Raw genomic sequence first — 113,866 nt, 5'->3', positions numbered from 1 at the left:
TTTATTTATTTTATTTTTAAACAAAAGCCTGAAAATAAATTCGGTAAGTTTGTGATTATCAAGTAATTTATTCCAGAAATGTTATCCTGCGCTTTATTTTGGCGTCTTGTTGTAGTCGTCCATCCCTGAACAGGTGTGGCAGTAAAGTAGACTCGCATGCATACTCTAACATATTGTCCAATTGTGCTTTTTTTTCCTGTAGTAATGGCACAACAATACGATGGTTTATCCCATTGTAAATTGGCCTTGATTTTCGCTGTGGTCACGGATTTGCTTGGAGCCATTTCTCTGTTAACCGGGGTCTTTGCTACGCTGGAGATCGAAGGACAGGATTTCGGGGACCTGTTGGTTTACACAGGAGCTCTTCTGGTGCTGATGTCTCTGGCCGGCTGGGTCATCTGGTACAGTGGGAACCTTGAAGGGCTCAGGTCCCAAAAGGAGATCGGGGGTGGCGTGGGAGGCGCTGTGGACCGCCTCGCGCGCTCCGTGAGCCGCAGAATACGACTCCCCAGAACCCGCAGCAGCCCCTCGTAAGAACTGTGATACGAGGATTCATCCCAACTTTTGTGGAAGATGCCGTTTCCCTCTAAAACAAGACTGTGCTGTGTGGATCCTAGAATACATAGATAATCAAATTAAGGGGTTTATGTTTCAATGGAACCTTTACCCGAAGTCTAATTACCTATATTGTGTTTACTAGAATGTTTTTTCTACTGTTTTCAATTTCAAGGATGTTTGATGTTATACTCACTTACACAAATAAATGACAAAAATATGTTTTATTCACAACATTCCCAACATTTCAGAGTAAAGTCTTTTTCTTCCAGGCACCAAAAAACAAAAAAACAGACATACATAGATCAAGAGCGTTCACAACATAAATCACACAGAATACTGGTTGATGGGGGGGAGGGAAGATAGCAAATCCCTGGATACCGTAGTATTTTGTTGATTAAATCCATCCCCATTCACATTTACATACTCAAAACATTTTTCTGAATTCATTTTAATGATTAAAACAATGTATAATTTACTGTTGGATTAAAAAGACAGTATAAAATCAATTTAAATACTGAATACTGACCGGCTCCTTGGTAATCACTCCAAAAAGCAACAAACAATCTGTGAGATTTACCCAGTCAATACAAGTGCATCAGAATATTGAGGTAAACAAATGAGTGGGTGTTGTTTTTGAAAAGTGCCCAATGCAAACGTTTTATTGTCTGACGCAGTTCTTAGCCTCAAGAAGGACCCAAGCAAGAGATGAGAAAAGAAGGTTCTTGCCCTGGTCACATTCGTTAGAGAGCAGGATTAGGCACAGAGGAGGTTGGGCTCTGCCAGATGATCATGTGACTGCGCTCAGCCCTTTGTGGGGAAGTTTGGCTCACTTCATCTGCATCCTCATTTGCATCGTCACCTTAAAAAAAAAAAAAAAAAAAATGTCAGCAAGGCAGAATAGGAACTACACAAGGCATTTTGGTCCTACGAATGAAAGAATTATGTTTTATATGGACTAACCTATTCTGAAATTGATGTATCCTTCTCCACCACTAATGATCAATTGAGATGCAGTCACTGTACTGTTGTCAGGACAGGGTATCAAACAACCTGTGGAATGGCTTGTTAGTGGCAGCATGTTAGGGTAAAAAGTCAAAAACATAGAAGTAAGTAAAACAGATGCTTACCCGGAGCAGCAATGATAAACCTGACTGCTTGCCTGTGTCCATGATAACACAGCTGTGTGGATGCAATGGAGCAGTATGGAATAGAAACGTCTTCTGATGCTGGTGATAATGTTTACATAGATTCAGTATTGCCAGCTACAGCCAGAACAATCTTTTTTTCTTTTAAATAACAGTAAGCTTACTTATGGATAATGGTATGGAGACTATAGCCCCACCTCCTGTCCCAACCCAGAGCCTGCCAGAGATGATGGTCAGAGCAGAGATTTGTAGAGGTCCATGGGTCAGGAAGGATGGGCCTTAGAAGACACGTAGGGCCAGTTTTACAATTTTGTAATAACGTTATATACAGTGAAAACATTGTAAAGAAGTACCTAAAGTTTTAAGAACCAGAGCCGAAAAGTCCACCTCCTGTAATGGTCGTCCTGTTGACCAGTCATAGAGTCTGAGGATTGGGTCCAGTCTGCAGGCAGTCCACACACCACTCCCTCCAGCACAGAGGAAACGCACCTGCTGCTCACTGCGCTCTGACACTGTGAAAACGAGCTGTAGGCACAATCAAAGGACAATTCTGAGTTGAAAGTCATTTAAAACTTCATTACAGTAAATGTTTTTACCTCAACTTTCTTGTGTTCAATGTCAACCACGTGGACTTTGTTCCAGTATCCCACCCACATGCGCCCAGATTTTGCAAGGCAACAACGAATGGGCTGCAGCGGAGTACATCCAAGGGACATCACCGAATGTGATGCAAGATCCCAGCCACCTGCCAAACATTGCAAAAACATATCCTAAATGGGACTATAAGAATGGAGAATACTGTATTAAAGGAAAGAGGAAAGATAATGTATTACCTGATGCAGGTGAAAAAAATGCTAAAGTGCCATCAGCTAATCCTGCCATAACTTGATTCTGAGAAAATCTATAGCAAAAATACAAAATAAAAAAAGTTAAAAGCATTTAGATTAAAAAACATATATTGCTTGAATAATAAATGACATACGTGAGTGAATGCACAGCCTCAGAGAATGAAAAGGACTGTAGATAGTGTCTCCTCCTGGAAGAGGCTGAGTGAACAAGAACACTGTGACAGAAAGTATAATAACATTTAGTTTTAACATTTAGTTTTATTATTGGCAAGTTTCAGTGGCAGATTTTACCTTCCCTCCTGAGTTCCAATCCACACAGTTCCCTGAATGTCGCCTTGGGACAAAAGAGTGAAGAATAAACATATCACCAACTATTTAAATATTTTAAAAAAAAGTTTTATTAAAAATATTAGTGTATGAAAAGGGACGCGTTGCACTAAATGCATTTCATTACTATGTTAGTACTGACCTACAGGAGGTACAGCACAGATGCAGAGGGCGGGGGAAGTGGGAGGGAGAGTGAACTGGTTCAGGACTGAGTTGGGCCGAGCTGGGTCAATCACTGTGATGTCACTGTTGGATGCAGGACCAGACACGACCCACACTGAGCACTGCAGGCAAACGCCAACGTGATATTTTCAGAGATGAATGACACAGAACAACAGATTACCACAGAAGGCTGGGTTATTATGGAAATGGTAATTAGAGGCTAACTACAGGTTACATAATTATAACTCACAGTGGCTTCTCCTGAGTGTTCAGGTGGGACTGCAACTGCACAATTCAGCTAAAAAAAACAACAAGTAAAATTAGATACGAGAGCTTTAAGCAATCACGATATATTTTTTAATATATTTGTGCGCCTGGCCAGTCAGCTCCTCCTATTTTCTTCTTGAAAAAGTAGTGCTTGAAATTCCTGTCAAAATTCTGACCTTTATGCACATTATATACAAATAATACAAACAATCCTGGGCTATTGGGGGAAAAAAACTGGCAATATTTGTATTAAACAGAACACAAACTACTTCTCTGAAAGATTGATCCACTTGTCTCCCAGGACAGCCAGGTAAATGATGTAATTGCTAAATGATCAGTTACATACCTTTGCAGTTGAGTCCCGCTGATCAAGAAGTCTGAGCTTTACTAAAACAGGGACATCTTTGGGCTCAGGAACAGGCTCTTGGGATTCCTAAAGTTATTAACATAGATCAGTAAATTCTAAATATTTTGCCAAAGGTAAGTGCACGGTGTGAGGTGAGCAGAGAACCTGGGTGTTTGCCAGAGGAAGGCTCCAGCCATGAATCTGACGTTTTCCAAGTTTTCTCCAAATGTGTGACCGGATTTCTCGGTAATGCTCTCTGCGCCTGACTCGAGGTGATAAGGCTTGAGAAGATGACCTAGAGAGAATGATACTTACATGAGACAGATAAATTTGCAAGTGTGTAATGTGAAATCTAAAAACACTACTGGCTTACTCAGCCTGCACTGGACTTGCAGCCTGGCGCTGTGCAGACGGATAGGGAGCCTCTGCTTGAGAGTATCCTTTAGATGGAGGTGGAATCAAAGGTTCCTTGGAGAGGCCCAGTAAGCGATTGAACCTACAGGAAATTATGTTCACATAAAAAGGTTGTATACTTTTGTTCAGATTTGATTCAGAAAGAGGATTGCATACTTTTTCCAAACACTTGCCCTTTTATCACCAGTTAATTGCTCTTCTCTAGACGCTCTATTAAAAAGGGAAGAGAAAGTGTATTTACGGATCAAGAAAATTACCACTAGTATATAAATGACTATCTTCGAAAACACAGTCTAAATAGAACATTTATTTTGCACCATTACCTCACAGTTTGACTGTGCCTCATTGCCTCCTGCAGCTCAAACAACCGCTGCTTATACTGATTCTTCTCCATGACGGCACGGGCCATTTCAGATCTAGAGAAGTGCCGCACAGATGTGGAAAGAGAGGCCTAAACAGGAACAGGGGTATTCAGTGAAGATATTACGGTAAATTAAGAAATGTGTTTTAGTGCCTTACATCTGACTCTCCTGACTGAAAGACTGCCAGGTCAGTTTTCAGTCTGTAAATGTGATAATAATTTTAGATATAAATCACATATAATATATATATATTTTTTTTTACCTTTTAATCTCCTCCTCCTTTTCCTTCACTCGATTTTCCAAACGTGACAGTGTTTCCTGAAGAGCGCTCAGTTCCAGTTGTAGAGATGAACGGTCATCAGTCAACTCCACAACCCGAGATATTAACGACTTACGGGCTATATCTGCAAGCTCACTGCAACAAGAAATTAGCCAAGCATTCATTATTAGAAATGTGCTTAATCTAATAAACATCTTTGCCTGTAATAGTTTGATTAAACACAACTCACTGGGTGACTTTCAGTTCCTCATACTTCAACAGAATCTCCTCAGACTGGTCTGTACTGCCTGCACACAAGTACAGTTGTAACAGTGTGTACTTTTTTTTAACAGTTTTAAAACACAATCTTAGTGTGAGCAATATGCTACGTACACAGTGATAAAAAAGTGATAAAAGGAAGTCAAGATTTTGATGCCGCAAATAAACAGGCACTTGCAATAGTTCCTCACTACTTCAAAAACTCTCTCAAGTATCAAATTCTTTTAATCATTTAAATATATTAATCATATAAATACTATGTTAAGTTAAAACTAAAGACTTCGTTAAATAATACTTGAACAAAGAAACAACATTTATAAATAAAAAACTGGTTAAATCTAGATGCTTCATCTTAGTGTAAAGGTGCCCATACAGTTTTGCAATTGCAATTTTCATCATTCCAAATTTATTCTGTTTCTTGTATGTACTGGTACTCTTTTCCTTGGAATAGCTCAATCTTTCTTGCTTCTGGTAGCATGGATCTTTTTCTTTTTTTTCTGTGTATTAAGACAACAGTGGCCTGAACAACACCTTTACCTCTGACACTGGCCCCTTGGTCCACACTCTCCAGATAGTCCGGGCTTAGCTCGGACAGTTCAGAGAAGACAGAGTCTGTGTTGCGCAGTTCAAACTCCAGATCGTCCTCTTCAGACTCTTCATCCTCCGTGTGCTGTTCCTCCAGGGTGACGCTCGATGGCTCCTGCTCACTGTGATCACCCTCTTCCTCCTTCTCCTCCAGCTTCCTCATCTCATCTTTCACACTGGCCTCAAATTCATCACCTGGTTGTGCAGCCGCGACTCTGTAAAAAATAAAATCAAAGTGAATTGTCAATTGCACTACAGAAAAGTAATATATGTTGGTTAAAATAAATTCCCAGTTTATTTTGTTGGACAATTTAAGGTTAGGTAGGTAATATTACTTTATGACACAACATTACCTGGACCGGATGCCTCCCTGGAAGAGTGCCAGCTCAGGAGTGGAGGTAATAATGTCATTGATGAACTCATTTGTGTCAGGCTTCACAGCGGTGGCTGCAGGGCTCTGCTGCTCTTTGAGTTGTACATCTTCTAAACATGGTGGACCAGAGTGCGAATGTGGTCGTCTAATAATCTGCAAAAAAAAAAAAAACATACACTTTGATGTTTGACTGGCCTTTACTCACTATTTTTGCAGTTATTTAAGCAAAATCACGACTAAAAGTAACTCAAACAGCAAATTAATGCATAAACCGCGATAAAAATGTACCTTTTCATTGTGACTGGACTCTAATGGGGCGGTGAGGAATGTTTTCTCAGAATTCTTTGGATGAATGTGATTTCTACATCAATAGTGACATGATAAATACACATTTCGCATTGATAATGAAAAAACATAACAGTGATTATGACCTTAACGGAGACTCTCTTTCTGATTCTTTCCTCTTATCCAGCAGTTCTCGATATGTGCAGGTCAACTAAAGATAAAAAAAAAAAGTTACTTCATGATTTTAAAACAATCTGTGAATAAACAATGATTGATAAGACCTGAAACCAGAGTCTGACCTTGGTATGAGAGAGCCTAAGAGTGCTTAGTTCTCTACTGAGATGGGCCTTCTGTTCTTCCAAAGCCACCACTATTGAAAACTAAAACAGTTAGTTACTGTGCACACATAAATTAGAAACATCAAGTATGACAACAAGCAAAAATAACAATAAAAAGAACACGATCTAAATGCCTGGATCGGTCCAATTCAATCATCTTAGCCTTTCTTTTGTTCCAGTATTAAATTACTCACACTGATCAGCTTGCTCTCTCGCCTTGTTCTCCAGCTGCTTTTCTCTCCGTTCCCGCTCTTTCTCTCGCATCCTGATGGCTCTGCGTTCCTGTTCAATGTGGTCATCCAGCTCCAGATATCTCTAAAGATGAAATAATGTTGTTTTTCTGTGTACTAAATGCTACCCAAACTAATTTTAATCTCATGCTGTTCCCACCTCTTGGCTTTCTTTCCGTAGTGTTTTTTCAGCTTGATACCTCTCAAGGAGATCCTCCTTTTCAGCTTTTTCTCGATTGGCCTCATCCTCTCGGTCTCTGAGCTGTGATTTGCAGTTGGCCAAACCCTCCAGAACCCAAACGAATATAGGAACGAGAGACTCCACAACACCTTCTCCGTGGATCTCTATAACAGTCTATAACAAAACAGCAGGTCAGAATATTGCTCTGGTTAGGCAGCATTCATGCATGATTGTGGGATTTTCATCACAAAAAGATCATCCATTAAGTCCTGTATTACGTTTTCTAGACGGCTTAGGTTGCTTTACAATCCAAAATATCACTGCAACACATTCATAATTAGACAACTTGGATGAAGTGTGAAAGACGATCGCTCTACCTGCACTTTACTGTCTGTTTCCCCAAACAAATTTGAGTGAAAATGCACTTTCTCCTATTATATCTATTAAATGAACCACAGTGCCTCAATTATCAGTGTTGTGTCATCGAAAAACACCAATAGTAGTAAATAAAAACATATCTGTTTTACCTGTAGTTCTGAGTACAGCTTCCCAGCTTCTTCACTGACGATGTCGGGGTCCAACTCCACTTCCCCTGACCCACAGAAGATTCTCTCATTGTAATCCATTATGTTAGTATCTCCTTAATATATATATAACTGCAGTAGTTTGCTTGTGCCAGCTTCTTCCAGTCTATTCCCAACTAAAATGCTTCTTTGGGTTCATTTGTAGCTTCATCATAAGCATCAGTCAGACCTCCATCTTGTAGCTTTAAGTCTTGTAAGCATTATCATATGAAGTGCTTTATAGTCCATCCTGAGGGGAAATAAAAGGAAAGACATTATAGTTTTTGCACATGTGGTCTTCAAACGCGTGACACTTTATTTACTTAATTTTGCAAAAGTCTTCTAGTCGTGGCATGTTGGTTTGGCTTTGGCCTGCATAAGCTCATAATTGATCATGTGCCTTTTTATTGTTAGGGACTACATTTAGTGAGAAAGCAACCAAACGTACAACAATGTAAACCTATTTAAAACACTCTGGGCACACTCTATTCCTGTGCGATATCACGTATACAAGTATAGTTACAACAAACTCACTTTAGTCTAACTCTTAAATTCAGACATGCTCTAAACAGATGTGGTACATGGAGCAAATGAGCAGTTTTTACTCTCTTATTCATGGTAAACGTAAACACTGTAAAGGTTTGACACAGTCGCTTTGACAGCTTACATAAATAACTTAAACTAACTGACAACTGACTCCTTGTAGTCTACTGAGTACGCGGGTATTGCCAAAGAAGCTCGCCTTCATTTCACTGCCTTGACTGTCTGCGTGACCTTTACGCAGTAATAAACTCACCTCAACGATGCCCACCTTCGTTTCGTCCTTGTACCGATGTGATTTCTTGATTTGTCCTCGATTTTCGTGAGAACATATCCATTTACACCTAAGACGCGAGTTTGCAGAAGGGGGCTGGCTCTGGGGGTTGACGTGACAACAGACGGGCCAATCAGAGCGCTGCGGCTGATACCGGCAGCCAATCAGAGGGGCGAGTAGGCGGGTCGAAGCGGTTTTGTTTTCGGAAGTAGAAAAAAAAACTTTCTCGAAACTTGAACGACGACACGTGATCGGTAAGAGCTCTGTAGACGGTCAGGTGATCTGTCAGATACCTGTTGAAATGCCTCACATACCTGCGGATAACGCCGATGTTTCGTTGATCTGCCATTTTATCCCTGCTATACGCAGCTGTCTCTGCCCGGAAATATATGTATTTAAGCAATACAAAACAGCACAGATCCATGTATAATTAGGTATTTAGTTGAGACCATATATAAAACATAGACATTGAGCATGCAAATATATTACATTACACAAGATTATTAACCACAAGGAGTTTAAAACATTCTGACAATTCATAAAAGCAAACATAATGGTTTAACCTCTTAACCCCCGCCCTGACCAAGTGCGTCTCTCATCTTCGTATCAGCTTTCCCCAAGTCTAGACCTCCTACAGTGTAACGCCTCATTTGAAAGCTAAGACCTACAAACTAATCTAAATTGATGTTTTTCCTCGAGTTATTGGCACGTTGTCACATTTTCGCCTAATTTTCATCGCTTTTTGTCACTTTTCTTGCACTTTTCCATTGCCCATTGGTCACGTTTTTGTAGCTTTTTTTTTGTTGAATTTTCATCCTCGTTTTTGCGTTATTTTTGTTACTATTTCTATATTTTTTATTTTTTTTTCAAGAAGCTTTTGGATTTGGGTAAAGTCCAACTAGAGAAAAATGTGCTGGGTTCAAGAGGGGGTTAAGAGGAACGTGACTTGACAACCATACCATGTGCCACATACTCAACAAGTTTAATGAATTGCTGATTCAGTTTCGCGCCAGCAGAGGGAGACAGGGTCACAGAAAGTTTTCCTGAAATTTTAGCCAACATCACCGTGTGCAGGGCGATCAAATGCACTTTTAATTAGAAATCCTTCAATTGCAAAGATGATGCAGGGGCCATGATGACAACTTCTGGTAAGTATTTCGTTTTAGGAGCTTTTTTTGGTTGACCTAAAGCTCTCAGTTGTAGAAAATCATTCAGGCAATTGCTCTCAGAAATCACCAAAAATGCAATTACACATGCAGAGGAATGGTCGCCTCATTTAGTTTTAACCTTGTTAGTTGGTGTGCTGAAAATCTCAAGAGCCATGTTTTTTCAGTTCGTGATGTAGATCTGAGTTTAGACCTAGCTGAGTCCACGTGTGTCATTTATTTAGAATATTGTTATTGCAGCCTTTTGTTATTCTGCCCTTGCATATATTAGCACAAAACTCAAAACATGTCAGACTGTAACCTTCTTTTTCACACTCTCCTCTACAAGAACTTCTTTCCCTTCTCCTCTCTGTTTACACGTGTCTTTTTCCCTTTGTTTTTTCAGAAGATAAAATGCCAGCACACTTCCCACAGTGACCAAGCTCAGAGCTAGAATCACAAGCCCCAGGCCCAGCAGGTGAGAGAGTCCTTCCCTGGAGTTGATGGATTGGTCCCACGTGCCCACGGCAATGCAACTCAGGCTGATGAGAGTCCCCCAGAATCCAAAAGCCAACATGCAGGAGCCACACGACAGTTCAACACCTCCGGTCACCACTGTAATGCCCGCCACAGACACCACGCCAGCAGGTAGCTTCACTGTTTCCGCTTTGGGGTCATAGGACACAGGCGACGGGACATCAGCCTCTAAATAGGCAGGGTTGAGGATCTCCATCTAAGCTCTTGGGTTGCTTTACTCAGAGGTTAAGATGTTTAAATCAGCCGTCTTGGAAATAAAACCAAAAAAATGACACATTTAAATAAGAAGTGCATTAGTTAAAGATAAAAGATTGTAAGCAGCATTCAAAACATCATTTCCCCTTCTGATTGGATGTCAAGCAAAGATGGTTAAACAATTTGGGGAAATTATTGGATTATGTGATTACAAAAGGGGGGCATTTAAACATTCCATCAAATCATTTTTCCAACCTGCACTCGCTTAAATATCTTTATTAATGTGTAATAACCCTTGTCACACTAAATGTTCAACTTTATTGTAATGCATTCTAGCAGCTACATCAAAACTCAACTCACAAACTTCAAAACTAGATATTTATAATGGATATTCTGATTGAATACAAAGCGCTGTCTTGTATTTAGACCATACAATAATTGTGTTTATCATACACAACAATGATAACTACCTAAAATAAATTACGCAAAACAACTTACCACAGTGCGAGGAGCTCTGTTATAAAGTCCCACAAAAAAATGAAAGATTTTCTGCCACGGCCTCTGCACCTCAGTGTTTTCAGTAAAAGACTGTTGGACTTTTTGGACAATGGGCGTAGACATGGGAACCCACATACTGCTGCCATCAGATATGCCACAGCTCTAGGCCTCACAAGATGGAGGGCACAATTGTCAAGATTGTTGACAAAGTTTGTTTGTTCCTCTCCTTCCTTGTGTTAAGTAGGATGCTCTCATCTGTCATTAACCACCATTATGAGCCATTACCAGATATTTATCTAGGAACAACTCCCTTCCTGCTTTGACCTCGCTTTCAATGTAAATACAAGAGCTGACCGACTGAAGCTATGTTTTGGTTTAGATTGTACTGTTTGTTTTCTTGAGTAGTTTATGGTAATGTGCGAACCAATTATTCTGTCCTAATTTGCACACACATTGTTGTCACTAGAGGGCACAGGGGCTGTATATCACTACACAGATACTATATGTCGTGTAGTGATGGCAGTTTTAGAGCTGAAATGGTGGGGAAGAATGTTTTTTTTTTTTTATCGTTTCCCTGAACAGTTCCTTCTCCTAGAGTCTGCTCAAGAAACAAAACACAAATGACAAAACTGAACAACAGGGTTACATACATAAAGCTGCTGACCTGCAAAAGTGGAACAGATCAGTGAAGTTATGTTAGTTATTCTAGCCAAATTTCTACAAAGAATGAGAGAGAGAGATAAACGAGATGCTCTGAGAGTTGTGTTCTTGAGACGTTAAAGCGTTCATAAGAACCTTGGAGAACTAGTCTGAATGCTATTGGAGAAACTGCCTTTTAAACCATAGCTTTGAAAACGCTTGACCTGGTGTATGGTTAATATCTCTATAATTTCTAGACTGATTCACATTAAAGCCACATCGTGTAACTTTTCACCCAATAATTAGAATAAAATACAAGCATTTATTTCAGTACAGATGTTTTTATTGTTGAAAAATAGCCCCAAAACACAAACATGTGTGTTTGCTGGCAGCGGCTCTCTTCTGCTGAGGCATGACTTGTAACTTTACCAGGAGCAGGGACGTCTTCAGCTCGTCTCCATGACAAAAGTCAGCCAAATATGAGCTTTAAATAGGCTAGGTCTAGAGATGGGCTAAGATCTCGTGCCAGAAGATCTCGCGAGATTAAAAAGCCATAAAATGTAATCAAGATTAATAGTTCAGATTTTGTCATTCATTTTACTTGGCTGCATCCAATATACTTACTGTGGATGGCTTAAAGGTACTTAAAGGAACATTTACTTAATAGAGACACACTCATTTTTATATAGTACGGTATATTGTTATGTATTATTAAAAAAAAATACAAAAGTTTATCTATCTCATCTATCTATCTATAATTTTCTTTTTAAGTTATAATACTGTTCAGTTAAAGGAAATATCTTATCTTTTTTATTATTATAAATGAGGAACAAAATCTCATCTTGTCTTGTGGATTTTGTATCTCGGCCAAATCCATTGTTTGATCATCCGGTGCAAAAAAAAAAGAAGCATTTTCTGTGTCTAGATGGCCATTTGGAGCATGTTTTGTATTGCCGGGAAGAATATAACCCAAGATGTTGCATAACCTTTTTTTTTCTTTCTTTTTTTTTTCAGTCAAAAATAAATACTATTGTGGCAAAGAGTGTTGATTATAGTTGGTGGACTTGAAGCCACAAGATTAAAATTGTACGTTTTTGGACTCAATCCCGAGCAGATAATAATCAGGTTTAATATTTGTGCATTCTCTTTTTGGACATTTCTTTAACATCGGATATCCATCTGAAATGATTCTAACATGAACTCAAGTTAGAAAATGTAGGTTTAAGACCATATTCTGTGACATTTTCAGAACATTCAAGTGTCCTGTGCCCTTAAACAGTCTCCCGAGAGCCTAAGTCTGTCTTGGGTATGGTTCAGATGTCATAGGGATTGTGCAGGTGACGGGCTAATTCTATTGGATATGCACTCACGGGTGGATAATTGGATATTGGTGTGGGTGGGCCAGGTCAGGAAATGCGTAATCCGATGAACGCCAGAAATGTTCTTCAACCATAGAAGGAAAAACAGGCAATGAAAACTTAATCCTAACCCAATATGTGACTCAACATGTGAGTAAGTTAGGATGTGCTGTAATGTTGGCATTAGCTAACAATGGAATTAAAAGAAAATAATTAAAAAGCATTTTAAAGCTGTCTATTTCTGTATCAAAAGCCCCCAGGGTCATGGGAGGACAGGCCTGTGAGGCAGACCTGGCCAGTATTTAAATACAAATGCCTCAACTAATGATTAAAAACACATTAATAAAAGCAAACACAAAAGGCCACTTTAAATATAACTTGAAAAGCGTAGATTCCATGTATATTGGTATCATTTTCTTTGCCCCCAGACCTCCTATTCATTTCTAGTACCTCACTGCTCGGCTGTGGTCAATTTATCCCTGTTACAACGTTATTGGTTTGGGGCGACATTTGCACTCCAGTCCAGTCTTGAAAAGCGGCGGGCAAACTATGGCCCACAACAAAGTCTAACTTCAACGTTCATTATTATAAAGTGTGACCAACACCAATGTCTTTACTAACATATAGAGATTCAGTTCAGCCGACTACAATTTGGTGTGTATTTGTTTAACAAGCCTTAAACAGCGATTGATCTGGCCCTGCTGGAGAGTGTAAAGACTCAAAGTGGCCCTTGGATCACAAAGTTGACTCTAGTGGTAGTGAAGAGGAGGGTTCTCGAGGGTCGAGCTCAAGCAGGTGGTGGTCTAAAATTAGTTTTCTGGTCACTAAACCTATTGAAAGGCCAACACTGAAACACACAGCTAAGGTCAAGCTATAAAAAAAAGTCACATTACATGGTTTATGTTTATAATATTTTTGGTCCTCTTTGTTAGAAGCTGAACATTTTGCATGTTTTATGTTTGCACAAAGACTACAGAAATACAAAGATTTATCTTCATATGGAAATTATTAATTAGAGGAGTCATTCTTGGACCTTAAAGTTTCAAACCCATCATCACCTCATTACTGTATTCTGTATATTGTGTGAAGTTTTACCTTTAGTCTTCAAGTGGCCAGTAGGCAATAGTGTCTAGGTGCATAATTCAGTCAAAGCTCAGCTACCTTAAATCCTGCCTTAACAGACTTAACCTCATTGTTGATGGTTGCTGAATTGCCCCTGCTCGTCTTATCCGTACTGTCCTAGAGTCGAGGCAGGCACATTCGGTCATCTTCAGCTAACAGCCAGTGCAGGTACGTTCCCCGACACCAGAGCTTATATGTACTTTCATATTTATATCTAATTGAAGTACTCTAAATAAGTAATCTGATCATTTGTCTTTTTTGTTTAACAGGATTGGATTAATCCAAAGGAATCTGTAAGGTTCTGCCAGCACAGGCAGCTCAGATTTCACTAAAGAAAACTCAAGTGGCAAAATACTTGAGTTTGCCAGAACACCTCAGAACCACATCTCAAATCTTTAATACGACACAACAATGGGAAATAGCACAAGTAGCGCAATATCAAAGGAGATCCTCGAGGACTTGAAGCTCAGCACCAAATTCACCGAAATCGAAATCTGCCAATGGTATGAAAACTTTCAGAAGCAGTGTCCAACGGGGCGCATCACGCCGGAAGAGTTTGAACAGATCTACTCACGTTTTTTTCCGGAAAGCGATGCCAAAAGCTACGCCCGGCATGTGTTTCGCTCATTTGACACCAATGACGATGGCACATTGGACTTCAAAGAGTACATCATTGCTTTGCACATGACCTCCACCGGCAAGACCACTCGGAAACTGGAATGGGCCTTCTCCCTGTTCGACGTGGACAAAAATGGATACATCAACAAGACTGAAGTCACAGAGATCTGTCAGGTAAGAGATGGAGATGAAATCTTGTTATAGAAGATGAACTGTTGTTGTGACATTTTTGCGCGATGCTCTGAAACATAGTTTTTGACAATGGTCTGTTCTCTTTAGTGTGTATGTCTTTGCCCTGATTGAGGGCCCAATTACTCAACAACTTTGAGCCACAAACCCCTAAGGTTTAGCCCTGAGAGCAGAATGTGCTCTTGTTTAAAGCCAGGCTACTTTGTTGTAGACTTCTAATAGAGCGTACTTAGTATCTCAGCCTAATCCAAACTCTTAATTTGCAAAAGTAATTAAATCAGTTTCCGAAGACTGTTTTTCCCTCCTCAAACTCGCGTTCTAAACTTTAATTTCTTCTGTTTAAGAGCAAATGATATAGAACCGTAAGAGGTTTAACCAGATCAGCTGGGAATCCAGCTGGCATTGTAATAGGATTTGATTCCTGGCCAACTGGCCAAGTCCATATGCGTCGTGTTTACATCAAAGTCACAAAATAGCTACATTTTGTGATCAAAGCAAAGTTAAGTAAAGTAAGGAAATTCTAAATAATAAATTAGACACACATTTGTTAAATTGGGAATTATAATTCAAAATGCATTTTGCAGCATAGCTGCTGTAGAAAATGGAACATTATTCCTTGCTGATCCCAATTATTCTGAATGTGCATTTGAAATTAATTGGTGAATGCAACAGTTCACAATTAGTTTATTTTAGTTGGTAAATATGTGATTTATGCATTAGACACTGATACATCCAACAAAATGTCTCCCAGTGTGAGTTAACCCTTTTATGTTTCTCCACATCCATCATGGATGCCATGTGAGTGAAGTCAGGGGCCAACAGGGCCAAGGCAGGAGATCCTGGAGTTTGGCTTGTGGCTTTAATCCATGTTAATCTAGGTGTTTTAAATGTGGCTCTAAGTGGGACGCTCATTAACCTGAAATGCACAGTTATTTACAGTTGACTTCATCTGAATGTCCTCCTCTGCCAAGGGGCCCGTACTCTGTTCTTTTTATAAACAGGAACTAACGTGAATCAAGCTATTTCAAGCACACTTCACTATGAGCTGTCATAAATACATTTAAAAAACAAAATGTGTGCTGAACTTGTTTATTGATTTCTCATCCCTTTAGATAATGAAACCAATTGGGAGATGTGCAAATGATGTTGTATAGATGATTTGTGTAGGGCGTGTTACTGACTTTGTGCCCAATCCTCTCACAGGCCATCTTTAAGCTGATTCCTAAGGAGGAGCTGAGTAAGCTACCGCTAGATGAGAACACACCAGAGAAGAGGGCTAACAAGCTCTGGTCTTTCTTCGAAAAGAAAGACAATGGTCAGTGAGTTACTCATATGTACTGCATGTCTAGACCCTTTCATAACAGCTGCAAAGTGTCAGACTGGGATTGTTAGAGTAAATGCAATAGTACTTTATCGACTGAATTGTTTACTATAATTTAATGTAACTCTGAAACATGGTAATCTCAGCAAACCCTTTTTTTCTAATTGTACTTCACCATATGAAACACTTTAAGTCAATGTAGAAATGATATGGCTAACTGTTTGTGTGACTGTGAGCTCTCTGTCTGGAGTGTTTCTTTAAAGCTAAGTTTTATTATAGCAACGTTTTCAAATGTAGTCATCCGGACTGGGTTGCTTTGAGTTCAAGACATTTCATATTTTAGCAAGAAGCTTCTTTCGTGTTGAACTAAAGCTTACATGTACACATGTCCTGTATGTTTTTGTGTATGACAGAATGTTCTTACTCTGCACTGGTACTTCCTACTCTGGCTTATTTTAAACAAAGATAAATTGGATGTAAGCTCCTGCTTCCTCTTTGCAGCAGCTGTCCCTCCATCTTGTAGATTATGTCTCGGTATCAGATGTATGGCTTAGCAACAATACAATAAATCCACCTGGATTCCAGCACTTCTTATGTCATGCAAGCTTTACAATCCTTCGCACAATGTTTAGCATAACAGAAATGTCCTCAGGTCCTGAGGTGTCTTTTGAATGTGTCTTGCATGTCAGTGTGAGTACTGCACACAATAGATAATACCAGATGTCTTAGTCAAAGCACCAAGTCTTTTATATTTACATCCTCATTTATGTCTGGAGGGCAAAATGAATCCTGACTTTTATTCTTTCTTTCTCTTTTATTCAGAGCGTCTTGCTGAAGGAGAGTTCATCAAAGGAGTCATTGAAAATGAAAATGCGATGCGTCTCATTCATTATGAACCAATCGCGAAATAGAAGACATTTCTCTGATGGATTTTCCCCCTTTGCATTTTGCGCCTCCTTGTTTCCCCTCAACCCATGTCATGTAAATATGTCCTACATTCTTTGTTTTTCAACTGAACAACTGTACTGAATTTGTAAACTTTTAATTAGAGAAGCTAGTTTAAGAGTCCATTATGGCTGAATTGTTGCTGATGACTTTATACTTCATAGGTTAACATATAAGATAAACTCAACACCATAGGGAAATATACTGTAAATCTACCTGTGAATGTAGTGGAGCACAGCAGTCTCATTAATATTCATTACGCCAACAAAGCATATCACGATATAGGATAACATAATATTATTTTTTATCTATATATTTGGTGACAGTGCTTCTTGGACATACAGTTGGTGTTTCTAGCCTTATATATAGCCATATTCCAAGGATTTTCTTACATAAATAGATACATAAATGGTTCTCTTTGTTCTGTAATTTCACCAATGCAGAGAAATGTAACAAAAACATTAATAAAGCCTTCATGTAATGTTGTTTTATTTTTTTTACTTGACTTGACGTGACTCGATTTGGACGCTGCAATGCAGTGGCAGGTCCTCTTTCTTCTGTCTGTTCTTGTTTGTAATTGTGCATGCCAGGATTCAAAAATGTCATAAAGTCACAAAGATCACAGTTGACAAATTCAAAGGCTGCAGTTATTTTTGTACTCTACAGAGAATGGTATATCTCCCAGTTTAAACTGTTGCCCCTGTACTTTAGACCCCTAAAATGCATGCAATTATTTTATTTCTTCAGATCACATTTCAGTTTTCCCTCAAATGTTATTGCTCATGAACATGTGTCAAACCTACACTAAAACTTGATTTCAAACAATATCAAAACAGTCCTCTCAAAAGAAATGATATACAGTATTTTCAAAAATAGTCTAGTGCTAATGCTCGCTTCATCTCTTTCCAACTTTGGCTCTGACCCCGTCCCCCTCTGCCCCTCAGCCTCAGCCGCTCCGTCTTTACTCATTCTACTTCTTCTCCGGTCCAACTCTGGATTACACATAATCTTCTGTTCTACATCGGCATGCAGACTTTTCAAAATCTCTGTAATCTTGCCATCTCCATTACTCCTTCCCACTGGTTTGTGCATCTGCACTGTGCGTTTATTGTATGTTTTCTTGCACGCACAGTGCCTTTATAAAGCCATGCAACGAATGTGTTGTGTGAAGGATTGTCATCAAATGGGATCAAATATTTAGAGATAAATAGGAATGTATTGTAAAATGCATGCCAAAAAAAAGTTTATGTTTGTTGACCTTGTAGTGACCCAGCTGCAGTATGAGTGGTCAGCATGATGCCTTTACTTTCCATCACAGTGCTCTCCAGGACGCTTCAGCATCAATTGTTTTGTAGGTTTTCTGATGAGAGGGTCCGTCAGCTGTGAAAACCCTTCCAAACAATTGATCCTGGAGCGTCTTAGAGAGCTGTGTGATGGAAAGTAAAGGCACCAAGCATATCAACTTTTTTCATATGAAAAGTTGCATAATGCACCTTTAAGACACGTTCTACTCCTTTATAATGAGGCACTGAAGATACAACCAAACACATATAGTCAGAATGAAGAATTTTGCAGCGAAGCAAAAAAAACCTTTGACCCCTGGACACAACAAATGTGGAAAAAGTGACATTTAGCACAATAGCGCCCCCTCTAGGCTGGAAAAGTAAAAAGCATTGGAAGTGAAAGGATTAGGGGCGACAGAGAGAGTAGAGCGTGTTGTAATTGTGATCGGAGGGGTCTGTCGTTGTGTCTTTGGGCAAGACACCCGCATTTCCTCCAGTGCCTGCGTACACTGGTGTATGAATGGGAGTGTGAATGGGTGAGTGTGGTTCCTTGATGTAAAGCGCTTTGAGTGCCTAAAGCAGGTAGAAAAGGCGCTATATAAAAGTGACCATTTAGTTTCTCAGAAATGGCTCATATTTGGCAGATAACCAACTGTTTATCTGCTGATCAAAAAAGCCAATGGGACCCAAATCGTATTTTGTGGACACATTAATCTCCAATTATACAAAATAACAGCCGTCCTCTGTAAGGTAGACATGGAAATTAGAAAGAGCGCCTGTTGGAGCTATTATTCACATGAGAAATGTTGTTTGACGAATGTTGACAAAGATTATTGGCACATCAGGGCAGGTCATTTTGTAAAGGTTGTAAACCTGAGATACTCTTTTTAGGAAGACCAGAAAGCAGTGCATTACAGTCATCGATAGTCCTGTTGGCCCGAGAGAGATTGGGGCGGACTCTGGTTATGTTAAAGGTGCTAGATGCAAGTAGGCCATTTTATACTCAGTACTGCCACCTCAGGCCATACGTGTAAACTGCACCTTCTATATTAAGCTTGTGCATGACGGCACAAGCTTAATATAGAAGTGTTACTTCGGACCCGAAGTAACACCTTTTTAAATGACAGTGCAGGACTTTAGAGACAGTTGTGGTTAATAGGACCCCTTCCGAAACAAGCAGATTGGTAAGAGGTCTTACGCCAAACCGGATGTGCTTCAGCGTCCGCCATGATAAGAAGCGTCTGAATCGGTCAGTCAGTTAGGAAGGAGTTAGGAAAAGAAGCCTCAATGCTATCTATCATGGCCACTTTAGCATAGGGACCTCTGAGGCTAACTCACCGGTGATTAGGAGCTATGTGCCATCCCATAAGCCACTGCGCCAATCCCCCACCCCCCTCGGCCCCACCCTCCAGTGATTCATGCACAACCACTGTTGATTGACAGGAGCACATTTAATAATAAAAAAATTATTAAAAAAATAAGATTGCGCAAGCCAAACTTTATAAAAGTGACAAAATACATGTTGTCGTCACCACAGCACAGTCACATGTCAGTGTGTTAAAGAGCCGCCTCAATAAATGGCTTTAATGAAGGCAGTTTGAGCTTTTACTTTCATTTATTAGAAACTTAAGCCACATGGCTAAGTCATGACGGGTCAGACAAAGAGCGGTTCAGAAGCCCCTTATGAGAGACCAACAGGCCCGTTTAACCGTGAGGCCATCCTTCTGTGGACCCACCACCTGCAGGAGGAGCCATAAGGGGCTGGTGCAATATGTGACATAGTGGAAGAAAATGGATGGAGTTAATTGTGAAAAAGAAAATAACTAAAACTCAAAAATGTGCTTTTTTTGTGGTTCAAAGCCCCCCCCCCCCCCCTGAACTGTGCACATTTTCTCTAGTTTGGCTTTACCAAATCTAAAAGCTTCTCGACTGAAGAGCAACAGTGTAACGCCTCATTGAGGCGCCTGCAAAAAGTGATCGGAACTTTTTTGACACGTTGCTGCCATGTCTTTGTCACATTTTGGAAGCGTTTTTGTTGTGTTTTCGGCTCTTTTTCATCACTTTTTTTGTTAGATTTTATCTGTTTTTATTGCTTTTTCATTGCTTTTAAAAAAAAAAGATCTTTGGTTGTGTCTGTGTCGTTTTCGTCGCTACTGAAGAAAATGTGCTCGGTTCAGATGGGGGTTAAGAAACCTGGAAAGACTGGAAAGTTTGGCGTCTGTAGCGAAGTGAAGATGTTGTTGCAAGAGTGTAAAGAACTCCAGTCCTACAGTTCTGCAACGTCTTTGCCTGTATATTACTCCTGTCTTTAGCCGCTGCTGTCTCCCAGAACGGAAATGACCATATTTAGATTACAGCATCATCTCGGTCACAGCCTTTCATGCTACACGTGGATACCAAACCCACCAGTATGTCTCAAAAGACCCTGTTCACTTATTTGTTTGTCAGTATTTTGTAAGTAAATAAAAACACACACACTTTTAAATCAACCACTTTTTATTTTTTCACAACCCCAATAAAGAAAAAAGAAAAAACTAAACAAAGATTAATTAGTCTCCTCCGTTTCCTGCTGAACTTCATTATCAATATCATTATTCTACACTTCCCTTGTGCTTGGGCTGAAACGCGTGGATTTTAAAGACATTTTGTGACACTCGGCGGCCACTTCATTAGGTACACCTTGAGAGTGGAAAACAGTAGATGTCACATGATTCAGAGCCACATTGGAGGCACGTTTTATCGAGTGAAAGCTTCAGATTAGATGGAAAAGGATGAGGATTAAGTGACATTTTTGGACTAAAGGCTGTCTCCAATTTGACAAAGAGGTTCTTTTTTTCCGCCATAGTCTTAAAGTGGACATATCCTGCATAAATGTAGGGGTTAAACCTATTTCTCAGCAACTCATCAGTGATATTTCATGTTTTATGACTTCAAGCAGTACTAAGTAACTCAAGCCCCTAGAGGCCATAAGCGCCACTGCAGGTGTCGCAGCATGTTACGTTTTTTTACTCTTAAAATTGTCCCTGAGAATAAATACTACTGACAGAAAAGACAAAGGGATAGAGGGTTATTGTACATCCCATTACACAATGGAGATAATTTTGGCTGTAAAAACTGTTTAAGTGTTAGCTTTGCCCTGTAGCATGCTAGCTTCTTCTTCATGATTCCATTATGTGTATTGGGGACCCGGAGGCAGCAAAGTTGCAATTGTGGTTTTCTGGCCAGAGACACCAGGTGGAGATGAAAGACCCCCAAATCATCCCATTAACACTTGTATGTTAATGTACATATCTCAGTATGTAAAAAACGGTGGCCTATTCCTTTAATGCTGTGCCAGGTGCCGCATTTTTCTGTGAAAAAATGCGTCACCTGTTCATCCTGAAGGGGTTAGTCCCCATCAGGATGAACTTGTATTGCGCTTTACAAGCCTGTGTTACCAAGTTTCTTAAAGTGCTACACTGTCGTCATTATTCATTCACTCCATACTCGGTGGTGGTAAGCTGTTGTAGCCAAGGATGCCCTGGGGTAGATTGACTTCCATGAGGCAACCAGTCTGTCACACAGGCCCCTCCAACCACCACCAACCACTTACTCACGCACTACATTCATTCAGGCTTTCTGGTGTTCCCAAATGGTCTCCCATCGAAGTACTAACCAGACCCTGCCTTGCTTAGCTTCCGAGATCTGACGGGATCAGGCAGGGCAAAGGCAGAATGGCCTTAGTGAGGACAATTCACATGTTTGAAAGCACCATTTGGTTTTGTCAAGCTTATACCTTTATGAGCTGGTGGTTACTGTATATGAAAGCATTAGTTAAAACGGGACAGCTCTTTTGACCTTAGGTTTTTGTCCGTGGTCTGTAAAGTAGTACAATCAAGAGACTGAAACCCAAAGTCCAAAGAGCCGACCCGTTTAAACTAATGCTTTCATATAACCACCAGATTGTAAAGGCATGTGCTTGACGAAACCAACTGGTGCTTTCAAACTTCTGAATTATCCTCACCATAACAATATTCACCAGACTAAGACCTTTACGATGGACATAATTATATAAACTGGTCTCATTAACTGCAACACGATTCTGACCCTTGTCCTGAAGGTGTTTGAACACAAAAATCTCCTCACTCTGCGCTGGTCCCAAACTCTTCGATCTCCTCCGTCAGCTCCTGGGTCAGCCGGGCCATCTCCTCACTCTGAGTCTTTGCGATGTAAATCCAGATGGACTTCTGCGCTGAGAATTTCCACAAACATCTCCTCCCACTTTCTGTGCAGCTGCGTGTTATGCTGCAGCAGGCGCTCGTTCCCCTCATCCCACACCCTTTTCTCGTCACGCAATGGCCACTGCTTCCACGAAACTCCTCTCAACGACGAGAGCTCTTGGTTCAAGCCGCACCTTCTCTGCAGCAACCACTCCCGCTCAGCTTTCAGGCTGTTCAGACGAACCTGCAGCATCTTCTCGCTCGGTATTTTCTCATTCAGGTCTCTCTCGTCATGTGTGATGTTCTCGAGCTCCACCTCCACAGGTCCAAGCTTCTCCAGCTTCTTCTGAAGCCGCTCCACGGTCTTCTTGAGCTGCTTTTGCTTAGCTTTCATCTGTGCGTCTTTCTTGGCCATGTCTTTGTAGTTCTTCTCCGCTGATTTGTGGTTCCTGATCTTGGTCACCAGCTTATCCACATCTTGGTGTAGAAGGATATTGTCTCTCCTCAGACTGTAACCTTCCTGTAGCTGCTGCTTGTACCTTAAAGCCTCGGTTTTCTGCTCGTCAAGCTCTTTTTCCAGCTTCCAGCTTTTCCAGCTTGTGTTTCAGCAGCTGCTCGTTTTCGCTGTCAAGGACGCGCTTTAACACTCGAGTTTATGCGTCCAGTTTATCTCCTTAAAGAGTTTCCTGAGCGTTTGGGAAATCTCTCGCCGCATCAACTAATTTTTTTCTTGAACGCCTTGGCTCTCGGCTTCCAGCTCGAGACATCGCTCCTTCTGGGACGTTTGCTGCTGGAGTTTGGCGTTGGCACTCTCCAACTCACCCTCTAAAACGCCCGTGTGGCTCCTCAACGCCGAGATTTGCTTCTCGATGTCGTTAGCCCTTTCCAAACACAGCTCTGGCTTTATTTTGTCACAGAGCTGTGTGAGTTCGTCCTGAACGGCCTCATTTTCCCCCAAAAGACCATTTTTTTCTCCTTCCAACTGGAGAATGTGGTGCTTCATGTTGGCCTGCTCTTCCAGAGTGGATTTAGCTCGTTTGACTACCTCCTTCAGAGCTCCTGTCTCCATTTTCAGACCTGCTATCTCAATCTGAAGCTCTGAAGTGTTCTCAACACTCCACTGTGGGTCATGTTCCTTGTTAATCTCCTCCAGTTCGTCTTGAAGCGCCTTATCAGATCACTTTATTTGAGTTGTTTATATAAATGCTAACTAAAAGACTATTTTGTAGCCATGGATATAAACAGTCCAGTGATCCTTGTTAAATGTTTTCCATGTGTTTATTAATGTAACTACCTACTACATCATAAGAAAAGATTAGACTTTGATCTTAAAATGGAGAAAAGAGAAATATTATTTTTTTCCCTTAGAGAAAGACACTTTTAAGACTGTTGGTATTGGCTAATATCGGATATTGGCAGATACTCAAACCCCCAGTATTGGTATCGGAAGCACAAAAGCTGGATTGGTGCGTCTCTATTTGAAGAGAAAAGACTGAACTTTCTTCCATTTCTCCTTCATTACTTTCACAAATGATTGAAAGCAGCAGCGCCTGACATCTGGAACTGTGGGGCATCAAAAGCTTTCCATGGATTTTTGCTAAGTTTTACGGTTTGAAAATGCATCTTATTTATTTACGACAAACAACTTCCTTTACATTGCATTATTCATTCACTCTGACACCTTAGTCTGGAAATGTCTTTGCCAAAATAAGTATCATGAACACCTCAGTTCACCACCAATCACAGTAACACACTGTAACACATATTCACACAGGCATGATGGGTGAATTGTTTTGCTCAAGGACACAATGATGCTGCGCTGGTCAGAGCTGGGATCAAACAGCCACCCTTCTCATTAGAAGATGATCCCTTCACCTGAGCCACTGCCACAGGTGGATCCGCATCATATCCTGTGTGTGCTTTAGGCTTCACACTGTGTCCGATCCACATTCAGTTTAATCTAGTCGCTCATGCTTTTGTGCAGCAGCAAAGTCTCCACCGTCAACAAGGAGAAACATTACACTGCATTGTATCGTCCATCTCGTCCATCTCTCTCTCACAGTCCTCACAGCCCTCGGGCCCACAGCCGCCCACTAAAACTAGTGTAGGAACGTCCCCATTCCCTACACCAACCACGTTCCCGTTAGGAGCCCAGGACACGTCCATCATCCCGTCGGGGCACTGCAACAGGCCGCTGACGGAGTACATCCCGCCCCCTGGCACCACCTCATCATAGGCGGGGGCACGGGCGGCTGATCGAGCCTCCTCCAGCCGTAGCCTCTGTCTCCGCCGCATTTCGATAATGGTTTTGGTGTAGGAGTTCAGGGTGACCACAGCAGCACCCATGCAGCAGCTGAAGGACACCCAGGCCAGGCTAGGACAGTGCAGACAGAAGTGAGTGTCAAAGAGGAAGGTAAGAAGGCATAGAGGAGAACTTTGTTAAGTCACCTACGCAAAGGACCAGCCATAGTCCCAGCTCTGAGGTCTCCAGTCTTTGGGTCCTACTATGACTGTCATCTGAAACACTGTGGTGAACATCATATGAGCCACCATGCCCATAAGCCCTACCAATGTGAGATAAGGACAAGTCAGATAATAGATAATGAATAAAATTGAATAAAATCTCCATTATAGCTCACCTGACAACACTGTGCAAACAGCTGCATAAGCGTTAATTTTAAGTGAGTGTATTTCTTTACGACAACACAAGACTTCCAGCCACATCAACAAAAATCCCATTCCCAACAGGCCGATGTAGGCGAATTCGGAGATCACAGACAGCCAGAGTACACCTGCGATAGGCCAGCACAAACCAAGTGTTAATATATAAACATATTCACTGAGGATTTTGTGTGTGCTAAGTTTATTCAACAGTTTTCTCATTTATTATGTCAGTACAATATAAACCAATCACACCTTGTGTATCTCCTGGGGTCAAATCTATGAAGCTGCGACATTTCTCTCCTGCAAAAAAAACCACAATGCTGAATAATATTTTAATTTTCAATTAGGATAATACTGGGTAACGTTTCACCCAATAAGTAAAATAAAATACAAGCACTGATTTATAGTGCATATGACTTAGAATATGACTTATTTAGGTGATAACATTGGTTGTAAGTAGCAATTATAATTTTGTTTCAGTGAAGCAGCAGTTTTAATGAAGAAATGGTCAGAAAGGTTATTTGTATTTTATTTTTCAAGCTACTGACAGGAAGTGACATAGGAGAAGGTAACATTCAATAGCAGTTGGACTAATTTCCCATACGTTTAGTAATGATGTAATTGCTCTACTTTCGGGTCCAACAGAACTTAAGCCCTAGTCACTATGATGGGATTTAGCTGATTTTAACCTGCTATAGAGCTGATTATAATTCTCTCTTTAAACATCTGATCACACAGAAATATTACATTTACTCTGGATTTTCATTAGCAATGCTTTTCTGCCATTAATTATCCAATTATTTTTTTTCCATACACAATGAAGGCTTATTTTAAATGTAAAAGTATCTTAATTTTACCTGGAGAAATGGTGAGCTATATTGTTCGAATAAGGTATAAAACAGCTTTTGGCCTTTTACCTGTTTTACCTGTACCCTTTTACCAGCAGGAGATTCAGATGAAGTTGTGTTTGTTGCTGTGTTTATCTAAAGAGCTTTCAGCAGTTTGGACACGGAGGTAACATATTATTGTGTGTGATGTCAACATTAACTTAACATTGTTGGCACGGCAACACTTTAAAATTGATTACCTTCTCTATGTCACTTCCTGTCGGTGTCCAATAAGGAAGTGAAACTATAAACATCAAAAAAATGGCAAAACTAAAGAAAGCTGGGTACAATCTTAAGCAAAATCTTAAATATTATCATGTTAACTATGTTTTTAAAAAAAAAAAAGGTCGAATGTGTCATATGCACTTTAACTACGGGTGTTATTATTTGAGAACAATACAGCATCTTAACTTTAATGTGGACAAAACATTTTAGTTGATATTGTGATGTTGCAACATACAACCTGGAATGTTCCTTCTTTAACCATCTGAACCATATTCTAAAAACTGTAATCTTCTCACCATCATTGTGTTTCTCGCAGCTCTCCCAGAAGCCCGTGTGAAAGTATCGGAAAGCGAACTTGTCCTCTCCGGTCTCCCAGATGTAGCTGACAGCGTTGGCTATCTGCCTCTGCCTGATCCTGGCCAGCTCGTCCTTCCGGGCCGGGGACAGTGTGCGGTTGTAGGGGTTCTGGGTTGGACTCTCTGTATGGGACAAAACGGAAAATAATCATAATATTGTTTTTCTCTTTACAGCCTATAATTCCCACAGGTAGCACCCTGGAGCAAAGTGGAGCACCAATCACACCTCCTGGACTAATCCCAAATCTTAATTGTCCTCACAGTCTGGAAAAAAGGTATGAGCAAAACAGGATTAAGAGCAGTTAAACCCGGGACATTGAGTTTTGTGAATGAGGAGACAGATTAGTTTTTTAGCCTGTTATATGGCATTATAAAGCCTAAATCCTTCGTTTTAGGGGGATTCTTTGTACCAGTTTGGCCTCAGTCAGGACTAGGATCTAAATGGCTCCACTGCATGAATAACATTTGTGTGATCAGGCGTTTGAAGTTGTGCTGAATTCTGAGACACGGTCCCCGATTAGTTTTAGACATGCTCAATTCAAATCAGTAACACAGCACAAAGCATATATGAAAGCATTTTTTTCCCCTCTCTCAATATAACAAGAAAATCCAATTAACGCAATTATTTATACTCAACTTTATTTATTGAGTATAAATAAAGTTGTCTTTCCTTGCCTTATAAGCACTGCTAATACAGTGATTATAACTTCATGCAAATCTGAACAGAGGAAGTTAAAATATGTTTTAATCCTGCCCTTTTACCCTTTTAAAACATAAAGCTTTAGTTGTATGTATCAGAATCAGAAACTATACAACTTTGAGTTTGTTTCGAGGGTTATGAATTGTTTAATGATAGAGGTATAGAGTGGGGAAAAAAAGGTACTACTGGTATTAAAATAATTGGAACCAACAAAAACTTTTTGATTAGCTTGAGGGTCCTGAGTCAGCACTAACTAGTGAAAGTTACCTGATTGTTCCAGCTAAAAACAAAGAAAAGAAATAACCTTTTTATAAAATAAATAATTTTTAACCTAATAGTTTTTTAATACTGTCTTATGGTTCAAATAATGTATAATAAACCTACACGTTGGTACCAAAAACATTTGTTCAGGTACCGGTCACGTAAACCCAGTTTTCTTCAAGCACTGATATCGAAAAAATATACTCAGGGTCAACTATTTATTGGTTTCTCTTGTGTTTTAGAACAGAAGTTCAATTTTGTCACCTCATCCAACGTTTGGACCACAAAACTAAACTGTGACAAACTGACTAAACCTTGTCTAACATAAACCTAAACTAAATCATCCCTTATCTGGGTGTGATCCAGCCCCATATCTAATACAGAACTACAGTAGAACCTGAGCACCGACAGTTCACTCTGGGAACTGCTGTTTTATAGGGTTCATACCTGTTGTGTACGGCTCACTGTTGTTCTGCCCACAGTTCTTCATCTTGACTGGAGACAGACACAGAGGCTTCACCACTTTATGGGTCCCCTCGCACCAGTAGGATGTGCAGAGCGCCAGGATGGATAAGGCCAGTGCCAGGGAGGTCAAAGTGAGGGAGAGCAGGGAGCGAGAGCGGCGGGACATTCGCTCCAGCATGGCGAAAAAAACGAGGGGAGAGAGGACTGAGCGAAGAGAGGCCAGCGAAACACGTGGAGGCAGCAGGTAGGAACACACCCGCAGATGGAACCGAGAGGTCAGGGCAGATGTTTTGGGACGGTTTAAGGCCTGATGAGCTGCCAGGTTTAAATGAAAAGTGGAGCTAACTGTGATGTAAGAGAAGATAAAACAGTGGGCAATGTGATACCATCAAGTACAGAGTAATTAAAACAGAGGGGGATCAAGAACGGGGGTTGCGACACTCCGATGGGAACAGATGGAACAAAAAGTGAACAAGATGGGATTTAGATAGACCATGAGTTGTTCCGGGGCCAAATAGTGGGATTGAAGGAAATTGCAGTATGTTGGCCAGACAGCTTTAGTGTGGGATCTTGTTACTGAACTTATAGTAAAGATCCTATTGTGCAATGACTGTGTGCAAAAGTTTCTGTGGGACTAAACGATAGCTATTAAAAAACAAAAAAAAACTAAAATGATAGTTTATCGGGTCAGTCATTTTACTGCATGTAAGTGACTGTAGAAACTGTCCTATTTTATCCAAATGTTGACAGTGACATTTGTAGAGGGACTTACATTTCCGTGCCCTTTTTTAAAACTTTTAAGCCTGATCATGCTGCTCAGTATTAAATCTGTAGTTTCATTATGGGTGATTATGGGGTAAGGGTGATATGACTTTCCGATAAAATTATGGTGAAAAACACGCATCTAAATGAAATCCTTCTCTGGTAATCCCTGTCGGTCCACTATAATCTGTTTATGTTAGGTGTGTTTTAGTGAGAAGCACACCGCTTCAGCTGTCTGTCCATCTTGCATTTCACTGTGATCTCCGCCTCTGCAACACAGCGGACAGGTTACAACATTATTACTCATTCATTAGACTCAAGATGCAACATAAGTAGACGTTTTTCACGAGGATGGCCATGGGAGAGAATTAAGCAATTTGAGGGTGGCACCAGGACAGCCCCATGTCTGTAGTGAGGGTGTACAATTTCAGCATTGTGGTAAATAGGTTTGTGCCTATTTATAGCCATTTCCCATTAGCCATTTCATAATTGTTAAAATTTGGGCAAAATTTAAGTGAATTTGTAATTAACTCCTTACATATTGCCTCAGCCCCTTTGGACACCCTCTACACAAGCCCTTGATATTACTATTTACATTTTTACAGGTATACATGTTTAAGGCGTCTTGAAGCACATTACAAAAGTAACATACTACATCTAGCTTGTATAAATCCAGACAGCTTTAAATAAAAAGCATTATAATGGTCTGCATGTATTTGATGGGATAAAAAATTACATATGAGACATATGCTCATAGATGTAATATTAACAGCATTATAGAAAGTAGGCAGCAGTGGGTACAACCTGTTTCAGTTATCTGAATGTATTTGACATTGAAGTATTATCAAGATAAATTCATCTTCCAAACAAATATGTCTGAATAGATATAAAGGAATAAGTACATTGATTATATAATTGTCAAAGTAGAGTTTTTTTTAGGAATCGACAAAAGTGACAAAGACTTACCAGTTTTTATACTCCATGTAGAAATTATAAAATGCCATCTCTATGTTTAGGGAAAAAAACGTTATAATGTCCATAAAAAATCCATTGAAGTATATTTAGTTGCACCATCGTGAGCTGGGTCCTGTGTGTGTTCAGCATCAATGACCCTAACCTCCGCAGATAGGCGTTAATCCTTCAGAGGCAGTGGAGCGTCTGGCGGAAAACCACTACATTTTCTGTCTTTCTTAGGAGTTTATGTGGCATCCTGAATCGTGTAATCCCCGTAAGTCCAGCTGCGGCTATAGTGCCCCCTCTCTTCACCTCCCTCTCATTTTTATGTATAGCTCATGTAGTGCATTATTTTATAGGCTTTGAACAAAGTGTTTCCCAACTAGGAGTACGGGGGAGCCTTAGCCAGGTATCTTGTTGTCAGATTACATGAACATATAATAATAATATTTGCATAAGAAAATAATGAATAATAATAGTTGAATTACCTGGTGCAATAGGAAATACAATTATTACATAAAAGTTTGTCAGGCTATTTTTTAAGGTGCTTTATTTGTCATTATACAACAAAATTTGTCCTCTGCATTTGACCCATCCTCCGAGGCTGCTGGGGCAAACCGTAAGGCGCCCTAGCACCCATCTCTAGATGCCAGGCTGATGGTCAGAATCACCTGACTGGAGGATTTACCTATTGTGCATGCTGTCAGTTGATGGGGGAAAACCCATCACAGCGAGAGACACATGCAAAGTCCACACAGAAAAGCCCACAAGGTCTGGGAATCGAACCCGGGACCTTCAAGAGCTCTAATCGCTCAGCCACATTACATTTTTGTCCTGTTCTACCTAGACCCATTTAATCTTCAGTAAATGGACCAAATAGCGTTACATGAAGTTGTACTTCTGAAGGCCACTCCCTACTGTAGAGCTGCATGATTTTTGAACAAAATATCTAATACACAGCAAGTATTTTGGATTTTCACTTTTCATTTCTTTTTGCCTCAATTCAATATTCCTTTCATATTGCACATTTGAGACAAAAACTAATTATTTACTGCAGAACTGATCCAAAAAATTTAAGAACATGTTTGTAAAGGTCTAAACTACAGGAATATTAGGTTTTACGCTTAAGCGACAGATTATTTCTTGTGTTATATTACCAAAGTAATTTCAGATTATTAATTCAAAGTGTGCTTTATTCTGTTACAATTAATTGTGCAGCCCTAGCTTATGGTTCTTTAGACGGATATAAATATAAATGTTTTATTCTTTGATCTACAAAAAAACAATTCAGAAATTTGCTCACAATACTTTATTTACATAAATCTGTACATATAAAAAGGCGAATAGAGTTTCTCAAAAAACAAAACAAATGTACACTGTGTAATTTATCAAAAGACATTTAACTATAATGCAAGACTATTATCCCCAGGCTTGAGACTTACAATAATGTAAAACCAGCTTTCCATCGCTGCCAAAACACTGGAAGAGAGATATGGAAAGGGGAATTAACTGAATGAAATTAGATTGTCAACATAGATCCTGATATCGCATGTGAATTCACACATTTACTCACATCAAAAAGGACCCCTACTTCTTGATCTGGTGATGGCGCAAAAGACTGATTAACATAAATGAACTGTTGAAAAAAAGGAAAAGAAAGAGATGTTACAAATGCAATTGATTGTTAATTATTATTAATAATAGTTTGCCTTCACAACTTCACATAATGTACAAATATTATGCAACCCGTATTTTAACTTAAGTGCTTTGACTTGTTAGGGTTAATCATTTTGTTATTAGACAAATTTACCCATATAACTAAACTAAACTCCAGTCAGCATAAATTGTCTTGTAGCTAAGAGATTCAGTCTTGATAATGTTGACTTTCGTGATAAGATTATTTTGGTGATCCCAATCCTTTGTGATTTCTTACACACAAATGAAATTCAATTCTGTTTACAGAAACCTGTTTAAAGAAAATAATCTCTCACCAGCTGTTCATTGGTATCAAACTTGAGGAATTTGGAAATGAACTGTGCAAGGGACTGTACGGTCCTCCCCCTCTCCATAGACCATTTCTTTGTCTTCATTATTGGAGTGTCTCCCACCGCCTTCAACAGGACATCAACTGTGGAAAGATAATAGGTTAATTTATGCTTCCTGTTGAGTTCAACATGTGATGATGCAAAATGAAAAATAATAAAATTATGATCAGATGTAACATAATCAATAGGATTCGACTAACTAGGCCTAAATAAGGTCTTACACGAGTCTAACATATCAAAATCCAACCAACACTAGTAGTTGTGCCCTGACAAACATCAACTTTCATGCAGGAAGGACCAGCATAATTCACTGCAGTAGTTATAGATTTGGGAATTTTATACCTAATGTTGGTATTTTTAGGTATACTATTTAGGGAACATGGCAACTATTGGCACTGACATGTAAATATTTTAATGGTGTTTTGAAATGTAGCCTTTTTTGCTTCATTAGCATTAGCACTAGCGTTAGCCGGTTTGACAGGGGCAGGCTCAAACTCCCAACGTGAGAAGCTGATTGGCTGAACCCTGTCAGGAGAGTCTTCCGATTGGCTAATCCTATCGTCAATCATGTCGTTCCCGGAACTAGTTCGAACACAACATCGCAGGGGTAGAAAACAAATTCAATCAACACGAGTATTATTGATATTAATTACATGTACGCACTTTTTTTCTTCTCCTCGCTGATCGCTGCATCGTTCGCGGCTGGTTGTGACTCTTCTTTTGGCGTTTCTGGTGGAGATTCTGCATTGTCAGACATCTTCAGGTGACCACAGTGGGTAAATAATAAACCCTCCCACTGCAGCCGTCCAACCAGGATAAACCTTTTCCTAGTGGTTCACGAAAACATCCATCATTCATTTGAGTAACCCCATTGGTCATTGGGCAGTTCTGTGGACGGGGCTTGTTCTAGGAAGTTATTGAGCTTTCCCTTGCGTGCGTCCTTTTAGCTACATGTTTCATATTTTAGGTAAGTTTATTCCCTCTGTTCTGTTTTGTATGTTACAGACTGATCGCGTGCCTTCCTTTGATTCACTTGATATTGTTCTGCATTGCATTTTGCAAACTTTAGTGTAAAATTAATCAAATGTGCATCCAGTTGCATTTTAGATAATCTTCAACTTGGAAGAACTGATCTTTTTTCCAGTTGGCACCTGTTCTCTATCTCTCCAAACAAGACAGCACCAGTAAGTTACGTTTGTCCAAATGCATGTTATGTTTTATTTACTTGGCTTTAATATTCAATTTTTGACGACAGTATTGGCACATTATAACTATATTGTTTTTGTTGCAGTGGCTAAAATTGGTAGACTCTCCACAAAAGATACAGTGCTCTTCCTTTGTGACATGCAAGAGAAGTTCAGACCAAACATCTTTCAGTTCACCAACATTGTCAGCAATGCAGCCAGGTTGCTCCAGGTTGGTTTTAGTAGCAATGATCTTATCTATGGTTTTCATGGTCCATTAGATGAATCGATTATGGATACCACAGTCTCAACTAATAGCCTAACTTTGTTTCTACCTGTTGTTTGTTTTCTCTCATTATGCAGTACATGTGTTTTTAGTGATTCGATTGCTTCCTTTTAATTTGTTCAGTGACCTTGAGAGACTTCAAACAAGCACCAACAAATTGCATGCTATGTTGATATAACTATATTTACCTATTCGTAGGCCAGTCGGGTTCTGGGAATCCCTCCTATTCTGACGGAGCAGTACCCGAAAGGACTGGGGCCTACAGTGCCGGAACTTGGAGCAGAGGACTTGACAGCTCACGCCAAGACCTCATTCACCATGATGATAGAGGCTGTTGAGAAACAACTGCAGGAGCTGGGGAATCCCAAACAGGCCATCCTCTGTGGGATAGAGGCTCACGCTTGCATTGCGGTAAGTTTAAATAATCAATCACTTATGAAATTCCTCTCTTATTATCTTGATAACATGGAGATGTGTGAAAGGGGAAACATGCTGCGTGTGATTGTAAAGTGACAGTGACCTTGTCCTCAGTGCACAACTTTTGACCTGCTGGAAAAAGGAATTGAAGTTCACATTGTGGCAGATGCAGTTTCATCCAGAAGGTTTGTATACTGTCAATGTATTTTGACTATAATGTGCAACTTTTTTAACTAACCTTTTTAATGTTTCCTTTTGCAGTCAAACCGACCGGCTGTTTGCTCTTTCTCGTCTGAAGCAGAGCGGAGCTTTCCTCACCACTACGGAGGCAGTTCTATTGCAGCTCGTTCAAGATGCAAAACACCCAAATTTTAAAGAGGTGCAAAAGCTCTCACAATGACTCTTATTAACTTTAAACTTATTTTATTGTATGTGTGGTGCCACGAATGAACTTAGGTGTGAACTTCCACCTTGCCAGGACGCAGGCATACTACACTGAACTAAAATATAAATATAGACGCAACACTAATGTTTTTGCTCCATTTTTTCATGCGCTGAACTGAAAGACATGAAAAGGAGTTGTGTTGTTCTGTGTGAGGTAAATGATGGTCACACCAGGTACTGACTGGTTTTCAGTGAAGCAAAACTGAATATTTCAGATTGGATTTTTATTGTGGCCAGCCTATGGCACACGTGCAGTATTCATGCTGTGTCATCAGCGTTTTGATATTCCACACCCATGAGGTGGGATGGATTCTCTCGTCAATGGGGAAGTGCTCACTATCACAGATTAGACAAATATTTGAGAGAGTTATGTACGTACTGTATATAGATGTTTCGTGTCCATGAGTTCAGCGCATTAATAATGGGAGCAAAAATAAAAGTGTTGCATTTATATTTGTGTATGTTTTCTCCCTGTCCGTCCAAATTTTAGATCCTGGCACAGTTGCTGTTTTAATGTTTTGAAGCACAGTTGTAGTTGTTGATAATATTTTGCTGGTGTTGACTTATATTTTTCTTATGTTGACAGATCCAGAAGCTCATGGCCCATCCATCCCCTGACACAGGCCTCCTCGCTTTCTTCAGTGCCCTCTAAAAAGTTACAATTTATGCTGTACTTACAATTTAAGTGCTTTAATAAAGCATTGCTGCTACTTTAACCAAGTTGGTTTGGGTGTAATCCTTTCAAATCCTCTCTTTGTTAGTTTGTTTCTAGTATTCCACACTTGTACAGTCCTTGGGAAGCTCCGTGAGGCGGGAGCAGAGAATGATGTCACTAAAGGGGAGGAGTGTGTGATGTAATTCATGTACAGGCAGAAAGGGAGGGTAAGCAGAGAGGGAGAGAAAAAGGAAGCAGTTCGATAGGTTTTTGTGTTTATTTTTCCCCAAGTTATTCAGACTTTTTCAAAACTATGGCATGAATGGAATATCACAAAGCTAAGAAGAGTTTTGACCGAGAAATACAAACTCTACTTTGTCTTTTGTTGTGTACAACTAATGACAACATCAAATATTAACACTTTTTTCAGGCCTTGAGCCTCGAGTAACAACTGAGGTAAGCAAAGGACTTTCCTACCTACAAAATACAACGCCTAAGTCACTACTGCACACCTTTTGCTCCGCCTTATTGAGTTTAATCTTTGATAGTGATACACTTAGTATTTTTAGTGGCTCTACTTTGCTTTGGTTCAAAGTACAGGCAGTGTGGTTGTCATTTCATACGTTGTACACTTTGAGAATTCAGTGTGATGTTACTCACAGTTTGAGCATACAATTAAATATACTTTCTCTTGTCTGTAGATCCTTGGCTGAAAACATAAAAAATGTCATCTGAGTTGAACTCTAGTCTTACCAGCATCGACTGGTTGCCCCGGCTGGGAATGAGTAGCCTGCGCTCTGGAAGGGAGAGAGGTGGAGGGGGTGAAGTGGGCAAGAAGAGAGAGAGGGGACGAGAGGGGAGCCACTACCTGCCCCCTGTACCAGATCTTTCCCATTCAAACTCCAAAGGGAAGCCTCCTCACAGCTATGCCACTCTGATTGCGATGGCGATTGCAGCTGCACCTGAGAAGAAGCTCAGTCTGAATGACATCTACACCTGGATCAGTGATACTTTTCCTTACTACAGTCGAGCCGGACGCGGATGGAAAGTAAGTGTAAACATACATGTATAAATGGACAAATGAATACTCTTTTGGGACGCAATTACTGTTTTTCAAGTTGAAGTAAAAATTAAATGTTTAAAAATACTCAAGTGACTGAACATAACATTTGGCTATGCTTTAGTTTGTCATTGAAATGAGCATATTCTGGTTTGATTTAGGGTAACGCTTTTAACCTAGTGTCTTGCTTAAGGAAAGTTATAAGAAAAGTTGTTAAATTACCTTACATGTTTCAACGGTGCGGAAAAACCCTTCTGTCTTCCCCAGAGGCGTTCCCAGACTTAATGAATGCTATAAAAGAAAAGTGATTTAGGGCAGTGGTTCCCAACCTTTGTCTGGTGAACCAGCTGCTAAATGCTCAAATACCCACAGGGGTTCCCATACCCCAGGTTGGGAAACACTGATTTAGGCTATTGTTTTAAATAGGAGCCTTGTTGTGTTGACAGAACTCCATCCGACACAACCTGTCCCTGAACAAATGCTTCAGGAAAGTTCCTCGCCCTCAGAATGACCCCGGAAAGGTAAAAGAATGATCAATAAGAAACAGCTTCTTAAAATCATTTGCATTTAAATTTGAATTACGCCTTTTCATAGGGATCGTACTGGACCATGGACGGACCAGCAGAGTTTGCACAGATGCGAGCTCCTAAACGACCTTATCCTGCAGAAGAAGACGATGTATGTTTATTACCTTGTTATTTCACATTTTCACTCTTAAAACCATTTCAAAACTCCCTGTTTTGGTTCAGGGTGGGGATAACCAGTCGGACCACGGACAGTCTCCTCACCGTCCTCAAACAACATCACACATGGACCACCATCTTCCAAACACACCAGGGACTGCTCTTCAGGAGCTGTCACCCCGTCCTGACTCGCTGTCTCCTCCCCCATGCAAGGTACCCCTATTGTCACCATGTGATATTTATTTAATCAAACACAGACCTAGCACTTGCTCTAACCTCACAGTAAGAACGTTCTGGGTTGAAGTTGGCCTGTCTGTGTAGTGTGCACTTGTTAAGGCAGCTTTTTTGCAATAAACAAAATCTAGGGGTTCTTGAACTTCTCCCACCAAAATACCACCTAAAAAAACCCCACTAAACTTGGCCTGAACCATGATCAAAGAAAATGAGGATTAGCTATAACCAAACAGGGGGAAAAAAAGAGTAAAAACATATATTTCCACTATTTCAAACGCACTGTGTTTGTCTCTTAGATGCTAAATAAAATACAATAATAACAAACATATTACATTTCTGTTTAGATTAAATCTAAGTGACCAATTCAAAGACGGCGTATAAAACGTAGGAAAGTGTCTGTCTTGTAATATGTTCTTTTTTTTCCTCTCATTTTACAGCAATTATCTCCTTTCGTAAGCTTGGGTTCAAACATGACGGTTGCTCATTCATCTGTTTCCTCTGTGACCAATCTTTCTCACACCCACCCCTCATCTATAGTAACATCTTTTGCTCCCACACACTCACCTGCCCCTCACTTCTCTGTTTCGTCCATTCCTACCTCCACTGTGGCGCCCTCTCTCTCTACATTGTCTTTCCCTGAACATTCGGTGCCTGTGTCAGTCTCCTCTTTTCCTTGTCCTGAGCCTGTTCCCACCCACGCCCCTGTATCTGTCGGCCCCCCTGTTGCGGTCTCTTCAGCTGCCGGTGCTCCTCCTGTGGTCAGTCAGAATCCCACTGAAGTTCCTCTACGTTTCACCTTTGACGAGTTGAACCTCCCAGACTTGTATGCATCTTTCAAGTCCATCATCAGGACGATGCGGGACAGGGGTGGCTCACAGTGTAAGTGTTTTCTTTATGTTACAGCGGGTTCAGAAAGTTCAGACCTCTTTTAATGACTCTTTTCCTTATGCAGCAGTCTGATAATAAAACATGAAATAACCTAGAATAACATAAGACACTGTGTTGTCACTAATAATAAAACTATATGTTTTTTTCTCTATTTGCAGCAGATGTTCCTCCTCTGAATGTTGCAAGTAATGACATTACCCCTCTCCACACGCCAACTCTACTGCCTCTTTCTCCTTACCTTGCCCCGGTGCAGCCAGCGCCCACTGCGTTGGCTCAGCGAGGCCCCATACTAGCTGCACAGGCTTCAGAGGCCGAGCGCCGCACACAGTACAGTAGGTTTTCATAACCACAAACATACTATAAACAAGCATTGATCTGAAATGCACCTGTGAGTCAAGTTTCGTTGTTTTTTTTGTCTTAGCAGCAGTTCCCGCAGACTGGTTTAGTAACCCTGATTCTTTAAAGGAGAGTTTCCGCATTGCCAGCAGTCTGGACTGGGCAAACATTGACCTCACTGGTCATCCAGGTTCGTCCCACTTAAAGTGCTAATGACAGATTTGACCTTGTTTGAAAATATGACTTATTTAGATGGATAGCATCTGTTGTAAGTAATAATCATTTTATTTCAGTGAAGCAGCAAGAAATGTTGAGCAGCAAAAAATGTATATTTTTTAAGCTAATGACAGGAAGTGACAGAGATATGTTCCATAGCAGTTTGACTCATTTCCCATTAAAATTGTTTGCCTCTATTTATGTCACTTCCTGTCAATGTCCAATAAGGAAGTGAAACTATAAACATCACAAAAATGTCAAACTATAGAACTCTGGGTACATTTTTAATCTGGAATACAATTGTGTTAACTATGTTTTAGTAAAAGTTGTGTCTGACTTAACTGGCTTAAGATGGCATTTATTTCAGTGACACAGATGATTTTTTTAATGTAAATAAAAATGTAGAGTAGGCTTTTGTGTATTTGCCATCATGAAAATTGTAATGTTGATTTTGCATCTGTCCAGACTTGCTGGAGAGTATGCGGCAAGCGGAGTTGTGTGACTGGGCACTGGACCCTGGCCTCTTCACCTCGCTCTGTGACTCTTTAAACCGCTTCTTCACGCAGAAAGGAATGATCAACTGTGGAAGTAACTCGCCCATGGCCCTTGGTTCAAATGCATCTTTCGTCTCACCATTTCCTTCTAATCTTGCACCAACTCTGGCCAGTCTGACCCACCCCTCTCCCCTGCCCTTCGCTCCAGTGGCGCCCTCTGCTAACGGAGCACAGCCCAGGAAGCCTATGCACCTGCCCCCTCAGGGGCTGCAGAGACCTCAGTTCATTCACCCTGCAAACGCTAACGGTATGTTTGTGCATTATCTTCTATTTCATTACGTCTGACTGTTGATTACTTGCTTCTTTGTGTTTCAGCTGGAGTCCAGCCTCAGGCTGTCGGCCCCAGGCCACGCCCACCTCTAAAGAGTCTCCATAGCAACAGTGAGGAGATCCAGGATGATTTTGACTGGGACTCACTGATTATTTGACCCTGGTCTATGTGCTGACGCTTCAGGTCATTACTTATTGCAGACTGCCTTGCTGTCCTTGATCTTCCAGCTTCTGAGTGCTCGCTTGGGGTTGACATTCATGACTGAATGCTGCATTTTATGTGATGGGTCATAGCTCGTTAATACTAAGGTTGAAAGTTTCTTATATAGAATAATTTTTTGACATTTTAAATGTATGTATAAAGTTGTGTTCATGTACACTAATGACAAACTACAGAAACATAAAACAAGTCAAACATATCCTGTGTTTTTTATTTCATAAATTTCTTTAGATTTTTTTTCCCCATTTTACGTTTTTAAATGTGAATGTTCACAGTCAACACCACACAAAATTCAACCTTACTCAATAAAAGATATTTTCATGTTGATATAAAATAACAAATGTATCTAAATTAAAAGAACAGCATGAAGCATGTTGTCAAGTCCCTGTTTCTTTTTCTTCCATTCACTGAATAATTTGAAGAAGCATCGTTCACTCCCTGCTAGAGATGAAACACAAGGACAGTGGTGGGACCTCTAGCTGAGGTCACAACTGAAATTGGTGACCAACCAAATGCTTCTAACAAAAGCATGGTCTGTAAGATTGGCAGACGAAATGTGCGACCCTTTATAGTAGCTCATAATAATCTCATGTTAATACAAGTGACTTTTTTTTTAAAATAACAGATGGCCTTTCCTCGTCTCTGTTGCTGAAATAAAATCGGACACCAAATGAAGACAGATACTGATACATATACACAGAAACAGGCATTTACACAGAGCGTACTTTCAAACAACAAACAAGCATCCATGTTTTCATTCATTCAATGCACACATTCAACAAGAATCCTCAGTCATTTGTCAAATCACAGATTTCAGGGCTTTCTTTAGTTTTATACAATAATCAGGACATAAAAGTATTTGATTTAAATGGCATCACTTGTTAGATTTTCCTTGTTCATTTGTTCCTGAAAGTGAAAATAAATTACATTTTACATTAAATTAAAAGTGGATTAATGAAACCATTTGACCATCTTATGCCTCTAATGTGTTCAGTCTATATCCATCTGTTCTGCACTTGTCAGTGGTTCAGTGCTGTCTTTTCTCCAGAGGAAGAGTAAGTGCAACAGTTTTTCTGCTCAGTTTGTTAGTGGCTATGTCCTCTTCCTTCATGTCCATCCCATAGTGTGCAGTTTTAGCAGGATACAAGCTGCTATCCTTCTCTTTCAGGCTTACCTTCATCACATACTGAACTGAAAAAACTAATTATACAGCAATGAATTAAAACTAAATAAATATCTTTTGAAATGATAGAAACAAATTAAATTTGTTTTGAAATGAAATGCTTTAAAGAAACTGAAATGACATAAACGCTTCTATTGAAACAGAAAGATGACATTTTTGGACACATTGTGTTGAGGGGAGTCTCGGGGCAGCAGGTGTGACAAAGGTTCAGGCAGGTGAAAGCAGTGACACTTCCTCAAAGAAGAAAAGGGTTGGTGCTGGCTCCTGTTGCTCCCCCACCTCCCACTGCCCCGCCTCCCCCCATAACTCCTCCTGCCGTGGGCCCACCCAAAATCAGCTGTGGAGGGGGTGCGCCTCCAGGACCCAGCAAACCAGAGCCAGGGGGCGCCATTGGAGAGAGGCCACTGTAAGGCATGCCCAACGGGCTCGCCTGCATCATGCCCAGGCCCATCCCCGGAGCGCCCATGCTCATGGGCCCCATGCCCATTCCAGGCTGGACCAAGCCCAGCATGGGGTTAGGAGGCACAGGACTGGTGCGGAGGGCGCTCAGGCCGATGGTCGAGGGCTGCGGTGAAATGGAGGTCATCGAAGGGGCAACACCAAAAGGGTTTGAAGAGGCAGGTGTTGGAGAAACCCCCCGACTGGAAATAGTACTGCCCGGCGTGACTGCCATCCCTGGAGCAGGAGAGGAGCCTACAAGTAGAGAGAGAAACTACAATTAAGAGCTCAAACGATCATCCAAAGGAAGCGACTTGTTGCAAAAAGAGACTAGATGCAAGTTGGCCATTTTATGCTCACTACTGCCACCTCAGGTCATACGTGTAACTGCACCTTCTAAATTAAGCTCTTGCAATTTGGACCTAGCCTGGTTTTACCAGACCCTCATACTCATTGCGTTTCGTACAAGGGTCTGGACCTTCACAATTGAGCTCCGTTATCAGGTGGGAGAGGTGACGTATGTAATGTGCCCGAGTGAGTGAAGCAGCTATCATAACTCTATCAAAACTTTATTATAACTCTTGGGGGCATTCCTTGCGCATTTTAATTTTTGGATATTTGGGAGCCAAGCCAGAACGGATTGAAGAGCTTCCATTACTTTCGTATCCGCCGCCATTGCCAAACTACAACCAGCAAATGCGGTGCAAATGCTTGACGTCACCTACAACACCCGCCTCCCCCGCTCGCTGAATGGTAGGTTGTAATGTAGGTAAATTATAACTGACCGGAGTTTACGCATGGCTAAGCCCAGGCTAATTCAGACCCGAAGTAACAAGTTTTTGAGTGACAGTGCAGGATTTTAGAGGCAGTTGTGTTGAACAGTTCTGAGCTCATTCTACACATTAGGACATGGCTGGAACATGTAGTGGGAGGAAAATACATATTATTTTATTTTTTAAACTCCGTATAGTCCCTTTGAGTTAAAAAAAAAATGTAAAAGCATGAGTGGCGCACCTGTGTTCTGGAGGAAGGGGTTGTGTGCTGAAGAGGAGGAGATGGAAGGAGGCGGTGGCTGTTTAGGTTTGGGTTTAGACGACACAAGTGAATCGAGATCCACCAGTGCAGCATTGGGCCCCAAAAAAGATTCAGGAGTCTTCCGAACAGGAAGTGAGGATCCCAGAGACGAAAGATCGAATGGCACTGGGGAACCGGTGCTGTCACAGGCAGCAGCTGACGACCCGCAGCGCTCTGGATCACCTGAGGGATGTTGAGCAACAAAATTACAACATTTAGATTTGGTAGAACAAACCATTTACATAGGTTACACACACATGATTACAAATGGACTACAATACAAAGATCTGATGTTGGACGACTACTTTGTGTTGTTGATGAGTCTAAACTATGAAGTGAAGCTACGGGAAGAGGGCTGATTGATGGAGAGTCATGTGATGTACCTGTGCCGTTAGTATGTTTGGCGGTGCCACTCCAGAGGTCAGAGGTGACTGGGTCAGAGGCAGGGACAGGCCCGTCTCTTGCCCAGAGATCAGTCCCCCCGGAGGAGGACGTGCTGGGTGGCACTGAAGGGCCCCATGGGTCAGCACTGGGGGTAGTCACAGCTACAGGGAAGTGACGCAGGGGAGGGTTAACACAACACAGTACAGTACAATGAATATAGAGGGGAATGGCCAGGAAGCTTGGATGGGTTCAACAGCACGGCTCTCGGTTGGTTCTTCAATTAGAACCAATAATTTGAAAAGGAAAGGAGGGAGAGTAAATAACTAGTATACGCCAATTAAAAAGCTCTGTTGAACCCATAACCACAGTCTGTCCTGGGTAGAAACGAGAGGATACAATCAATGTCCTGGTTTAGACACATAGGGAAAGGGACTTCAACATGCGTGATTCTGTTAACACAACCTGAAAGTTTGCTTATGAATGAAGAGATAAATTTAACAGGTTGTTGTGAGAATGAAACAGTGAGGGTGATGTTCACTTCCTTGTTCACTGACAGCACACAGACCTCTCTGTGAGTAGACATTCTTACCTGAACCGCCCCATGGATCCACATTGTTGACTCTGTTGGAGGCCTCTGCCCAGGGGTCCGGAGGGGGGGCTACAGTGGGTGCACCTCCGCCCCAGGGGTCTGTGTTTGTGGGGGAGGTTGGAGAGGCCACGCCCCATGGGTCTGGGGGAGGCGCGCCCCATGGGTTAGATGGAGCAGGGGCGGCGCACACAGAAGGAGGAGGGGACGGGCCCGCGGACCCCACAGTGGCAGCGGCGGCAGGAGCGGCCCCCCAGGGGTCCACAGCACTAAGTTCCATCAACGCACCCTGATAAAAGATTACAGGTTAGAAAGCAGCACCGTGTTTAAAACGGTTTGAAGACTTTAAGCACATACTTCTTCACCCTTGGGCTTTTCCCTCCTGCTTTCCTCTAAAGCCATCTGCAGTCTTAGATCATCCCCTCTGCGCAGACGCTCCTCCTGCCAATCACACACACTCATACATGAGAATAATGTCTACAATCTCAGGACAGACGATAGTTAAAGAACGTTTTTCTCAGAATTTAGAAAGGCTTTTAAACGTCAAAAGATGAACTGTAAAGATATCAACTAATTTGTCATAACTGATACATAGAGCAGCAGACAAATCTACATCTTATCAAGCAGGAAATGACGACAGTAATTATTAAAACTAAAACCAGAATTGACTCATTTCTGCTCAACAACACACTGGACCGAAAAACACAGGAACTTCACACAGAGAAGTTGCGGTGTATTGTATTGATCGTTACTGTAAAATGTTGTATTGTTGCATATTGTTGTTTCATGTTGAGTGGTGCCGTTTGTGGGGTTGGAATTCTATAAGCTTTGCTTCTTCCTTCCCCTTTTCAGACTGTATGCATGTAAATAGATTGTTATATGATATATTTCTTATTTTATTTTAATTTTTTTTCTCTCCCCTGTTGCCGAGAGAGGTCAGTGCAATTGGTTGGTTGCACGTCTGAAATAAATAAACAAACAAACAAACAAAAGGCAATAAAACAATCAATTTTGCTTTTAACATGCTATTTTAGTGGAAACAAGGGGTAAAATGCTATTACTGTTCATTGTAAATATTAGTCATGCAAACTATGGAACACGTGTGTGTATGGTTGATTATCAATCAATTTAAAGAAATCTAAACTACACAGATTATTGTTTACATCCAAAGATTCAGATTTTGATCACATTACATTGGATCTGGATTAAAACAGCCATGACAAATACGGGCTTGTTGATTGATTGAATTTGGACAGAGACTGACTGCTGTGGACTCTGGGCACGCCCCCTGCCCCTGACCTTTTGCTGCAGCTCTTTGCTGAGGGTGACTGCGAATCGGAACTCTGCATCCTCCAGAGGGTCCGCGCTCGTCTGGTGGAGGTCAGGGCAGTTACACAGTAGTGAGTGCTTTTTGAAAAAATCTATTCTTTGCACAATATTCGACAGGTGTGGTTAGCTCAACATATGTTTCATCAAGGGTTGTGGCCGTAATGGCGTTGTATGGTACATGTAAGATCTTTTCATGGCCAAATTATACAAAAAAATATCCACAATCATTTGTTCGCTTTACATTGTAATAATAACCAATTTGCACTCCAAAAAACAGTGATGTTTCAGATTCTTGTTTTTGACCTCTCTGGCCACCACCAATCACGCTGCACTCCCATCATACTTAGACGAGGTGGATAAAATGTGTTGCCTAATTCATTACAAAGAAGTAAAGTCTACCTAAGTGTCAACCTTTATTTTGGACTCTATAAGAAGGTCACTTTTGCGCCTTCTCCTTTGCATTACCTGCTCTGCTTCTTCTTTACTCATGGCCAAAGCCAGCTGTAACTGTAGGTCCTCTTCTCCAGAGCTCTGGGGCCATGCCTGTTCTGGATCTGCCCCACCAGAATGGGACCCTAACGACAGACTGCCCCCTAAACTGGGCGCTGTAGGAGCTGAGGAGGCTGGAGACACAAAGGGAGGAAGTTTAGTCAAGTCATTGGTCATTGGCAAGTTCATTAACACGTTTCTAGCCAATTTCTTCTTCAACCATGCAAAATGAAACATTTGAATGTGGTCATGGTAAGATTTGTTTGAATTCATTTTAATCACATTGACTCTCAATTGTCCAAACTCTAATGTTTTAGAGAGTATAAGGATGTGTGAACACAACTGTAGCAGCTGTGAGGTTAAATCCAAATGGAAAAGTGGCTAGTGTGTATTCAAAATCATTATTATTGCTATTGCGTCCAATCTTTTGTTCATTTGCCTCTTGAAAGCCTCAACAACTCAATTTCCAAGCTGTCAATCAAACTCATTGACCAATGAGAATAAATAGAGAGAAAAATAATGCCTTTCATGGGAAGAATTTACATTAAGGAATGAAGGAGTTGAGGCTTTGAGGAGGCACGTAAATCAGACATGTTACTTTAAAATACACAGTATTCTCACCACTGGAGGTCTGTGCCATCTTTTCTTTGGTTTTGAGGGCATGGATTCGCTCTTCTCTTAGTCGCTCTTCATCTTTTAAAAGAGTCACTAGCTGTTTGGCCTTCTCTCTCACATTCACCCCCTGTGGAAGGCGAACATAGTTAACAACGCAGAGGAAAATGACTTGCATTATACTGTTTTTGTCTGAAACAATGTAAAAAAGAAAAATGTAGTAGAAAGAATTTCAACACTTCACATGTGCACAAAACACACCAAAGAGAAATGTTGCAGAAGACCATAAATTCAATGGTTGTTTAATATATTTACACAGTAGGTCATTGACTGAGTTTGTCTAGATTGTTTGCATTCCAAAGGAGAGGACATTTTCATGTGTGCTTAAAGGTCCTATAACACAAAATACTTTTGGACATACACACCCTGTTATTTCACTTTTAAAGGAATAGGCCACCGTTTTTACATACTAAGATATGTTCTTAGCTCACTTTAGTCGAGTTAATATATCCCCGTCTGGTCTTTGTCCGTGCGCTCTGTCACGCAAACGGAGCACATACGCAGCCTCTCCCACATGTCACATAGCTCCGAAAAAGCTCACGATAGAAGCTACCAAGCTCTTCCACGTGTTCCCTATTTAAATAAAGTTACGTGAAGTGTTTTCATGCGAAGTATATTTACCCAGAAATGTAGCATGTCGATTTTATAAGCAAATAAAAAGGGGGACTATATTGTGAGGCGTAATGATACGAGGAGCACAGCGTCCGCGTAGTAACTCCTAAAGACTTCCCCCGCTCACTTCCGCCAATAACCTTTAGGAGTTACTGCGCGGACGTTTTACTCCTCGTATCATTACGCCTCACAATATAGTCCCCCTTTTTATTTGCTTATAAAATCGACATGCTACATTTCTGGGTAAATATACTTCGCATGAAAACACTTCACGTAACTTTATTTAAATAGGGAACACGTGGAAGAGCTTGGTAGCTTCTATCGTGAGCTTTTTTGGAGCTATAGGACATGTGGGAGAGGCTGGTATGTGCTCCGTTTGCCTGGCAGAGCGCACGGACAAAGACCAGACGGGGATATATTAACACGTCTAAAGTGAGGTAAGAACATATCTTAGTATGTAAAAACGGTGGCCTATTCCTTTAACCCAGAATAATGTGTATGGAAAACAAGGCAATAATTCAAGCCTCATTTCTGTGCACACGAAATGCCATCAGAAACGGTCAGAAACTGCTTTAAATAAGGCCAAAGGTTACAATGAGCATTTCGCCACAAGCACTGAGAGAAAGAGCTCCATCTCATGACATCAGCTGGTGGAACAGACAATTCTGAGCTCTTAACGGGAGACAGACTGAATATGCAGGGTTACTCACTCATGCAAACCCGTCTGAACCCATTACCTGGTCCTTGCCGTCTCTGTCAATGTACTGAAAGTCCTTGAGGGTCTGCACTGCGTAAATGTTTTCTCGACACTGTTGTGCAACACGTTCTGAACCCGTCTTGATGAGGTACTCCATAAGCGTCATTGCCTAAAGAGTGCACAGTGAAAAATAAATAACCATGAATGAAGAAGTAATGCAATTCTAAATAACCAACACATCTGTCAGGCCAAAAAAAGACATAACCTTTATCTAAGCAGATGGCTGTTCTATTATCCTGTAGGTGCTTGTCATATAATTAGAATATCATGAAAAACTGCCTTTACTTCTGTTATTCAACTTAAACTGTGAAACTATTATATGACATAGACTCACTACATGCAAAGTGAGATATGTAGCCTTTATTGTTATTACTTTGATTATTATGGCTCAGCTTGTAAAAACCCCAAATTAAAAATCTCAGAATATTAGAATATTCTAAAAATGGACTGTAAGCCATAATCATCAAAATTATAACAAAGGCTTGACATATGTCACTTGCATGAGTGTATATATCATATATCAGTTTCACATTTTAAGTTGTATTACAGAAGTAAATGCACGTTTTCATGATATTCTAATCATGTGACAAGCACCTGTATATGTGTGTGTTTTTAAACGATTGATCCTTGTTTTGAAAGTCTGTTTGTTACTTGTGTTTGGTTTGGTTTGCATTCAGCAATAAAACGTAATTATATAATCATAGGTCACATAAAACAAAGTAAATAATTACTGTAGCACACCTTATACACGTGTCTCCAGTTCTTTCCATGATCGTTCAGACGCTTCCACACCATACTCATTATTTCAGAGAAGGCCACTACATTGTAGGTGAGATCTGCAATCTCCGACATAAGAGAGCTGCTGGGCCCCCATGGGTCGTTGGATGTGGCCTCTCTAACCTGTCAAAATCAAAAACAGAAACATTTTTAGACCCGTCTTTTCACTCAAAGTAAAAATTAGAGGTCGACCGATAAATCAGGCCGATATTTGGGTATTTTACAATATTGGCCGATATCAGCTCGGCCGATATTTCCGGAGCTGAAAGTGATAGAGACCTCCCGTTTTTTGTTTTAGAATCTGCTGTTTGTTTGTTTTCAAACAAGCTCCCTCTAAAGTACTAACTAAACATGAATATTTCAGCCCTATGCCCCAATAGAGCGCCTCTGCTGTCATAGTTCATTCACTGACCCATTTTACAATTTAGGAGCATCATAAACAGGAATATTAGGAAAAATCGGCCGTGCAAATCGGAATCCCCCAAAATTGGCATCGGCCTTAGAATAACCCATAACGAACGACCTATAGTAAAAATGATTGGAAACAAGTGGCATTCCAAGTGCCATTAGGAATTAATCTGTACAAAAACTGTCTAAAACAGAACTATTAAAGACCCAAACCTGGACTGGATCATGATACCAGTAAGTGAAAACTACACACACCAAATAAAAACAGCAACTGAGGGCTATTAATTTGTTTATAACTTCAACAAAAAGACCAGTAACACAATTACTCAATGATCACACACATACACTTATTTTCTTTCTGCTCCTACCTACGTATTTTTTCTGTCTGCTCCGACGTCACAAGTGGTACAATGGCTTTGATTGATGCGTTGCCATATCAGAGGGATTATGGTATTAATCATTGAAAGAAATAACTTTATTGCTCTACACGGTCTCATGTTACCAGACAAATCAAATCAGTAGATAAAAATGGAACACACAATATGAATGGCTAATGGAATTGGATAAGCTCAATCTTCATCCAATGACAAGTGCGGAAAAGGCTGAGAAGTGTTTCATTTTCAGTGGTTATAGAGCTCGGGATTGTGTTGTAGGATTGATTGTCCATCCCATCCATTTTTCTCCCACTTTATCTGAGTTCGGGGTACAGAGGCAGCAGTCTAAGGTCAAGACTTCCCAATCCCTAAACTCGTTGGGTTCTCAGGCCAGCTGAGAGACAGAGACCCTCCATCGTGTTCTAGGTATTCCCAGGGGCAGTGAGGCACATTCTTTAAACCAATTACATGTGTTCCACAGTGTGGCAGTTTAACGAGTTCACGGCTCTCTATTATCTATCTACTTTTGTGTGTGTGTGTGTGTGTGTGTGTGTGTGTGTGTGTGTGTGTGTGTGCATTGGAAAAAAAGAAAAAGAAAAACATGCACATACTAGGAATCAATACCACACATTATTTAACTTTCAAAGGAAACTTCTATGAAAATGTCTTATCTCTTAGGGCGGAGCATTGTCAATAGCAATAACAATCTTGAGAGTATTTTTCATTTCCTTTATTTAGCTACTTTACTTTTCTTGGTGGTATATTTTTTAATGTATTCATAAAGAAGTATTTGCTATTTTTTCTTTACTACTTCACATGTCTATATTAAGAAGACCACGAAAAAGTCTTTGAACGTTATCAGATTAGATGGACGTCAACTTCAACTATTCTGCTCATCCCTTCCCCCACTCTCTGTCATTTGGTGTTATACAAATAAGATAAGATAAGATGGTACTTTATTGATCTCACAGATGGAGAAATTGCATATTGCAAAGGGAAATAATAAATAATATTATGGTTAATAATATTTTGGCTCGCTTCATAAAACTCAATCCCGAGCGCTATACTTTGTCATTCGTGTGTGTAACGGATGCGGTGACAAAGAAAAAAAAAGAAAAGTTGGAAAAATAACCTTGATTTCTGCCTCTGAATAATTGTGGACGATGTTCTTTACTTGTCGCCGTAGCGATGAGGTCGACATGGCAACCGTCTGGACGAGGAATTCTTTTGCAATCTAAACAACAGCATAAGTATACAATTTTACATGAGACAATTTTATATTTGCAGAAGTGAACAACAATGCAGCAGCAAAGACTGGCAAAAAGTTAATAAATCAACAATGTGAAGAGTGAAATTAGTGTGTGAAAATCAGTTCAGAGTTCAGCTAATCGCTTTGTAGATGTTGTGACACTTAAAATTCAGATCATTTTAATCTGGAGTTGAATTTTGGTGAAAATATCAAGCCGCTCATGGTCAGCAACAAGTGATTTTTCAGAAGTACTGTCATTTGTGACTGATGCATTCAAGATTCAGTTCACATTTAAATTAATAAATAAAAACATGTCCAGGAAAATTAACACATGAAAGATTAACTAAAAAACAAGAATTTATTTATTAGTGAAGGTCAAAAACTACAGAACTAGTAGGTTTCATGCGTAAATAAACCCCATGATCTTCTCTGTAAGGATCATCATTAAGATTATTGCAATAGATTCTTTAGCCGTGATAATAAATGTGTGACATTGGGGGCTCAGCTAATTGATTCATAGCTACAGAAAGCCTTGAATCATGAGGCTGTTGTGGACATGTGTAGCCGAAGGGAGGTAGTGTGTCTTTAGCACCTGTTACACAACGACTGAGCAGAAGAAGGTCCTGTCCTTTTGGCGTCTTTCAGTTGCTCTTCCTTTTACAGCACTCATTTATGGACTTCTACGCCTGCTCAGGGTGCCTACTTCTTCCTGTGGCAACATTTGAGTCCCCAAAACCACGGGCACAGAAGGACGAAATCTGTGGAGAAACGACTGGTATTAACTGGTCATAAACAGACAAAGCCGTCTGAATCTTATTTTTGTTTTAAAATTAAGATTCAGTGCACATTTAAAAACACAAAAGACTTTACAATAATGTGAACCTCCCCCTATAGAAAATGCACCGCACATAAGAACATCCTTAAGTTGTGGGCGACAGAGTTAAAACAACATGTTTCACAATTGGACGCCAGGCAGGCAATCATTGCAAAAGTCAGTTTAAAACTCCGTGAGCTCTATGCCAAAGTTCATGCAGCTAATCCATGATAAGAAACCCACAGGTAATATCCATCTCGCAGTGATCATACAGTAGAGTTCCGCGTTTACTGACACTACAGTACAGCTGGCATGTTGATTTTTTCTTCTAGTTTACCCAGCGGCAGGTGAAAGTAAAACTATACAGTCTGCCGCAGCAGGTGGAACAACTGAGTAAGACTGAAGTGAACATATATTCCGCTACATAAATGTTCTCTCACCAACAGCCACCAAGGCCTTGACTTTAACAACAACAACCAGTCAAAATGGTCTCACATTCAGTTCCATCATCCACTTTCTACCTACCATAACACTACCCACACTGTGTTTGCCAATAATTATCACCATAATTTAAAGTCAATAGTGAAATAACAGAGGACGATAACCCATTAAGGGAACCTTGTACTCATAATAATATAATTTTACAACTTAATAATCTTATTTTTATCTTTATAACTTTATTAAGCGATACATTTTACTGAATAGGTAAGTCATGGCCAGTGAAAATCCAAAAAAAATGCTGATAACTTTTTAAGACTTGTCTAAAACCACAGACCTCCACCCAGATCCAGCAGATAACAGTAGCACACACTGCACAAAGCCAAAAGTGACAAACTCTGGACAAGGCCATGCTATGGAGGTTCAAGAGGCCAAGACATTTCTAAATCTCAAGTATGTTTAATGCAAATATCAGGACTGTGACAAGACAGGACCAAACTATGGCTAATGTATAAGTGATCATGTATCAACCCAGGCTGAAACTAGTTCTAACCCGGGTCTTGAACTTGCTCTAAGCCAGGACTAAAAGGGGAATCATCGTGACATCTCTGGTCACACCTAGGCAGGAGCAGTGAAGTGTGGCACTCATGACACCGACACTCGCCTATGCAAACAAGCAGCCCACGAAGGCGCACTGCAAGGATAAAATCACTTTGACACAGTGGACACCATGTTCACAGAGAAAACGATCCAGGAGTTTAGCAGTCTCCGGCAAAACGCGAGACGTAAATAAATACAATCTCGACAAATCATCATGTTGCGGTAATACTGAATGAGCTGTCAACAGTTCAGCTAGTCCTTCTCGCAGTCACCATCCACACCTAAGCTAAACAGTTTGCTAACTTAGCTCTGAGGAAATTACAAAAATAAAACATTAAACCAGGTGACCGACCAGATCAGAGAAAAGTAAACATTTGCAGGGTCCAGAGGTCGCACACATAACGAAAAAAGCATAATAATCTCGTACAGTTTACAGGAGATAAACCAGTAACTTGCAGCTCGAGGAGTAGCATGCTAGCTGTGCTTTAGCTGGCTTCAGCTGTTTCGTAAATACCACAGGGGCTGCAGGTCTGAACACGCTTTCTAAACCGCCGCGACAAATTTACGACAATGCGAAAGCCAGTCGCTAAAATTACGAGCACATGTGTCCAAACTTGTCGGTGACTGATCACTCAAAAAAATATCCAAATGAAGTTGTCACTGACCCTCTTGGAGCTTGGATGTACCGAGGAGATGGCCGAATTTCCGCTTCCGTTCTCCGCCACAGGAAAGACCGCACCTCCTGCAGCTTTGTTTTGCTGATGGGACCATAGCTCCACATGCACTGAACCTGTGGACACCAGACGGGGCTCCAGGAGAAGAAGGGCTACGGATTATTATTGTAATGGTGAATAGATTTAAAAAAAAAAAACTGTTTGGCACCTTTTATGCCTTTTTTACAGAAAATATTTAGATCAGTGTTTAGGCAATAGCATTTTCACAGATTATAGTTAAGTTAACCAAAGGAAGGCACACTTTAGAGAAAAGAAGAAAAAACAAACAAAAAATAAAATAAAACAACAGTTCAAACATTATTACTATCAAGTGCAAAAGGATAGACTTCCTGCCTCTAAAAACACAATCAGGCCTGTGGACAGTTGATTTATAAAAATCCTTGTAATCTCAAGTGGCACAGTTTTTGCAGTTTAAACTTGTGAAAAAACTCCTTGTCTCTTCCAATGTTTACATTAAAACCTATGGACGTCCACGCAATGCAATAAAAGGGCCTATGACTTGTTTTTGTTTTGTTTTGTTTTGTTTTGTTTATAATCTAGACATCCTACAAAACCATATCAACTAATGTTGTTGTACAGTTTGTCCACAGAGTGGCAACCTCGATCTGCCTGAGCTGAATCTGATGTGACTGCCTCAGGCTCCTGTCAGCCCAGTGCAGCTCTTGGTAAGTTCTCACATAAGACTCAGTAACAGCCGGTATTCATGTGTTATTATACATTCTCCTTCACTTTATCCTTTTATCTCCATCTTCTCCCTGTGGGAACTGACTGAGGAATATCAGGCCTTATACCAGCGAACCCCTTTGGAAACTTTAATCTCTCAAAGATAGACTAGAAGGCAGGTGATCAAAGCAGCCACAAAAGTCTATTTAAACAGGTGTTGCTCATGTCATACATAATCTTCATACTTTTATGCTCATTACTTTGACTCTGGTTAATGAAGATCTAAACAAGATGTGCGTTTTCACAATACATATTGTATGAACAACATTTGAAACATGCTGCATAAGTTCCATTCTGGTTAAGTGGATCAAGTCGAAAGTTGATCCAGACTAAAGTCTATTGACTAAGCTGTAGTGTAACTGAATATCCAGATTATGTAAGGGTCTGCATGTTCCACTGTCATCAGTGCAGGTTTGATGTCTCTAAATGCAGTCCGCATAAACCCACATGTGTAGGGATATTGTCCGTGTGCTTTGTGCATAGTGACAAAATGCAGTGCATGTGTTTTAGAGCACTGAGTGTCACTTCTCTCAGGGGTGGTGAAGCTGCTTGTGTTTTGGCTGCGGAGGGAAGGAGGTTGTCACAGCAGGGACTTGTGACCCCGTGGAGCTGAACAAACTGATGCCTGTGGTTGTGTCCGGACCGTGGCTCAGTGGCGGAAACCTGAGTGGGCTGGACGTTGTGATAGCGCCCGCTGTTTGCGTTATGTAAGGCACAAAGATCAAGTCAATAATAGTGCGTGTGTTCCAGTACGAAAGAGAGAACTTTTGCAAAAGTGAAAGAGAGACCTCAAACACCAAACCTGAATGTGACATTTGTTTGGAAACAATCTGACATGCAAAAAGCTTTTGGTTTCAGCCGTTTTGTGTGTCTATAAGAAGCATCAGTAAAATCTTGGAACGGGATCAGAACAGAAGTCCTTACTTGGCTTTTTAAAATGTCAACACCTAATCTTGGTTCAAAACCTTATTATGTAGCTCATTAATAACTTTATTCAGAAATGGACATTGATTTGACCTCGACAAAGTAAAGGTAAGTAATAAGTGGACAAGAAAAAGCCGTAGGTAAGGTAATGCTTAAATGTCCTCTGTGTTATTTCATTAAGACTTAAGGACCATTACTTGTTGGCCTATTCCAGTCATTCCAGCATGCCTGTTGATTAAAAAAGGAATTCTAAATGCTTTGAGAGAGCTATGAAACAGTGATTGACACCTGAGGAGACGGGGTAATGTGGCCCGAATGACTGACAGATTGAAAACATCAGGATATTATCGCAGAGTGGAGGGAGAGTTTTGACATGCTTGTGGGCTGGTTTATGCATATCTGCCAGCGTTAAACACAGAGGGAGACAGGGAGAGAGAGAGTTGGCACAGGGATAGGAAAAGAGAGAGAGAAAGAGAGGTCAGGTTGAGTCTCCAGGGAGGGCCCTTCACAACTCAATATCTAGGTCCAGGGTAAACTACTCAAACCTGTTTCACAGCTGCTGCACTCTGCATGAGAGGGCATCACAAAGCACAAGACACTGCACTTTTACTGCTCTCTGTAGATGCTGAGGCTTTGAATCCTGCAATTGAAGAAAATGGCAGTAAGTAGCAAACTTATTTGTCCACAATTTGTCCTCATTTGCATATCATAGTTGTTTATTTTCTTATCTGTTAGCTTTCTTTGTTTTTAAGATAGATCTGAGCAAGAAGCGTTTTTACTGGAACAATCATAAAAAGCAAGCAGAGGAACAAACCATATTTACTCTTAGATCATTGCATTGCTATACATTTTGCACACACTAAAATGCTTTGGCAAAATTAACAGTGACTTCCAAGATGATACCATTAATTTTCAGCCTTGTAAAGCCGGGCACTGATTAGTAGCATGTTCAGCGCTAATACTACAAATGTGTTAATTATATTAGCTCCTGCTAAACAGATGCACAGAAATATTCATCGCTCGTTTCTTTGCCAGAGGCTATTATTTAACAGGGCTGTTATTATAATCACCTCTATTTAATACAGCAAATGGCTGCAGTGAAAATGACAGGCCTCTTGGTGTAAAGAGCTTCGAGTGCTCCATGAAAGTAGAAAAACGGAGACAATTTTTCACAGAAGTGAGAGGCGGATTTTAGCAAATGACAAATAAATGAACAAATTTCCCGAAAAGCATGAATAAGTATGTTTGTGAAGCCGCTCATTCATCCTCAACTCAACCAAACCTCGTCGAGTTAACAATTTAAGCTTCACTGCAATGAATAAGTAACAGTGATTTTATTTTGTTGCATCAACTTCCACCCTGATCCACTTTTTTGTGCTGTTTTACGTTTGATTTTATTATTGTATTTCTGTGAAGCATCTTTGAGTGTATAGAAAAGCGCTATACAAATAAAGTATATTATTTATTATTAATCCAATCCGACTTTATTTAGAAAAGTACTCTCAAAAACAACAGGTGACCAAAGTGCTTCACACAAATTCTCCACAATATAAAACACATAGTAGCACAAACGTCAACTCTCAGCCAGATTTCAAAGCCAAAGAGAAAAGGCGAGTTTTCAGCAAAGATTTAAAAACAGCAAGTGAATCCCTGATAATTGAAACCCCATATATAAAAACATTGGGGTCACATGAATGGTCTTTAGATTTCCAATACAAGCGCTCTAGAAAGGCAGTCCTGCGCCAAAGATGGAAATCAAAACAGCAGGTTTTGAACTTGCTTAAGGAAATATCCTTTTCTCTATTTCTAAACATTACTCTGTTTTATGCTTAAGGTGTTAAGGTTCAGGTGTTTGTCTATGTGTAAAGCTTGTGGCATCAAACAGAACCAAATCTGGGGCAATGCACATCAAATATTGTCCTTTTAAAAAACTTAAACTAAACCTTTATTTGCAATCAGAATATTAGCCTGTAATTTCCCTTGGCAGATTTGAAAGACTGATGAAGGTGAACTCCAGTAGGACAGTAAATACCCCATGGTTTTATTGTGATGTAATTACTTTATTGAATTATCATTAAACCTAAGCCCGCAACTTACGTAACAGTCACGGCCGCGGCTCCAGTAAAAATACATGTCGCTGATCGTATCTTTTGTGTTAAGCTATAGTATGTGCGGTGTGCGTGTCGATGACAGCCCTCCTAATTTCCAGGGATCTTCTTCAAAGACACTGGATGCACAGATGACGAAACAGGCTGAGTGACAGTGACAAATGTGGCCACATAAGACAATGTGGCAATCTGCATCTCACCCAGGGACGACAGTTGAAAGCTTTAGAGCTAAAACTGGCACATGTACAGAAATATTGATGAATGCGCATTGTCCCTGTTCAAACAAATGACTAAAAATATAAAATAAATGCTAATGCTGCCCAATCAGAGCCATGTACACTCAAATGTGCATAGATAGAAAAGGCCACTTCCTTAAATGCCATGGTGGATTTTTGTTTTTGCTATTTTTACTTCATGTTGTGCTGATGGCATGTATGACAGGTGTATCGGTGGAGAAATGAGTGGCAGTCAGTTAAGGAAGTATAATTCAGGACACTTCAGAATTTTCTCCCATTTTCAAGCCGTGGAAATCAGGAATAGTGAAGCATAAACTGCTTGCTGCTTCCCCAACTCATTTCTGACTCTCATATCACCTCTCACACATTGCAATTCTTCACCTAAATTATACGCACATTGTGGACACATGCAGCATTGTCAGATGGTGAAATGAATCAGGGAGGACCACCATAAAAGTGCATTGTGCCAATTTAAACTCTTACTTCCACAGAAGGAACTACCGGTAATGAAAATGCACTAACAATATGAAAAAATGGCTACCTCAGCTTTAAATTTCCATTATATCATATTACAATTAACATTTTTTACCAGAGATTTTAATGCAGCAATTTAGCAAATACATTTTCTAACATCTCATGTTTCTTGAATTTGTCTGTCCTCATTAAAAAAGGGTTTGCACTCTCAGACTAAGTAGAACAACACCTTTCCTCACAGCATTTGATCCGACAGGTGCATCTCCAAATGTGGCCCCTGATCTGGCACCATCCTGTGCAGTTATCATTTACATCACCACGGGTCTAGATTTAAACGTGCCACCGAGTGCCCCACTCATCATGAGCACCCATAGCACAGTGACACCCACTCCTCATCAATAAGGCCTTTTTGTCACACTGGCAGCTCAGACCTGCACTCAAACAACACAGACATTTAAAGAGAAGCTGTCACTCAAAATGTTTTCAGTTTTCTTATTGAGTAGAGGTAGTTTGTGTGATAAGGCAGCGCCAGCGAGTATTTATCGATGGACTTGACTGCATGAGCAATAGGTCAAGTGGGCTTAGTTGTAGCAGTGCTAATACCAGTAGTAGTAGTAGTACTGTAGTAGTAGTAGTAGTAGTAGTAGTAGTAACGTGATCCGATCGTCCTCACTGTAGCCTTGTCCCTAGGTCTTTTACAAAGAGCCCCATTGAGTTTATAGCAGGTAAGATCTTTATAACATCCTTTGACCAAGTCCTGCAGTGCCCGATCATTGCTCCTCGATCGGGTTCCTCCCCGATTCTGGCGACCTGCCAGGAAGCTCACACCTCACCTCACACCATCTGAACAGGCCCTGGTATGTGAGGCGGGTTCGATGGCAAACAACATCCTGACAGTCAACAGGAGCTTTTTTCCCCTATCTGGATTACTCTGGCTATAGCATCTCAAAAAAAAGCAGTAGATGTTGTTGTATGACTCATTTTCACCCCAAGAACTGGATCAATAGACCAGCTCTGATCCCGCTAAACTAAAGCAACCATCAAAGCAGTCATCAATATACAGTCGGTATATATACAGATATACACTAGGCCTCTTAATACTGTGGCCCCAGAAGAAAAAAAGAAAAAGAGATGTTTTGTGTGTCACGTAGTGCTTGCTCGATTCCTGTTTGTATATTGTTTTTCCTTTTTATTTCAGAATTACTTTATTGATTCCCCGATTGGAAATTTACCCCAGACTGCCTTCTTCTTCTTCTTCTTCTTCTTCTTCTTCTTCTTCTTCTTCTTCTTCTTCTTCTTCTTCTTCTTCTTCTTCTTCTTCTTCTTCTTCTTCTTATTCTTTTGATGGAGGTTACAGTTGCTATACACACTTCGATTTCAAAGTCTCTCTGTGATCAATCAGCTCTAAATGTTGGCTTGCCCCAGAGCCCCAGTCAAATAGATGTCATGAGAACATTATGTTCTTTGCTCCACAGGTTTCTGCTGCTCAGGACCTGGATGAGCTCTGTTACCTGTCAGCGCAGTCTCTAACCAGTCTGAAGGTGTCTGAACACTACCATGTGCTCAAGCTGCTCGGGGAGGGCTCCTACGGCAAAGTGATGCTCGCTGTGCACAAGAAAAGAGGTCAGTGCCAGGATCAATGCAGAACGGTATAATACATAACACGGCATAACAGCATGTCACAACATTGAATAGATTTTATTACGTCAGGGTTGGAATTGTTCCCTAGATCCACAACTTTTTTGGATCCAAAGTATAATCTTTATTATTTGTTTATTGTGAATGTGAGACCTGAAACGGTGCTATAACAGCCTGGCACTAAATGAAGACTAACCGAGGATTGACCCCGGTTTAGACCACAAATAAAGCATGCCCAACCAGGACTTTACGAGGACTTTGTCCGACCATGCTTTCACTAGATCGCCAAAGAGCCTCAAGAGCATATGGTTGCAAATGTCTGCTCTGGACTGACAACCAATTCTTCATCGCTCTAAACTTTCCTCCACTCTATCTAATATATTATCATAGTGAATTATCAGTATCATTTAGATGAAGATGCTTTTACAATTCATGTTTAAAATTCTGAATAATCACTGAATTAATCACCATTTAAATGCCAGAGCCACAAAACCTGTTGCTACAGCATTGTTTGTTTACTCAGTATGTCACTTACTTCTACATCCTACAGATTCCTCTCCCTCCTAAATGCCAAGAGCAGATGTTTCTTCTACATGTGTTTCATATTTATAGACACGCTGTGAAACTCCTAAACTTTATTACTCAATCCTAACTGTGAAAAGTTTGATATCCGGGACATGGCTCGGATTTCCCCCTCTCAAACGGTCCGTGTTGTAGAAGCAGGCGCTGCTCCGATGTGACGACAGAGGAGGCTTTTAAGAGTGTTCGCTTAACCTTTTGCACCCCTGTTGCAGTAATGAAACATTCTGCGGGATTGGGTTTCCTCTGAGAGGTAACACGGTCGGCCCATAGGGAAAGTTATATTCGTTCACAGTGTCAATGATGGAGACACTGACAAAATCTGAGCATATATTTCCATATATTACATAACCACCAGGGCAGGCAAGCCAGAGAGTTCGGCTACATCTCGAATGACCACAATACAACAGAACAGCATTTTCTTCATTACTTTATATTTAGTGATAGATAAATAAATAAACACAAAATAAACAAGCAAACAATTTAGCGCACTTTGAGATCTTGCAGCTCCTAGACTCAGCACATTTAAGTGGGAAGTACGTGGGGTGGAGAAACATCCATGTCAAATGGCGATGTTATGTACAACAGCCTTTTCCTACAACTAAATTCCACGGCCGGGAAGGGGCGGTTGTGGGAGACTGGGGGTGAACATGAGCTTTTGTTTTGGTCGCGTTCATGCATTCATGCAATGGCGAGCGAGTGCTGACCATCGCCACAGCAGGACTGTAGGCGATTATCTTTCTCTCGGGACACGAACATTGTTTAGCTCAAAGTTTTTAGTTTGACCTGTGAAAGCCTACAATGCGTAAGAAAGAACACAAGGCAGCGCGGTGTAAATAAGCAAATTAATGTGAGGCTTCCGTCAAAGCACTTTTTTTTAAAGGGACAAGATGCAAGTTGGTCATTTTATACTCACTACTGCCACCTCAGGTCTTATGTGTAACTGCAGGTTCTATATTAAGCTTGTGCACTTCAGACCCGAATTAACACCTTTTTGAGTGACAGTGCAGGATTTTAGAGGCAGTTGTGGTGAACAGGTCTGGGCTTATTCTACACCTTAGGACATGGCTGGAGCATGTAGGGGGAGGAAAATACTTCATTTGAACATTTTTAAACTCTGCAGAGTCCCTTTTAGCAACGCCCTCTCGCAAGTGGCGCAAGCACATAGTGCAACAGCTGCGTCACTCGGAAAATAATCATAGTGTTTAGAGTTTGCGCTGTCCTTGCGCCAGGCACAAGATTTGGCCCTTGAACTTGTGAAATATAATGTAAAATGTTACATTTTCCTCACTAACTATTGGTTGATATGCATTAAATAAGTCAAAAAGTTGAAACTATGATCAAAATAACCAAACAGTCATTTTAAGTGATTCTGTAACTTCTGGACACACATAAAAAAAAAAACCAACTGAAAACAGTTCCGCAAACCCTTTTTGGGTCCCAACCCACTTCTATAAGAAGTAGTCTATAATGTTGTTTAAGGAAGGTGATTTTTTAAAGTCTTTTTTTTAAAGATTTTTTAAAGTTATTTTTTCTTTCTCAGGATCCCCAATGGCTCTGAAGTTCTTCCCCAGAGAGACCACAACACTCGCCTCTTTCCTGCGTGAATACAACCTGTCGCTGTCGTACTGCACCCACCCCTCCCTCACCCGAGCGCTCGGCATCTTCTTCTCCACTCCGGACTACTACGTGTTCGCACAGCAGGCAGGGCTCTACGGCGACCTCTACAGTGTCATAGTGTCAGAGGTCAGTAGGCCTATGTGTGGAGCTGTGAGCTTTACTTATTCTTTGTTCAGTCACCCTGAATTGGTATAAGTTTCTTTTCCCGCTCTTATGCCCTTTTTAGGAACATGCTATTCATTATGTCTATGGTCCTTGTCGGGCTTCAGTTCTTCTTGTCCAGACAAAGTATGCAGTAAAGTAGAACTAGAGGATAGCGCTCAGTGCACCGTACTTCTTACAGCAGTGTTATTACTCCTAAGGCAGCTTTGCTTTAGGCTGTGGGTTAGAGCTAAAGCAGTTCTAAATGTAATATCTCTTTCCATCAACTTCATTATATAACATGTACTGTCACTGTCATCTGTTGCCGTGTCAGTAGCTTATTCTCAAGTACAGATTTCAGAACCTCTTCCACTCCGCTGCTGGTTAATGTGAGCCCAGTGGAATATAGTGTAGCGGTTGATAAGAGTTCGTCCTCTCATGTTGAAGTGGTGCTGCCAGTAACTTAAAAGCTACAGATAAGCCGCCCTTTTCCCTCTGAGTGACTGGAGAGAACGTGACCTAAACCAGGGACTTCCAAAGCGTCACCAGCTTTTAGTGACGCACATCACCTTGGGATAGTAGTGCTGGGATTTGTATTTGTGTGGTGTTAATTAGTTTCCAGTGAATTAAATTAAATTGTGAGAGGCAGACGTTATCTCATTATGTTGTGTTTTTCCATGATTACAACATGTACTAAGTCGTGGATTAGCAAAGACACACTGGTTTGCTGATAATAATGGTTCAGAGCGGTCACTAGATTGATAAAGGAACATTATAAACTTTATGAATCGGCAATAAAACCCCTTGGTCAATAGGAAAACAATGTTGAGTCTGCAAATTGAGGGTTCTCTGATCTTTTTGGGACTGGCGACCCGCAAGAGTGCATTATTTAAGAAAGGGTTGGTAGAGTGTTTTTTTTTTTATTGCCGTTGTTTCCATAAATTGTAAAATGATCCTGCGGCTGAAGATATTTCAATATTTTTTGAGCCATCCTTCAGTTTGAGAATGGTGGCATCAGTATTACTACTTTTTTATTACTTTCTTGCGGTGGCACAGCGGGTAGCACTCATGCTTCACAGCTAGAAGGTCCCAGGTTCGAGCCCCAGGATGGATGGGGCCTTTCTGTGTGGAGTTTGCATGTTCTCTTCATCTCTGCACAGACTTCTTTGGTAACACTTTATAATAACGACAGTCGCGCAGATAGTAGCGGGTCGTCTTGTGACCGGAGAGTCGACGGTTCGAATCCCGAAGGTGCACATTGTCATTGTGTCCTTGGGCAAGACACTTCAACTGCCTTGCCTCCAATGTCTGCGTACACCGGTGTATGAATGAGAGAGTGAATGGGTGAGTGCCTAAAGCAGGTAGAAAGGAGCTGTGTAAAATGTGACCATTTACCTTATTTAGACTTAATAATGATGAGTTAAAACTTAATTCAGCATGAACAATTAATTAGTTAAGTGTGGCTAACACTAAAAACTACTTAACAACGAATAAGTGAAGTATGTGAAGAACTATTCATTATGAGTTAGGCATTAACTGTAGTAGTTCAATAGTTAAGTGTTAGTCACGCTTAACTAATGAATTGTTCATGATTAATTAGTGTTAATTCATCATTTACTATGGCTAAATAAGGTGTAGTTATTATAAAGTGTTTCAACAGGTTGTACAATACAATAGGTCAGGATGGGGTGAATGAACAGTACACAAAAAAATAATATATATTGTAACGTGATCGAGTGTCTGGAAAAGCGCTAATGTATTATTTTTATTATTACCATTTAAAAAAATAATGAATAGACTATAACAAAGTGTAATTCACAAAGTCTGTTAAATCACAGGGATATGATTTTACCATGAGTAGGTCTGTGTGAGTGTGAGGGAGGAGCAATTTTAGTAGTTTATGGATGGGGTGTCTTGTTGTACATGCTGTACTGTATGTGTGTACCGTATGTCATGTTTTGTAGTACTCATGTATGTTCTGTGTTGGTGGTATCTTTTTACCCCATGGGACTGCGGATGGAAGTTAGCTCTGAGCTAAATCCGGCATATTTACAGCACTAGTTGTCTGGTCATTAATGTGCATTGGTCCCATTGAAATAAATGAATTGATTAAATGAAAAATTAAATGAAAATGGCACAAAATAGTAATATGTTTGTGATTTGTATGAGGAAATAAAACTCTCAAATATCTCTCTCAAGATGTCCTCCCTCACAGATGCATACTTTGCTCAGTTTGTAAATGTGTCGTTGCAGGTTGGCATGGAAGAGGAGCGGATCCAGCGGGTTATGGCGCAGCTGAGCGGAGCCGTCACGCACCTCCACTCCCTCGGCTTCGTTCACCGCGACATCAAACCAGAGAACATCTTCCTGTGTGACAGCCAGTGCAGCTGGGTCAAACTGGGCGACTTCGGTTTGGCGCGGGCCATCGGGTCCACAGTGCGCGCCGTGTGGTACGAATCCCCCTTCTGCACGCCCGAAGTGGAGCCGGCGAAGGAGGCGGACAAGGAGTGGGAGCGCAGGCAGGCGGCGGGCATCGAGGAGGAGATGGAGGACATTTGGATCACTGTTGAACCCAGTATTGATAGCTGGGCTTTAGGAGTGCTCACCTACTGCCTGATCACGGGCTGTTTCCCTTGGGAGGAAAGCACCAGTGATGACCGTGGCTACCGGAGATACAAGGACTGGTTTGAGGCAGGGAAAGAGTTCAATCACGCTAAAACAGACTGCTATAGAACCATGGAGGCACAGCACAGGGACAACCCGCCTCCCGCGCAGTTCAACGGCATCAGTCCCCTCGCCATGGCCCTGTTTAAGGAGCTTCTCGTCCCGGAGCCCAAACAGCGTGGCAGCCCCGAAGAGATCCTGAGCTACCTGGGCGGCCCCTGGCTCATGGACAGTGAGCGGGAGCAGAGGAGGAAGGCAGAGGAGGCACAGAAAGAAGCCAGTAAGATCAGAGAGACTGGAGTGATGGAGGGGGAGCTGCTCAGGGAGGGCAAAGGCGAGAGATAAACTTATGTCAGATTTAGACATATAGACTGCCCGGCCAAAGAACGATACTACCTGAACAGATGTGTAAGAGCCTCATATTGGATTATTACAGCATGTTCCGAAATGAAAAGAAGTGGTTGACAATCTGACCAATAAAAAGTTCTCTGTGCTGGCCACTTCTTACGTTCATACAGCACACAACGTCGCTGAACATTTTGCACATATTCAATGGGTTCTTACCATTTTCTATAACCTCCGTTTGGCCTGGCAGTGTATTTTGGTCCGTTATTTAGATACTACTGTCCACTAAGGTGCTGTATTTTCATATTTTTTTTATAATCCTTGTTTATATATGTGTATATAAATCTCTATGTGTGTGTGTGTGTGTGTGCGTTTTATTGAAACAATCTTGTAAACATTTAAAGCGTGAAGTGCCTATTAAATTGTTGAGATGGCTGCGTAAACGAAACACCCTTTATCAAAATGTCACCCGTGCCACAGAATACAGTTATAGAGTGGCATTAAAACTCTATGGCGCGAGGACGGATCTGGTTACGCTGCGCTGCTGGCACTGCAAGATCCACCCCACCGCAGTATTCCTCCTCCATTAATACCCTCCTGTGTACTGCATCTCCATCAAAACAGGCCGTGCACGATATCGCTGACCTTGTTTTGGCGGAAAAGTGACAGGTTTATTTGTGCAATGGAATAAATGAATAATGAAAAACCTCTAAAGATCCTGTATGATTTGAGTGATATTCTGTAACCCTTCACAAACGCTTGACCACCTCCTGCTGATGTCATGAGGTGGTGATTTTATGTTTACCTTCACTGCACTCATTCGGAGCTTTTCTAATGGCTTCACTCTCCAGTCCAGGTGTTTTTGTGCACCTGTTTTCCATACATACAGCACACCCAAAACATGAAACACCTGTCGCTAATGTGCCCAAAACAATATAAACACCTTGATACGTTCATACACCCTCGCAGGGGAAAGTCCGGTGAAGCGACAGGTGCAGCACATCAGAGGATCTAAAAGCGGATCACACAATTCATCCAAGCGATATGTAAAACTTTATCTCGATCTGTTTAATCCTGTTGATACAGTCTGTTATGACACTATACATCAACACGTTTCAGTGTAGTTTCAAATGAGAGGAGGATGGATACAACTGAGTGAAATGGACGGACGTGCTGACAGTAAAACAAAGCATGAGTGAACTTTGAACAAGACAACTGCTCCATATCTGTCAAACGTGTTAAAAACTGCTGATGGCTGGTGTAGGATAGAGGTCATGGGGCAGAAACGTGACATGGACAACACTGCAGGACCAGAGTAGATATTTTGACCCAGTTTATGGTCATTTTCTCTGTAATTACTGGCCAAATCCACACAGAACTACTGTCACAAACTCAAACAGTGGTGCCATTCATTCCCACAGAATTATCGTTGACTGAAAGGACTTTTCACCGTAACATTTTTCGCCATGCCTATAGTCCCACTCTGATTTTAGAATCTCTGGAGCCCTGACCCCATTGCTGACCTTATTATATATGTTTTAGCTGTAAGTGATACACCCATCCATATCAGATAATGATAAAGTTCAACATTTGTGGATTTCCTGCCAGGGTGTTTCTCACCCATTCGTCCTTGGCTGCCCTCCATCTGAAAATTGGACCTTGTCAAACGCTAGAACATGAACCCGAGAAAGTATTAGTCTTAACAGAGCGAGCACTCTTTTACAAGTTTAGTCTGGAGGAGCTCCCACTTGGTAGCAAGCTGCTAATGTGCAGTGTGGCCATGTGTCCCTGTCATAGGGCCTGTGCTAACCCCTGCTAAGGGCCACTCTAGATGTGTTTATAAATAGCTGCCAGGCCCATCTATTTACACTGTGTGCACATCATCACCTCCCTCCGAGTATCTGCAGCTCTGTGCCCCACGCATTCATATCCTTTCATCTTCAGCTGAAATTTTCAGTTCAGAGGTCTCCAACTTTTTGACATGACCTACTTTTACACAATAAAAACATCAGACAGCTACTGGCTACAGATCTGCAAATGAAACGATGCATATGAGTTGCAGAGGTGGGTAATAGCCAAAATATTTACTCAAGTTACTTTGAAATAATTAGTGGGAAAAAGTAGTGGCCCAAATAATTACTCAAGTAAGACACATGAAATAAACACAAAATAACGTGAACATATCCATAGAAAGTACCATAAACCAATTTATAAGAAATCATTATAAATAATAATGGGTTTTTTTTACGTGTCAAAATGAAGATTTAAAGGCGGGACATTTTGCACGATACTGTTGCCAATATAAAACATGCTCCTAATGATGACCAGCTCAGCACAGAAAATGCTATTTTTGCAGAGAGTAATCAAAGAATGGATTTGGACTCGGACCTGACCTATTTTAATCTCTTATTTTAGTCGACGTCTCCATGGAGACGAGCTGGAGATGTGCCGCTCCCTGTAAAGTTACAGTCAGGTCTGAGGAGAAACACACATGTTTGTTCATTTTTTATGTATTTTTCAATTAAATAAAATATCTGTAATAACATAAATGCTTGTAAATGCTTATTCTATTAATTTGAAGAAATGTTACGCAGCGAGGCTTTAAAGATTTACCCACAGTCGCATGATTGATCTTTTTTTACACTCTAGTATTGATATTTGCTTTTAATATTACTCAAGTAAGTAGAAACTGTATGAAAAAGTACTTGCAAGTTACTTAAGTAAGTAAGTAAATAAAGCTTTATTTGACATTTTATTATTATACAACGAAATTGTGTCCAGGCGTTGGGCTAGTCCTGAGCTGCTGCGACTGAGTGCGCCGCCACTGTGGGCCAACCTGAGCAGCATGTTTTTGGAGGTAGGGGAAACCGGAGTACTGCCTTCAGTGATCCTCTGAAACGATGCACTGCCTCCTGGGTTTGTCTCTGTTTGAGAGCATGGTATCCTCCTGCGCAGCTCTCTCCGCTCCACAACAGTCTTTCACCATCTTCTCCTTGTTTGTCCCTTCCTTGTTTCCTGTAGCGCCTCTTGTGACGCCTCTACTGTGCTGCAGGTGTGGGGGCTCCTGGTGCCTCTTCAGTGTTTCAGAAGAAGAAATTTGTAGGTCAAAAATGTCTAGCTCATAAGCACAAAATCACAGCAAAGATGCACAAAAGTATCCAGTAAAACAATGTGGAAATCAGAAACTGCAAATACAGTTTGCAGAAGAAAAAAAAAGTAATGTCTCTGTACCAAAAGAGAGGGAAGGTGCTGCTTGTTTACACGTCGCCATGACAGGTACATGTACTAATAAATGTAACTGAGCATTACCCGAATCTGATGAGTTATTTGGCCAAGACTTTCAAAGGTTGCTAGTCTTGATCAAGAGGTTGAAAACCACTGATTATTATTTGTCTCTCTGCTGTAATAATAATATTAACGTATTGATATGCCTTTTGATTTACCCTGAGAACTTTACATTCCAGTCTTAATCATGCCCTGAGTCTGACCAGCAGAAATGTGTCACAGTCATGCACTTTCACACATCAGGCGGGGGAAATGTCTTGCCAAAAGCAACTGTTCAAACTTCAAGTTTCAAAACTCCTGAGCCACTGTTGTTCCCCTCGTTCATTTGTGTTGCAGAGCAATTGTCACTGTTGCACAAGCTGCTATAAGCTCAGGCTTGCATTATGGAGATATTAAAATATTTGTTTGTGAGAGCTGTGCTAGGGAACGGAGAGTGTAATGCCTTGGTGAGCAGGGGATCGCGGACAATGTGACAAATGGAAAACACATGGTTTGAGCCAGTGGGACAAAAGTGTCAGAAGAGGCTCACAGGTGCAAATCTGTGTTTATCAGGACAGAACGAGGCACTAAAGGACACTGTGGGGTTTGTATTAAACGACTGACCCTCCAGCGATAAGTCAGATTTTACAACCTCACTTGGACAGATGGGTCGGGGTTGGTTTGACTCGTCTTGGAATCAAAGGGAACTTGATTCAGTGACCAATAGAAGCCTAAACATTGTAGTAAAAAGCTGTACCATTTGTTTTTTTTTGTGACCATGTAGTGACCCAGAGGCTGTATCAGTGGTCAACATGGCGCCTTTACTTTCCATCACAGTGGCCTCTACAACGCTCCAGAATCACTTGTTTTGTAGGTTTACTGGTGAGAGAGTCCGTCAGCAGAGAAAACCTTCCAAGCAATTGATCCTGGAGTGTCCCCTGTGATGAAAGTAAAGGTACCATTCTGACCACTCATACAGCCGCAGGGTCACTACAAGGTCAAATACATGCAAATATCAACTTTTTTTTCCACATAAAAAAGTTGCATAATGCACCTATAAGAAGAAGTTTCAGTGAATCGAAGTGATCCGTCCTAAACTCAATCAACCCAGTCCAGTCGACAATATAACCTCACTACAATAAAATATACAACTTTTTATTCCACTAGCAGAGAAAAATATCAGGTCTTGAAGACAACAGGTTTGGTCAAATGCCGAACAGTCAATCAATCACGTTAGACACATGAAGTAAACATAATCAAAACACAATTGCAACTTAAATAGTCACAATCAGCTTTTGCAAAGTTTGCATTAATTTAGGTAATAAACTGTGCTTGACCACAAAATAGTCTGTGTCCATTGGGGTTGATCATGTAAAAGAACTGCTGTAGTTTACATGTTCTGAAATGAGAGCTAAATCTCGACTTTAAATTGCAAAATAGCTTTTTGGCATTTGAAGCATAGACTGAAAGAACCAGTGACCCCTTTTCTTTGAGACCTGGGTAGTGCAATCCAGTCGCGATGTCACACATTAGTTTTATTAGTGACTTTTTAAGTTTAAACTTTTGCGTCTTTAAAGGGACTGTACGTGGTTTAAAAACGTTGAAATTATGTATTTTCCTCCCCCTACATGTTCCAGCCATGTCCTAATGTGTAGAATGAGCCCAGACCTGTTCACCACAACTGCCTCTAAAATCCTGCACTGTCACTCAAAAAGTTGTTACTTCGGGTCTGAAGTGCCGTCATGCACAAGCTTAATATAGAAGCTGCAGTAACGCATAAGACCTGAGGTGGCAGTAGTGAGTATAAAATGGGCAACTTGCATCTAGTCCCTTTAAGTTAGAAACAAAATAAAACACAATCTATACCACTGATGCCCTATTTAGAACTGATAGCACATTCCAACAAAAATAACTGCTGCATGTCTTGGTGGAATAATCACTGAAATACTGGAAAAACAAGAATGAAAAGTAAAGTGTGTCAAATGCAGGGTTGCATCCTGGCAAAGAAGAAAAGCCTCCTCAGATGTCGGCTGACCTCGGGGCTGGCTGGACACCAAAGATCTTCATGTTCTCGCCGGTCACGTTGTGCTCAGGCAGTGGTCACTTGCACCAACTAATGGTCAGCACATCTGATGAATTGGGAGATCTACACCTGGAAAATCATATCAGAGGTAATAGATCTTGGACAAAACGAGTGGTATGAGGAGAGTGGAGGAGGAGAGCTGCATAAGCGGATACTGAGCTGCAGCCGATATGAGAGACAGATTAATGACAAAACCACAGCAAATCAAGCGATCACATGACACTGGAATATACACCCAAGTCTGTGGTGCCTGATACAGTGTTTCCCCATCGCTTGTAGAAACTTAGCCAGAATAAACACATTATTCACTTGGTATGAAACAACCTGGGAACCAGAGGTTTTACATAACTAAGAACCATTGAAATAAGAAAAAGCTAACAAGAGCATAGGAGAGGGCAGTAACAACAAATAATCACAGTGTTTCAGTGGCAGCAGTCAGAGCATTTATCCACGGATCCAGAGGTGGACAGCTGTGTCTTTGAGTCTTAAGCCAAGACAGTTCTCACAAATGTGGAGCCTGTGTGAGTGGTTGTGCAGATTGGTTTTGTTGTTCGGCCCCAGGGCATCTGTGACCACATAGCTTTCAAATTAAAAAAAAGATTTTCTATGCATGTGCTTAATCTGACAATAAAGCTAGAATTATAGTGTTTTACAGCCCCATATTATCACCTTGATATGTGGGACCTGAAAACATGAATGTGCATTAGATTCTGTAATAGGAGAAATGCGCTTCCTGTTTTTGCATGATTCAAATAAAGAGCAGTATAAAAATAAATCATCGGCTCGTCAAACAGAGTCATTAAAACTAGAAGGAAACTAATGCCGGGTCAGTGGGAGGTCAGTAGAGGATATAACATGGCATGCCTTCTGCATAACTCTGAACCAATAAACAAGTAAAGAGATTATCATGTGTTTACTATCTGGTATGTTTGCTATAACTATTTGTGCTGCTTTATGGCCGACTCAAGCCGCCATCACTCTTATCCCCCGTTATTGGTGGTCTGTCCTGGAATAACTTTTACTTTTTCCTCAAAGACAGCGGCTCAGAGTGTCTCATATCCTGCTCTCAACAAATCACGGTGTTGTTGTGTCCTCGGGCAAGTTTAGGCGAGATATATTATGCAATATTCAGCCTTTTAAAAACGGGTGAAACGATTTAAATAATGCTATAAATCAAGGGAGCCCAAGGTGGGTCATGGGCCATATGTTTCCCTTAAAGAGGTTCTTGTTTTGGCCTGTTGGGTAATGAATTGAAATTACCCATGCTGAATAGACCACCTGTGGGAGAATCTCCATGATCATATCAAATAAAAGTGTAAATATGGATTTTTAAGAGTAATATACTTTACATTAAGTATTGCTGTTAACCCTTGGCTGTTTTTGCATCTCTAATATAAACAATGTTGTAAGAATTCTGAAATGATCAAGTAAAAGTGTAAAATGGATTTCCGGGTGAAAGGTCCTCATGACATCATCAGGTGGAACAAAGTGTTTTGAGCTCTGACACATGTTTTTCATGAGGAAACAACAACAAACAAACTTACTGTTCCCTTTGAAACTGAATAATGTTATTGTTTTTTTTTTGGTTAATGACAATTGTTTTAACTTTTCGGAAGATTGATCCATCTCTTCTCTTTTTGCTCCCATCGGTCAAGCTGTCAGCGACCTCACTGCAGTTGACCTTGTTAGGGGCACCGCACACGCGCCCCCTCTGCGTGCACTTAGCCCCGATGTGTCAGGAGCAGAATGATGGGTGTCTTTTCCCTGTCCACATGCCCAGGCCCACGATAAGGTGAGAGCCAGAGAGAGTTTGGTGTATCCCTGACTCTAAAACTATGTGTGGCAATATTTCTATGAGCCAAGAACATGCGAGCTGGGGCAGCATCAAGTTTCCCCTATGCATCAGGCAGCCACCGGAGGGCGACGAGAGGAAAGCATCCCGAACATGGCCTTGTCCCAGAAGACCACTGACAAAAAAATATATTGTAATATTATCATAATGTCATTGTATTGGAGCAAGAGAGTGACAGTTAAATTCCATCTCGTAACCGCAGAGCTTTTAGCTAACACAGTGCCCACATTCAAGACTAGGCACAAAACGTTCCTCTTCGAAATAGCCTATGGTCAGGTCAGATAGGTCCAGCTCCAAAACCAGTTTAAGCAAAGCTGTCTCAGTAATAATGTAATAATGCTGGGGTCGTACAGTGCACTCTGGTCATTCTTCCTGTCACTGCTATGTCTACAGTAATTTAACGGGACTGTAGGAGCTGAGCAGCTCTTTCAGTGGCAGACACCCTCAGTGCAAGAAGGAGCGCTACCACAGGGCCTTCATCCTCACTGCTGTCACACTGTACAACGAGACTGTGAAGTAACATGTGCAATAACCTCTTTGCAGAAATACATGCAATAATCCCTGTATTTACATCACTCATCTGTGTCACTTAAACAACCACTTGCACCATGATGTAAACCTGCACTGCAAACACTGACTACAACTTTTTTTTGTTATAGTTTGTTAACTTGATTTATTTACTGTTTACACTTTTTGTCCCCACAAAGTCCTTGCTATATAAGATATCACTATTTACTATTTACATTTTTTTTCTTCACATTTCCTGTATATTTGCACACCCTGAGTGTTTCTAAGAGCTGAATGTAACTAAAATTTTAAATTTCTCAATTTTTAGATCAATAAAGGCTTATCTTATCTTAACGTGTTACCATATTTGCTTCACCTGTAGTCCATCTGTCCCGCTCTCTTCTGGCCACTGGCTGCTCATTGCCCCAGTGACTGTGACCATCAATGTCTCAGCGACCTGTGTCTTCTCCTTCCCTCCACGTGCTGTCCTGAAGCTCCAGCGAGGACTGGACGTTAGCTCCACAGTCTTTAATCTGCGGAGAGTCTCAGATCAGCCCAGGGTTTATCTCTCCATCAATGTGGCTCTCCACAAGGTTTCTTTCTTTCTTTTCTCCCACTGGGTTTTTCAGTCAGTCTTTGCAATGGGGGTAAATGTGGATCCAAGGAAGGGGGAGGTCGAAGGAAACTACTGAATCTGCTGCTTATGGACACTACATTTGTATGCGTCACTGTTTGATGTCTGTGTCAGTACGGATTTCCAAGCTGTTCCTGTTTGTAAATCAGTCATCTTTGTGCTCTGCAACCGCTGCAGGCCTATACAACACATTTTGATTTAACAATGCTTGTTGTTGTTGTAGTAGTAGTAGTTGTAGTAGTAGTTGTAGTAGTAGTAGTAGTAGTGTTCACTCACCTTGTGACTGTGATTGATGATGGTCGGAGGAGAGGGCCCATACATGCAGAATACATAGGGTAAACTGTTTAAACCATAGGTCTTTGCAAGGTTAATTTACTATATTTGAGCTATTGAGAGATTTGTTATTTCTTGTTGGTGAAGACACCATTACAGGATCTTCATTATTAGCCAAGGTTTCGTGATTTCAACAGCAAACATCAAAAATCGCCGTCAAAATGTACCGGACTGCACATTTAGGAATTGTTTGTGGATTGTGCCCCCTGGTGCATGTGGACATTATTACAAGCTCTAAACTACAAAAGGCCTGTGGTCCTGGTCCATGGAGTTGTAACTGTACTAACTATAATAATGCATTTTAGACTCACGTTGGACTTACAGTAAACTGGCCATGGCAGAGCAAACACAGGGATGTTCATAGAATATATTCACCAAAAGCGAATTATAGTTGGTAAAAGCATTTAAGAGGTCACATGTTTTTACAAATTCATTCATCATGGGGGGAACTGGGGAGTATAGATAAAATCAGCTGTGTCAATTTGCTATAATTGATCAATTGGAATTGTAAGTCAGGGATCAAATAAAGAGATATACTGACAGAAGGAATTTAACCCTGGGGAGAGGGACAGAATAAGAGTTCATTTGCAAAAACGTATGCTTGCAAGTTTCTCTTTCCATCGCAGTGTTTTTCATAACCAGGTGTTTCAGTGCCATGAAAATATAAAGTCACTTTGTTCTTAATCAAATGTAGACAACTTAAGAGAAATAACATTCAACTAAAAGCAAGGGGAGCAGATAAAACACCATCAACATAATATACAGTATGGTTTATAACTACAACAAACCTTCATCATCATCATTATTACTTCATATGTTTATAAAGTTTCAAGTTGTGTCTTTGTACCTGTGCTTTTTGATTACTGGAAATGAGGCAACCATACCTTTGTGCAATGAATAACTTTTATCATAGCTTCACAATACAAATATTTGAGAAAATTATCAGCTGCACAGTATGGTCATGTTTTACAAAGAAAGAAAAAAAATCTGATGGGATAAAGAGAGAGATGGAGGAGGAGGAGCAGGGGAAATCGAAGGAGGAGAAAGAAAGAGGTGAAGACAAAGGGTCCATAAAGCAGTGGACGACAGGACTAAGTTGTGAGTATGTAATGGATATTTCTATTCTCCTGTACATTATGCAGTATAAATATAGGATCACTGTTATTTAGAAAATGAAGCTAAATAATGTAATGTTTAGATGCAATGATTTGGAAGTTCAGGCAGCGGACAACATCCCTCTCGAAATCAAATTAGTCGAAACATGCACTGACCATCTCCTGGGGGAATTAGCACAGTGTTCAGGAATGCATAGATTTTCCCCGTGTCTTTTTGTTTTTACCATCTTCCACTCTCGATTTTAACTCATCAGTGAGGCTGTTAATAAGTTGCATGAAGAGAAAAATCTGCAGAAGAATGTGCGACTGTAATGCAGGAGGGGTGGAGGGTGTTTAAATAAGGCACACACAAAAAAACACATTCTTTAGTGGGGATTCATGTCTTGGACTCCAAAGTTTCGGTGACATATTACCGGTGGAATGATGCGGAGTTGGAAGAAAACAAAGCGTGCGAGAATGGAAAAGAAATATGCTTTGAAATTTATAAGTCTCTTGATGGTCGAATTTAAAAGAGGCGAAAGGAGAAGAGAGTTGTTGGATGGATAGTTGCTTCCTTTGTCATCAGTAATTTAAACAAAAAACAAAACAAAAAGATTTAATAGACTCGGCCTTTAGTTACACAGACACAGATCATAGGGTGGGGCTTTTATGTGGAGTTTGCTTGTTCCCCTAGTAAACTCTAGATTCCTCACCAACCAAAAACATGCATATTACAGGCAAGCTGGTTAATACTGACCAAATCCCTGGCCCAAGAATCTGAGCGGCACACAGCTAAAAGTCGAACAACATAACATTTACTTGGAATATGCAAATTTATCCTTGATTTGAGTGCCTAATTTCAATGGGGCCCTATACCGGATTTTCTTTCTACTACAAACAGTGAAAGAGGAAGACACTAAATTAAAATGTTAGTGTCCAAACTCCTCTTTCCTTACATATTTGTAGCCTCCCAGTTCTTCACAGGGAGTTTATGTGCACGTTTCACAACTTGCAGGGTCACTTTTCAGGGTCACTCTCACAAAAATGCCACAAAACTAGGCAGTAAGTTCAGAAAGTGCTTTACAGTGTTTTTTCTCAACAAAAATGTCTCAGTTCACAATATGCTAAAGGAAGAGTTGTATCTTAAAGCAGGGGTTGGGCTAACCCTTAGGATGATGTTGAGAAACATTATTACACAAATCAGAGAGTATACTTTTAACATTATTAGAGTTAAATGGGAGAAAAAAAGGGTAGAAATATTGTCAATACATCCAATTAGGTCATATATTATGTACAACACTGGCATTTGAAGAAATGACATAAATCTACTTGAATGAACAGATTAAATCTAAGGACTCAGTAGATTTGGTCTGGTCTTAAGACGAGCTAAAAACCTAGTAGTTCTCTTAATTCAGATAGTTTTGTGTCATTGCATTTGTATCTTGGATTATTTCAAACTGACTCAAATTCAACACAGAAGAACTTTAATTCAAGCAATTTTAAGTCATTTATCTCATTTAAGATGGTCATTTTTCCAGTGTTGTTATTTACTTTGGGCTAATAGTCAGCGGCTTCGGCCCTCGGACTATCTACAATAAAGAAAATCATCCCTCCGCCAAGAAAACTTGCCTACCCCTGCCTTAAAGAGTAAAAATGCTGAGATTAGTCACAAATTGGTGGCAAAAAGTTCATTTATCTCCTACTGACGAGTTGTCCCGTGGCATTTTGGGGTGGGTCAAGAACACACAAAGTGAACAGAACTCGAACCCCCTACTCTACAACTGCCAAACTTTAATGAATAGACATTAGCTGAAAAAAATCGGCAAATTAGTTCAGTGCTGCAAAGTCTGAGGGTGAAATTACAAGTGTAGTTAAAAACCGGGGGGATTTGTGCGAGCGGTGCAATTAAAGCAAACATAAGCAGTGCATAAACATGGGGAGAGGATATTGAACAGTTCCTTTCTGTGACTCTCTTCCTCTCTAGACTTCCTCCGGCTTGTAAACCTCAGCCGCTCTCCGTCGCAGGAATGGGCACCCTTCCAGTGGTCCTGCTCCTCTGCGGTTTCCACGGTAACTCTGCCAAACAGTGCTCACAAATATCATAGCTTATACGCCCCAGTGTTTGTTTTCTAACGTTGTGAACCGCTTTGCCTTTTACATGTGGCTCTTGCGTTCGCAGTGTTCACAGCTGGAGCGCAGTCGCGGCAGACCGGTAATGCCCCCCCCCCCTCACCCCCACCGCCCCCTCCGTTCATCAGTCATAATTCATCACAGCCAAAGGGACAAGGGCCCGGGATTTAAAGCCACACTGGGGAACATTTCACTACATACAAGGATTCATTTCATTACGCGTGGTTTTATTTGTGAAAAATACCTCTAACAGTTGCAGTGATGTAGCAACATATCAAGGCCTACAGACGGCATGTTTGGAACTGCCCATTTATGGTCATGTTCGAAGCAGCCCGTGGGGAAAACAAAGACTTTCTCCCATTTCTCCATCATTACTTTAACAAATGCTGAATTATGAATATACTTTTCTACAAAATACTTATACAAAGACACGGTGAGGAGCAAAATGGTTTAACTGCCCCCCCCCAAAAAACAGATAATGCTAACCAGGAAGCTAGTGTACGCGAGTGATGCAGTGCTGTTCCCGCACTCTCTCTGTCTGTTTGCTCTTCAATAATCGGGCGGGACAGGGAGAGAGTGTGGGAACAGCATTCAAATATATATAGTGCGAGGCACACTACATCACTTGTTTACACTAGCAAAGCTAACGCTAGCTTCGTGCTATGTTAGCCAACGAGTACGGTTTTTTCGCTTCTACTGAACTGAGAAAAAACAAATGAACCTGATTCTGGCTTGACTATATTTGTGTGTGATAAATATGTTTATAGTCCACAAGAAAATGGCTAAAAAGAGTGAAAAATTGTGATTCCCATGAGAGGTTTTCTTCTCCCTCGGCTAAGCCACGCCCCCTTGTATGACACGCTCCCATCTATAATTCATAACATTCTGCAGTGTGGCTTTAAATTCAGAATATTTATTTTTTATCAAATGTAGTTTAAATGTTATTATATAGTACATTACATTTTTAATTGAAAACAGGATATTTTAGTGGTATAAATGCTAATTACATTTTACAGAAGGGGGTCCGGAGTTGTTTGTTGAGTGATTTTGGGGGTCGCGACTTGAAAGGTTTGGGAACCCCTGATCTATTGGTTCAGGACAGTAGGTGTGGTGGCATAGTGGTTGGCATTTTAGCGTGTTTTAGTAAGGAGGGTCTGGGCCTGACTCTCAATCCAAGTGGGTTTTCATGCTCTCTCCAGGTCTACACATCTGGGTGTACATTTTTCAACATGGAACAAAAAGGGTCCCCACTGGAGCCAGGGCTCCTCTGTAAATGAATGGTGGCAGACTAATTCAAAGTCAAACTAATAAAGATTAAAAATTGCTGGTTTCAGTTTGATTAATGTATATTTCAAGGAAAACCATCTGCCATCAAAATAAGAAGTCTTAAAAAACAATAGTGTCAGACAAACATTTCTAGTGTAAGGTGAATTTATTCCATGTGAAACAGTCATATAGTATTGTATTTTGCTTGTATGCTTTACCTTACAGAGGTCACAGAGGCGCCTACTGGGTCTCTACCTTCAAGTAAGTGATCGCTGAACGTGATAGTTGCCAACCATACCGTCTGTATACTTGAGACTCTAAGGGTTCTAGTGTGACTTTCCTGTGTGCAGACTGCAGGGAGGAAATGTACCCGTGCACCAGGATGTACTCTGTTCATCGTCCCACCAAGAGATGCATCGGAGGCTTTTGTCTCTACAGGTTGTATTTGAAATATTTTAGATACTGATGTCACATTTTCTGTGTTGAATGATACAATCATTCTAGATCAGCACATCCACTATTCAATGTTTCAAAAGAGGCATTATAACAAGGCCGGTGTTGGGAAGAATACATTGAAATTGTATTTAGTTAGAGAATACTGAATACTTGCCTTAAATTTTTTTAAACATTTTTTTACATATTCCTTTACTTTGTCCAATCAGAGTACTGTATTCTGAAAACTTGGATACTTTCACATTGATTTACATTATATTTATGCATAAAAGGGCCGTATGATTAAAAACATGCCTGTTATGAACTTATTTATCACTAATTAGGAATGCAAATAGCGAATGCCCAGAGCCCAGAATGACATAGACCTATAACAGCTGTTTTGATCTTTTCTTTCTTATTGTTATGAATATGAAACTGAAATGTCCTTTGATTCTAGGAAAGTAACTTCTAAATACCCTCAAATTAAATAGTAATTTTACCGGATACATGCATTCTGTTACTACCCAGCAATGAACAAGGCTAAAGGCTAAATAATATGGAGAAGAAAGTGTTAATATTTGTTGGATGCGAAAACATTGCATTACAAGTTGTCTAATTTGTATCAATTGTTTCTGACGCAGCCTCCCTCGCATGTATGTGATCAACAATGAGATCTGCACGAGAACCGTGTGTCCGCAGGATGAGTACTTGAAAGGTGAGCCTCGCACAGCAGTACATGTACTCTCTTTATATTCTACATGTGTGAAGAGCAGACTCACCGCTCTTATTGCCCCCCGCAGCCGAACTCTGCAGGGAGCAGTCCGGGTGGCCCAGGCGCATCGAGAGGTCGTCCAATCAGAGGAGGCGCTGTCGCAATCGTCGTAGCAACCCCAACACCTGGGCAAACAGGGCCTGATGGAGCCCTGAGCGACTCTGGGCCATAAAACATTATATCAAAGTCTATAAATCTGCAGCTCAGCACCTGAGGCCTTCAGGATCATGTAACACACCATGACACCTTTGATTTGATCTGTGTTTATCTGTTTCACTCAATTGTCTGTGAAAACTGAGCTGTATGTTGCTGACACAGGCCACACTGGTGGTTTATGATTTATTTTACTATAGTATTAGACCTTTAGCAGCTACCCCTGAAGCATCGCTTTACACAAGACTTGAGAATATTATGCCACACACTGAAAACACCATGATACTGCACTTTTGTATGGAATAAAATGCATAATTAACCTTAAATGTGTGTAAAGAAGTTTTGTATGCAAACATCACTATCGTTTGGAAAGAATGACAAATGAAAAAAGATATATTTAGTAGTTTTACTTTTATACTTTCCCATTTACAGTGTTATTTACATACAATTATAATCCGAAGATCTGGACAAGAAACAACCACAGACACGAACTTTCTCAGTGTTGCGTAAATCCACATGTAACCATCGCACACCTGCCACAACATGTCAAGTTCCTCGACACAAAATCACCGCTGAACACCACACAGACTGCATTGGTCCCATACATCACAATTCAACACTGTTTACATTTACATTTTACAGTTTGTACAGTCCGGCTCATCTTTAATACAGGCCTGTCAAAATAACCTATTTTGGAAGTTTGCTATACACTTCGACAACCTACTGATACTACAACTACCTTACAGATAACTAACTCGTCACAACTATCCCAAAAGTATGCTTTGTGTGAATGAAGCAATGCCTGAACATGACTTAAATTTGTCAAATGAGGAGCAGTCAATTTCTATCCCTCTACAGCTCACATGTTCTACATCTAAGAAACAGCTGCCATATTAAAAAAAATCCCCACTAGCCCTCTCTTCATACAGCCCCAAGAATATGGTTTATGTTTCATAGACCAAATAAAAAGATGATACAGTAGTTATTGTGACAGGCCCTCCGCTTACAAAGAAAAAGCTCTAAAACAGAACAGCAGAGAGCGAGGAGTTTAAGAGGTTGTGGCCTGAGTAGTTCACGGAGTCACGTTTTTATGGCTGTGTTGAGCTCAGATCACACAACATTTAACATATCTCCTGAGACAGAGATAATGAGCTTTCATATGTTTTATTGCTCGCACCGCAAACAGCTGCAAGAAATACTTAGAGGTTCCTCACCTAATTAGTGTCATCCATCTCCTAAAACACATCCAGCTCTTGTTGCCATTGAGCAATTTACACAGAGCTTATTTTGTCACACTATTTCTAAACTGATTGTTACAGTTCCTCTAAGTCCGATTAGGTTCATTTGGACTTTTAGAACGAATATCAGAAATACAAAAAATACAGGTATGGCAATAGCAATGTTCACTTCAATTCCTCCACGTGCCCACTAGAGTGTGCTACAGAGCACCGTCAGCTTGTGGCACTGTTCTACTTCATTCATGTCAAGCCAGTGCATAGTCAATCCCCTGATTGAGAACAAAAAATATATTTACAAGGCTAATTGTAATATCTTTGTCTATACTTAAGTTTCTCTGTACATAGTTAATTTCTCTTTACACTAATCAATTTAACACATTTATGTTTAAAATTCTCAACATGGGAAAGGGTCACTGTCTGAGTAAAACAACATACAGTTAACAATGTAGACAAAACAACAGAGGCTTTGTGACAGCACGCCAAATACCAGGGTAAAATGTTTGACTGATAGGTACGAGAGCGGGACACTGTGCAGTAAAGCAGATCTGTAGTATTTGCTGTTACCCTGCTCGGCAGAGAAACCTGGGACCCCAAAATGGGGAAAACAAAGTTGCATAAGGAAATTCCCACAATTATAGGGAAAAAACAAAAAGAGTTCCTCACTTGGAGGGCGCAGAGTCAAAGTCTCCCCACAGGTCCGAGGAGGCTGTGGAGCTGGCGTTTGATGGAGCCACTGAATTTGCACTGTTCGAATCAAGCTCCAGCAAAAAACCTGAGAGAATAGAAAGAAAAAAAAATTAAAGCCATTTTAAGCTTAGTAACTTGGACAGACATATCGATGCATATGGGTTTTTTCAGTATTCACACAATAAACTACTACAATAAAAAAGGATTGGGAGATATAGCATTATGGAGGGATCGACCGCCCGAAAAACATGTATCAAACCCTCCAGCGGTATTGAAGGATTAAGTGCATCTTTATCATCATCTTACTTTGATTTCATTCTTCAAAGTCTAAACTCCACTTCGAACAATTGAGCTATTGAGTTACATCTAATAAGGATTTGATTAAAAGTCTATAAAGTATAAAAAAAGGAAAACGTGCATAACATAAAAATAGAATTTAAAAAAAGAATATAATCGAGAGCGTTACAAATGAACACATCTGCTAAAATAACAGTGAATATAAATAAATTCAATAAAGAAACTTGAAATGGGAACGCAATAGTCGTACTTTCAGGCTCTGGGGTGGAATGTGAAGTGCCAAAAAATAGGTAAAACAAACGTTGAAATGTAGATATTAAGATAATAAGGGCCTGATTTACTGAGCATTTGCACACGTGTATAATAGACAATGCGTGATAGAGTGCATTATCTATTTTCCGGTAGAAAAGCCGGCGCAGTTGAGATTGTTGTCTCTTATAAACGCCACGGCCACTACGCAAACTCATGAATGATAAATCCGGGCGTGTACTAATTGTAAGTAGTACCTGTTTGAGCTCCTCCCATCGCCGGCTGTGTGTTGTGATTGGTGGATCTTGCGGAAGGGGGTGGGGCCAGTTTGCCTCCAGGTGGGGGTGGGAGCAGCCCCAGACCCCCAGAACTCTGTGGACGAGTGCGCTCCTTCTTCTTCGATTGCTAAGATCATGATGTAAATAAAGAGAACTGGTCACAACAATGCAATGCAATAGTCAATGGTTGAATTAAGCAGTATAAATATTTGGGGCTGTAAATGTATATTATGCCTTTTGTTAAATATTTTCTACAGTTTGGGCACATATTCCCATACTTTATATTTTGTATGGCATTAATATTTTGGTAGTTAAATAAATAAAATTACCCCAATATTGAGAGTAATCGTCTGTCCTTCTTTAAAACCTAAATCCAGTTTAGGAGTGTTGTCTGGAGCTTGTGCCTGTTTTGAAAACTCATCGTCCTGTTTGACCCACCTGTAAAAAAAAAATCACATTGATTAATGTGAATATAATGGAACATTTAGTTAATAAAATAGATTTTACAAAAGCTGCTACTGAGACACCCACTTGAAATGGTCCTGAAGGGCTACGTTGAAATCAAAGGCATCCCCTCTGTCTCCAAAACCAACACCTATGAATGCACTACGCCCTGATAGAACAAAATGAGTGCAAATAAATACACTTATACAGAAAATGAGTCACTGACTTTTTATCATAGTAATAGTGATCCTTACCACTTTCATCTTGGATTCGAAGCACAAAGTACCGGCTTGAGTCGCTGACTGTTTCCACGGCGATGCCTGGAAATTCATCGATTGGGGCCTGGGCGAATAATTCACCTGAAAATGAAAGAGTTCAGTTTCAGTAGCAATTACTATCAAGCCATAGCCTCAAAGACTCCAGTCGCTGGTGAACTGAGGAGTGAAGCAGTTAGCCTGAGGGGAATGAAGTCGGTTAGCTGTGTAGTGAAGGCATTTTGAGCACTGAAATGAGGAACACGTTTATGAGTATGGACTTTAAAAACACCCCTCCTGGAACCGCCACCTTAACGTGGTGGAGAGGTTTGAGCACCCAAATGATCCTGGGAGCTCTGTTGCGGGGGCTTCGTGCCCCTGGTAGGGTCTCCCAGGGCAAACAGGTCCTAGGTGACGGGTCAGACAAAGAGCGGTTCAGAAGCCCCTTATGAGAGACCAACAGGCCTGAGAATCGTGAAGCCGTCCTTCCGTGGACCCACCACCTGCAGGAGTATGTATGTGTGTATGTGTGTATGTGTGTATGTGTGTATGTGTGTATGTGTGTATGTGTGTATGTGTGTATGTGTGTATGTGTGTATGTGTGTATGTGTGTATGTGTGTATGTGTGTATGTGTGTATGTGTGTATGTGTGTATGGATGGATGGATGGATTGCAGTGACAGTGCATATTAATCAACACTGTAAATATCAGGCGGGATATTTTTCATCTGTGGTCCCTGGGCAGATGTTATGCCTCCACCTAAAAAATGCCTAAAATGATTGAAGAAAATATGAACCACTGCAAACTAACAATAAGATGTTCCAGCACAGCACCCACAACAACAGACAGATAACAGACATGAACGATGTTAGGGAAAAAACTTTGAAATTGTATTTAGTTACAGAATGCAGAATACTACTCCCCTTAAAATGCATTAAGCAACTTCCGGGTCCACCGGAGCTTCAGTCGTATTCACTATAATGGGATTTAGCTGATTTTAACCTACTGTAGAGCCGACTATAATGCTCTTTTTAAACATCTGATCACACAGAAATATTTATCTTCACTTCAGATTTTCTTAGTAATCCTTTCTTACATTAATTCAGTTAAAGTTGTGTTTTTGCTGTGTTAGTCTATGGAGCTCTCAACAGTTCGGACCCGGAAGTAGCTTATTATAGTGTGTGATGTCTCACTTAACAAAAGTATTCTGAATACTTTTACATTGATTTGCATAATATTCATGCGTAAATTAGGATGTTTAAGTTAGACTTACACCACCTGTTATGAACTTATTTACCAAATGCATACAAGCACTTTACAAATGCCCAGAGCCCAGAATAAAATACCATGACTAAACTTTTCCTTCTTATCAATGTTATGAATATGAAACTGAAATTTAATGATTGAGTACCGTGATGCATTCCTTTGATTTTAAGAAAGACAAAACTGTATTCTAATGTTTTTGATGATGAAATGACACTTAAAAAAAGAGCAGTGCATTCAGCAGCTCATTATTCAACATAGTAAAAATACCTGTATGTAGTAATTTCATTAATACACACTACTTCAATATATCAATAAGATGAAGAGACACAATAAGGTGTAAAAAAAAAAAAAACCTTGGAAAAGATGAGTAACAGAGAGATGGAGCAGGAGACTGTAAACAACAGCAGCACCACTTGTAAACACTGGTCTGACCTGTCTGTGCCACTCTTACCAGAGATTTTGTCTTCCAGTTTGACATAGGCCACTTTGCCCCGGGCCGTCACACGCATACGCCCTTGCCAGTCTGGAGCATCCAACTTCCAATCAGCTGCTCTAAAGACACACAGAAAGACAGCCGGAGGTAGTGGTACAAGAGTAAGGGGACTGGCTTGTGCTCCTACATGATGTTTTTGTTATGTCTTACTCTAAATGTATAAAGTTTAATTGTAAAGAAGACTAACAATGTGGGGAGAAAATGTGCCCAAGAGACAGAGACCTAAGGCTCACAGATATTACATAATCAGTCTTTAGCCTTGGCTTATGGTCAGTGGTTTACCAACACGGCGCGTGGGTCTCATTGTTGAAGATTTTCAGGTGATATCCTATCGAGGCTACTCACTTCCCTGATGATGGGTCAGTGCTTTGTAGAAACCACAACTAAGGATGTTTATAATGGCTGATGTAGGCTATTACGAATGAGCAAATGTAAACACAATGACGCAAAGCCTTTGTGAATGGGCCTTTAACAAATGTTCCAGATCGCACCACTTATTTACTATCTCAAAACTCGACCGCTTCAAATTTTAAAGCAAACAGAATTGATCACGCGCATTGCTAGTTGCAATATTGCGCTACAATTTGTCCTTTGATGATGATAAGCAGTGAGAGAAAAGGCACTGGGGCTGGAAAAAGACAGGCTCGGCTGGTGGTAGATTTGTCGATTTGGCTCAAGGCGGGTGAGGCAGTTTATTAGCACAGTTGCATGACCTTGTAAATGCGCCTCGTAAACAGAGCTCACAAACTACGGTCTTTACGCACAGCCACGTTAATCAGGAGCGGGGGGACAACACCAACACTGTCGCTGAGGCAACAGCGCTGCGCCGCCACGGATGGTCATGATGTTGCTGGATGTAGCTGGATGAAAACCTGCGGAGGGGGACCACGCACTCACCTCACCGCCCGGTTTGATGCTCTCGGTGGAATCCGGTAGACATTCACCTCAGGTTTGACACAGAGCACAGACTCGTACTCCAACTGACCCTCGGACGCCATCTTGACTTTCTTCAGCGGTGGATGGATGCGCCAGGCTGTGTGGTATCTGTGGGGATGACAGCGTGTGTCCGTGACTCCGTGAAACGTAACGTGACCGTAAGCTGCTGCGTAACTGCGTTACGCACACGGGACATCTGATTCTGCTGTCAAAAGTTGGAATACTACAAAATAACCTGCAGATAGCAGCACGTTGACTAAATAATTCCACCTTAAAATGCATATGACACATTAGACGCAATGTTTGCTAAAACATAGTTAACACAATTGTATTTAAGATTGTGCTAAAGATTGTACCCAGCTTTCTTTTGTGATGTTTATAGTTTCACTTCCTTATTGGACGCTGACAGGAAGTGACATAGATGAAGGAACACTGTTTAAACTGTTGCCATGCCAACCATGTTAAGTGCATGGGAACTTTACCTTTATCTGTGTCGCTTCCTGTCAGCAGCATAAACATTCAAATAAAAATAACTTTTCTGCCCAACATTTCTTCATTAAAATTGCTGCTTCACTGAAATAAAATGAGAATTATGCAACTGATGTTACCCTTCTAAATAAATCATATTACAAACCTGTCATATGCACTTTAAAGGCTTGTTGTAGGTGGCTGGAACATCATCCACATTTCTGTCAAACTGATTTAAAAAAGACTAATTGGTGGTAAAGTGTTGCCTAATTTGTGCACAAGAAACAAAGTTTGTGGGAAAAGTGTTTATTATTGCCTCATGCTGCAGTGACTCATTGAACAATACGATCATTATCGGGCCACAATAGCATTTCTCAGGTTTTCATTCTCAGGTGAAGAGTTGGGCCCCATGGGCTGATGTGGGGACATGCAGATGTGACCCCAGGAGTTTTAGAGGGGCCAGGGCCGCCTCACAGCTGGCGACAGTCGGCTATGTCACAAACCAAGAAGTCTGAAGGCGTCTCTTAAGTCCTCTGTCTCACATGGCTTTGAATGGGAGAAGGGAAAGACATTGTTCACACGGTGTTGTTCAAATATCAATAATGGCCACATTTGGAGAAGCTTACCTGAAGGATTCGACTGAGCTTTCGGGTCAGTCGCACTGAGTTTTGGTGAAGCCCGTCCCAGGCCTTGAAGCTGCTCAGGTTTCGAGCCACAAAAGTCTGCCAGCAGTAAAAGTAGTCTACAAGAAAAAATGTTAGTTAAAAAGCATCCGTATGACTTTGTTTTAGATGGCATTCTGCAGGTGAGGGCTACCTTTGTATTTCATGACTGTTATTTGCACGCCTATTCTTTTTAGCATCCTCAGACCCTCTCTCTCCATGCTCGCCTCCAGGTCGCAGAAGTAAAGGCGTGAGACAAAGATCCGCAGACGCAGGTTTGGGGTTTTGGAGAGGAACTGCGACAGTTTCATGGAGCAGTTGACACATGGTGACCAGGAGCAGAACCAAGTGATGGAGTAACTCAGTCTCTTCTCCTCAGGACCTCCATCTCCCCAGAGGCCAGGGCACAGAGCACCGATGTAACGCAGGAACAGAATCTGGGGGGAAAGTCACACCTATTACTTTATATACACCTCCAAACTCCCCCAAAATTGACACCATTAAGGTATAACTCTGGACAAAAAAAAGATTTTCATTGAATATTAGTGCATGTTCTTGAATCACTTTTTTTTTCTTCAACAATTTCTGTCTAAAGAATTCATTACATTGTCATCTTGGAACAATCTGGTTATTGAGTATGTTTAGGTTGTTGACTGCCTTCTTTCTTTGGAAACTATGGGGTCATTAATTAAAACTGCTGCTAAATAGTGAGTGTAATCTGGAAAATAGCTATTTGTGGGCATGTTGAACCTAATTTACTGTTTGAAAATGCGTAACAAAACCCTAAATCTGTTATATAATTGCACTTGAGGAAACACTTTGGTAAGTGACCCCCAAAGAGTTTCTGAACATGCAGCAATAAGTCTAATAAGGGTTCTTCTCTTCATCACAATCCATCCCAACCCAGGTCACAGGCAGCGTATTTGGTGCATATTCCTGCTGGTACAAACCTCCACATGGCAGCCGTTGCGATTGCGAAGATGTCCAAAGTCAAAGGTCAGAGAATCCGGCCCCACACGCCGCTTCACCACAAAGCAGAGGTACGTCTCGTGCCGACCCTTTGCCCAGCGCATGTTCTTATAGTGGTAGATAAACTTCTTCTTTGGTAAAAGCACACTGCAGAAATGAATATATTTTAATCAGAGATAATGTGCCAAACCATTCTTATTTAACATTAAGCATTTTAAATTATTTTTTCCTTTGGATTGCATGTAACTGTTTCTTTCTGCAAGTGAATCTCTCCACTTTTTTCATCTTCTCTTATGACACTGCCTTGTGTTAAAGCTGGCATTTAACTGTATCTGGGAGATTACTTTGTGAGAATGTTTATACATAATCTAACTTTAGACATAACGTTATTTTTAGCCTGATTTCATAATGAGTCGAGCCCTTTACTATGCATTTTGTCCCTCTCACTTTCACAAGTTACTGTGAAACTACTGTACAAGGTTTCACTAACACTAACGTAACTAAAACCACTGTTGACAATTGTGACCTGTGGTTTCGTGCAATCACTCCTTACTGCATATATACAAATATGTAAAGATTAAAAAATGAATGTACAGTGCAATAGAATGCAATGAATGAATCGTACGCACCTGTCGAGCTTGGCAATCATTTCGAAAGAAGCCCCTCGCGTTGATTGTCTGGGATAAACTGAGGTATATGAGAAAGAGTGAAAGTATGTCTGCGTCGAGAGGGATTTGAAAAAACATATACCTCTAAACATAAACATCCGGCCTTAAACGAAGACAACACCTGGTTGGATAAGACAAATTCAAAAGTACGACTGTGTCATGATTGGGAGAAATGAAGCATGAAGGCAATAGGCCCAAAGAGATTTCCTCATTCATATCTGCCAGCAGCTTTAGTGTTAAACCAGCTGTGAGTTTAGTCATTTGCATTATGTAATTATACTATAGGTTACTTTCAAAATATAGGCCCAGCAGACTAAAGCAGTGAAATAGTGAACTATGCAGGCACGTTCATGCTTGGTTGTACTGATGCCTTTGCCTGGTTTGCCCCAAAGCGTGTGATAATGGGTTAATATTGGTGCAAAATGATAAAATAAATATATCACTGTTTGAAAAAGCTTATTATCATGCACTCATGTTCCTGTTAGATGTGTGCACTTTTGTAATGTCTTTAACGCCTTCTCAACCATGATCTTTTACCAATTGGTCCATAAGCATTGGTGCAAACTGGGGTCAGGCAAATGGCACAAAAGAGGCAAATTCTCCCTGAAAGCGAACCGAGTGTGAACACGCCCTTAGATCAATCGGGCTATTGACCTATTTTCTGCCATTTTAGGGTTCAGGGTTAGGTTTAGGGTTCGAGTTATTTTCCCCAATTATGCATATTCAAATCTCAAAGCGTATTGACTGGAGACTTTAATGTTTAATACCTCATTTGAAAGCCAAGACCTTCTTGTTTCTAAAAATATAGGTAAGATCTGTGTGAATGAAACACAGCTTGCATCACTTTTGCCGCTCTTAACTCTAATCATAACCCAAACCCCTGACCCTAAGCTCCTGATCAGGGGCAAGTAACAGGTTAAAGATGAGAACAGTTAATGAAGTCAACCCTACCCCCCCAAAAATAATAATAATAATTGTGTTTTACCCGTAGAGATGTAGCTCACCATTATCTAAGCAGAAATAGAACCTTCAACGTTGCAAACTGAGTGGCAAATCAATGGATAATGAAGCAGACTGTCCACTAAATTTACTGCTGTTGCGGTGATGGATGCTAACTGCCTTGACACAATACACATAACCTCTATAATGCATGAACATAATGAACTTCTCACACCTTTCATATTGCTCCACCACATGGTCTCAGGCCTCCTCCACCGCAATGAAACCTCTGTACTCTCTTTACAAAACCACTCTTTAGGTCTTTAACAAGAAACCCAGGCACAAGTGTAATCTTTTGAGAATTTGATCAACTTTAATACATTTCTATCTAAACTCTGATCCACTGCTGCACTCAGACTTTGGTGGAGAAACTTAGGTTAGAAAGTAAAATGTTTGAAGAGCTTGGAAAAATGTAAGAATAACTGAACTAAACCGTGCACTTTGATACATAACGGGACTGCAATTTTTGTGCTTGTCAACTATTCCACCAAGACATCATCGGGCCTCAAATTTGCTGGCGTCTAACGCATTACCGGTCCTTTTAAGGTCCTGACACCTATTTTGTCCTCATCTCTGGGTTTTCCCTTGCTGCCTCGTTGTATCAAGCAGACTGCAGGTTTGCACTAGGCCACCCTCACTCTGCGTGTTTGTCAGACTGCCCAGACAACTGACCGACTGCAGCGTGTGGATAATTTCATGTCTTTGATCCAGCTGACTGTCAAAGCCAGATCAGGATATTATTTTACCTAGCTCCATTCAAAACTCTGGTTTAGCTCCAGCGCAGCCTGTTGGTTCAGTGGCACTTCATGTAGGCGTCCTTCTTTCCCATGACTCCCCTCACCCTCCCGTGCACTCTGCGGTTTGGGGAATTCACCGTTTCCCAGGATGGCTGTTTTTGGAGCTCATCTGTGTGTATGTGCCATCTGACGGAGTATGCCATTAACACAGTCTATAGGTTATACATCATCTGGAACTAATTTCTCTAATTTATCCTTTGATTATGCGGTGCCCCAACATTTAGACTGATTCATATGTGTATGTGTCTGGATGCACTGAGCAACCTCCCTTCGTATTACATTACTCCGACGGTGCACAATCTTAATGTCTCTACACATTTCATCTTATGTGTCTCCTCGAGTTCAGGAAGACTGCCAAACTCTATGTAACCACTTCCCACCCAGCTCTTTGGGTCTGACCACAGCTGACCAAGGTCATCTGACTCTTTTTCATGAACCCTTGTGCGCTCTTTTCTCCTTTTCATGTAGCGGCGGTGTGTGCGGCGGGGACGTCCAGTGTACGGCCAGACAAGGCTGTGCGTTTAACCCGTGCTCAGGGGCAGAAACCGGGTGTAAGAAACGCAGAGTCATACTTTCCGAAACCCACCCGCCCACGCCCTGCACGGCTCTGCCTCGCATACACACTCAGCCATACCGTGCAGACGCACATAACCACAGTCACAAACAGACTCTCTTTCCACTGTGTGAACTCACATCTGTTTCCTGACAACAATAATAGCCTCAGATCAAATGGGTCAGGCCCAGCATCAGGTGCCTGCTCCCTGACAGAAGGAGCCTCACAACAACCATGTGTCATAAAAACAAAGAAGCACATATTTTATTGCATGTTCATGCTATGATCATTAGCTTATTTGTCGTTTTTAGTTTTTCAAATTGATTAAGAGCTGACAGGTGCATCAAGGTAAACTAGTCATACTATGCATCCTGTGGGGTTTCATCTGAAACGACTGTCGCTGTGACACTGACAATGAGGTTAGTGTGAGGGCAGAAGACTGAGAGCAGTAGGAAGCATGAGGTTTCCCTTGCCTTTGGGCTCATAAACATTATACTCACTAAAGCACTTTACCTCTTAACCACAGTTTCACATTTGACTACTACTGCATGCGTTTTAAATGTAATGCATGAGTTAAGAAGTGGCATGATGATATAATATATACAAAATAAAACTCATAAGTCTAGTAGTGAAATGCTGGGTCAGACTCAAAACAAAGCGTATCGTAGTAAACGCAGCAAACATTTTATTCAGTTTTTCGGATTTACAAAACACACACACACATACATACAGTACATCTCCAAACACTTCTGTTCGTGGTTACAAACCTATGTCAGTCTTGGCACACATTTCTGAAAAAATAAACATAGACTTTAGGGGTCATTTACCAAGCATTTGCTCATGTGCAAAATGAGTAGCACGTGCCAAAGTGGAGTCAATTGTGCTTTTTTCCCCCCTCTCATTTACACATCAGATTTGAGCCTTTAATACGGTAACACACATCATCTCAAAAGGTAAAATAGGCACAACATGGCACCTGTCTTGCTGAATGACCCCCTTTGTTTTATAATGAGCATAATAAAAAACAGTTCCAGATTTTGCAGTGCATTTTGGCCAACACCATTGAGAAGCTCAGGATTTCAAATAACCACACAATATAAATAATTAAACAGCAAGAAAATAAATAGCATTAACTTAAACATTCAAGTAAAAATACAAGTTTGCTTCACAATCTTCACAGGTCTTTGTAGAACACCTTTGTAAGCGGGTGTCTCATGAAACCTTTATCTGGCGTTTCCAAATCTCTGTCCTTGTCCTCTTCCTCCTCCTCCTCCTCCACTAAAGGGTCCTGGCCCAGATGCCGATAACCCAACTTTCTGAAAAACACCTCCGCGACTTTGGACGGATACGGGACGTGCGCATACACCCTGTGCGCCCCCGTGTCTCTCTCTTTCTTCTCCAGACTTTGCACCAGCAGTCGCCCCAGGCCTTCCCTGCGGTACCAGGAGCTGACCACCACTCGGCAGATGCGCCTGATGCCCGGCCTCTTCTCGCTCTCTCTGAAGATACAAGCTTGGATCTCGCCATCGCAGTCGGCCACCCACACCTGCCCGGCTGCCTCTGCTCTCTCCGGGCTGATCGCTTCGGATGAAATGTTCTTGTCTTTGGCGCCTAATTTACGTCTTGGCTAAAAAGAACAAACATAAAACAGACATAATTACATGGTTGAAATAGTTCGCAGTTTATTTATTGAGGATCAAATACAGAAGAGAGAAAAATTGATCTGTTCCTTCTTGTCTTTGGCACCTGAAATAAACCATATCAGGACACTAAACTTTGACAAAATGTGGAAGCTCGGAACTAAAAATTGACTTTTCCTTAAAGGCACACTGCGTAACATTTTAGATTATAGTCTTGCCAACAACACAAAACGCGCTATTTTTGCAGTGGGTAATCAAAGAATGGCTTTAGATGAGGACCTAATCTATTTAAATCACACATTTGACTGTGTTTAGTCAACATCTCCATGGAGACGAGCTGGAGACGCCCCACCTCCCAGTAAAGTTAGTTAGTCAAGCCTGACCAGAGAGGGGCAACAAAAACACATGTTTGTTTGGTCCATTTTTAGGAATTTTTTACAGATAAAAATAGCTGTAATAAAATAAATGCTTCTATTTTTCTGTGTATTGGGTGAAATGTTACACGGTGTGGCTTTAATTTAAAGGTGCATTATGCATTTTTGTTTAATGTTTAAAAAAAAAGTTGATATTTGACCTTTCAGTGACTCAGTGGCTGTAGGGGTGGTTAGATTCCGGCTTTACTTTCCATCCCGGTGGCTCCTATGACGCTCCAGGATCTATTTTATTTCAGCTTTTTTAAGGTTGCTGGTAGGTTTTCCAAATGGAATGTATACCTAACCATGGATACGGTTCAATCAGCAGTGAAAACCTAATATTGTTCCTGGAGCGTTCAACATGCCATCAGGATGGTACGTAAAGGCGCTATGCTAACCACCCAAGCATCCACTGGGTCACTGAAAGGTCAAATATGCACTGATATAAAAAAAACAAATGATGACATAAAAACTTGCATAGATCCCCTTTAAGAGAACTACAACATTTTTGTTTTAGGCTCAAATAGGAAGCAACTTTCATTTATTTGTGTGTGCGATAAAGCGATGATGCTGACCTTCTTTGTCAGCGGCGTCTTCCCACTGATTCGACAGTATGGGTTCGGCAAAGTCTCCTCCTGTGTGTCTCTGTAGGCACTGCCCACATAGTCCCAGGATGGACGGCTACTGCCCAGTATCCCGACGGACCGCGGCATGGTAAGCTTAAGGAAGACAATGAGCAGGAAAACTGGAATAGCCAGAGCCAGGATAAAGGAGTGAATGAGGCAGCGCAGCATTGAGGAGAACACCGCCATGATGAAAAGGCACAGGGGTCGGGTCAGTACGTGCAGAATTAGGCGGTTTTCAGTGCCCTCGCAGCCCTCCTGTAAAGACACGTTGAATGTTAGACCCAAAACAAAAGGAGATGGCATCTTATAATTTAAAGTTTGCGAACCTTGATGAGAGCTTTCACCATCTCAATATCCTCCTCCTTCATCCTCCTCATGACAACCTGGTCCAATTCCAGCCGAACCATTTTGTAGTTGTGTTTGATGAATGAAGAATTGCTGTATCACACTTGCCTTTTCAGTCTCATTGTGCTGACTCCACAAATGTGGATCTGAAATAAGAGAAAATACATGTAATCTAACGTACATGTGACAATAATGCACTACATTATAAGCCTAACTATTCACAACAGATTACAAATAAAATGAATAAAGGAAATTGTCAGTTGAGGCTCAGACTAATTTTAGACTAATTTTAAAAATCTGGTATATGGCCTTTAACAAATATTGGTGATGGTCTAGATATAGCCAAATACATGGTGATCATGTTAATTTTAGTGCCTTGCATAACAGGTCAGCTCCATGTGCGTTAAATGCTTTGGTCATTATTTATAACAAACTCATAAGTAAATTCATCGTGGCCTAATAACCTCAGAAAAGAAAGCTTAATGTGATCTTGGACGTTTAAAGGGTTCTAAGGTTCCAAACTCCCCTGAATATACAGTATAAAAGACATTTTCATGCTGTCCCACACCAAACGGTGTCTGGAGAAGCGGCGTAACCCTAATCCTTGGGGGTTGTGCTACTGTGCTATACGCTACGTGCTTTGGCCTAAAAGCGAGTCATGTTCAGAATACGCACCTTATCCAAGCGTCACTTGTAAATCCATGTTCTTGCAACAGTGATTGAAGGCTCAAAGCCAATAACCAGGCAGGAAGTTGAGCTTGTTCCACATTAGAGCCGCGTAGTCACAGCACGGACCCCATTGCGGTGTTGCGCCTTTACGCAATCTGCGTAAACATGCGGTCAACGCACGGGCTTTGCGAATGCCGCTGATACGGAAAGATAGTGTCTGTACGTAGCTACAGATACAGTCTATGGTATATTATATCTATGGTTTTATCACATCCATCAGTCATTCAAAATCCTATTAGCTGTTTAAGTGCAAAATGAAATAAATCTCCACACGGTTGTAGATTTTTGTAATCCTGTATTGCATTATTAGTTATTAATTTATTGTACAGTAATAGATACATACATTATACAAAGTCAAAGTGTACATTTAATCACAAAACAATTCAATAATAAACAACCTGCCAATGACAGAATAATTTATGGTAATATATTAGTCTATTACAAAGTCCATGTACAGCCTATGTAAATGTATAACATTTCTATTGTGGCCCATGGCATTTCAACACATAACAGTCTTATGATGCATGTTCATCAAGATGCCACAAACTGACTAAAGTGCTAACACACTGAGCACACAAACCTGGGCAACATGCACACAGTCAAAGGCCCAGGGTTGTCGGCCTATATCGAGTCTTCTGCTGCATGTTTTTCGTTAGTGTCAAGTTCCTTTGTGTCCACCTTCAAACTTTCAGACCGAACATCATTTGAAATCTTTGTAACTCCTCCTCTTTCAAGTCTACTTCCCATGCCACTTGTATTTACCTCAATTATAACTATTTCTTGACCGCCTTGTAGCTGAAAGATACCCTCCATTGCTCCTTCATGCTGAGTGACCGCGTGCCTCGTGCCGTCACCATCTACTGCATCTCCTTCTATTAACGCGATCATCTGCATCCCCTCCTCCTGCTCGTGCCCTAACTTTGTTGCGTCTTCTAGTTCAAAAACCACCTCCTGTCTATCCAATGACTCTAAACCTTGATCAGATGAACAAGTAAGCGTCAAACTATTGCCTTGCTCTTGATTAAAATGGCCACCTTGAGGAGTTGTGTCCTGGTCCTCGGTGTGAAAATGTAGCACATACTCCCTTTGAGTACCTTCACCTTCCGGCTGCGTCTTGCTCCCTTTCTCTTCTCCCCAGTTTTGCAAAAGTGACATTATTCTTGCCTTATCTCCTTTCTTTTCATCGATATCTTGATCTGTATTGAACTGTAACAAGAGAGATTTCTCCTGCTGCTTCCCTATTCCGTCAACATTTAAGGACTGCCCAGATGTTTCCCCCTCAAACTGTAACATGTACGACTCCCCGCCTCCTTCAACATCCATTCCCTCCTTATTGAAGCATAAAACAAACTCTTTACTTGCCTCTTGAGCACTCAGTTGTGGAGCCTTCAACTCCGCAGCAGTTGCAACAGGAGCTGAAAACTCTGCGTTTGTTTCGGCAGGTATATGCTGAACGGATTGCTGTCCTGAGGTGTCAAAAGTCATAGGCGCGGTGGGAGTAGTTATAGATTTTGAGAGAGAATTGTGGGGCACGGAAGGCGGTGGTGGCTGTGCGCTGGCTAAACAAGTAACAGGAGCTACTTCGGATGTCTGCTGTGCATTCTTGGGTTTACGTCCACGCTTTTTCCGAGCAGGACGCGTGCTTTTCCCTAAAATCGGCTTAGACAGGAGCGAGCCGGCGGGCAGAGTGTGCGTTGGTGGCATGACGGTGGTTTGTGCTCCGCTTTGGTTTTTGCTGAGGACTACTCTCGTCTGTTGCTGTGAGATGTTCTGAAACTGTGGCATTTGCGTTTGGCTTACAACTGGCTGCAAGGTTTGAATCGTCTGGAGCACTGGGAGGCCGTGCGTAAGTTCAGATGAAGAGGTGGGGTTTGCGGTGGGGAGGAGAATCAGATTTGGCTGGCCACCATTGTTCGACGGACACTGCAGGAGGAGATAGTTCTGGGGCGGAGGAGGAGGGGGTGGAGGCGCAGGCGCGGGGGTCGAAAGAGGGATGAGCTGTAGACCATTGACCGTTTGTATCATAAAGTAGTTCTGTGATGAATTCGGGGGGATATTGAGAGCTGGTTGGGATACAATAAAACTGCCGCTGCTTCCCGAGGTTTCCAGTGTAATGGGATTAAGGAGGGTCGTGGTTGTTGTAATGCCGCCAACATTAGCTTTTACTGCCACTCCATCCTTAGCCCCTCTGTCACTAGGACCTGGAGCCGCCACGGAGTTGAAGTGCGTCCGTATGTGTCGCTGCAAGTAGGACTGCATGACAAACTCCTTGGAGCAGTACGGGCATTTGAAGTCCTTTTGGTTGGAGTGGGTGCGCAGGTGGAGCTGGAGGTTGGACGAGTGAGTGAAGCTTTTGTTGCAGTTTGTGCACTGGTAGGGCCTCTCCCCAGAGTGTGTGCGTTCATGCTGTTAAGACAGCGTGGAGAGCGTTAGATACAAACCAGGAAACAATTAAGACTGAACAATTATTTTGCAATTAGCGAGACATTTTTGCGGAAGATATCACACACCAAACCAACCTGTTTGAGATTTGATGTTTGGGAGAAGGACTTGGAGCAGATGGGGCAGATGTGAGGTCGCAGTCCAGAGTGCATCTGACTGTGCCTGCGCAGACAGCTGGTGTTCTTGAAGGACTTGCCGCACTCCTTGCACACATACGGCCGCTCGCCTGTGTGCTGTCTCAGGTGGTACTGATAGTGTGAGCTCCACTTAAAGGTGAGGGGACAATGGGGACACTGGAATGCCCGCACTCCTGTGTGCACCTATAGGGTGAAGCAACCACACATTGTACAATTAATTGTTCGAACAGTCAATTTGTTGCATTTCGAAAACTATTTTATTTATCTTTTTAAAACAATCAATTCCTCTTCAGGTCATTTTCTTTTAATCATGCTGCACATGGGGTCCCTGTTTCTAGCAGTTATATTATGCATTTTCAGACAATCTTGGGTTTTTGTTTTCGCATGTTTTGAGGAAGGGTCTAATAGCATAGTGACGCTTCATCGCTCCTATTCAGTGGATAAAAGTTTACTGAACTAGCAGTTTTTCCCCTCTCACTATACAAACCTCTACATATGACCTCTACATCCACTGTTCATTCTGTAGGCTTATATATATTTTTTGCCTTACCCTCTGGTGGATGGAAAGCAGAGACGAGCGCTTGAAGCTCTTGCCACACTCTGTGCAGCGGTAGGGCCGTTCCCCGGTGTGATCTCTCATGTGGTACTTCAAACCAGAAGAGCCTTTAAAGGCTTTTCCACACTCTGAACAGCGGTATGGCCTTTCTACAGGAGTACACCAACACAATGATAATCATACACTTGCGAGAAAGCACAACACAATGTGTAATTTTGTCATATGTTAATATGCTTTTACCTCCAGGGGCAGCAATTTTGCTACTGCCCTTCTTCAATGATTTGAGTGGTTTAGATGGCTGTTCCTCGTGCTCTTCACTGACAGTAATGATATCAACACAGATTCCCCTTTGACCGTCTTGCTGCTTGTCAGTTTGACTAGGAGACGATGGCATAGGCAGTGACAGGGACAAAGATGGGGGGCACACAATCTCTGCCTCGGCTTCAGCTAAAAGGCGCTGCTCTGGGGTGTGTGAGTGCTGGTGTGTCAGGAGTGAGGACAGGAGAGGGAAGGAGCGGTCACAGGCTGAGCAGCTGAACTGGGAGCGGGACTGCGATGAGAGCGTGTGCATCTGGAAGAGAAAATGAGGATTGGAGTGGTGTACATAGCTGTGTCAGTGTTGGCATAGCAGTGGTAAACTTCTCACCAGAGAGACATGTCTGTTGAGGCCTCCACTGGTCTTGAAGCTTTTATTGCAGAAGCCACATGACAGCCCAGCCCATGTGGCTCTGGCCTCCGGCTGCACAGTCTCAGAGCTCTGAGTCACCGCTGTCAGGCTCTGCAGAAGGTCAAACTGGGCCTGGGTGGCTCCCACATTCTTGAGAACAAACAAAGTAATGCAACTAATCAAAAACGTAGTTTGGTATTTTTTATTGTTCAATTTCGTCTTCAATTAAGATTCTTATTTCATTAAAAAGCACTTTTAACACAATACATTTCTTGTGACTTAGAAATGATTATAACATACTTCATGTATTTACCGGGTATATCATATTATCCCAAATTAATATGGCATAAATGTAACACACTTGTTCTACTCACGGTATTACTGCTGTCTGTCGCCTCCGTCAGCCCGAGCAACAACTCCGCCGTTTGTCCATTTTCAGAGACTGTGGTCGTCTCCACCACTTCTTCAAAATCTGCCAACAGGTGCCCGGCTCCCACTAGCCCCTCGCCTACCTCCATCCCAGCTGTGGGGCCAGTGTCCACACTAGGCCCTGGCTCCGGAGCCATGTGGATGGACTGGTGATCTTCCAGTTCAGTCCGCGTGCCAAAGGTTTGGTTGCAGCTGCCACAGCTGTACAGAAGCACACTGGCTCCAGTGTCCGTGCTCAGATGGACTTCTGTTCCGATTGCCCTGGTGGAGCAGTTATTTGTCCCAGATGAAGTGAGGGTGAGCTGGGGGAGAAGCCCTGGGGTCTGGCTGGTAGAACCGGTGGACAGAAACACCTCCTCCATTCCCACTGCCACACCTTCAGTTCCCTCTTGACTGACAAACCCAACCATATCCGTCAGCATGGACGAGGTCACCTCCTCTGTGCCAACCACTATTTCCACTACACTGTTTCCTTTCTGTCCATCTTCTCGTCTCTTCAAGTCCTTTCCAGCAGCACTGATGTTTGAATGCGAGTTTTTATGCAGAGCCAGGTTTGACGAGTGTGTAAAGCTGCGTCCACATTCATTACAGACATAGGGCCTCTCGCCCGTGTGAATCCTCATGTGCTGCCTGAGGTTAGTGGACTGTGTGAAAGATTTGTTACACACCGAGCATGTGTAAGGCTTCAGTCCCAGGTGGACATTTTTATGTCTCCGCAGACTGCTGGAGTTCTTAAAGGCCTTGGGGCAGGAGTCACAGGGATAAGGGCACTCTCCCGTATGCTGGCGCAGGTGATACTGGTAGTGAGAGCTCCATTTAAAGGTTAGAGGACAGTAAGGACACAGGAAGGTTCGCACTCCAGTATGAACACTCTGGTGGACCTGATCACAATCACAAATGTCAGCATTTTGGTCAATCAAAACAAAACAACTTCTTTGTTTAACAATGTACCTGCAGCAGAGAGGAGCGTTTAAATGCTTTGCCGCATTCTTGACATTTGTACGGTTTCTCCCCAGAATGGGACCTACACAACAGAAAATAACAAAATTATTTATATAAAAGACACATATCAATAACTAAGTGAAGATTAACTGATCTGATAAAGATCCAGGGTCAACAGGAATCTTAATTATTATTTTGTTTTAAGGTTACAGAACTTTGGGATGGATCACTTGGGCACTGCAGCGCCCCATGAACATAAAGATGATGAAAAAGGTTCATCTTCTGGAGTATTTAGCAGAAACAGTGTCCCATACAGTAGGAAGTTAGCCTTGCCATTGCCCCTTCCTAGTTTACTCAAATGTCTCCTCTGAGTGTGTACACAAACATGTTATTAACACATAATTAAAATTAAAACGCTACCTTTGGTGATACAGCAGAGCAGAGGAGCCTTTAAACGCTTTTGGGCAGAGGTTGCAGCGGTACGGCCTCTCGTTGTTGTGGCTGCGCTGGTGATGCGTCAGTCTAGACGACCACCTGAAGCTCTTGCCACAGTCCATGCACTGGAACGGGTTCTCCGCCTGCTGCTCTGCCCCTCCTGAAACTGTAGGGGGCGCCTCGACGTCCAGCACCACTTCCACCCCACTGTCCGCACCTGCTTTGTCTTCATCCAAATCCGCCCTCTCCCTTTCATCCTCTCCCTCCTCCCCTGAGCCCAGGAGGGATGGGAACGGAGACTGAGGCGGCAGAAGTTCGGTTTGCACGACTAACGCCACAGAGTTTGCCATGTTTAGCGCTCTGTAGTGACACTTTGGTGTTGTTTTCTTGTCTTACTGCTCATGACATCACCACCTTCAATAGACTCCTCTGTAGCTGCCGTTTGGGACTCCTCCAGGCGACTTGGGAATGACCTAAAACATGACACAGAAACACAACGTAAGACAACTCTGGACTAGGTTGCAAGTTTGATGGGAAGCAAATTGAAAAGGCTGCAATATAATAGGTAGGCCTTTTCTGCAGGGCTGAAACAACTAATCGATTAATCGACGACTAATCGATTATTGAAATAGTCGACAACTATTTCAGTAATCGATTAATCGTTTTCTGGTTCACACAGACTCAAATAGAGCAAAAATGTCATGAAAACTAGGGCTGGGATGATCAACTTGTGACAATCCGATACATATCGCGATACTCAGGGGCCGACCAGGTACGTATTGCGATATAGTAAGAAATTATGATAAGAATATGAAAAAATTGGGAGGCTGGAGTGCTACTCGGATGTAAAAAGTTGTATAAGTTTGGTCTTTTGGGTGCTCTTCAGTGCAGGGATCCGTTTCAGCAAAAAATCAAACAAACTGAGGCACTCCAAAAGTAGAAATATTAAAAAGCCTTTTTACCTAATCTAGCCATGTTTACATAAAGGCTTTTTAATATTTCTACTTTTGGAGTGCCTCAGTTTGTTTGATTTTTTATGATAAGAATATGTTTACCTTGAAATGTGTAAAAAGTCATGTGTCGAAAATTATAAACCAAATGCCATTTGACATTTACTGAAGTGTTTAGTAAATGTCAAATAATTTTTTTGGACATTTACTGAAGTGTTTAGCCCCTCCTGGAACCGCCACCTTAACGTGGTGGAGGGGTTTGAGCACCCGAATGATCCGGAAGCTCTGTTGTCGGGGGCTTCGTGCCCCTGGTAGGTTCTCCCAGGGCAAACAGGTCCTTGGTGACGAGTCAGACAAAGAGCGGTTCAGTAGCCCCTTATGAGAGACCAACAGGCCCGGTTAATCGTGAGGCCGTCCTTCTGTGGACCCACCACCTGCAAGAGGAGCCATAAGGGGCTGGTGCAATGTGATTTGGGCAACTCCAACAGCTGCCCCCACGACCCGGAAACGGAAAAGTGGAAGAAGATGGATGGATGGATGGATGGATGGATGGATGGATGGATGGATGGATGGATGGATGGATGGATGGATGGATGGATGGATGGATGGATGGATGGATGGATGGATGGATGGATGCATGGATGGATGGATGCATGGATGGATGGATGGATGGATGGATGGATGGATGGATGGATGGATGGATGGATGGATGGATGGATGGATGGATGGATGGATGGATGGATGGATGGATGGATGCATGGATGGATGTGGAAGTGTTTAGATTGAAAAGTGCATTAACACAAAAAGTAATGAAGTGCTGTGTAACTGTTGCTGGAAAACAAAGGAGTGGGTGAAAAAAAAAAATGCCTCCAAACACAAGTATTGAAAGTATTGCGATACTTGATAAAGTATTGATACTTGGTATTGCGATCCAAGTCTGATCCGATATTTTGTCCCAGCCCTAATGAAAACGTAGTATTTTTGATGAAAACCTACTTTGTTTTTCATAGCAAGTGTATGTAGTATTTTGTACATTGTACATTTCATGAATTGCTGGGTTGCAGGTTCTAGAATATGATGATGTCATTGGACCCACCGGGGGCAGGAGCCAGTTTTTCCTATTAACAGCATTACACTTTCACAAGTCGTAGTTAAAAAGAAAATATGAATTAAAAAAATATCATAAATATCTGTCACTGGGTCCATGATCTCTGGACAAGACCAAACATTTCCTCAAAAACAAATTTATTTTTCCTCAATATAATAGTATAGGCCTTTGGAATGCCTTGATGTCACCTGCAACCCAGCCATTTCTGTCTGTGTCTCATCCAAACAGAAAGCAGAATTAGCACTGAGAGCCTCCAACAAACATTTACTTAAAGTTTACTCAATCAACACGTCCTCACATTCACAGCCAAGCGATTAATCTTCAAAATAATCGATAGATTAATCGATGACAAAATAATCGTTAGTTGCAGCCCTACTTTTCTGAAATAGGTCATGAGTGGGATTTTTTTTTTCAATGTTATTATTTTTATTATCTTATTTCATCATTATTTAAATTATTATTATTATTTTATATATTTTTTCCCTATTATTATTTATTTGTACTATTATTATTTATATTATAAATTATTTTTTTTACAATCATTATTATTGTTGTTGTTGTACATACATTTGTAGCGCGTGCACCGTAAATTTAATCTTACACAAATCGCATTTATAATATTCCTTATTTCCACATTCAGCCGTAACAACCTTGTGAGCAGGTGAAGGAAATGACCCCTCCCATCCCCTGCTCGCCCCTCTACTTGCGCTCTCTCTCCGAGCTGTCATTCCCATTCTGGCCATCCCCGCAGTGCAGCAGGAAAGGCTACATACGCCAGCACAGCGAGATCTGCCACTCTTTTACTGTGCAACTTTATTTATCCAAAGACCACACTGTCAGCCACACCGAGAAAGAATCGATCCAGAAACGACTCAAGTTTTGTCGGGCCAGATAAAACAACGGTGGCCTACATTTTAAAGCTAATCTCGGAACCAGCGAGCTTGAAAACCGCTGCTAAAACCCGCCCAGAAACAAGGCGATTTGCTAATGAATTCGGCGACTTACCGTGCATGCCTCACTTATATTACAACTGTGGCGATCTCCATGGGAAATTGAACGGGGAACCGCAGTGCAAATCCACACAACCTTAACAATAAACACAGCGCAAACTAACCTAACGCAGTCCTCCACCCGACACCGCCTCCCAAGAACAGCGGCGCTGATTGGCTGTCCGGCACTTTTGAAGCTCCACTATGATTGGACAGGAGAACCCACCGACAGATTGATGACATTTGTTGTAGAGACAAAATACATGTACGTTGAAGAAGTTGATTATTTGTTTAGATAATACTGATTTATTCGCAAAAAAAGTCGTTTATGTTTATGCTGATTTGTTTTTCAGACAATTATATATATTAAAGTCAACAGTTTGGGCCGCCAGAGAGGTCCCATTGCTCAAACCAGTTCCAAATCCTTGAAGGTAATATCTCCCTTGTGTCATGTCCTATATGTGCACATTTAACTGATTTCCACAGCATTGACCCACATGCACCTCACTTTATATCACTTTATCACTTTGTACACCTTATGTAAATCCAATCCCATTGTTGTTCTATGTCAATTGTGTTTGTCTTACCATATTTTACCTCTTATTTTTTGTCTTGTTTATTTTTGATATTCTTATGCATGCCCCTAAAGCCTTGTAGTTTAAAGTTTTATAGGTTATTTTTTATCTAAACTCTGTGTTATATGTTTTTATGTTTAATGTTGCACGTCTCGCCAAGGAAAAAATCCTAGTTTGTGAACCTGTTTACAAACAATGGCAATAAAATTTATTCCGATTCCGATTCAGATGTATGCTTCAGTCCGAGCCCTTGATGGCAAAGATTTGAAAGCCCTTAACACAGAGAACACTAGTAGAAAACGTGCACACTAGAACAAAACAGCACAATAATACATTTAAAAATCTCTTGGGCACATTCATTTATTTCATTTCAGCAAGGCACATTTCACATTAAGGCCAATCAGTGTGTGGAAGAGGCATTTGATGTTATAATAATAATAATAAAAATAATAATAATAATAATAATTTAAACAGGATGTTACAGCTAAAGTAAATAAGATTAAAACAGTATAAAAGTACAAAACAACAGGAGACTCGCTCCACTGCAGTCAAAAATAAATAGATCCACCAGCGCTCTCAAATAAATAGTAAATACTGTAACAAATACTTGGATACGAATGATACTACACAAAGCACTGAACGCATTTATAAATTACACTTGTGTACAAATATGTACAGAACAGTGTCACAATACATAGTATTTTAAGGCTTTGGGTATATTCAATATTTATCATAAAAATACTTTTTCTACCCCAAAGCACAGGTTAAAAATCAGCCACGAAATTCGGCCAATCTCAACAAGTTTGTGCAAAGAATCCAGGTCCATCAGTGCTCAACAACAGGCCACATTCATGCAACCTACCACAAAGTTCAATATTTAGTACTTCCCAATGCAAATCAGGCATGTCACGACAGTTCAGTCTGCATAATCAGGTATTAAAGATGTGGCACAGAGAAACTACAAAACGAAATCTAATAAAATTATAACAGTTATAGGCTTTAAAATAGGGACGCAGGAGCACGGAGCTTACTACAACTACTGGACCATATTGGGCCAAAAGAGAAAATGCAATTAAATAAAATATAGTTTAGCAATAATTTAGCCAACTGACAACTACTGGTCACATGTGTCACATGTGCGTGTTTAGTAAGGTCAATATTATGGGCAGCCAAATTCACGTTAAACCAGAAATCAAACAGACACAATGCAAAATGCAATAAATAACATTAAATAAATTAGATTAACACATTCAATAAATAAATAAATACATAAATAATATGGCCGTCCCCAACGCCTCCAGAGACAAGTCTGTGATCAGGCTGGTGGTTTGGGTGTTTGAATCTGGCTGGGTCAACTACAGTGTAGCACATCCGTTCGACTTGAGGAACGACACATTCTTCAGTACACAGTACATTTGGGCCTAACGTGGCCCTGAGTCTCTTTAGCTGCACACACACCAAGCCTCGCTCCAAGTGCTGTGAGAAGACATCACTGTGCAGCAGTGATCTTGGGCTTGAGGCTGATAAACGCTCTGTATGCCCAATCGCAAAAAAGCTTGAAGTGTTGGAGCAGCTCATGGGTGGACTGCAGCACGTCAAAATGATACGGGAGGTGAGGAGGCAGAGAGGGGGTTGCAGGGGTCAGCCTTGGGGCTTCAACTCTTTGCATCTGTGAAATATTAAAAAACAAGTCAATACTCACTATTACACTATTGGTGTAACAATGGTACACAAATGTGAGGGAAGATGTAAGACTTTACCTGTCGATGCAGCAGATTCATCAGAGATTTCATCTCTCGAATCATCTCCACCAGTTTTGGCAATGCAGGATGGTGGTGCTTCTTTGACACTTTGTTGAGCCACTCGAAGTGATGCTCGTACAGCTTTAGATCAGCATGCAGCTGGGAGAGGGTCGGCTTCAGCTGGAGATAACAGATAACAGTCTATGAGTTAAGATGTGACAAAAAAATAGAATAGACTAAACTAGACCCTGTTCCCACAAACACAATAAATGATCAGATCTGTTTGAACTGAGCTGAATTACCTCCAGATTGGTGAAGTCATTGGCCGATCTGTTGCTCATTTCGGGCAGAGACCTGAACCTGTGGGGCTCCACATCTGAGTCAAACACATGCTCCCTCTGAAAGAGAAAACAGGACCTGTTAGTGTGTGGCACCGGTACAATTGTACTTATTATGGGACAAGCCCTGGCAGCATGAGGAAATGATTAGTGTCACACTTGGATCGTCTGAGTGTCCACAGAGACAGTAGCGTTCACTGAGGGCAGTGCGGTTCAAACGGGTTAGTGTGAGTTCAGCCACATTCAGCCATCCAAATGTCAACAATAAGCACAAATGACCTGAACCCACAGGATGTTTTCTACCGAGCGGAGGATAACAACATATGCAGTGACCAAGAGTGGGACAGACAACACAGGACTGTAGGGAAACTCCAGGGTCACCGCTATAAAAAGATGGAATGACGCAAACTGTTGTAGTGCTCATTGTTGCCAGAAGAGGGGGGTAAAGCTGGAAAACTATGAACACAATAGTATCATTGCTTAGCAGTGCCACCTGAGTCCTGTTACAGTGGTGAATCAGATTCAGGAAGATGGAGAGATTTGCACATAATGGTGTTTGTGTGAATGCACTACAATCACAGCATACTTCCTTAGACTGTTTTTATGTTGTTGTTTTGTCCTCCTCCAGTTGTTTTTGTTGGGGGTGATTTGGTGGTGAATGAACCACATTGTGTGTTTGTCTCTTCATCAACCGCACATTAAGAGTTCACTTATGACTGTGGTCTGTTTTGTCTTCACCACTTTTGTCCTCTTTATACTGTTCTTCACCTCATTACACATATGTTTCTGCAGCACCAAGTGCACAGCAAATGTGCAGCGTAACAAGCACTATCGCACTGCCTCGTCTGTTCTGTGATCTCTTCATCTCGTGGTTTTCTCTTTTAGCCTGTAATTCCGCCTTTTATCCTCCCTTTATTGCTCTTTCCATCATAGATCATGACCTCACTCAGTGCAACCATCATTTCTCTAAATGAATCCTTAAAAGTGACAAATCCTTTGAAAGTTATCATGTTGCTCATGTTGTGGCGACCAAAAGCAAAACATTAAATACTGCACCTTTATAACTTAAACTGTTTACAGAAGCTTCAATGCACTGTGCCACAAAGATGCCTCTACACAAAAGCACTCGGGGACTGCACAGGCCCATGCTACCCTGAAGAAAACATACACCACATGGTACACAAACATATCTGCTAATCTTTTTGTGATATCATAAAGAATAACACATGAACATAAAACTTTGTGAATAAATCTTGTGCCATAACATTCTTATGGCAAAGATCCACCTGAGACACCAGCTTGTTATCTGTGCCAGGAGCTGAGAGCGCACGTGATTATTTTAGATTTTATCGCCTGAACAAAAGGCTCCAGGATTTACACAGGCCTAGTGTAAAAAAACACACATGATCATCCACGTGGAACTAACACACAAAGATACTACCTGCTTTTTACTTGTAATAACTGCCTGACCTCACACTTTGTACTCACTGAACTGTGAAGACAATTCCTTTGATAATGTTAGTGTGTCTAAAGTGTGCTATTCTGTTTGTTTCTTTTCATTAATTCTCGCGTGCTGCCTTCACTGTCTTCTGCCTGTGACGCCACTGATCAGGTGACCCTCTAGACCAGGGGGCTGCTGAGTCAGACATCTGGTTTAAAAGTGAGATCACTCTTCAAAGCTGCTTAAGTCTGGAGCAAATGTGCGTAATTCGGCGCAACAGGTTTCATCACCACCTTGTGATGTGAGCTGTTACATACTGTTAACCACAGGTGAAAGAAACGCGCTACTAGGCTGGCTCCCGGCGCAATGACGAGCCCCTGACTGCCCCCCATCTCCTATACTCCCCCTCCTTTTATGTCAAACATCAATTAACCCATTAGCCTTTCAGCCAATCACCGACGGCCATTGCGCGGAGAGCACTTACCAGCAGTTCTTGGGTGAGCTTCATGAGATTCTTCGTCTGATTGGACAGTCTATCCATGTCGCTCGGTCTGCGCAGGGGCACCGGGGACGTGGACGTGAAGAGGGGCAGCTGGGCCAAGAGCAGCGATAAGAGGAGCGACGAGGAGGAGTCCAGGAGCACTGCGGGCGTAAAGGCAAAACGGAAGCAATTAGAGCCGAGGTGCTGTCATCTCGCCATAATGATAATGACCTCAGGGAGAGATATTGCGCCATAATGTAAACAATAGCTCCTCCAGACTTGGCAGCGCGCTCCTAAAGAGGCTCACTGTCGGGAGTCGTGTTTTCACAAGCTGGATGCAAATCATTAAAACACATTAAAGGGTGGGCTTTGACACCGAATATCACCGTAGTAACTTTAACCAAAAGCCGACGCAATGAATGCTCCCGATTGTCACACCTGCAACCGGATAGCTGCGTGAGTGTCGGCGGTATAAATTATATAGAGACAGCCAAGTCAACTCTCAAACAGTGCGCTTATTCATTCTTCTTCCTTTCAAGTTCAAATACAAGGCAGACTAAGTATTAAAAGGGAACCGGTGGTGGTGTTGAAACGATGAATGCTTGATAATTACAGGTGAACCGCAAGAATTACAGCCAAAATAACATTGCAGCGTGTCCCTTGGCGCATGGAAGCATGAATGAAAAGTTATTAAAAAGTTACATAAAGTCTCGAGCCGTGAACTCTTTGCACCGAATCAAAAGTTAAAGCAAAAGAAGAAGAAAAAAAAAAAGTTGAGAGGGAGGAAAACGTGTGCAGGGTTAAAACACTTACATTTCATATTGATGGGCACTCCAGATATCAGCCGACCCACGAGGGCAAATAAATATATAAATAATGGATAAATGAAGTATACTCCGGAAAGTGTCACGTGCTCCGGTGGCTTCTTGGCGTGGAAGAAAGTTGTCAGGACCAGTGAGAATGACAGATGGATGGATGCAGGTCGCAGGGAAAAAGTGGCAAAAAACAAAACAAATGAAAGGTACAAAACAAAAAGTTTTTTAAAAAGTTTCTGGAGTAGGAAGTTTGTTTTTTTTGGGAGATGAAGCCCCCGTGATCTGCCTTTTATAAAGGATTCTGGATGAGGACACTGGGTTTGGAGAGAGACGCGCCACAGCCGATGCGGAGGATATAGGGGATGCGAGCGTCCCAAATTTTGTGCGCGCTGTGAAGTGTTTAGGCTTGTTTAAAACTTCCTTTATAAAGACGTCGGGCCCATGACACATCGGCAGTGACTCACTTCATTCATAAAAAACACACACATACACAGACACACACGCGCGCGCTCTCTCCTGCCCTCCTACTTTCCTTCTCTCCTCCCTGCTCCCTTTGCGAAACTTAGAAAAAAAAATGTTCCGTTGTTTTTTTTTCTCTTCTTCTTCTTCTTCTCCTCCTCCCCCCCACCCATCCCTGGTTCTCTATCACTTTCTCCAGTCCTGCCCATGCTGCTGCTATCTCGTGCACTTCCTCCGACCAGCAGCAGCATCATCATCCCGCCACCAGCAGCCAATCAGTGCCATCGTCAGCCTCGCGTATCATGTCCATCTCCCGAATGATCGCTTTCCCTCGCCTGTCACTTGAAACGGGCTAACTGTTTTACGCATATCAGCCCATCGCATGTAACCCTGCGTGCGTGAGTCTCATACTGTTTGTGTCAGCCCTCAGTCGTCCAGCAGTGTTTCATTGTGGCAAAGGTCAATGAGTTGCCTTGTTTAAAAAAACTTCTCCTGCGTTATTTGATACAATATTAACCTCGTAACCCTCACCTGAACCAGGCACATTTTCTCCACTTTGGCTTTACTCAAATCTAAAAGCTTCTTGAAAAGAGTGTCAAAAAAGTGATTAAAAAGACTAAAAGTGAAAAAAGTAACAAGAAAGTGATGTAAAAGTGACAAAAAGTGATGTAAAAGTGACACAAAAGTGACAAAAAAGTGACAAAAAAGTGATGAAAAGGTGACAAAAAAAGTGATGTAAAAGTGACACAAAAGTGACATCAAAGTGACACAAAAGTGATGAAAAGGTGACAAAAAAAGGTGACAAAAAAGTGATTAAAAAGTAACAAAAAGTGATGTAAAAGTGACAAAAAAGTGATGAAAAGGTGAGTAAAAAGTGACAAAAAAGTGATGAAAAGGTGAGTAAAAAGTGACAAAAAAGTGACGGTAAAGTCACAAAAAAGTGATTATAAAGTGAAAAAAAAGTGATTAAGCAACAAAAAGCGATGACAACGCAAGAAAAAATGTTTAAAAAAAGTGATAACAATGCGAGGAAAAAGTTCTGTTTAGATTCATTTTGTTGGCCTATAGGCTTTTAGATTTGGGTAAAGCTGGACCGCACTTGGTGAAGGCGGGGGATAAGAGATTAAAATAGAAATGATCCCGTAAACGATCATATCTCCAGATCTTGAGTTTTTGTCAGGAGTATACGTAGCCTATAGAGTTAGAGGTGACTATTATGTACGTTTTTTTGCTTTCGTGTTTTCTCAGTGGTTAGAGCCTTCGTCCAAGGTTAGAGGTATGAATCCGGCACTGTTGTTGTGTCCTTGGGCAAGACACTTCACCTTTCACTTCACCTTTTTTTTTTTTTCTTACTTCAAATGCAACAAACCCAGTGAGAAACACCCCATTACAAAACAAGTTTAACTGGTAATGTCTGATGGGGTGAAGGGTTTAACCTATTGTGCATGTTTTGCGTGTCGTGTGAATTTGAATGATATTTCTCTCCTCGCTCTTTCAGAAACCTCCAATGAGACAGCGGCTTGTTATTTCCACTGCCCCCCCCCCCCTCACCCCCTCCCTCTGATTATTTTTTTCTCTTGCTTCTCCAGGGTGAAGGAAAGAGTGAGGAGTGCGATCGGAGCACGGAGAGGTGTTGTCCAGACCAGAAGGGGCCTCTGAAAGTGTTGCATAGAAACAGCCTCACACACTGTACACAGCACCGAACATTAACGCCAAGGCAAGTGTCCCGAGGGGGTGGTCGTCTAGGTAAGAGGAACGCACGTGCCAAACAATCACATATGTCGCTCGCTCTGTGCGGTATAGTGTGGGTGAAGTTGTTGCTTAAAGGCACTCAGCGTAACATTGTGGATTATACTGTTGGCGGCTTTTAAAAAAAAACATGCTCCTAATGACCAGCTAGAGACAGAAAAGTCTATTTTTGTTTGGCTGCCTTTAGTCCACATCTCCATGGTGACGAGCTGGAGACGTCCCGCTCCCAGTAAAGTTACAAGTCAGGTAGAAGAGGTGCTCCGCTCACAGCAAAGTTAGCTTATTTTTTAGTTATTCTTCAACGATTTTTGGGTTTACACGGTGTGGCTTTAAATTAGACTAACATTATCATCCAATAACTTCACTCAAACAGTGGCCCAACTGATGATAAAGTAGGACTAGAAAAGTGATACTACTCAAATAATGTGTGACTTAAGTGGGGATGTAACACGAAAGACAGAACGAAAAATTGTGGGAAACTTGATCTATACTGTAATAATAAAACACCATAAAAAGATTAAAGATTCAGGGGAAAAAAGTGTGCAAAGAGTTCAAAATGCACTGTCAACACATAAAAGAACAATACACAAAACAAATAGCCTACACAAATAATGAATGAATGATTATTTGGCTTAGGTATAAGAAATGCAAACGATCTTTTGTCCCGTTGGCTTTACTTGACAAAATCAAGGTGAAAGGGAGAGACGTTTGCCAAAATAACTCCAACCCACAACATAGAGGACAGAACAATGTTGTGACATATGTTCAGATATCAGATCTGCTCATAGAGGAACGAGTAACTCAAGTCAGAATATTGATATACATATTATTAGGCGACAGTGGCGCAGATGGTAGAGCGGGTCGTCTCGTGATCGGAAGGTCGGGGGTTCGAATCCCACCTCCTGGAAGTGTACACTGTCGTTGTGTCCTTGGGCAAGACACTTCACCCACATTGGCCCCAGTGTCTGCGTACATTGGTGTATGAATGGGTGAGTGCATCCTTGCTGTAAAGCGCTTTGAGTGCCTAATGTAGGTGGAAAAGCGCTATATAAGTAGAGACCATTTACCATTTACCATTTAGATCCACAAGTCTGAAACGACTCCGTGCACATGGCGACTTAAGAGCCTTTGTCCACGATATAAACATTTCTTCAAGACGTTGATTGATTGTATGTGTTTGGGTGAATGTAATCGATCACCACTGGAGTTTAAACTAACGGTCCAGAGCTGAGACAGAAGAGAGCGACCTGCAGATCTTCTAAATGGGGCTGTGGTGTTGGGAGTCAGCGTAGACAGATGGGCACTTAGTAGATATTGAGAAAGTCATTTTTTTTTCATCAGACAACCCGCTTCATTTGCTTCTATTGCTCTCTCATCTCTCCGTTTGCTTCCTGTGTAGCTACTGTCAGCCGTTAATGGAAATGAAGCTCAAAAGTTAACTTTGGAAGAATCAAGCTGACACGTCACTAAATAATAAGGACGTTTTACTCTTCTATGGCTAAAACATTTTTATGCCACTCCAAAGAATCCCTAAGCCAAAGTTCAGGACTGTGTCGCCATAATCGCGAAGGCTCCAGGGATTAGTAGCACATTCCATAATAATAATAATCCAACCAATGTAGTTTATAAATGTTGTTGTTCCCATAAAGCATAGATGTATAGATGTTTTTAACAGTGAGTAGCTGAACGTGTTGTTCCACAGATTCCTTGTTTTTTTTACACCATTTTGGCAAATGTAATTCTTGGGATTATGTGGCCTTAACGTTTGATTTACAACATTCAGTCCCAAACTCTCTACTCTTGGTGCCAGTTCTAAGCCCAGATAAGTGTAGAAAAACCTTTTTAAACCTATGATAAATCAGAACGCACATAACTAAACTCAAAGGAAGTACATTTTTGGCAGCCTGGAAGGAAAACCAGAAAGGAAAGCAAGTCGCGGAGAATTCCTTCTTACATTCAGCAAATCTTTGTTCAACCAAAACATGGCATTTACAGGAGGTCATGTTTCTCCTTTTCCTCGTGGGATTACAACCCCCCCCCAAAATCAAGCCGTGCGCCAACTGGCTTTCTCCATTTAGCTTTGGATCAGAAAAACACTGGCACGGTGGTTTACAAACTACTGTGGCACAATCGTGTTTATTTGGCGGAAATGCCCTCACTTTCAATTTGTCTACGCCGGTGTTTAGTCATCACGTCCAGCCTCGGTCCCCTGCAACACGATTTGTCATACTATCTATTATGTCTCACGCAAACTCACGTTGGCTTTGGGGATGCCTGGAAAGAGTCAGTCAGGTGTCGCTAAGCATAGCCTCGCTGTTGCAAAGGGCAAAAATGACTTTCCAGTCGTGGAGGCACTGCTAATGCATCATGCAGTACGTATATCTCAAAGTAGTCATAGGCTCTCCGAAAGACGCAGAGGGGGAAACCAGGGGAAAGGAAGAAAGCGCTTTTTAGTCTGACTTTGAGATTAGGAGACCCTCATTCAGACGTACACTCATGGTGCGGTTGCAAAATAATTAGTGGTGGCCCTTTTTATTTTTTCATCGACACACAGCGTTGCCAGTGCTGTGGTTTTTTTTCGGCCTACAAACAAACTCCGTCCGGTGCCCACTGAAAAGAGAGTGGGCGGCTGTTGTCAGAAAAAGGGTCACGCAGTGTTGTTTTAGGTCAACAGTGGAGCAGGAAAAGAAAGGGAAGGGAGACGCACTAGAAGACGCAGCGGGATAGATGAGCGCGGTGGTGGATGTTGGGAGATATTGACACACTGCTCTTTTTAAATACCCACATCAAAGGTCCGTTTGAAGACACAGCTGGGGAGAGAAGAAAAGAAAGAGTAAAGTTAGTCACTCTCCCTGCACGGTTCGGGCTGCGTCTTATGATGATGGGGGACTCCTGGGTGGTACTGGCGCACACTGGCAGGGCCTACACCAGCGCTCGGAGCTCATAGGGGCGCGAGGCTTTACTGGGCCGCTGTATATGGGTGTTTGTGTCATGATACGTGTGGGCAGAGCAGCAAAGAGGTCACAGAGGTTTAGAGCTCAGTTGTTCTAAGCTTGCTGTGGAGGTAAGCAGCGCTAGACCGGGACAAAAGACTAAGCCAAAGATTTAACCATTCGACAGGAACCAAATCAGGACTAAATTGGGCCTAAACTTGTTTAAACCAGGGCTAAAATAAGACTGCATAAAGGCTGAGAAGGACTAAAGAGGAGAAACCCGGACTGAACATAAACTGAAGCCGAAGTGAACCAGATCCAAACAAAACTAAGCTAGACCTATATCAACTGATCAAAAGTAGATCCATACTATAGCTTAGACTAAGACTGAGTTGTCATCTGTACTAGGATGTTTTGCCTCTCATTCAAGAAGCTTCTCTTTTCCCTTGGATGAACAACTCCTGTACAACTGAGAGCTGACACAGACTCGCAGACTTTATGGACCACATCGGGTTCAATGCAGAAAAACCTTCTAGAGTGGACAACTCCAGTTAGACTAAACCTCTCACCTCAGAGAGTGGTATTGATCCCAGACATGTCACGGATATCGGAGTTAAGTTTAAGTTTGGAGTGTCTCGTTTTCGAGGGGGTCCATGAAAACAACAATAAATAAACAATATATACAATACAGTATAGACAGGACAAAACACACATCAAGACAAAGCAAATGTCCTCCCCAGTCCCCCAAACCCCCTTCCAAGATACTCAGACAAGATTTAAAAAAGAAAGTAATAGAACATAAAAAAAGAGTTTTAAGGTGTGAAAATAATGATGATCTAAACAATCAGGATTCAATTTAGCAGAGATTTACCCACCTCTGTTAAAGTGTTATACCTACTTGAACTTTGGTCTCAACTAGTACTAAACCAGGACCAGGAATACACTACCTGAGGCGGAAGTAGAACTAAACCAGGAGTAAAATAGAAGTAATCCACATCTGAACTATAACTAATGTTACTAATGTAATGTCTGCCTGTAATAGTGTGACTCCACATCACATAAAACCAGGACCAAAGTCGATCTAAACCAGGATTTAAGGTGAAGGTGTTCTTTATTAATTCAGGAAATTCGTTCTGCATTTGACCCAATCCTTGACCTGATCGAGTCTACGTCTATTACAGGATTTGAAGCACTAGACCAGGATCAAACTGAGCAGTGTCCTGTGCCCAGAGCCTTTTGTTTGTTGTTATGAGTGAGAGCTAAGGGCTGCAGTTGGAAAAGGGGGACTCCGGGGTTGGTGTGTGTAATTATGGCTGTGGGGTGGTAGAAGCTGCTGTGTCTGTGAACGGGCATCGCTCTCCGTTAGTGTGTGTGGCCTTCATATGCTACCCATTACATCACCAATCTGTGCAAACCGCCACCATCGGAGGAGCAGCGCACACCAGCCGCTCAGTCTGCGACCTCATAGACATCACACGGGGCTGGAGGGTGGAGGGGTGGTGGTGGTGGTGGAGGGGGGGGGGGGGGCGACGGGTGACAAGGCCAGACCGATTTTTACTCACGCGCTGTTACACTGGCTTTCCTGTGCGCCAAAGCGTGTATTCACACACGTTTACCCCGCTGTCC

The 113,866-nt window shown here is 41.4% G+C and overlaps 15 protein-coding genes across 17 annotated transcripts; 5 read left to right on the top strand and 10 right to left on the bottom strand.

The window, feature by feature from the left end:
• Positions 1-715: 715 nt before the first annotated feature.
• Positions 716-8,339, bottom strand: LOC306967144 (C-Jun-amino-terminal kinase-interacting protein 3). Its single transcript, XM_079562051.1, has 28 exons — positions 8,319-8,339; positions 7,487-7,772; positions 6,939-7,133; positions 6,743-6,863; positions 6,510-6,580; positions 6,357-6,421; positions 6,214-6,286; positions 5,906-6,078; positions 5,505-5,767; positions 4,939-4,996; positions 4,692-4,844; positions 4,587-4,629; positions 4,391-4,518; positions 4,224-4,277; positions 4,027-4,149; positions 3,819-3,948; positions 3,654-3,740; positions 3,291-3,338; positions 3,021-3,162; positions 2,843-2,885; positions 2,686-2,766; positions 2,537-2,604; positions 2,300-2,448; positions 2,057-2,228; positions 1,868-1,981; positions 1,686-1,784; positions 1,519-1,608; positions 716-1,417 (listed from the first exon to the last, which is right to left on the bottom strand). The coding sequence occupies exons 2-28, from the start codon at positions 7,583-7,585 to the stop codon at positions 1,299-1,301; spliced, it is 2,961 nt and encodes a 986-aa protein (XP_079418177.1). The 5' UTR covers positions 7,586-7,772; positions 8,319-8,339; the 3' UTR covers positions 716-1,298.
• A 1,452-nt stretch (positions 8,340-9,791) lies between these two features.
• Positions 9,792-10,330, bottom strand: LOC306966832 (uncharacterized protein; the record flags this gene model as incomplete). The annotated part of the gene is made up of 1 exon (XM_079561648.1): positions 9,792-10,330. The coding sequence occupies exon 1, from the start codon at positions 10,212-10,214 to the stop codon at positions 9,792-9,794; it is 423 nt and encodes a 140-aa protein (XP_079417774.1). The 5' UTR covers positions 10,215-10,330.
• Positions 9,997-17,047, top strand: rcvrn2 (recoverin 2). The gene is made up of 5 exons (XM_079561821.1): positions 9,997-10,129; positions 13,954-13,998; positions 14,100-14,622; positions 15,841-15,952; positions 16,781-17,047. The coding sequence occupies exons 3-5, from the start codon at positions 14,242-14,244 to the stop codon at positions 16,867-16,869; spliced, it is 582 nt and encodes a 193-aa protein (XP_079417947.1). The 5' UTR covers positions 9,997-10,129; positions 13,954-13,998; positions 14,100-14,241; the 3' UTR covers positions 16,870-17,047.
• A 7,339-nt stretch (positions 17,048-24,386) lies between these two features.
• On the bottom strand, positions 24,387-28,233 carry LOC306966831 (germ cell-specific gene 1-like protein; the record flags this gene model as incomplete). Its single annotated transcript, XM_079561647.1, has 6 exons — positions 27,926-28,233; positions 26,458-26,640; positions 25,302-25,349; positions 25,025-25,177; positions 24,838-24,949; positions 24,387-24,759 (listed from the first exon to the last, which is right to left on the bottom strand). The coding sequence occupies exons 1-6, from the start codon at positions 28,119-28,121 to the stop codon at positions 24,387-24,389; spliced, it is 1,065 nt and encodes a 354-aa protein (XP_079417773.1). The 5' UTR covers positions 28,122-28,233.
• A 2,728-nt stretch (positions 28,234-30,961) lies between these two features.
• Positions 30,962-32,528, bottom strand: atg12 (ATG12 autophagy related 12 homolog). The gene is made up of 4 exons (XM_079561168.1): positions 32,368-32,528; positions 31,651-31,787; positions 31,233-31,295; positions 30,962-31,138 (listed from the first exon to the last, which is right to left on the bottom strand). Exons 1-4 carry the CDS (start codon positions 32,459-32,461, stop codon positions 31,079-31,081), a joined length of 354 nt encoding a protein of 117 aa, XP_079417294.1. The 5' UTR covers positions 32,462-32,528; the 3' UTR covers positions 30,962-31,078.
• Positions 32,529-32,590: 62 nt separating this feature from the next.
• Positions 32,591-34,755, top strand: isoc2 (isochorismatase domain containing 2). Its single transcript, XM_079561167.1, has 7 exons — positions 32,591-32,671; positions 32,801-32,888; positions 32,996-33,120; positions 33,373-33,585; positions 33,706-33,776; positions 33,853-33,970; positions 34,622-34,755. Coding segments are annotated over exons 2-7 (594 nt in total). The 5' UTR covers positions 32,591-32,671; positions 32,801-32,887; the 3' UTR covers positions 34,688-34,755.
• A 149-nt stretch (positions 34,756-34,904) lies between these two features.
• On the top strand, positions 34,905-40,441 carry foxj2 (forkhead box J2). Of its 2 annotated transcripts, none has more exons than XM_079560837.1 (10): positions 34,905-35,146; positions 35,392-35,738; positions 36,197-36,271; positions 36,345-36,428; positions 36,500-36,646; positions 37,105-37,546; positions 37,714-37,887; positions 37,980-38,081; positions 38,573-38,908; positions 38,977-40,441. In XM_079560837.1, the coding sequence occupies exons 2-10, from the start codon at positions 35,415-35,417 to the stop codon at positions 39,087-39,089; spliced, it is 1,797 nt and encodes a 598-aa protein (XP_079416963.1). In that variant the 5' UTR covers positions 34,905-35,146; positions 35,392-35,414; the 3' UTR covers positions 39,090-40,441. The 2 variants fall into 2 exon arrangements, with proteins under 2 accessions (XP_079416963.1, XP_079416962.1); XM_079560836.1 differs by having other exon boundaries at positions 37,977-38,081.
• epn1a (epsin 1a) lies at positions 39,388-52,056 on the bottom strand. Of its 2 annotated transcripts, XM_079560834.1 has the most exons (12): positions 52,001-52,056; positions 50,076-50,241; positions 49,367-49,468; positions 47,417-47,575; positions 46,656-46,784; positions 45,256-45,376; positions 44,611-44,768; positions 43,174-43,257; positions 42,820-43,105; positions 42,230-42,391; positions 41,787-42,029; positions 39,388-41,027 (listed from the first exon to the last, which is right to left on the bottom strand). In XM_079560834.1, exons 3-12 carry the CDS (start codon positions 49,433-49,435, stop codon positions 40,570-40,572), a joined length of 1,869 nt encoding a protein of 622 aa, XP_079416960.1. In that variant the 5' UTR covers positions 49,436-49,468; positions 50,076-50,241; positions 52,001-52,056; the 3' UTR covers positions 39,388-40,569. The 2 variants fall into 2 exon arrangements, with proteins under 2 accessions (XP_079416960.1, XP_079416961.1); XM_079560835.1 differs by lacking the exon at positions 42,230-42,391.
• A 591-nt stretch (positions 52,057-52,647) lies between these two features.
• Positions 52,648-63,829, top strand: sbk3 (SH3 domain binding kinase family, member 3). Its single transcript, XM_079561832.1, has 5 exons — positions 52,648-52,734; positions 54,273-54,377; positions 58,010-58,157; positions 60,295-60,497; positions 62,766-63,829. The coding sequence occupies exons 2-5, from the start codon at positions 54,372-54,374 to the stop codon at positions 63,519-63,521; spliced, it is 1,113 nt and encodes a 370-aa protein (XP_079417958.1). The 5' UTR covers positions 52,648-52,734; positions 54,273-54,371; the 3' UTR covers positions 63,522-63,829.
• Positions 63,830-73,242: 9,413 nt separating this feature from the next.
• mfap5 (microfibril associated protein 5) lies at positions 73,243-78,326 on the top strand. The gene is made up of 7 exons (XM_079561255.1): positions 73,243-73,296; positions 75,273-75,358; positions 75,468-75,500; positions 76,910-76,945; positions 77,035-77,122; positions 77,758-77,831; positions 77,917-78,326. Exons 2-7 carry the CDS (start codon positions 75,316-75,318, stop codon positions 78,030-78,032), a joined length of 390 nt encoding a protein of 129 aa, XP_079417381.1. The 5' UTR covers positions 73,243-73,296; positions 75,273-75,315; the 3' UTR covers positions 78,033-78,326.
• A 117-nt stretch (positions 78,327-78,443) lies between these two features.
• LOC306967205 (adaptin ear-binding coat-associated protein 1-like) lies at positions 78,444-84,328 on the bottom strand. The gene is made up of 7 exons (XM_079562126.1): positions 84,145-84,328; positions 83,206-83,306; positions 81,489-81,593; positions 81,322-81,403; positions 81,120-81,228; positions 80,770-80,917; positions 78,444-80,051 (listed from the first exon to the last, which is right to left on the bottom strand). The coding sequence occupies exons 1-7, from the start codon at positions 84,243-84,245 to the stop codon at positions 79,939-79,941; spliced, it is 759 nt and encodes a 252-aa protein (XP_079418252.1). The 5' UTR covers positions 84,246-84,328; the 3' UTR covers positions 78,444-79,938.
• A 632-nt stretch (positions 84,329-84,960) lies between these two features.
• On the bottom strand, positions 84,961-87,003 carry aicda (activation-induced cytidine deaminase). The gene is made up of 5 exons (XM_079562122.1): positions 86,912-87,003; positions 86,264-86,429; positions 85,468-85,750; positions 85,278-85,393; positions 84,961-85,197 (listed from the first exon to the last, which is right to left on the bottom strand). Exons 1-5 carry the CDS (start codon positions 86,929-86,931, stop codon positions 85,147-85,149), a joined length of 636 nt encoding a protein of 211 aa, XP_079418248.1. The 5' UTR covers positions 86,932-87,003; the 3' UTR covers positions 84,961-85,146.
• Positions 87,004-90,275: 3,272 nt separating this feature from the next.
• On the bottom strand, positions 90,276-93,162 carry nat14 (N-acetyltransferase 14 (GCN5-related, putative)). Its single transcript, XM_079562120.1, has 4 exons — positions 92,999-93,162; positions 92,305-92,469; positions 91,928-92,233; positions 90,276-90,926 (listed from the first exon to the last, which is right to left on the bottom strand). The coding sequence occupies exons 2-4, from the start codon at positions 92,383-92,385 to the stop codon at positions 90,474-90,476; spliced, it is 840 nt and encodes a 279-aa protein (XP_079418246.1). The 5' UTR covers positions 92,386-92,469; positions 92,999-93,162; the 3' UTR covers positions 90,276-90,473.
• Positions 93,163-93,380: 218 nt separating this feature from the next.
• znf628 (zinc finger protein 628) lies at positions 93,381-101,857 on the bottom strand. Its single transcript, XM_079562103.1, has 9 exons — positions 101,724-101,857; positions 98,646-99,133; positions 98,235-98,307; positions 97,229-98,164; positions 96,834-97,004; positions 96,428-96,758; positions 96,182-96,336; positions 95,572-95,814; positions 93,381-95,458 (listed from the first exon to the last, which is right to left on the bottom strand). The coding sequence occupies exons 2-9, from the start codon at positions 99,008-99,010 to the stop codon at positions 93,674-93,676; spliced, it is 4,059 nt and encodes a 1,352-aa protein (XP_079418229.1). The 5' UTR covers positions 99,011-99,133; positions 101,724-101,857; the 3' UTR covers positions 93,381-93,673.
• Positions 101,858-103,034: 1,177 nt separating this feature from the next.
• On the bottom strand, positions 103,035-107,221 carry il11a (interleukin 11a). Its single transcript, XM_079562123.1, has 5 exons — positions 107,098-107,221; positions 106,288-106,445; positions 104,327-104,422; positions 104,043-104,204; positions 103,035-103,951 (listed from the first exon to the last, which is right to left on the bottom strand). Exons 1-5 carry the CDS (start codon positions 107,102-107,104, stop codon positions 103,772-103,774), a joined length of 603 nt encoding a protein of 200 aa, XP_079418249.1. The 5' UTR covers positions 107,105-107,221; the 3' UTR covers positions 103,035-103,771.
• Positions 107,222-113,866: the final 6,645 nt, after the last annotated feature.

The sequence above is a fragment of the Gobius niger genome (assembly GCF_951799975.1).
Source record: "Gobius niger genome assembly, chromosome: 8".
In the NCBI taxonomy this organism is placed as follows: domain Eukaryota; kingdom Metazoa; phylum Chordata; class Actinopteri; order Gobiiformes; family Gobiidae; genus Gobius; species Gobius niger.
This window is presented reverse-complemented; position numbering and strand designations above follow the sequence as displayed.

Bases quoted from the DNA above. Each gene is read 5' to 3' on its own strand.
- aicda (XM_079562122.1), bottom strand. From the start codon at position 86,931: ATGATTGCCAAGCTCGACAG. The intron at 85,751-86,263 runs GTTTGTACCAGC...CTTTCCCCCCAG, and splicing joins GCAACGGCTGCCATGTGGAG to ATTCTGTTCCTGCGTTACAT. The intron at 85,198-85,277 runs GTAAGCTTCTCC...TCCCATTCAAAG, and splicing joins AGCTCAGTCGAATCCTTCAG to CCATGTGAGACAGAGGACTT.
- sbk3 (XM_079561832.1), top strand. The intron at 58,158-60,294 runs GTCAGTGCCAGG...TTTCTTTCTCAG, and splicing joins CGCTGTGCACAAGAAAAGAG to GATCCCCAATGGCTCTGAAG. The intron at 60,498-62,765 runs GTCAGTAGGCCT...GTGTCGTTGCAG, and splicing joins ACAGTGTCATAGTGTCAGAG to GTTGGCATGGAAGAGGAGCG.
- LOC306967205 (XM_079562126.1), bottom strand. From the start codon at position 84,245: ATGGCGTCCGAGGGTCAGTTGGAGTACGAGTCTGTGCTCTGTGTCAAA. The intron at 81,594-83,205 runs GTAAGAGTGGCA...TTTCATTTTCAG, and splicing joins ACTGGAAGACAAAATCTCTG to GTGAATTATTCGCCCAGGCC. The intron at 80,052-80,769 runs GTACTACTTACA...CTATTCTCTCAG, and splicing joins GATGGGAGGAGCTCAAACAG to GTTTTTTGCTGGAGCTTGAT.
- LOC306967144 (XM_079562051.1), bottom strand. From the start codon at position 7,585: ATGGATTACAATGAGAGAATCTTCTGTGGGTCAGGGGAAGTGGAGTTG. The intron at 5,768-5,905 runs GTAATGTTGTGT...TATTTTTTACAG, and splicing joins CAGGGAGGCATCCGGTCCAG to AGTCGCGGCTGCACAACCAG. The intron at 2,767-2,842 runs GTAAAATCTGCC...TTTCTGTCACAG, and splicing joins ATTGGAACTCAGGAGGGAAG to TGTTCTTGTTCACTCAGCCT.
- epn1a (XM_079560834.1), bottom strand. From the start codon at position 49,435: ATGTCGACCTCATCGCTACGGCGACAAGTAAAGAACATCGTCCACAAT. The intron at 43,258-44,610 runs GTAATGCAAAGG...TGTGATTGGCAG, and splicing joins GTAAAGAAGAAGCAGAGCAG to GAGGAGCGTCTGCGCAGAGG. The intron at 43,106-43,173 runs GTATGTGCTTAA...ATCTTTTATCAG, and splicing joins AAAAGCCCAAGGGTGAAGAA to GGTGCGTTGATGGAACTTAG.
- mfap5 (XM_079561255.1), top strand. From the start codon at position 75,316: ATGGGCACCCTTCCAGTGGTCCTGCTCCTCTGCGGTTTCCACG. The intron at 75,501-76,909 runs GTAATGCCCCCC...TTTACCTTACAG, and splicing joins AGCGCAGTCGCGGCAGACCG to AGGTCACAGAGGCGCCTACT. The intron at 77,832-77,916 runs GTGAGCCTCGCA...TGCCCCCCGCAG, and splicing joins GCAGGATGAGTACTTGAAAG to CCGAACTCTGCAGGGAGCAG.
- atg12 (XM_079561168.1), bottom strand. From the start codon at position 32,461: ATGTCTGACAATGCAGAATCTCCACCAGAAACGCCAAAAGAAGAGTCA. The intron at 31,788-32,367 runs GTGCGTACATGT...ATCTTTCCACAG, and splicing joins CAGCGAGGAGAAGAAAAAAA to TTGATGTCCTGTTGAAGGCG. The intron at 31,296-31,650 runs GTGAGAGATTAT...TTTTTTCAACAG, and splicing joins TTGATACCAATGAACAGCTG to TTCATTTATGTTAATCAGTC.
- znf628 (XM_079562103.1), bottom strand. From the start codon at position 99,010: ATGGCAAACTCTGTGGCGTTAGTCGTGCAAACCGAACTTCTGCCGCCT. The intron at 96,337-96,427 runs GTAAAAGCATAT...GTACTCCTGTAG, and splicing joins CAAAATTGCTGCCCCTGGAG to AAAGGCCATACCGCTGTTCA. The intron at 95,815-96,181 runs GTAAGGCAAAAA...TTCACCCTATAG, and splicing joins TGCTTTCCATCCACCAGAGG to GTGCACACAGGAGTGCGGGC.
- foxj2 (XM_079560836.1), top strand. From the start codon at position 35,415: ATGTCATCTGAGTTGAACTCTAGTCTTACCAGCATCGACTGGTTGCCC. The intron at 36,272-36,344 runs GTAAAAGAATGA...GCCTTTTCATAG, and splicing joins CTCAGAATGACCCCGGAAAG to GGATCGTACTGGACCATGGA. The intron at 38,082-38,572 runs GTTCGTCCCACT...GCATCTGTCCAG, and splicing joins TGACCTCACTGGTCATCCAG to ACTTGCTGGAGAGTATGCGG.
- rcvrn2 (XM_079561821.1), top strand. From the start codon at position 14,242: ATGGGAAATAGCACAAGTAGCGCAATATCAAAGGAGATCCTCGAGGAC. The intron at 14,623-15,840 runs GTAAGAGATGGA...ATCCTCTCACAG, and splicing joins AAGTCACAGAGATCTGTCAG to GCCATCTTTAAGCTGATTCC. The intron at 15,953-16,780 runs GTCAGTGAGTTA...TCTTTTATTCAG, and splicing joins CTTCGAAAAGAAAGACAATG to AGCGTCTTGCTGAAGGAGAG.
- isoc2 (XM_079561167.1), top strand. The intron at 33,586-33,705 runs GTAAGTTTAAAT...CCTTGTCCTCAG, and splicing joins AGGCTCACGCTTGCATTGCG to TGCACAACTTTTGACCTGCT. The intron at 33,777-33,852 runs GTTTGTATACTG...TTCCTTTTGCAG, and splicing joins GATGCAGTTTCATCCAGAAG to TCAAACCGACCGGCTGTTTG.
- il11a (XM_079562123.1), bottom strand. The intron at 104,423-106,287 runs GTAAGTGCTCTC...TTTCTCTTTCAG, and splicing joins AGCTCACCCAAGAACTGCTG to AGGGAGCATGTGTTTGACTC. The intron at 104,205-104,326 runs GTAATTCAGCTC...TGTTATCTCCAG, and splicing joins ATGACTTCACCAATCTGGAG to CTGAAGCCGACCCTCTCCCA.
- nat14 (XM_079562120.1), bottom strand. From the start codon at position 92,385: ATGGTTCGGCTGGAATTGGACCAGGTTGTCATGAGGAGGATGAAGGAG. The intron at 92,234-92,304 runs GTTCGCAAACTT...GTGTCTTTACAG, and splicing joins TGGTGAAAGCTCTCATCAAG to GAGGGCTGCGAGGGCACTGA. The intron at 90,927-91,927 runs GTCAGCATCATC...TGTTCTTTTTAG, and splicing joins AGACGCCGCTGACAAAGAAG to CCAAGACGTAAATTAGGCGC.